This window comes from Lotus japonicus, chromosome 2 (assembly GCF_012489685.1).
Source record: "Lotus japonicus ecotype B-129 chromosome 2, LjGifu_v1.2".
NCBI lineage: Eukaryota > Viridiplantae > Streptophyta > Magnoliopsida > Fabales > Fabaceae > Lotus > Lotus japonicus.
Window position 1 is genome coordinate 86,502,004 of NC_080042.1, and position 141,621 is coordinate 86,643,624.

Here is a 141,621-nt window from a genome sequence, read left to right on the forward strand (position 1 = left end):
ACTGGCTGACAAGTGTCACAGCCACAACAATTCACACAAATTTATTAATTGCACTGATTTCCCTATAATTTGGTTTTGTTGTTCCCCATTAAATGTAATTTTCAAAATCATTTCCTATAAATCAATCTTCTTATTGTTGATTTCATCTCAAATTCAAAATGTGTTTTTGCCATCCTTATTGTGCAAGTTTTTAGTTTCAACCTTCTCATATCAAAAGGTATTTTTTCGCACTTTCTATTCATTTTACCTGTTAGATCTGAATTATTTCCGTTATTCCCACTATCCATTCAATTGAACTGTTAGATTTGAATTTTCTCTGTTAACTAATACTGAGTTTTTGGCTTTTTCAATTGCAATTGTTGAATTGACAACTAAAGGTATTTTTTGCACTTTCTATTCAATTGACATGTTAGATCTGAATTTTTTCCGGTTTTCCCACTATCCATTCAATTGAACTGTTAGATCTGAATTTTTTTCGTTAACTAATACAGAGTTTTTGGCTTTTTCAATTGCAGTTGTTGACTTGACAACAAAAGGTATTTTTTCAAACAAACTTTTCATATCAATCGAAATTTTTGTATGCAAATTTTTATCAATCAACCTTCTCATATCAAAAGGTTTTTTTTCCTACTTTCAATTCAATTGACCTGTTAGATCTGCATTTTTTCTGTAAACTAATACTGTATTTTTGTCTTTTTCTATTGTAGTTGATGATTACCAACAAAAGGTATTGAAAGTTGTCAAGAAGGAGAAATAAACTTTTGAAAGTTGTCAAGAAGGAGAAGATATGAGGAAATTATGTTCCTGTTTTTTATGTGGATTTCGTTTTGACCATACGTGGTATAGATTTAATTTTCTTTGTTGACCTATATCATTATCGTTGTTTTGAAATCTGCTGGCCATACGTGGTCTAAACTCAATATCCGTTTTTCTTGGTCTAATTGCCTATTTTGATGTCTTTGCCTGACAATTAGTTCTTTCAATAAATTATTCGGATTATGGAATTCGCAAGTACTTCTGAGTTCGATTTCAATAAAAAGACGTGGCTAGTTGGAAAAGTCTTGGGGTTAGAATTTGAGGGAAGCGATTTTGAAGCTATTCGAGGGTTGGAGAAGGTTTATGAAGATCACTTCAAAACTTGATTTTTTGTTTGTGTCTCTCGGGTGTTGTTGGTTAGTCCTAGGGTGTCCTTGCTTTTGACTTGGATGGGGGTTTTTCGGCTTTTTGGGGGTTTTTGTGTGCTTCTCGGGGTGCCTCGCTTTTTATTGGGCTTCTCCTTGCTCCATAAGGGTTTGTCCTTATGGGTGTTTTTTGTGGATAATAATATACAATCCTTTATTTTTCAAAAAAAAAAACATCAGATTTAAATTAGTGTTCAATATATAAAAATCATTTACAAAAATCATTTTTTAAAAATATTGCAAATTTAATCATCCAATTGGGTGAGTTTGATTTTGTAACACCCCGATTTTCGGTGGCGTCACTTTAGTAACCAAAAAGAAAATAAAGCGGAAAAACGTGAATTTTTTTTTCGATTTGTTTTAAGAAAAATAAACTTAAAGACTTGTCGAAATAAAGACTCTTCAGCGAATGATAAACATAACTAATGTACAATATATTTACAGCCCCCGCTGTAAGTAGTGAACCACGTCACGAGTATCCTCCAGTGACGGGAAGTAACCGAAAGTAGTGTTCGTGGGCAATATGTACAAACCAAAGTGAAAGGTCAAGTGTTCGCAATACAGTCCTCCAAAATGAAAGTAGGTCAGCCCAAAACGGCCTGAATAAGACCTCCTAGTCCAACCAACTCTCTGTGATTTCCATAAAGAAAACCACACAAAAAGCTAACGGTCGGGAACCTACCCTGCCCAAAATACGAACATGACGACCAGAGCTATAACTCTACTCTTACCCTAATCCTGTCCAGAGGAGTACACCCTAGCACTCACAACTACATGCTAGCGTGATCATCGTCCGAATCAGAATCCAGGACGACTAGGTCAATGTCTGCAACCATCCCTCCTCTCGCTACTGCAACATGCTCCTGTGCTGGTTTCACGGGTCCAGGACCCGAACCAAAGTCATCAGCAACGGCAACAGTAGGTGAGCTAGAGTCCGATGAAGTCCCTCCCATAGGCTCCTCCTCTGAGGGGTCCTCGTCGTCTGTAAGGCCCAAGTTTTTAAGCTTATGCTAAGTGAATAAATTTCTTATTCACGATTAGGGTTGATGTAATGTGAAGGGAAACCTGAACAAAAGTTCATTAAATGAAATATATTTATGAAGGAGGAAGTTCAGGAAAAGTTCAAGGATTTCATTATGATCGATAAAAGTTATAGCACGATCGTTATACGCTTAAACCTAGGTCAGAAACCCTAGTATGTAGCTAGTTTTCACTTTTAGGCACGATGGAAGTTAATTCCAAAAATCTTCAGAGAAATGTTAGAACTTCTCTTTTTCCATATATCAAAATCGTTTCGAGGCGAAACTCTAGGATCTACGAACGTCCGATTCCAATCATCGGAAGTTTGCCGAAACCGAAACCCTGGTATTTCAAAACCCTAGAATTTCTCGACAATGAAGACTTTTTCTATTCAGAGCTTCAAATGAATATTCTACACGCGTACACCCATTTCTCTTGATGATTTCAATCTTTCTTCAGAAGGAAGTTTTCCATTCCGACATTCGATGCAAAAAGCAACTTATCGGGTAAAATAGTTTTACACCGACTATGCATTAGTTGCCAAAAATACAAGGAGACATCTTTTTAGTTTTGGAATTCTTTTGCCAAAACATATCTTAGAATTCACGGAGAATGACGCCGGAAAAATCAGATTCGCGAAACTTTCATTTTCCCGCGAATTTCCATGTTCTATATATAGCAAACAAGTGAGAAAAAAACACAAAACTCCTCCATTTTCTCTCCTCAAGGCCGCGAGCTTCACCAAGGAAGAAGGAAGAAGAATTTTCTTCATTACTTGCTTGATCGTTGATCCGTTAGTTGCTGCTTCAAGGTTTCGAGGTATAGTCGCTAATCCTTACCTCTGATCGCTTTTTCCATAGCTTTTCTGTAGACTTTTTCTGAGCTGATAGTTTATGGGTTTTTGCAAAACTATCCCGAATCTTTCATTTCTGATTCTAAACCTCTTCCTTATGTGCCCAAGATCACTTCTGCCGGGTTAGATTTTCCGTTATGTCGCCGAAATTCCGCCGGAATCAATTTTAGCCTAAAATACCCATTTTTGGAGTTTTTGGAGTAAAGCTTCAACCTTTAGGCTGAAAACTATCGCCTTAGCTTAGTGCTAGTAGGATTAGTTGTCATAAACGTCGTTAGTAACGTCCCTGTCAAATTTGGTTTTTGGGATTTCAGTTTGAAATTTCTAAGTTAAAAATCATGACCAAAATACCCCTGCGACAGTTTTTGATCCGATAATTTTTCCGAGTTCAAAATACCCTTAGTTACGGCTAATGATAGCATAGGAACCAAGTTTGATCGAAGAAAAACCGAACCTTACAAGTACCAAAAGTGGCCGTGAGCTTTTAGGGGGGAGGAGGAAAATTTCCTTTTCCGAAAACTTGTTCTTTCGCGCTAGATTATCGTACCTCGGAGTATATATTACTTCATGTAACCTTAGTGCGTATTGATAGCTTAGTTTCCGATAGATTCTGATAGTATTTCTGTGGTTTTGCTCTAAAGGTGATTTTGAGGAATTCCCAGAGGAGCAAGCCTTTGATTGTGAACAAGTGTTAGGAGATCGTCCTGGAGAATCTACAGGTGAGGGCTACTCACTGAATCCCTAGTTAATGCTTAGGGTCGATACTTTCGACTTGATTTACTGTTTATGCAATTGTTTGTGTTTGATTGGAAAAACGTTTTCTGAGGCTTCGGCTGACAATGTAGATGATGCATCTACTGAATGTTTTTGATGATTGACTTACATGCTACGTGCTATGTGGGTAATTTAGGATGTGTGGTGCATGCCTTATATGCTAAGTGCTATGTGGTTATTGCTTAATATGTTGATACATGACATGTTGATTGATTGTGCTGAGTATTTATGCTTTGGTAATGAAATCTGAGATTCTGTATAGTGAGGATTGCGGGTAGGTCATGTTGATTTTATTTTGAGAGTTTTTGAGAAAGTTTGATAGGTCGAACGAGGTTCGGGCCTTGTTTTTGTTAGTGGATCGAGACATTCTCTGGAAGTGATTTGGGATTGGGAGATCCTGAAAATGTATAAGATTTGCGATAAGACAAAATGGAATCTATTTTATAAAGAAAACTCATAAGACCTTAAATAACCTCTAAATCTTTAAGTAATGATAACAACCTCGAAGGAAGGCATTGGAAGTCAAATCTTAGTTTTGGAAAACGAGAAGTGGTCGTCGGATCCCAGTGTTGAGAAAGTTGAGAGGCTTCGAGTATGTAGATGTTGTGGTGCTGTTGGAGCAGCGTTTGTTGTGGTGCTGTTGGAGCAGCTATGTGTTGTTGGGCTATCCTGGGGATAAGTCCGGGAAACCGGTAGTTTCCGAGTATGTGATACTCTTTGCTCGTTGAGCAGTTGTGACCATCGGATTGAGATGAGTCGGATGATTTGGAGATCATCGTGGATTATGTGTTGTTGTGAAGAAGTGTCTTTTGTCGCAGAATCGACTTTACCTTAGGGTCAGCTTTTAGAGACTTTAATTTACCTAGAACACGTGGCGACGTGTCGAGTGAGATTCGGAGACGTTGTTTGTCTAATCATCCTGCATTCATGCAACATTAATGAGGTATTAACACAGGACGTACTCTGGACCTCGTCGGATTCCAAAATGGTCATAAGACCCGGATTTCCGTGTAAGAGCGTCTGTAGACGTCTCTTGTAGCAGACCGAAATGGCAGACCTACGGGTTACGGCTGATCTGGCTACTTTGGTTTGGTGTAAGAGACACGCGGGAGGAATGGTCCCACCGTTGCTGGTGCTAGGATTGATCCGGTTGATGTCCATCCCAGAGGCACGCGAGCAGAATGGTCCCACCGTTGCTGGTGCTAGGATTGACTCGGTTGATGTCCATACCTATGTTTGGTGTAAGAGGCACGCGGGCAGAATGATCCCACCGTTGCTGGTGCTAGGATTGATCCGTTTGATGTCCATCCGTTTCCGGAATGCATTTGGTTAACTGGGTTAACCGCCATATCATCTCATGCAACATGCATTCTGACTTAGTTGATGAGTGTGTTTGATACTTGTTAGTTCTACTTGATGTATGTTAACTGTGATTTACTGTCGTTATATTCTTTGTGGAATAATGCAACCCTAGGATGTTATCCCTAGTTATAAGCCTAAGTGGCTAATCTTTTAATGGTATCTATTGGTGGTATTATTTATATAATTCTTTGGAGTTGACCCTCGCGTCTTCTGTGTGTGCTTTGGCGGACAAACGCCCTTTGTCAGATGTCCATGGCGGACTAGATCATGATGGTTCACCCTTCGGGGGGAACTAGAGTTGAGATGCTGGAACAGGAGCGCATCGCGGTAGCGAGAGGAGGACGGATGGTGAACATAGACTAGGTCGTTCTGGATTTCGAATTCGGACGACGATCATGCTAGCATGTAGGTTTTAGTGCTGGTGTGAGCTCCTCGAGATGGGATTAGTGTAGAAGTAGAGTCTTAGCTCTGAACACCATTTGTTTTCTTTGGGACAGGGTAGTTTCCCACCTATAGCTTTTTGTGTGGTTTCTTTACGGGAATCACAGAGAGTTGGTTGGACATAGGAGATCTTGTTTCAGGCCGATGGGCCAGCTCATTCTCAGTTTTCAGGGATGGTGTTGCGGACACTTCACCCTTTTCATTTGGTTTGTATATATTGCCTACGGGCGTTACACTTTCTTACCCGTCACTGGAGGTTTACTCGTGACGTGGCTAGCTATTTACAGCGGGGGCTGTCATATATATTGCATATTAGTTTTATTGCTTTTCGCAATTGGGTTTTATCTAATTCAGTCTTGTCTTAGTTATTATCAAAAAAAATATATATTCACGTTTTTCCGCATTAAGTTTATTTTTGTTACTAAAGTGACGCCACCGAAATCGGGGTGTTACATCGTCAGGAGACGACGGTGGTGGTGGTACTCCTACACCGGGTCTACAGTGCACGCCGGGTGGCAGGTTGAAGCTGACAGTGTAACGCCTCAGAACTCCCTCCGTCAAGTGTCCCAGACTGTCGACACGATCTTCCATTATTCTCCCCGAGTAGATCGCTCTGTGGCCAGCGGGGTCGACCACCCATGAGCCGGGGATCTCCTGATTAAGCATCTCAAACCTAGTCCCCCCCCGAAGGGTGGACCATCGTGAACCAATCCGCCATGGACATCTGACAATGGACGTAGTCCGCCAAAACACAAGCAGAAGGCGCGGGGGTCAACTCCAAAGAATTACATAAGTAATACACCCAGTAGATAAAGTTTAAGGGATAACTACTTATGCTTAGAAGTTTGTGATAGCATTATAAATTGTATATCTTACAATGAATATAAAGGACAAATAATGACAATTAACAGATATCAAGTAAGATTAACAAGTATCAATCACACTCGGCAACTAAGTCAGTATGCATGGTGCATGAATGAGATGGCGAGGAACAAGATGCAATCCGGAAGGATGGACACCAACGAGTCAGTCCTATCACCGGCCAAAGTGGGACCATTTCTGCTCGGGCATCTCTTACACCAAACAAAATGTAGTCAGATCAGCAGTATACCCGCAGGCCTGCCATTTCTGTCTGCTACTAAGAATCACCGTAGTGTTCTTATATGGAAATCCGGGTCTTAGGACCATTTTGGAATCCATCGAGGTCCGACTTCCCGCCGTGTATTAACCCCATAAATGTGTGAATGAATGCAACGTGATTAGCCAAACAACGTCTCCGACCTCACTCGTCACGTCGTCACGTGTTCTAGCTAACTTATTGTCTCTAAAAAGAATACCCTAAGGTAAAAGTCGATTCTGCGACAAAAGACAATTAAATATAAAAAGAGTTCAATCACTCATGATAACTTCTCGAGTCATCCGACTCATCTAATTCCGATGGTCAAAACTGCTCAGCGAGCAAAGAGTACCAATGTACTTGGAAACTTATAGTTGTAAGATCAAGTTTTGATCGAGTAGTACAACTCTATGTTTTAATGATTACAAGTTAACATTTTAGTATGAACAATTATGGTACTCTAACGTGTTTTTCTGAGTGTGCTATTTACAAGCTCTGACCTCAATATTATCTCACACAAATCAGAAGCACTGTGCTTAAAGAGTGACCCAAGCAACGCTTTCGCAACATCTATGTTCAGTCTGAATAGTAGAAAAGCTTCAGAAGATCTTAAGTATATCAAGCTCTGATATGGACTCAGTCACTTGAAGTTCTGAAGATCCAGACGTTCTGACAACCCAGACACTCTGAAGGTTCAGATGTTCTGATGGTGTAGAAGACTCTGAGGATCCAGAAGCTGAAAAGTGAAGACTCTGAAGTCCAGAAGCAAGATGGCTCTGAAGACCAAGTACTTCACTCTGAGTTCAGAATCAGAAGGTACAACGGTCAGAGGATCTCTGCTTCCCTCTGACTTTGATCAACAAGCTTCACAAGTTCCAACATGAAGCATTCCCCTGATCAGAAGTCTACTAGGTTAAAGGTCAAGTCACTTTCCAAAGTACAAAAGCAAATGTACTATCCTGACGACCTACCTAACATTCTCAGCCACAGCAGAAGCTGGAATTTCCAGAACTGCCCTCCAACGGTAGCATTCCCATGCAGCGTTCAAACCCTAATCCTTGGAGTATAAATAGAGGCTGAAGATTGAAAGATGCGGTTGGAAGAATCTCACACGCGCAAGCTATATTCAAACCTTCTAAGCATTCTTTCATCTGAATTCATTGTGTTTACTATTAGCTTTTCAGAAGCAAATTCTTTGTAAACATTCTTTCTTAAACAGTTGTTTAGTTACCTTTAGGAGATCAAGTTTGATCGGATCCTAGAGAAGACTAAGAGAGTGAATCTTAGTGTGAGCTAAGTCAGAGTATTGTTAGTCACTTGTAGGTTTCAAGTGCAGTTGTAACATTTACCTGATTAGTGGATTACCTTCATTCTAAGAAGGAAGAAATCACCTTAACGGGTGGACTGGATTAGCTTGAGTGATTCATCAAGTGAACCAGGATAAAATCATTGTGTGCTTTTCTATCTCTTATCTTAAGCACTTTGTTCTCGAAAGATTTTTTAAAATCTTTAAGGTGGAAGTTTTATTCTGAAAACGTTATTCAACCCCCCTTCTACCGTTTTTCATACCTTCAATAGTTTCCTGGCTTATCTTTTAGATAGCCAAATAAATAAACTGCTCATCGAGCAAAGAGTATAAAATACTCAGAAACTTATTAGTTTTTCCTAAATCTTGGATTCGGCGACACTTCTCATTTTCCAAAACTAATATCCAACCCTAAGCTTTCATCTGAGATTGTTATCATTATTTAAAGGGTTCAGAGGTTGTTTAGTGTATTATGAATTTTCCTTGTAAAATAGTTTCCATTTAGTTTTGTCTCTAATCTTATGAGTTTAAAAGATCCCATAATCTCAAGTAATTCCCCGAGAAGGTCTCGATCCACTAAAATATTACTAAGGGCCCGAACCTCGGTCCGTCCCGTCAAACTTTCCCAAAATCTCATGATAAGTTCTGGCATAACTGCCCGTTTATCCTCTCTGACGTACAACAGATATATGTGTAATTTCATAATTAGAGTAACACAATCCAACAGTCATGGCACCTATATCAACACATCCTAGATTAATCATTTAGCACATAGCATGTAAATCAATATCAACACATCCTAGATTAACCATTTAGCACATAGCATGTAAATCAATATCAAAAAACGAGTCCAGCGATAAATACTCATCATTGTCAGCCGAAACCTCAGAAAACATTTCCCAGTCAATCACAATCAAGTGCATAAACAATAAATCAAGTCGAATTCGTCGACACCTAAAACATTAGCTAGTATTCAGTGAGTAGCCCTCACCTGTAGCTCCTCCAGTGTGATCCTGAAGCGTTCCTTCACAATCTCCTCCTTCCGCTCCTTGGAATTCCTCAAACGAACCTTAGAGCGAAAACCACAGAATTCAATCACAATCAGTCAGAAACTCAGCAGACAACAATTACTAAACTTACACGAAGTATCATAAACTCCGAAGTACGATAATCTAACGCGATAAGACAAGTTTTCGAAAAAATAATTTTCCTCCCCCTTGGAGGGTGCTCTCGGCCACACACACTAATTGTGTGCGCCGCTTTTTCTTCGATCAAACTTGGTTCCTAGGTTATCATTAGTCGTAACTAAGGCGAATTAAAGCTCGGAAAAATTATCGGATCGAAAACTGTCGCAGGGGTATTTTGGTCAGTGTTTTTAGCTCGGAATTTCAAAATTGGAATTTCGAAAAACAAATTAGATGGGGACGTCACCAACGACGTTTATGATAACTAATCCTACTAGCGCTAAGCTCAGTCGAGAGTTTTAAGTCTAAAGGACGAAGCTTTGGCCAAAAATGGGTTTTTCGAGCAGAATTGAAACTCGGCGGCAATTCGGCGAGATTCGGCAAAATGTAATCCGCTAAACATGCTCTTGGGCACGCATGGAATAAGTTTAGACAGAGAAATCAAGTTATTTGGACAGTTTTACGAAAAGCTCAAAACTTTGAGCACAGAAAGACATAGAGAAAAACGACATAATTGACGATCAGAAGTAAGGAATAACATCTATACCTTGAGGTCTTCGAGCAGCAACGAACGGTGCAGCGATCAGACAAGAAACGGCGAAAATCTCTTCCTCCCCTTCTCCTCTCAAGCTCGCGGGTTCAATGGCAATGGTGTTGGAGAATTTTGATTTTTTTTTCAGGCTATTTATAGTTAATGGAAAATGCGGAAAAATGAAAATTTCACGATTCCGATTTTTCCTGTGCCTTCCTCTGTGAATTATAAGATAGGTTCTGGCGACAGAATTCCAAAACTCAGAATAGGTTTCTTGGAATTAAGACAAACGATTCAAAGTCGCTGTAAATCTATTTTACCCGAAAAACTACTTTTTGCAGTTGATGTCAGATGAGAAAACTTCTTTCTGAAGAAAGATTAGAAACCTCGAAAGAAATAGGTGCATGCGTGTGGAATCTTCGTTTGAAGCTCCGAATAGAAAAAGTCTTCATCGACCGTTTATTTTAAGTTTCTTGAGTTATCAAGGATTTAGTTTCGGCAAACCTCCGAGAACTAGAATCGGACGTTCGTACATTTCAGGGTTTCGTATCGAAATGCTTGTCATGGAAAGATTAAGAGAAGTTCTAACATTTCTCTGAAGATTTTTGGAATTAGTTTTCATCGTGTCTTTAAGTGCAAATTAGTCGTTTACTAACGCTCTTGTGCTAGGTATAAGCGAATACTACTTGCGCTATAACTTATATCGACTTTAATACTATCCTTAGCCTTTTCCTGAACTTTCTCCTTCATAAATTTATTTCATTTAATAAACACTTGTTCAGGTTTTCCTTTACGTTACATCGAAACTAATCGTGAATAGGAATTTTATTCGGTTTATTCTAAGCTTAAAAACATGGGTCTCACAGATTTGAAGGAGAAAATTAAAGTTGAGTAAATGCATTTCCTTTCTAAAAAAAAAACTCAAAAAAAAAGGTTTTAATATTGTAAAAATAAATTGATAGCTTAAAATCCACAAATTAAGGACCTAATGTGTATATTCTCCTTACATAATTAATTATTATTCTTTATTACCGAATAAATATAAAAAAGGAAATGATGATCTATATCAGGTTCAAATTGAGAATTTAGTTAATACATTATGTTTTCTTGCATTAATTTAAGAAAGGAAAATGATTGATTATTCCTGACCTAAATCAACTTTAAATCAGGGAAAAAAACTTTGGGCATTAATGTTTGATTGATTCCAAGTTCAAAATAAAAGAATTTCGTTATTCAATGTGAGATTTTTGATAAATAATCACTATTTCCTTAATGAGACACAAATTTTTAATTTTTTATATTTTATAAAAAAAATTGAATTAACACATTTTTTTATTCAAAATCAAATATCCATATTATTTATTTCACGTTAAAAACAAATCGGAAAAATTCTATATCAGAGCTTCACTAAGGAAAATCAATGTGTCAAGTTCAAAAAAAGTTTTATACATGAGTATGACGTTAAAAATATACACTTAATATTTTTTTTAACAACATATTGAGTGTTGGGTTAAAATCTACACTATTAACTTAAATAAGGAAATTAAATTAAATAAGAAAATTAAATTAAATGAGAAATTTTGAGTTTTTCTTTTTAATTTCGAGAAATAAAATGCATTTACTTAACTTTAATTTTTTCAGACTTACCAAATTTTGATAATAAAATTTGGAATGTTTTTAAAAAATGGTAGTATTCTTAACGTAATTAATCATTGCCCATTCAATAAACATAATCACCTTAATTATCATTTAATATTAATTGGTTTTTAAAAAATATTGGTTGTTGAGTTAATTAAGGAAATTAAAATAAATAAGGAAATTAAATTAAATGAGGAAATTAAATTAAATAAAGAAATTAAATTAAATGAGGAAATGAAATTAAATAAGGAAATTAAATAAAATAAAATAAGGAAATTAAATTAAATATGGAAATTTAATTTAATTTATTTACTTTTTTTAATAAGGATATTAAAATTAATAAGGAAATTAAATTAAATACGGAAAATAATTATAAATTTGCGATTTTTAATTATAAATTTTTATTTATTATTTGATATTACTTTGGATGTTTTCAATTAACCTTCCTTTACTGTGTATATACAAAAAAATCCGCCTATAATGTGTTTAGTATATGTTTTCAAAAATTGGGAAAAAACACCTAAATTAAAAATGGGTGGAACCCATAGATCAAGGAAAAAATATTTACTTTCAATATGTTCTCTTCAATAAAAAATGTGTAAACATTCAATATTAACTTAATCATTTACTATATTCAATGTATATAAATTTTAAAAATATAAACGACAATTATATGCGTTAATATCGTTGATTGATTTGTTAAAAATCATGATACAAATTACATTTGCTGCATTAATTACAATCATTTAATTGTTTAAGTTTTGCTTATTTTTGCCTTAATTAAGTGTAATAACCATAATAAGACATATATAAACCGAAATTATATAATGCATAAAAAAGTACGAATCACTTGATTTTAATGCTTGACTTTTTTTATACAATTAATTTATAAAAATTAATTCATATCATAATTTTGCCAAAATTACTTTAATGCATTAATGAAATGATTATACCTTATTGGGCGGCAACATTATTTTTAAATGTTGTAATTAGCCAAAATTAGCGTAAAAAGTCATTTTCACCTATATTTAAATATGAATGTAACTAATTCATTTAATATAGTTTGTAATTAATGCATTTAAGAAAGGCGTTTTCACATAATGTTAATTTGTATCACGTTTTTTAAAAATTCACTCAACGTAATTAATTTATTAAATTTCGTATGAAATAAAGTTACATTAAATGTTGGTGGTCAGTACCTTTAAACTATTTTGTCCAATTACAATAAATAAATCAAAATGGTGGTGGTTAATGCATTTAACCTATTTTATGTATAAAGAGAATTTTTAGCAAAAAGTCCATTTAAAAAAAAAGAAGTGGTTGTACGTACTATTTTTTTTTTTTAACTATGTACCTATATTGATTATGGAGAATTGATTTTTGTGGTAATGAATAAAATTGTTTTAATTCCCCATATTGTTGTTTTTAATGCTTCACTTTTTAGTCATTTAAATTTAAACTAAGAACCATAAAATTGAAGGAATGAAAATAAGCAAAAAGTCTTCCTCAAATTTGACTTCTAACATGGCTCTTACAAAGTATAAAACCGGAATTATTCAAATGAATTGATTTAATTTATTTTGATTAGATCTGTCTTAATTCTCCAAAATAAACAATATTTAACATTTTATTTTTGCAAGGCATTCCGTAAAAACTTGGATTTATTTTACTGTTCATGTGTTGACATTGGTGGGTTATACAACGTTTATTATTTAACATTTTTAAGTTAATTGGTCTATTCACATACATATTTGAACATATTCTCTGTTATACAACTATTCTACATATATATCTACACAATAAACTTAATCGCCGTGCAACGCACGGGGTAAAAACGCTAGTATATATTGAGATAAAGATGGAAGTTGAAGAATAACATAATAGAAGCCGTGGAAAATAATAATGAGTTTTGTGACTAGAAAAACAGTTATCGATTGTGTTTGAAATGTCCGCGAGAAGATCGAGTTACTCACTCCTAAGCCAAGTTCCTGAAGACCGGTTCTCCAAAGCCACCGTGTTGACTTCCTCGGACGATAAAAACCTAGCAAATTGCAAGCAGGTTCAATGGGAATTGGCCACCCCTTTGGAACTCAAGGCCAAAAGGTGGGGGCGGAGATTAACTATATCATCTTGGATCTAGATTGAGGATTGGGGATCGAACAGTGCGACCTTCAATATCATTAATAAAATTATATGTAATTAATTGATTTTTTATATTATGACAAAATCTCTATATAAAAAGAAATTATTTCATATTTTTCTATAATAATAAAACAGAAAACTAGGGGACATTAAACTGATTAAAGGTAGCCAGTAGCCTAATTAGCTTAGTTTGCATAAAAGGAACATTTCTACAATAAAGTGAAACACCATTATAGTTCACAATAAGTTTTTTTTTTTTTTGAAAGGCTCAATAAGTATCTTACCAATGTAGTTCTGCACATTTAAGAAAGATGTAATGTGGAAGTTTTGTAACTTCAGAAAAAATGTGAAAGTTTGATATCTAACGTGTGAAAACTTTAATGTTAAATGAAAATATTTAATTTAATGACAATATAGGGTGTTTTTTATCCAAAGATTAATATATAATATTGGTTGGGAGAGACTTCCCCACTTTAATTTTAGTTTCATTGTTGTCGGCCTATTAGGACTTTGGAAAAAAAATTATATATATAATGGTTTGATTCTCCCGTTGAAATAATATAATAATTTCTGAAAAATTAAGAACTACATTAGACATTTGGTCATGTGTTCTCCTAAAATGTAGCCACATTACACATTACTAGTATTTAGCCTGAAAAGTAATTTCCAAACAAATGTTTTTCTAAAATTAAGACCTTACAATTAATTTTACCTAAGTGACAGAATGTTATAACCCAAGTATCTCTACAACTTCCCGTAAAAAAAAAGTATCTCTAGCGCGTTTGGTAGAAGGGATCTTTAAAGATTCTCGAGTAAGTGAGGTTGGGAATGTAACATTCATATGTTTGGTACAAGTTTCAGAAAAAATATTCCCGGGTATTGTGGATTCTCAGGCATGCAATTTACATTGATTTTCTCCAAACTTCATTCACATGTTCAAGGATTGGTATCTTGCATTCCCATGGGAATGGAAGTTATTTCCCACTAACTTTTATTTTTACTTCAAATTTTATATTTTTAAATATTTTAATTAAATAAATTTTAAAAACATACCTGGGAATTGAATTTATCAACCAAACACTTTTTTCAAAGATGTCTGGGAATAACATTCACATCATAATATCCCTGAGAATCCACTTACTCGGACATGATTTTTGATAACTTGTAACAAACGTTCCCTAAAACTAATTGATGTGGATCGTAACTCATGAATCCATGATGGGAATGGACAAAGATAATATATATTCCGACCAAGTCTCTTGTAATTACATGAAATATAGTACGCTAATTGCCACATTAACAACTTTGAAAAGGGAGTATCTCATACATATGGAATTGTGGTCACTCAACTGCAGCAGAATTTTTTATCCAAGACGGCAATCTTTTTGTATCAAAATCATGTCTATAAAAAATAAGAATCTGTTTCAAAAAACAAATAAGAATCAAATGTTCTATAATTCATGTACCAAAAAAAAAGTTCTATAATTCATGTAATCTCCTCCATTCAATTTTCCACTTGCATAAATTTCCTAAACCCTATGCCTACATAATTAAGCACTATGCCTATATGCCTAAGTTTTAATTTCATGTCTCTCCCTAACACTTCCACACACAGAGCATTGGATATCAAGTCAACCACAGCCTACCCAATTCTTCTAGTTAGGCAATACTTGTTCCGTTCCAAAACTATATTGTAGTTTTAATTTTTTTATTTTGTTCCAAAACTATTGTTGTTTTACATATTCAAAACATTTTATCTCATTCTCTTCCATTTATGCCCTCATTTAATACTCCCTCCGTTCCTTAATATAAGTCACATTTTTTGAAAAAAATTTGTTCCTAAATATAAGTCACTTTTTAATATCTAGGAAACATTAAATATTTTTTTCCAAATTCACCTTTATATTTAATATGAAAGAGATTAAGAGATTTTTGAATATTAACTTAGAGAGAGAAAATCATAGGAAAATAAATAAGGGTAGTCTAGGAAAGCTAATCATTTCCTTTACAAATTTATTGTTACTAACTACTTTTCTTAATCTAAGAGAATTAGTTATTTATGACTTATAAATAGAAACAGAGGGAGTATTATATCTCCCAAGTATCACCTCTTACTTTCACCGATCACAATTCTCACCAATTAATTGGCCAATGATGTTCATTCTCTCTCTTTCATATAACACATACTCCCTCCGGTCCTATTTATAAGCATGAAAGAGAAGAAAAACCTTGGTCCTTTTTATAAGAACCAAATGAAAGTTTGAGCTATATTAATTAATTTTTTCCAATGATGCCCTTATTAATTCTAACTTGTAAAATGTGTTTCATTAATTATTCTCTCTCTTTCCCACTTTCCAACACTAATATCAAAGGGTAATTTTGGAAGTTTATTTTGATTTAAGACAAATTTAATGCATTTTATCTACTTTAACTACATTTCTTAAACTATGTGAATTTTTTTTTTGTTGCTTATAAATAGGACCGGAGGGAGTATTAAATAAGAGTGTTTCAGTCAAATTATAACATCAATTAATGTATTATTAATCTTTGTGCATAACCCTTAACCTACAATAGTTTTGGAACGGAGGGAGTAGTTTCCTAACCATTGGAATTGTGGTCACTAAAACTGGGTTGTGATATATATCAATTGTCTTCAATTGTATAAAGAAACAATTAAAATTGTGTTTACGAAGTGAACACTAAAAAACCAAACATGAACCAAAGCAATTTAAAATTAGTTTTATAATACAAAAGTGAGCAGAACATGATTTACAAACATAAGCTTTTTATCGGCCTCTAACCCCATTAAGTGACCGTTATGTACTCGCCCCCTAATGCATAGTTACAACAATCAACATTAATAAAACCATTTTAACCTATTCACACTTTCCATCAACTACCCAAAAATTTACCCAATACCTTGGGCCCAAATTACGGCCTTCTAGAACTAGTGTTATTGGGCATGGGCTTCTGATCAAGCTTTTACACCTTGGTCGTCTAATGAACTCTTCATATACACTTTGTCATACACCTGGTAGGTCGGTCCCCAGATGGGCAAATCTTCTACTAGTGTTTTTTTTTTTTTTTTGAAATATTCTACTAGTGTTATTGTAAGTATATTTTTTATTTGTTTTTAAACTTTTTTTCTTTTATTTTGTAGTACTAGCAACGATAGTGTTTCAGTTTGTGGGAAAAAGCTTAATTTTTTTTTCACAAAAAATGGTAGAACGGAGAGAAAGCACCTCCAAACTACAGGGCAGAGCGCGAGTGGTATGCTGGGGAGGCTAACAGAGGCCCACTCCTAGAAGGAGCGTCAGGGGATTTCTCCGAGGAGTATTACCCACCAACTGAGATTTTATTGACCTTATGAGGATTCGAACCCTCGACCTTTGGGAAGTGAGAACTAAACTCAAAACCTGAAGCCAATTGTGTCAGCCCATATTAATCAAAAGCTTAATTTTGAATTTATATATATATATATATATATATGTGTGTATATATGTATATATCCTTCATGATACATTTTGAACTTTATTCATCTGCGTGCAGTGACATATCTAAGGGCAAGGCAGAGCTATAGTGGGGGTTTCTCTCTGCTGTAGCCACCCTAATTTTCTTACATTTTATTAACAAAAAAAAAAATTAAAGTTCATATCTCATATTTTCTCAAGTGAATAGCACCAATAACTCACACACTTTTTCTTACTATGTGTGGAACCTTGGTGTGAAAGTGACATTTTATGGTTATTCTCTTCGATTATTTGTTATGAATTTACGGCGTGCTACTTTTCTACTTCCTAATCTTGAGATGGCACAAGTAGCTGTAATTTTTTTGTTGATTCCGATTTTTTTTCTCTTGTCAAAATGTCTATTAGTATCTCTCTTGTACTCAAACTAATTTTATATTATATTTATTATGTTTATAGAAAATTATTAGTTATTTATAATTTTTCTACATTCTTTATGTGATAAAAAATAATTTTTTTTATAGATCATATTCCCTTAGATCTTAGCACCCTCCTTATAAAAAAACCTGCCTCCGCTCCTGCCTAAGGAGGCTAGCACCGGTCACAACCTTCCAACAATTTTAACTTTTTGGTCAACATTATGTATTTTTTATATGGAAGTTTTTTTTTCCTTAATCTTTCCCTCCAAATACGTACTTGTAGATTTTTTATTTAATTATAATTTCAGCCGTAATGAAAAAATTTCATACAACAGTATTTTGGAGTGGCTTTTAACTGTCGTTAAACGCGAAGCGTAGTGTTGGAAAGCACACGTTTTTATAACGGTAATAAAAAACTTACGCTAAGCATGTTTTTTTTCTTTTTTACACTTTGCGTTTGACCGTGATTGAAAATCGCATATAAACGCGTATGGATTGAATTAATGCATCCTGGAGCTACGTACAAGCACTATTTGAGCAGTGACATGAAAACTACATACCGGACGTATAATTATTATTTTCTATGTCTAGACGATTGAGGTCCCAGCACAAGCATGCATGTGTAATTAAAGATGCATGTAACTCTGAATTTGAAGAATAAGAAAGAGATATTTGTATGCTCCTCACATATGCATGTGATGATTAAGATCTCGTGAACCCCCCAAATCAATTATGTCGGATTAGTACTTGTCAACTTAGCCTCTGATTTCTATTCAATTTTTATAGATGTAGATGGCTAGATGCACTAAAGTAAGTTTAGAGTAGTTAAACTAACAAATTAAACTAAAAAATTGGTATATAAAATAGAAAATGGATAGAAATATCACACATACATATTAAGAGAACTACTAGAAAATTTGGAATATTTTAATTAAATAATTTTGAGTGATTTTAAAAAATGAATCGAGACAAACATGGACTAGGCCGATTGAAAATAAGGAGTTAGAGGTAACATACTAACACGTACATATGCTGACATGCATATACCAGAAATCTTATTCATCATATGGCAAAATACGTGATTGTTGTAGATCAAATATAGCAGCTGATGCATGTGTATCTTAAAGGCACATAGAATAGAAGTTTGAATACGTGATAACAGCTAGCATTCCCCATCAATTAGTATATGTTTGTTTCTGTGTTAATGTAAATGCAACCATGATTTTATCTTTCTCAAGCCTCAAGTATCATAAAGAAGTAAAAATTTGTCCCTCACAAACTAAGAACATGTTTTAGGACATTGAATTCAAAAAACACATTTTTCACTTTCCCAATTATGGAATCAAAGATATGAATAGAGAAAACACATTTTTCTTTTGCTTTTAACTTTTTAATTAGCAAACACACGCATATATTTTTTTAGTTTTAATCACAAGTAATCTATATATATATATATATATATATATATATATATATATATATATATATATATAGGGGTTGTTAACTTACACCCACTAGAATTTTAGAAGGAGTAAGTTAACAAGCTACACCTTTTTCCTATGGACAAAAAAACCAAATTATTTAATTTTAAAATAAGAAAACGTGTGGGGTATATTTGTAAATTGGTTTTCACTTTTTTCCTGTTCAAGAAACTGCAACTCCCCTAACCGCTCACATCTGTTCACATCTATTCGTGCCTATTCCCATAAGCGTTTGTTGCCCTCTCGCCTATGCCTATCTGCTGGAGAATCACGTGAAAATGATAGAAATCTGTTAATTCTTCTTGCTAATTGGTGTTTTCATCATATAATTGTCACTATAATTTGGAGTTATGTTTATCCTTTTCCGTTCAAAGATTGGCCTAGGGAACTTTTTCAGAAAATTTTGAGGTTTTTTTTTTAAGAGTTGCAGAGGAAAAAAACGGAAAAGAGAGAAAAAGGAAAAAGAAGCTACTTTAATTTGAAATTAATGAGAAAGATTAATGAGGAGAAAGAAATTGTTAATTTTAAAATTTAAATAAGCTTGAATTACATGAATAGCCCTGAAGTTAGTTATCTTAAAAAACAAATTGATGGGGTTTTTTGTCCAACACAAAAGGTGTTGAATGTTAACTTACTCCTTCTAAAAAACAAGTGGGAGTAAGTTAACAAACCCTATATATATATATATATATATATATATATATATATATATATATATTGAAGCAAACTTATCCAATATGGGTATGGTGAAAGTCAAAGCTCTACAAAATGATATGTGATTTTTAATAATTAAACTCTTAATTTTAAAAGTTTAAACAATCACTTTTAACCACTGTGTAAACAGTTCCCAAATTGAGTAAATGTAAATTTGAATACATGCGGTGAAAATTTTAGCGCTAGAACAAAGTCTGGAAAAATATAAAAAAATTCTTCCTAATTATTCTAGAATTTCCTCATATATATCTGCATATTCTTTTAGATACGTCAAATTTTACTGAATAGAAATACAAGGAATATTTCAATCCAGTACAAGCAGTGACGGAGCCAGAATTCTTGTTGAGTCTGGGCAAGGCTAAAACCCAAGCGCTAATTTAAAAACCATAATCCGATATTCGGATACACATCATGTAAAAAACAGGAACAATTGGAAACCAGAAAAATTAGCAGCTAACAGAGCTATCCCCGATTCCCCGTAGCTGTTACTCTCCTCATATGCATGTGAACAAATATTTAATGCTAGCTGCTACTATTTCTTTTTGGCAATGAAAATGTACAAGCTAATACATTACTTAAAACGTGCATTACTATATAGGGACGTATCTAGCAGGCATCAATAGCCGCTGGCGAGTTGTTAACTATTTAGAACATTTTGGTTATATAATATATACTGTAGTTCCATTAGATTCTCTCTTTAATGCAATGAACATTTAGGGCAATCCAATTATAAAAGCTTTTTATAGCTACAGCCACATGATTAGATGTAATATTTTAGTTAGAGTTATACCATTTTTTTTTTTTGAAACTAGAGTTATAGTACCATATTGGTTTCACGTTATCATTACCAATAATAGAAAATAATTGGTAATTATAAAACGATTATATATACATGCTGCATTTTGAAAAAAAAGATTGTCTACTGTTAATCAAGAAAAAATCGATTCACATGTTAAAAAATGTTTCTCTCTGCACATTAATTTGTAAACAAGAGAAGTATATTACAAATAAAAAGTATTTAATGTTAGTTGTAAAAACATGATTCAAGATGAACTAATTTAATACTCTATCTGTCCCCTATTATAAGTCACTTTTACCTAATTCTCTAGGATTAAGAAAAATTGTTAAGAGCAATAAATTTGTAGTTTTTTAAAGACACTTTCTAAAATTACCTCATATTAAATTCTCTCTCCATATTAACATTCCACTACCTTTAAACTATAAGAGTCTTGGAAATAAAGCAAAATTTTGGGAACATAAAAATTATTCGAATGTGGAGTATTAAATATGAGGGTAAACATGAAAAAATATAATTAATGCTTCATAAATAATGTAAAATGACTTATATTATGAGACAAGAAAAACTCAAAAAGAGTGACTTATAATAGGGGACGGAAGGAGTATAGTCCGCCATAAAATTGCCAAAAATATAAAGAAACACAAAATATTGCAAATAGAAGGTATAGTTACTATTAGAGTCTTATTCAATAATTGTTGATTGAGGTAATTAAAGATTTATTTGAAACCTTTGTATATGTCAAAAGTTTCAACCCTTAATTAGACTCATACTAATTTTAAAAGGACGTTTGATTTTCACAATACTCAGATCAGATTTGTGAGATGTAGCCATTTATAGCATAAAAAAGCTGTTAAGAGTGTTTACATATCATGGTTGTATAGGAAATTCATGTTGACACGTTTTAATTTGTTTTGCTTGATAAAGTGGCAAAGGCTCTAACAGCTGTGGTCGGCAGGGCCCGGAAGGAGATATGAAGAAAATTAAAGGAGACAGTTTTAAGCTTTTTAATAAGAAAGCAACATAACATAACTAACTGGGGTCCTTGATTGCATGCATTAACAAGTGGATCAGATGTAATGATGTTCATGTGCTGATTAGGAAAAGGAAAGGAACACTTAGCAATTATTTTGTTGACTTTCAAGAAATTAATGACTCCAAAACTACACTCTCAAGCAAAAATTAGTAGGGTTGACGATGGGCCCTTTGGGTGCGGGTTTGGTCATTCTCACACTCGAACCCGAATTTAACACCTAAATTCAAACTCAAACCCAAACTTAATATGAGTGCAAAAGTTAAACCCAAACCCAAACCCCAAACCCGATGTGAGCACCGAACCCGCAAAAAACTCAAATACTCGATCCGAAAACAATATGAAAATAAACTGATTAAACTTTATCATCTTTCAAATACAAAGTAAAAATTAAAGTCAATGAACATAAGCTCATAAACAACATAGTTTATGGATTTATAAACATCCCAATTTTAAAATTCTAATTAAACTTCATTTTTCAATATTCTTCTAATTAAACTTCTCAGTCGAAGTATTCAACAAACAACAACAACTACAAATAATATAACAAAATAACAAAAACAACCATAAATTCGGGTTTGGGTTTGGGTTTGGGTGCGGGTTTAATCAATCATACACTCATACTCAAACATGTTATAAAATTCGGGTGAAACCCAAACCCAAAAAAATCGGGTTTCGCCCGAAATTTTGGGTTGGGTTCGGGTTGGGCCCCGCATCTTGCCATCTCTAAAAATTAGAAATGGTTCAACATTGGGCTAAGCCCTCCCAAGAACCAAAAAGTGAAATGGCTCACCATTAATTAGGAGACTTTTTTTGTTACACAACATTTATTAGGAGACTGTGACATACATATACTATATCCTTGGGATAATTACTCTATAAATTATTTAAATTATTTGCTTATCTTAAAAAAAAAACTCTATAAATTATTTATCAATGTAAAAGTAAACATTGAATACCATCTAGTTTTTTTTTTTAGATAAGCCATGTACTACATTGAATACCATCTAGTAGTATCATACAACAAGAAGATCTAACCCAATACGTTGGTCAACTAGAGCATGTTAGGATCTCGATCGTATTGCAGGTTTGAGGCCGCATTTATCTTTTTAATGTGATGTAAATGTAAGTGGTATTTTTCTTTTTATCTGAAGTGTGATATTTTATTAGTGCTTTTTGAGTTACTTTAAACTGGGCCAATATCCCCTAACCTTAATATTGCCCCCTTACTTTAAATTTTTCACCATAAAAAAAAACTACAAGAAGATCCATCCCTTCCTTTTTTTTCTTCTAGTACATCCTTTCTTGTATTTGTAAAATTCAGTATGAATTGGTTAGGCTCACGATCTATCCCGTTAAAGGCATGACCTGACCCTTTGTTAAAAAGTCAAGCTTAAGCATGTTTAAAAGTTTAATTAACTAAAAATGCTAGGCTTATGCTATCAAAAAACACATGTTTGGTCTAATATGTCGGCTTGTTTGCATAATATTATTTTTATTAATAATGAAAATGCAATGATATGTAGAATGACCTATTAGCTCTCTAGTCTATTACTAGTATGCAGTTCAATTAGTCTACTAGTATACCAGACTGTCTAAAAGGTCAGGTTAGATATTCAGATTTATGACACACCCACATGTCAGGTTTGAGCTACGAAAAGCCTAACCTCACATATTTCTGTCCATACACTTATACATTCAATAATTTATCTAAAGTAAAAGTTCATCAGTGTAGTATTTTTATTTCATTTTTTATTTAGCAAGTCGATTTTCACTTTGATTTTGTAACATTCTTTTTTATGAAAAATTAAATCATAAAATAAAATACAAAAGCTAACAACAAATCAAAGTTAAATTGAATCCATCTTTGCAATGCAGCTGGAAAGTAGATCAATAGACGCAGTAAAAAGAATACGGGCCCAATCAAGACATGGGCAAGGCGAATAATTTTTCTTTTTGTAAAAGGGCTTGGCGTGGTCCAAGTTAATTGTAATCACATTATGCAGCCCACTAAATGGACAATATGTTTGACCAAAAACAGTTTAACAAAAGACAATTTATTTGAGAGCCCAATTTAAGAAAAATCCCGTGTACCTCTCATCTTGTGGCCCTTTAAATGAGAAATTCATCTCCAACTGCTTGCTCTTGATTAGCTTCCTTCGCTGCAGCTCTGAAAGAGTTGGCATGGCTACAAAAATAGGGGAGGCAAAGCAAAAGTGAAGGATGAGATACAAGAGGGTGTGTAAGAGAGTTACTTGTTCAAACATGCTTTCGGATGATTTTTTTCTTACTTTGACTTTTTTGTGGTTGTATATTTTTTGGTACATTTTTTTGTGGTTATATGAGAAAACATGTTATATTTTGTATCTCACTATTCCAAAGCATTGTAGTATTGTTCATTTATCACCCTATTTGCTTTGACCGTTCGGCCGCCCTAGTCGCATTTATCTAATGATCATCTGACAAAAAAAAGACATGACTCAGGATGCCCAAGACTTGAGGAAATGAAAACTAGTAATAAAAGATGTTTTCTGTACTAGTGAAGTTTTTTACAAAGTGAGTTCCATTGTTTAATATCATTTCTTGATTTTGACGTTTTTTGTTTGCTTTTGTTATTATGTGATTTTTTCCCCTTCTTACAGGTGGGTCTCAAGATTTAGTATCGTGTTTTAACTTTTAATATATTTTTATTTCTCATTCAAAAATAAAATATTTAATTTCAAATATCACAATAATAATGATTTAGAAGGTAAAGATACATTTATAATTATAATATTTTATTTGAGTCTTTAAACAGAAGCTTCCTGCATAATCACTTACATCAGAAACTTAAAATTTTGTCCCCAATCATTCACAACTTTTACTTGTGTGATGTTCAACTTTTACTTTGTTTATTTTTTAATTACATTATTTATAATATCACGATTTTTTCTCTATTTTCTTCTTATCTTACTCTATAAAGATGAATGAAAAAGAAGTGTGAATGGAATATAATTTCAATTTGTTAAGCATTTAATTGAACGTTCAATACTTCAATTCTTACATGTTATGTATGCAAAATAATTTGTTTTTTGAAGAGACTTCATCACTTGATGTTAAAGTCCAAAAGCTGTTAGTCATGGTTCTAAATGAAATCCGTAGCCTCCTAAAACCGTAATTGGAGAATTGATGTTTATTGGATTCCTCATGAGGAAAATGCTACTGTGGTGGCTAGCAAAGAAAGCTTGTTGTCTCCAGGATGCTGACTTTCATTTGCTAAACTCGCCACCTCCGGAGTAAGAAGTCATCCTCTAGAAGAATGTGTTAGGCATCTTGTAGTTTTCTTGTTTGGTTTAATTATTTTTCGATGTATAAAATAAAAGGGGTTGTCAATATGAATATCTTATTGCAGACCAAAAAAATCATAATCACTTTTCTGGAAAATACTAAATTCATCTGCACAAAACACCCGTGTAATTAGAAGTTCTTTCTTGTCCTATTATTATACACTCTGAGCAAGCATCACTTTCTTGTCGTTTTTCTAGTCCTAAATAATAAAAAAATAAACACACGAGGTGAGTCATGGCATCATTGATGATCGACCTAAATCACCGGCGATTGTAGCGATGCGGAGACGACAAGCTACCGGAATCTTCACTCCCATGCAAAATGTCATTCAAGTAATGCCCTATTTCACCGGGTAAAATCCCCATACCCGATTCCAACCCGACCCGATTCCTCTCAAAGAAATCACTGTACTTCAACACCAACATCGAACCTATCGACCCTTTGATTTCTTCTCTCAGCTTCGGGTCGGATACGACCCACGACGACTGCTTCCTGCACTCTTCACGAAACGCAGCGTTGAACGCCACGAAGCAAGCCCTGGCCGCTACTTCCCCCGCCGCCGTTGGATTCTCCGGCAACGCCGCCACCACCTTGTTCCACGCCACACGCTCGTACTTCGACACATACTCTTTCACCTTCAATTTGTGATTCGCCAACCAATCCTCCCCGAGAAGAAACCCTATATTCGATCTGCGAACCTTCACGACGACGTATTGCATGTTGTTCGCGAGGAAAAGATAGGAAAGCGCCACGTCCTTGTGAAGCTCCGCTTTGCCGTCAAGCTTGCAGAGCACGACGAGTATCAGCCACGCGATCCGCTCCGAAATCTCCGACGCGTTTTCGTTTTCGTTTTCCTCGCGCGTGGGGCTCCGGTAGTAAGATTCCGGCACCGGCATCGGAGATTGCGGCCAGTCGGCGATGATGTCAGTTAACACGCCGCTGTAGTCGGCGAGGAAGGTGAGGTAGTTCATCACATACCGCGTGAGTGGGTGGACCCCACCCCCTGGTACTGGTTTTCTAGAATTCTCCTTCTGGATCGCCGATTCGAAATCCGTTAGCATCGTTCTAACCGCCTCGCCGAGCTTCACAAGCGAGGTAACCGCCTGAGATCTGACGGTGGAGGTTGATTCGAAGGAGAATGTTGATTCAATTTGCGGCCAGTGATCGGAGATCGCTTCGTATAGATCTAGCGTCTTGAACATTTTCTCCGGCGTTAGTTTCTTGCATTTCGCCACCATTTCCGGGAAGCCAAACAGCATCACCGCGCTGTCTCTGGTAATCTCAGCGAAGCACGACTCCGCGATCCGCTTCTCCGACGCGGCGGAGAACACGTAGTCGCAGAGGATTCTCTCGCCGTGAAACAGAGTCCCGACGGCGACCTTGACGGCTTTCAACCAGCTTCTGATCTTCAACTCCAGAACCTCCCAGTCCATCTTCTGGACCTGAGGCAAGTTCAGCCGCTCCACTCCGAGATGGTACAGCGCCTCATCCACAATCGATTTCCGCATGATGGTGTACACCTTGACACACTCTTTCCCGTACCCACAGGCAATCATGCTTTCTGCTATAGCCTTCAAATCCTCCATAGCAAGCATAGAAACACGCTCCGTCTCGGAAATTGAATTCCCGGCGGTGAAGGTGAACTCCTCCTCGGAGATTTCATCGTCGTAATCGGAAACACTGCTCGGGCGGTCGACGGAGGAGCGGCTGGAGACGGAGACAGTCTCAGGATCCAGATGGTCCCTGTTTGAGGAGAGTATCCGGTAGAATTCCTTCTGGAGAGTTTTCATGGCGAGCTGCATGAGGAACTGAGCACGCACGAGCGTGGTGGAGGTGGAATCACGTGCGACGAGGTACTGCATAGCGGATTGAAGCCCTGTTACCGCGTTTAGATACTGTTTGGCTTCGTTGCGAGTGCCGGTGAAAAGAGGGGTAGTGAGTCTTGAACCGTGGCTGGAGCCGGAGGCGGAGGCGGAATCGGAATAGTCCCATTTGGTTATGAGAAACTCAGCTGTGGCGATATTTTCTTCCATTAAAGAATCTGAGAAAGTTCGGCGAGGCGAAGATGGTGGTGGTGATGAAATTGGTGATGATTTGAAGAAGATAGTTCGCATTCCTTTTCTTGGCATTTTAGCAGAAGCAAAGAAATGTGGTTGGTTTTGGTTGCGTATGGTAAGAGGTTTAAGGTTTAATTTAGTTTACGTGTGTGTTTGGGTGTAACAGAAGTGAAAAGAATGGAAAGGGATTTGGGATTGTCTGTAGTTTGGGAGAAGGAGAAGCGATTATATAGAGAGAGTTTGACTAGGGAGTTGGTTGACCCTTTCATTGGATGGGAGTGAAGGCGTAAGGGGATTGGACTACCGAGTCAGAGGATACGCGGTAAGAGTAAGAGTGTGAAACGTTTTATTGTTGGTTTTGACAGTGGGAAACAGTTTGCCTTTTTGGGAATTTATCATAACTTTTTGGTTGACAACTGGAGAAAGTAAAGAGGATTGTCACTGTCGTCCAACGGTCCAATAAGTTTCATTAACCATCATAGTTCATTCTCTAGTTTTGTTGTAGAAATAAAATTTGGAATTTTACTTCTTGTTCACATTGAACCTTAAGCTTTTTTTGGTGAGTGAGAAAAATATGAACCCTAAGTTTAGTTTAGACATAACCAACATGATTCACACAGAGTGTTTAGAATATAAGTGTGTAAGTCGTTAATTTGATCCTCATTTAGTGCCCCCAATTACGTGCCATTAAACAAATGATTGGGCTGAAGAGGTTCTAGATATCTTGGTTGGCCCACATCTTGCCAAATCGGTCCTCGTGACATTTTCACAAGCTTCCAAAACACTGAGGTCAATAGGCTGAAGCATGTCTTAAGATATGATCATTTAGCCTTCAAAGTGCATGTTTGTTTTAGTGGTGGGAGCGTTGGAAATGCATGTCCTAAAGGAATCTATAACTTGGAGCGTTGGGAATCAAGCGGTGGAAACGCAAGTTTTGACAGTCCAAACGCCCACCCAAACGGACCTTAAATCGCATGATATGTCCACTTCTTCATAAGCTTTGATGACACAAAATAATGATGGGGTTTAAACATAGCTTCTGTTCTGGTGGTTGATACTAATTACATGTGGAAAACCGAAAGCTAGACCCCATTACTCAAGCCAGGCATAGGCTCGAGCTTCATTCTCGAAGAAGCGATAGGTTAAGAGAGCAGTCGACGTGCAGCCGATAAAAAAACTTGCTCGAAATGCTTAGCCGAACTTCAAGAGTCGTTTGCTATTTCACTTCAAAAGGTGTATGAGCTTCGCCTCAGCACGTCCCGTCCATGAAGTCCATTATAAGTCGATGACGCCTTGCACAAGCCGCAAACACGACACTCAAGGGAGCCTACGTGCAATCAGGCTTAGAACCACACGATGATGCAGAAAGTTATAACGATTCAACAACCGTCCATCTTCCAAGCATCGCAGGACCAATCGGTTTAAGGGATTCCCAACCTTGTGCCCCGCTACCTAGGAAGACACGAGCCTCACCCATATGTGATGCAACATTAGTCGAGGACTAAGGTAACCTAACTCCATCTCACTCACTCACTTAGTATTCACCTCCTAACTTCGGTGTCGTAGTGCTAACATGCAAGTCTCTCACTACTCACCCCGCGACACAAGAAAGTTCACCACCACCCAACCCCGTCGTCACTCATATGAAGTTTCCTACCGTATCCTACTTCACAATACTCAAATGGGTGATTTGATTGTACCTGGTCCGATCAACATATTGGATTTTTTTAATATTTTGAAATGTATGTAGACAATATTTGTTTTGATGCATCTAAAATGTTGTTAATCACTTAATTCTCTTGGATAAGTTAAGCAGCCATGCAAAGAAGTCATGAAGAGAAGATTCAGAGTATATTATTTTACTAACATACTATTAGCATTTCCCATGTCATATGTTTTTTTTGTTTTTCTTTTTTGTCATGTACTATTAAACATAAAAAAATAATGTTTGGTTCACACCTAATACTAACTTACACATGCATGTGAGAGATAATACATAAAGAGAATAGAGGGAAATGGTAGATAATGTACTAACAATGAAAGAAATTTGAGTGTAAGTGAATCTAATAGTTGAACATAAATTTGTGGTTGTTTGACAAAAGAACTAGGTTTTAAAAAAAAGAAGACAAAAGAACCAAAAATTCCAAACTTGTGAATTGTGATCACGAGTTGTTGGGTTTTGATTATGACTTGGTCCGCTCATTAATGCATAGGAGGCATTTATCAACATTGAAGACAAAAAAATGGGAGACGGCACGGCAAAGAGTTAAGATAAATACTCGTTTATATAAAATAAAAAAGGGAAAAATTGGTCCACCTAAAGTTTGTGTAATTTAACCAAAGTTTTTTAGGATTACTTAGACAATTTCAAAGTAAATACGCATTTAAATTTTATTGACAACTACATTATTGATCAAAGAACAAAAACAAAACCTAATATAACAAGGATTATGATAAGTATAACTGGAAGCATTTAGTTAGCGGGAGTACATGGCCGGGGGGGGGGGGAATGAAAAAAATAATTATTTTAAAGCTTAATTTTTAAAGTTTATGGATCATATTAATGTTATATTGTGCTTTTTGATAAACACTTTTTATTTTCGATTTGTTAATTTTTAAAAGACCTGAAGATAGGTTTAAAACAAGCTTCCTTGCCCACAAAGGCCAAAGGATCTACTCCATATGTTTGGTTTCTTGTTGTAAAATCCAAAAAACAATTTTGGTAGAGTAAAATTAATGTGAAAAATACTGACGTTTGAAAATTATTTTGGAGAATTAATTCCAAAGCTATAATTAACTCAGCTAGCTCATACAAAAACATTTTTATCCAAACATTAAGGGCCCGTTTGGTGTGACGTATAGTATAAGGCCTGATAGTATAAGGCCTGATAGTATTAGGCCTGATAGTATAAGCCCTGATAATTTTCTTATACTATACAGCGTTTGGACATACACTGTATAATTTACCATATCGTTTAAATTAATGCAATTTTATGTTTAATGAAGTATTGAATAATGATATAAAATAAAAATCAAATATGGAGGTGATTATAACGGTGGTGGCGGTGGTGATGGAAGTAGTGGTAGGTTGGTGGTGGTGGTGGCAATGGTGGTAGGTTGGTGTTGGTGGCGGTGGTGGTGACAGTGGAGATAGGTTGGTGGTGGTGGTGGCAGCAATGGTGGTTGTGGTGGTGGTGATGATAGGGTGGTGGTGGTGGTGGTAAGGCGGTGGCGGCTACAGTGGAGGGTGGAGGCAATGGTGGTGGTGGTGGCGGCGATAGGGTGGTGGTTGTGGTGTCGGTGGTGGCAATAGAGTGGTGGCGACAATTATGGTGGTGGTGGCGATAGGGTGGTGGTTGTGGTGGCGGTAGGGCGGTGGCGGTGGCGGCAACATCGGTGGTGGCGGTGGTGGCAGCGATGGTGGTTGTGGTGTTGGCGACGATAGAGTGTGGTGGTGGTAGTAAGGCGGTGGCGGCTTAGTAGGGTGGTGGTGACGGTGGAGGGTGGAGGCAATGGTGGTGGTGGTGGTGGTGGTGATAGGGTGGTGGTTGTGGTGTCGGTGGTGGCGGCGATTATGGTGGTGGTGGCGATAGGGTTGTGGTGGCGGCGATTATGGTGGTGGTGGCGGTAGGGCGGCAGTGGTGGTGGTGGTGGCAACACCAGTGGTGACGGTAGGGCGGTGGTGGCGGCGGCGGCGGTGATCGGATGGTGGTGGTGGTGGTGGTGGTGCCAATGGTGGTGTAAGTTGGCAGCAATAGAGGGTGGTGGTGATGGTGACTTATACGTCGCAACCTTATCATGTCTTATCCATCACTCACATGATGGATTAAATAATACGTCATTTTAACGTATAAGGGGACTTTGATGGATAAACTTATACAATACAATGTCATCACCAAACAATGGATAAACTCATAATGTATTGTATAAGCTTATACTATCATGCCTAATACGGCGTGCCAAACGAGCCCTAAAATAATTCATATTGTAGTAACAAACATTTATCCAACCACAAGGGGTGGCACAAGTGGTGAATGTGCATTTCCTTAAGGGATTTCACCTAGGCTTCTGGCCCGGGTTCGATCCCTTCTGAGGTCAAAAATAAAAACCTTTGTGGCCAGAGACATCACTACCGTATCCCGAGCCAGATTAGTCACGTGAGACCCCTTTCTCCGGTGGAGACTGGTGGCCAAAGGAGAAAAAAAACAAACATTTATCCGGTACGCAGTTTATGCATACTTTTAGAGTCAATTTCATGTTGGTGACTGGTGAGGGTATAGTGTAGGGATGTCAATGGGTATGAGTGGGCATGGATAGTATATGCCCACCACCCGCTCCACATGTAAAAATTTATACCCGTACCCGCTTCATACCCACATGGATATCAATTAAGTGGGTTTTAACCGAATTTTAACATATCCGTGGATATCCATGGGCACCCGACACCCATGAACATAAATAAATTCACATATATTTGTTCAAAATTAAATTTAAGATTGGACTTTACAATCAATCATTGTGTAAAAGAAAATATTTTTTTTTCTACCTTTTTTTAGACTAAAAGCTTCTTTTTACCATTATCATTGTATAACTCAATCACAAATTCACTAGATACTAGACTTAATATACATTTACGGCTACGCATACATATAAAATATATTTTAGTATTTTATATATCAGGTGGGAATCCATGGTTTTTTTTTGTAACCAAAGATTGTATTAAAAGGGAGTACAAGAGGTACTCAAACCCTTAATACAAGAGAGAAAGAGTAAAAAATAAAATGGATCGTAGAAATATGGATCGTGGGTATCCATGGGTATGGATACATCAATATCCGTACCTGCTCCATTAATAAATGGATCGTAGAAATATTCATTAAATAAATCCGTGAATACCCGTGGGTGCGGGTAATTTTACCCATAACGAGTTTTTATCCGCGGGTATCCACCGGTGTGTGTAATTTTTACATCCCTAAGTGTACAGTTGCCATCAATAAATAAACAGCGTTCAGACAAGTCCAGCTTATCGACTTTGTCTGATCCACGGTCCACCAGACTACGTTGTTTTCAGGCAACTTAAATGAATTTCCAGTGCATATCAGCATATGTATACCGTCTATTAATTTGGTTTCGAATTTGCTTAATTAAACTCCATATTTCTCATATTTGATGACCTAGCTAGTTGTCTCAAAAAAAAAATATGATGGAACTTATTAGAAATTAGGAGGCCTATACTCAACCACAAAAGCTAGCTCAAGAGTTGAGGTTTGCACAACCCTTATAAACACTGGCCTTATCTCTAGCCAATGTGGGACTTCTAACACACCCCCTCACGTCCAGGATTGAACAGACTGGAACGTGGGAACAACAACGGGTGGCCCAAATATGGGAGGTCTCCACACAACAAATGGATCTAGGATAGGCTCTGATACCATATTAGAAATTAGGAGGCCTATACTCAACCACAAAAGCTAGCTCAAGAGTACTTGAGGTTTGCACAACCCTTATAAACACTGGCCTTATCTCTAGCCAATGTGGGACTTCTAACAGAACTAACTAGTGTGTGATTAAAAATTGGGTAAATTTTCATGTCGGTGGAAAAGTGATTTTTGGGAGAGATGACTAAATAGTTTTTGTGAGAAGAAAAGTGAGTTTGAACGATTTAACTGTGGATCCAAACAAACTTAATTATAGTCTTTCATCTGATTTAGTCGTTAGGAATAATTAGGGGATACAAATACTTTTCCTTACCATAGTTATAAGGATATGAATCAAAGATGCTTGTAAAATATATAGAAAAGAAAGCGTATGGAATGTTCCACAGGTGAACATATTACATATATATCAGTTGGAGCTATCATAGCTAGCAAGCTTTCCACAATATATACTACATGCACTGAAGGGTCAATAAATTAGTATACTGCAAATTGAATACCTCTTACATATAGTCTTATATATATGATACGTATAAGTATACACCGCCTAAAATGTTGTTGAATTTTAACTTTCTTAATTATCAGTGACTTAATGAAGCAAGTTTCATTGTTGTAGACTTTTAGATGATTCTTAGCCATTACATATAATTATTTAATATTTCCGGTGTAACATGCTTGCTTTTTGTGATTTTTTTCTAATTATTTAGAATTTTGCTTTATGAATTTAATCATATCCATCCTTTTTTTAAAACATCTTTGATGATTATTGGAAATATAGTAGTTTGGACTTTGGGGTAGGGCTGCACATGAGTTGAGTTGGATGAATTTTCAGGCTAATCAGGACCCGAACCGATCATAACTGTTTGGGTTGGGTTGGATTTTGTGAATTTTCACCTACAAATCCGAACCAACCCAATCCGACAATCTTCGGGTTGGTTTGGATGGATTGATTGGATCGCTATATTAAGATAAAAATAAATCTGAAATATTAAAAAATATTAAAAAACAAGTACTTCAAGTCTCTAACATGCGATTATATCATAAGTTAATAACTACTATCTACACACATCTATACAACAACACATAACTAAACAAGTACTTCAAGTTTTTAAATATGACAAGTAATTACAAACAAATTAGTCTTCAAGTCTCCATAAATTACATACCCTATTAGTAGGTTAGGCAAAAATTAAAATTATTAAAAATATATACTAAATAATATATTATTATTATATGATTGGATTTCGGGTTGGGTTGGATGGATTATTATGGAATCCGATATCCGATCCAAAAATAATTGGATCGTAATAAAATCCATCCGGTGGACCCGTTGGCCCAATCCAACCCGTATTTTTACTATTGAATCGGATTGGATTGGATGAATTTATTAGGTTGACCTGGCCCATGTGTACCCCTACTTTGGGGTATACTGGAAACGTATTTGCAAACGTAATTAAAGTTTACGGTTATACGTAGGTAATTGACTTGTGCTTTTGTCTCAAATTGTATTCATTCTGCTTAGCTGTCGTCCATCAATAGAAGACATGAATAGGGATTCTCTAAATGATTCATGAAAAAGTTTAGGTTAAATAACTTATTATTCAATCACGTTGAAGATAAGTGAGTTGAAATTTTTATATTTTATTTATTAATTTATTTATAAAAAATCATATTGATCAATTGAGTTATGAGTTAATAACTCACATGGCTCATTTAGACGAGTCGAATTTGAGAGTGTTTAATTAATTTCCAATATTTATCTCAACTTGAGCACATGAGTTAGTTGCTGTTTCGTTTTCTTGGCTTTAATCAAGTCACAGGGACGATAAATCACGCCATCATATATTAATTTTAGACGCATTCCCCCTTTCATTATCTTTTTTAATTTCTTCCAAACATTAAGCAAACGAAAGCCATGCCAAAAGACACTAAATACAATGCCTGAATGAGACTGATGATATTCACAAAAGCTTTTATATATAGTAAAGTCAAAAGTCAAATTTGATAATGTGCAATATTGTTTAATGAAAGTAACCAGTCTCTATCCATCATGTTAATTTTTTTTATAGTAATAAGTAGCCGCTTACAGCCAATTGTTGTGAGACTAATCACTCATCCAACTATCAACGCATTAAAGGATAAGAGGTTGATTAATGATTTTTTTTTATATTTATAAAAATTGAGAATCAAACCTCCAATCACTTATTTAATGGACGGATTGTTAAACCATTACATCAACCCATTTAGTTTCATCATTTTACTAGTAAACAAGTATTCATAATACTAAAATTTTGAAACCTTTTATTTTTCATACGTTTGAGAAGTGAAAATTTAGCGTCAATAACTACTAGACATAAACTAAAAGTTCTTCAAGTTGTGGAAATATTGAAAATAAAGGCAATCAGCAAAATGATGAACAAACTCATAGAACTATTGAGGAAAACCCAAAAAATAGATCACTCTTGTCGCAAGTTTAATTTTGGAATGCATCAAATGGTCTATTCGAACCAATGATATGATTCTCTCTTATTTGATGTATGTGTTGCTTGAAAAGTTTAATCTAAGCCTCTTAGAAGCAGAAAAAAACGACAAATAACTTATGCATAATATTTCTTCAACCTGAAATTATTCTTTGTATAACCAAACATATTCTTGATCGGGTCAACAAAGGTGCATTATGAAAATTAAATAGAGTTTAATGGATATGCACTAACAGTGTAAAATAGTTTTACACAGTCATCCAATTAAAGCATGTCACATAGGAGAGATAATTACATTTGACTTTAATTTTAATTAAAATAATAAGATATTTTCTGATTTGGCGGAATTCAATTGAATGTCTATGTAAAACTATTTTACACTGTCAATGCATATCCATTAAACTCAATTAAATACTAGCCAGCTTTCTATATGAAAATTGTAAACCACCTAAAATGTGGCTGAATTATATTTTTATTGGTTATTTAAGTGGCAGTGCTGTTTTGATCATGTTGGATGGACATTTATTTCATTTTGCTTTTGGATATTAACTTTCTTAATTATTAGTGACTTAATGAAGCTAGTTTCATTGTTGTAGACTTTTAGATGATTCTTAGTCATTACATATAATTATTTAATATTTCCGGTGAAACATGCTTGCTTTTTGTGATTTTTTTCTAATTATTTAGAATTTTGCTTTATGAATTTAATCATATCCATCCTTTTTTAAAACATCTTTGATGATTATTGGAAATATAGTAGTTTGGACTTTGGGGTAGGGCTGCACATGAGTTGGGTTGGATGGATTTTCAGGCTAATCAGGACCCGAACCGATCATAACTGTTTGGGTTGGGTTGGATTTTGTGAATTTTCACCTACAAATCCGAACCAACCCAATTCGACAATCTTCGGGTTGGTTTGGATGGATTGATTGAATCACTATATTAAGATAAAAATAAATCTGAAATATTAAAAAATATTAAAAAACAAGTACTTCAAGTCTCTAACATGCGATTACATCATAAGTTAATAACTATTATCTACACACATCTATACAACAACACATAACTAAACAAGTACTTCAAGTTTTTAAATATGACAAGTAATTACAAACAAATTAGTCTCAAAGTCTCCTAAAAATCACTCAAATAATAGGATCTAAGTCTCCATAACTTACATACCCTATTAGTAGGTTAGACAAAAATTAAAATTATTAAAAATATATACTAAATAATATATTATTATTATATGATTGGATTTCGGGTTGGGTTGGATGGATTATTATGGAATCCGATATCCGATCCAATGATGATTGGATCGTAATAAAATCCATCCGGTTGACCCGTTGGCCCAATCCAACCCGCATTTTTACCATTGGATCAGATTGGGTTGGATAGATTTATTGGGTTGACCTGGCCATGTGCACCCCTACTTTGGGGTATATTGGAAACGTATTTGCAAACGTAATTAAAGTTAACAGTTATACGTAGGTATTTGACTTGTGCTTTTGTCTCAAATTGTATTCATTAAGGCATGAATATGAGGGGATTCTTCTAAATGATTTATGAGAAAGTTTAGGTTAAATAACTTATTATTCAATCACGTTAAAGATAAGTGAGTTGAAATTTTTATATTTTATTTATTAATTTATTTATAAAAAATCATATTGATCAATTGAGTTATAAATTAATAACTCACATGAGTTATTTAGACGAGTCGAATATGACAATGTTTAATTAATTTCCAATATTTATCTCAACTTGAGCACATGAGTTAGTTGCTGTTTCGTTTTCTTGGCTTTGATCAAGTCACAGCCTCACAGGGACGGTAAATCACGCCATCATATATTAATTTTAGACGCATTCCCCTTTCATTATCTTTTTTAATTTCTTCCAAACATTAAGCAAACGAAAGCCATGCCAAAAGACACTAAATACAATGACTGAATGAGACTGATGATATTCACAAAAGCTTTTATATATAGTAAAGTCAAATTTGATAATGTGCAATATTGTTTAATGAAAGTAACCAGTCATAGAATCCATCATGTTAATTTTTTTCATAGTAATAAGTATCCGCTTACCGCCAATTGTTGTGAGACTAATCACTCATCTAACTATCAACGCATTAAAGGATAAGAGGTTGATTAATGAGTTTTTTTATATTTGTAAAAATTGAGAATCAAACCTCCAATCACTTATTTAAGGGACGGATTGTTAAACCATTACATCAACCCATTTAGTTTCATCATTTTACTAGTAAACAAGTATTCATAATACTAAAATTTTGAAATCTTTTATTTTTCATACGTTTGAGAAGTGAAAATTTAGCGTCAATAACAACTAGACATAAACTAAAAGTTCTTCAAGTTGTGGAAATATTGAAAATAGAGGCAATCAGCAAAATGGTGAACAAACTCATAGAACTATTGAGGAAAACCCAAAAAATAGATCACTCTTATCGCAAGTTTAATTTTGGACTGCATCAAATGGTCTATTCGAACCAATGATATGATTCTCTCTTATTCGATGTATGTGTTGCTTGAAAAGTTTAATCTAAGCCTCTTAGAAGCAGAAAAAAAGGACAAATAACTTATGCATAATATTTCTTCAACCTGAAATTATTCTTTGAATAACCAAACATATTCTTGATCGGGTCAACAAAGGTGCATTATGAAAATTAAATACTAGCTAGCTTTCTATATGAAAATTGTAAACCACCTAAAATGTGGCTGAATTATATTTTTATTGGTTATTTAAGTGGCAGTGCTGTTTTGATCATGTTGGATGGACATTTATTTCATTTTGCTTTTGGATATATTCTGTTAGCCTGTTTACCTCATTTCATTTTCATCTTTAACTAATTCGATAACATAATATATTCCCAGTATTTTTCACTGTTGAGGCCTGAGCTGGGTGAGGCACATGACTTAGTTGCTTTGATAAAGTCATAGGAACGATATATCATGACATAACATATAAAATTTGTTTTAGAAGCATATTCTCCTTTCCATTCTGTTTTTTCTTCTTAACATTAAGCAAACGGAAACCATGTCAAAATGCGCTGAATACAATGAATGACTGACGATGATCTTTCTAGAGTGATACAGTAAAGTCAATTTCATATTCATTGTTTAATGAAATTTTGTCTACCAACAATGATATATATACACCTCATGTTTTAAACACTTCATTTCCACCTATTTTTATTTCTATCTCTCTCATCTTATCATTTATTACATCTCATATTTTCTCCCTCTTACTTTTTCTTTTCTTCTTATCTCTCTCCTCCTCCACCTCTTTCCACCTCATCTTAAAGGTGTAAACATAACATTATTCTTTTGTCTACGCAACGGAAATGATCATTTTACTAGTTTTCAGTACAAAGCAGCCTTATATTTATTCTCAAACAACTTATAATAACAGCGGATGAATGATTAATTCAAATAATATATGTTTAATTCTTATAAAATAAAAGTTTTGAATTATAAATTTGAATCATCTGCCACCGCCTCCTGCCTCTACATTTTTCTTTTTGATAGACAATGAAAAACAATCCAGTATCATTAGTTGTTAAGATTTTTAATTAATTGATTTCTCGTGTTTCTTCAGCACATAAAATAACGTAACTCAATATCATCTTTTTTTGATGAACAGCCAAAAAGAATGAATTTAATATTAGCATTGAAGGTTGCTAATAATTAATTGTTTAGATTTTTCTATTAATTAATTTTACATGTAATAATCTTAAACTTTTAAAAATAAAAAGCAATTTGCAAGATCTTATAGGAGAGAGGCTACATGCAACGTACCTTGCTGGAGAGGATCGATATTTATATTATATATATATAAGTTATCTTTTGCCACAAGTAATTTCATTATCAATCTAATACTCATGCTTTGTTTTCGGCAACTTGGTTTAATAAATTTATATCAGAAGGGAACACCTATTCATTAATAACTATTTTCTACGAATACACAGACAAAAATTGTTGAATCTATCAAATTGATATTTGACCAAATACATAGAAATGTCTTTAATTAGTTTGATACTCATCACATAGGTTTTCCCCAATTGCACCATAGTTCCCTTCCATCACAAGGAATTAATCAACCATTAAAGACGATTAGCAAGTTATTGGACAGATGCTCGCATGGATTACAACCTAGTAACTTAAATCCATAAATAACTTCTACAAATTTAATCTAATTAAAACGGTTCACTCAATGAGTATCGATAACCGTGGTTAAAAATCTCTGTTTGAATTCTTAGGTCTAGTATACAATATATAGAGAGACTTTTAACCTTTATCACACCCGAGTTGGAATTGTAAACACATGATGTCATGATAATCAAGTTCCCAAACATGCTTCAAGCCTATTTCCACAAGCAGCGCAAAAAGAACATAGTTATGTAATTATAAAAATAACATGTTAGATATTTAATGATGCAGTTAATAACCGTGAGATTAATTTTTCGTCTCATGATCACTGTACTGGGTGGTACACCTAATAGGTTTTTTCTACTCACGAGAGTTGAAAATCGAACATCTAATCATATGTGTAATGAACGAAGTGATAAACCATGACGCTGAACCACTTGCTTAAGGTAATACACATTTGATTTCCCTTAATTGTAAAAACAAAAATGAAGTTTGTACATTTACTATAAGATTCGTTTCAAAAAAAAAATACTACTAGATTAACTCATAGAAGACTAAACGAACCAATTCAATGTGATAATGTTATATTTCAACTCATGCAGATAAGTAGATTCCAATTGAACAATGCTGTTAATTAGCAGTCTTGAAAGGAAAAAGGATTTAATATATTTAATAGGAGGAATAAAATTGAAACGTGTTAAACACCAAATGAATTGAGATTTGAGAACGAACAAAAGGTTCAGAACCTTCAGAGATTCAGGGGTGCTGAATGATGAACAAAGAAATTGCCTCGTGCCAGCCTCCAATGGATGATGGCTCCAGAAAGCTGAGCATCTACAAACATTAATCTGGTTTCGCAGAGCAAATTCTGGTGTGCTGAAGGAATATATTTAAGCATAGCTCGCTTGATGTTTCTGACCTCAACTCAACTTGTCTTCAATCTTCACGACAAAAATGCGCAATGCATGTGTGTGTGGGTACATATTGGGCATAATCTACTGCACAATTTCCCACAACATTTGTATGAATGGCTTGAAAATTAATCATTGAAGTTATATAGATTGCATTCCTTGCTGTCTAATGTCCACAAAAGGAACAAAACTACTATCCCAGCACCCAAATCCATAACCTTCTTTGACCAAAAGAAAACCAACCAAATCCATCACCTGATATTCATTGCAATTATTTGATGAGCTAGTTACTATTTTTCATCCAAGATAAGCATGGGGGAAATGGTGAGTTTTAATGACGTTGATTTATCATAGTTTAATCAATATTAGTAAAACTATATGGTTTAGATTGGTTAAACAGGACTTTCTCTAACCCTTAACGGAGAGGATCATGAAACTACGAGAGTCTCACTTTTTTCACTCTAATCAATATTCGTTTGGAGTAAAAGCTTTGTTTCTGCAATTAACTTCACTTGCTGATATAGAAATGTAGCATCCGTAAAGGAGAGACCCTACTTTCAGTCCATTGGATCATAATTGTAGTTTATTTGAATCCAATCAATCACGCCAATTAATTATTAAAACCAATTAATAATTACATGAATGTACCAAAAGCTCATAAAAACTCAACTCCTAGCTTACATTCCTTTCAGTTTCACTAGTTTTTTTTAATGTTAGCAAGGATCCTTACAATTGGTAGCCATAAGATTAATCTCTTACCCACATTGTCAGGGGACTAACATATAGGAAGTAGTTTTTGATATAAGGATTTACAATAATACTGCAGAATACTCGAACAAAATTTAGTCATATATTTTCGGATACATGAGTTCCATCTTACGGTATTTGACTAACAATAGCTTGTTTCAATTTGTCCAAGTCACAAATAAATGGTGTGCCATTGAAATAAAAGAATACCTCTTTCAAAGCTTGTTTATAACTCAGTTTCATGATGATTGGTTAAATTTTAAAGGAAACAAAAATAGAATATGAGAAGTCCAAAATATTTCGGAAAACCATGTTAAATAACAAAAAGATGACATCAAAATATCATCCAAACTTCGAGGCAATATTACACCTTAACTGCATATTTTCTCAGTGGGAAGTATAGTTCCTTCTTCTTCTCACGCTCTGTCTTCAAAGATGCCTGTAAGAAATGCAAAGCAAATTTATTCAGCCATATAGGAAGCCTATATGAATCGAAATATCAACTAAATTTAGTCCGTGTACAAACATCACATAGAGCTCTATTACTCTTGTAAAGAAGGTTCCCAAAACAACTTCACCAGCAAAGTAATGCTAGTTTCTGGATTTTCTATCTTTTGGTGATAGAATTTGATTTAGATTATTTAAGCGCCCATCAGGGGCGGATCCAGACCTTATATATCAGTGTTGCTAAACATAAAAGAAATTATAGACTAAAATATATTGAAAATATATATTTTTTCGAAAAAGAGAAATATTATAGATAAAACCATGAGAAGAAGTTTCTCATGGAAATAGAAGAGATTACAGTCCAAGAAGGACTAGGCTTACAACAAAATATAACAAAAGAAACAAAGTGAAAACAACAATACAGTAAAGTAACAGGAACAATAAAACAGGGAAAATACAATATGGAAACAACAATCTATACTACATTAATAGTGGAGGTCGAAAAATAGGTGGTGCATGAGAAATCCACAACAGCACATAGCAGGTTACAACACTTATCAAAGCACATAACACACGACACTTGACAACAAAGTGTAACTTTACTAATTGGTGATCTTATTGGAAAGTTCTGCTTACACAGACTGCTACCCACAAATACCAAACTCAAGCAAAACTGTCTATACAAGAAAAATAGAAGAAAACCAACGAACACAAGGAAATTGTGAATGTACAAGAAAAGACTAAAGATTTACAGTAACTTGATGTTTAAAACTTAAACCATAATTTCATAGTTTAGATATTTGTGAATGTACATATAGAGAAATTATATCTCTAAGAAATTTAAACAAACTCCTTAAACTATTTTAGAAGAATCTCCTGATTCTATTAGGATTAGATGTTGGGTCTTCTCCTTTTGGTTATCTCTTAATTTCTCTTCTGTAAATTGTGATTTTTAATTGTGAGACGTTAAAAATAATTTGCAATTAGAGACATGAGTAAAATCAATACAATAAACTTTAGATTGAAAAATAACTTGCAATTAGATGTTGGGTTTTCTTGTCAAGCATATAAATTTGTTTTTGAAAAAAAAAAAACTGGTCCTTCAAGTAGATCCGTCCATGGCGCCCATATGACCAAGTTTTCACTTTTTAGAACATTCTTTGTTGGTGAAGTTGTTTTGAGAAAGCAAAGAGATGATAATCATGACATTGCAGATAAACTCTCCAACCAAATCAAGTTGCCTACTCAAAGAGACAGAGCAGGATACATGCAAGTGGTGACAAAATATGAATAGAAAACTAAAAGAGCAGACCAAACTATTTGGAAAGATGATGATGAGCATTGTGCATATTGTGCGTGTAAAAGTACATTATAAAAAAGAAGAGTAAATCACAAGTTATCATTTAACATTGTGTACAATTTAGTGAGGGCTTCACCAGGCCATTAAAAAGGAAAATAACCATAATCTTTGCGTTGCTGAGAATTTTGGCTAAATAAGACACTTAAATCAGCAAAATCTCTAGCTTATTAAGTGAAAGTGCATGCTAGCAAAACTTCCATGCTAATCTAGGCCAGTTAAGAGGAAAGCAAGCCTAATCTTTGTCCATTTCCAAATATAGTGAATTAATAATAAGGTTATGTATAGTTCAGAATTAACTGAAATGTTGAATAAGATATAGGTTTTGAACTCTCTTGAATATAAGTGTCTGAGTTGATTGAAAACAATAAAAGAACCAACTCTATAAATGTCTTTTAAGCATGAAACTTTTACTAGCATAAAATTTCATCAAATAAGCTACAAATGTTACGAATTTCAATATCTTATTTACCCAAATTTCATAGAAATAAAAAACCGTCAACCAAAACAATAACAATAGAGAAGAGAATTCAAAAATCAGAAACCTGAATAAGCATTTCAACTAAAGTCAGAGCCAAACATAACCTTAATTAACCCATTCACCCTATGAACTATGTGGATACAATATTTCTCTACCCCTAAATTCCCTCATCCCAGAATTCTTCCAAGTATAACCCGCATCAAGCATAACCGTAACATGCTAACATTCCCTTCCTACAGCATCAACTAACCAACAAGACCCATTAGTGTTCTTTTTTTTTTTCTACCCTTAATAAAAAGAATCATTCACTAAAGAAAATGAACCCAAAGCAGAAAGATAAAAATCTAAAATGGTACCTGGTGCTTCGTGAGACGCCTTCTGATGGCTCTAGTCTTCTTAGGACGCAAATCCAAAGGAAGATACTTCTTGTTCTTATAAGCTTCCCTCAAAGCAGCCTTTTGCTTCTGCGAAATCACCGTCAACACCTGCGCAATCGAAAGCCGAACCACTTTGCTGCATTCCACAATAAAATTGAATCAATTTCCAGTAACTAACATCACAATTGACTACATTACACAAAATTATAGAACTCACATTTTGGAGAGCTTATTTGGGGCTCCGCCGGTGACCTTAGCGACACGGAGGAGAGCGAGTTCCGCTTTCAGCTCCTGCAATTGGTTCAGAAGCTCTGCTTTCGATTTGTTCCTGAGCTCGTACACCTTGATTCTCGCTACAGATTCAATAAAATCGAAAAAAAATGAAATGAATATCAGAAACAAAGTGAAGGAGAAAAATGAACAGAATGCAGAGTGTGCAATGGTGGTTGCATTCGTGAGTTCATACCCATTGGGAAAGCTTCGGTGCTGTGTCGCCGCGAAAACACTGGATTTCTCTGTTCTGCGTTCTTCCCAAAACCCTAACCAGGTTTTGAATAAAATTTAAAGCGTAAAAGAGAAATTGGGCCTCAAAAACTGGGTTGACCTTTTGGGCTTTTTTGTTGCCCAATCAGTGAAAGAAAAAAATTAGTAAAAAATACATAATATTTTTTTGTTTTTTTTCTTAGTTAAAATAACTTCAAAGTCACTATTTGGGAAACTTTTGGCCATCAGCACACTCAATCAGAATAGCCAATCATCTAATTTTTCTTTTTATATTTTTACTCTTATATTCTTTCCTTTCATCCACCTCTACATCCAAACAAAACGTACATGTTTGAGAGGATTTCTTTCTATGATAAAATTTTGATTTTATCTTCATTCATATGAATATTAGAAAATACTAGGGTCAAAATATGTTCTTAGTCATAGTAAAATAGAGATGAATTGAGTTTATTTCCTCCAACTTATTTTTTAGTTTTTTAGTCCCTAATATTAATATGTGAAGGTAGTCATTGAGGTGTATTTTATGGTGGTTTTAACTTTTAAGATCCAACCAATTGTTGAAAACAGAGCCACTATTTGAAACAATGATTCCTCAATAATAGAAGGTCATAAACCCTCCCTAAAACTTTCTTAATCCAACAACTAGTGGCAGTAATCATACCACAGCAAAGACAAGCACACTTTCTTCTCCCCAACAATTGAAAAACCAAATGAGGAAAAGAATTAAGAATTAAACATAAAAAGCAACTTTAAAGATCTAGATTAATCACAAATCTTCCAAGCTATCATTACCAAGTACTTTCCAGTGGGACCTAATGCCTCAACAATATCTCTCTTTTCCCCTCCCTCATTAGTAAGAAAACTTTCAGTTTGTTACTACTTAGCTTCAGGTTCAGCTAGTAGCTACCTACTCCATAAAAAGCCATTCCTTGTGATTTGTATCCCATCATAACATAACACCATGAAAAGAATGGACTTGTTCTGTTCTTCCCCTGCTTCTACAGCAGTAACTTCTAGTTTTGTGTTACACCGAAGCAGAAGCACCAAAACCTACGACCATGATCGAAGGAAAACCCAGCTTCATGTTCCTTGTTCATCTCAATTGCCCATTAATCCCAAACCTTACTTCGAGAAGCACAGAAAGAGTACTTCATCAGATAATAAGCAACACAACAGTGAAACACGTAGAAAAAGCTCTGTTGAAGTCAATGACCTATATACTCAATATCCCATTACTACTGATTCTTCTTCCAGGAGGCATCTACTTGGTGATGTTCCACTCATTGATTGGGTTTCTGAGTCTAAGAAAATCACAACAATGGCTTCTTCTCCGCATGGTGCTAAAGCCAAGCCTATGGTTTTGACCAGGAACGATTCTTCTTCAGCTCATTCCAAGGACCAGGTTTCTGTTCAGTTTTGTTATTTATAATTTTTTTTTATATTGTGTGATCTGCTTGTTTGTTGGTTTTTGTTACTCAAAGGTTTTAAATTGCAGTTTTGTCTGCGTTGCGAAATTAATGCCTATCGAAACTGCCACAATTGCGGTCATGATACTGTTGCGGGGCTTCAAAACCTGTTAGGTTGCGGTCATAATTTGCAGTTGTGACCGCAATTTAGAAACTCTGCTCTAAAGAATGTAACAAGGAGACTTGCTACTTTTTTCTAATTAGAAATTGAATTGTTACACAATATAAAGCCAAATTGTTTTAAGTTACATATGGTGGTTGAAAAATGTTAAAAATCACTACTAGATACATAAGATGTGGAAGTTAGTCACAATACCCTTTTATGATTTTTGCCAAATAAGTGTTGACACAAAGCATTTCTTATTTTTTTCCTCTGTAAGATATAGCAGTGCTGATGGTGATAATGATTTGTCTTCTGGAACCTACAGGTAGTGGTTTTGAGGGTATCATTGCACTGCAAGGCCTGTGTAGGAAAAGTTAGAAAGCATATTTCAAAAATGGAAGGTGAGTTTTCTGGTATACATGATTTTGGGGTTTCAAAATTATAGTAGGCAAGTATATATGAAGCACTGATAACTCCTGAGCATTTTTTTTATCAATGCAAGAGTGGTTTGTTGGTTAAAATTTGTAGTTGCATATATTAATTAGCATGTTTGGAAATCCTGCTGGAGTTGATTTTGTAGCCAAAATTAATTCGAGTAGCTTTTCTAGGTGTTAAAATTGATTGTGAAGACTCTTTCAAACATGGTATAAGTGCATGAGAATTTATGTTGAAGCAAAATTAATTTGGGTAGTACTGCAATGTAGGAGTGACATCATTCAACATAGACATGGTGACAAAGAAAGTGACGATCATTGGAGATGTGAGCCCACTTGATGTGGTGGCGAGTGTGTCCAAGGTGAAGAAAGCACAGCTATGGCAATCACCAACATCGTCAGTGCTATCATCATCTTCTACGCCAATATCTCTGTGGTCCACATAATCACTTATTAGTTGAACATTGAGAATTTTTCTTTGACCTCTTCCTTTTTTTCCCTCTAGTTTGTTGTTGTTTGATGCACCTACTTGGATGTGCATATTTGTATGATTAGATAGTTTGATGCTTTGTCAAGCTTAATGTGTACGAGTTGTGTAAATGAATAACCCTTCTAGCTACTCTTTTAGTTGTTTACTGATCACTGCTTGTTGGAGCTACTAGAACTTGTGTTAAAAGCTTTTGAGATAGTTGAATTATTTAAGATAGTATCAGAGTTTCTATGATCAAACGGTCTACAGTTTGATCCTAAATTGAATTTCAGCATATGGTAGGTGAGTATGTGCATTATTCACACTTCAAACAGACTCTTGCATGATGAGTGTGTTAGAAAAATAATTTAAAATCACTTTCCTAACAATTTAATCTTTTGGAAAAATTAGTTATTTGACAACCTAAACATCTTATTGACTATTAATTTCACATTAAAGTCATCTGCAGTTCGCGCTTATTCGGTTTTAAATTAAGATTGCGGTTACTTATAGTTTTATATATTATAGAAAATTATGGGTATATGTGACCAATTAATTAATGTGGTCACAATTGTAATTGCTATGTGTGTGTTTGAGTTCTAGAGGAGTTTGGTTCATCTTTTTTCAATTTCAAATTGAGTCTAATGGAATGGTGACATTCGTTTGCATTGGGGCTAACGTGTATCCAACATAGCTTATGCGACTGTGTTAGAAGTCCCACCTTGGCTAGAGATAGAGCATAGATAGCCTTTATAAGGGTTGTGCAAACCTCAACTCTTGAGCTAGCTTTTGGGTTGAGTTAGGCCTACCTAATTCTAATATGGTATCAGAGCCTATCCTAGATCCATTTGTTGTGGAGACCTCCCATTATTGGGCCACCCGTTGTTAATCCCACGTTCCAGTCTGTTCAATCCTGGACGTGAGGGGGTGTGTTAGAAGTCCCACATTGGCTAGAGATAGAGCCAAGATAAGCTTTATAAGGGTAGTGCAAACCTCAACTCTTGAGCTAGCTTTTGTGGTTGAGTATAGGCCTCCCAATTTCTAATATGGTATCAGAGCCTATCCTAGATCCATTTGTTGTGGAGACCTCCCATTATTGGGCCACCCGTTGTTAATCCCACGTTCCAGTCTGTTCAATCCTGGACGTGAGGGGGTGTGTTAGAAGTCCCACATTGGCTAGAGATAGAGCCAAGATAAGCTTTATAAGGGTAGTGCAAACCTTAACTCTTGAGCTAGCTTTGGTATCAGAGCCAATGGTTGATTGACCATGGGCCTAGGCCCCTATCCATTTGTTGTGGAGACCTCCCATATTTGGGTCACCCGTTTTATTCCACGCTCCAGATGTTCTACACTGGGCGTGAGGGGGTGTGTTAGAGTCCCACATTGGCTAGAGATGTGGCCAAACAATTGCTTATATATGGTTGTGCAAACCTTAACTCTTGAGCTAGCTTTTGGGTTAAGTTAGGCCTTGGTCACAGAGATGGAAATTGTGTGCTGACTACAAATTAATTCAAACACAACATGAGGGTGAGCACTTGGGGAACAATCATAATGAGTCTGAGTCTCCACTTTCTATGTCTTCTGATCGATGTTTAAATGAGAAACTTTGCATATTGGTGTTATATATTAAATATGTGCACGGTTGTCTCACATTCGATCGGTTGAATATGATTAATAGCTGCACTTTTGAAGGACAGAAGATTAAAGATAGAGCATGCGAGACAGTGTAGCAGGCTTCACTCAAGGCCAGCTAAGCATGGTTTCGGACACATTCTCTTCAGCAACCGAATGATCAATGCTTGCCAAACTCTGGTGGGTCATTGTTCTATGGGACCAATTTTTTCTGTACTCATCACATAACAATTCAACTGGCAACCTACCCTCTTCCAAACTTAATTTTATTACTACAAATCAGAAAGCTAAAAGAAAACTAATTAAAGAACAAAACAAAATACAGAACAACAATTCAATTTTCTAGGTAATCTACCATATATACAAACCTACATTTCACCCAATCAATTATTAAAAAATAATTGATTAATGATTTAGTATTAGAGTCTCTCAATGAACTTTTGTATGCTATAAACTATTGATATGTTTATCACCAATTAATTCAACACAAGATAAGTAAGTCTATTCATGGTCCATGCTTCAATCTTAGTAAACTCTCATATATATTATTAAACCATTCATTCATGTGTTTTCACTCAGTAGTTTAAATTTTTGGAACATTTGGTTGATGATAATTGATTAATTTCATTCCATTATCTTTGTCAAATTAAAGAGGCTATGCTGTGTTGGTTAATGTCACATGCGGTCCCATGTTGAAGGTTTCGTTTCGCATTTTTCCCCCTTCTGTTAATGTTATTGTATTCTTCATTCCACACAAGTAACAAAATGATGACAGCAGAATCACTTTATGGTTGCATAGTCGTAGTCGACGTCAAATTTTAATATGGTGGGGATACTTTATGTTTGTCATGTTCCTTTTGCTTTATATTTTGGAAAATTATCAACTACTCTCTCTAACCAAGTTATGAGATCAGGAAAAGTATCATGTGGAAACCAAGAGATTAATAGATAACTATATCCACAATCCGCATGATTTGAGTAATTCACTTTCCTTCTTTGACTAAATTCATGGACGGCTTGGAAAGAAAGTACCAGAAGAACAAAATATATATATATATATATATATATATATATATATATTGGCATTGTAATCAAATTTTCGGCAAGGAAATGTATATTGGATCGGCGCACCATCATGTGTAAGTATAATTTTTATTGTAGCTAGGTCCAATGGAAATTAACTAGACCTTATTTTATATATATATGAATTATTATAAGGAACTTGTTTTGTCAGCGTATCCAAATTACTTTTAGTATATCAAAATTATTATTATATATCACTGTAGTTATTTTATACATTGCGAGAATAATTTCTTTTTGGATTGAAATTTGGGGGAACAATGACCAACAAAAGTGCAGTGATCCCAATAATGAGGATGCAAATTCCTTTCCGCCAAGCAGAAAATACAAAAAGGGCAAAGCACGATCCCAATGAAACGGTTTTATTTGTGTTTCTAACTTTTTATATTCAATCAAAAGGTTTAAAAAAAAAAATGAAAGTTGAAAACTCGACCCCTTGAAATGAGGACGTTATAATCAATTTCACGTCTACTTGTGATCTAAAGCTATTTTGTTGGCTTTTTCTCCTTTAGAAGACATGAAATCCATCGATTAGATCAGCTTTGAACTTTCTATAGAGCCTGAAATTGATGGCAATGAACACTTGTGAAAGAAGACTTACTAAGCACATGCAAATAAGATTTTAAAGAGGCATGTTTTTTTAATCTGTCTTCAAGGAGGCGGTGGGTGATGGGCTTTTTCCATTAGGAGGATCTTTGAAGTTGTTATGTAAAGTTTCTTATTTTTTTTATTTTATTTTCTTTCCTCCTATTTGTATTGAGTTGAAGTATCCCTTGTCCTTCACATTAATATAATTCTCTTGGCTTATAAAAAAAAGGCACATGCAAATCACCTTATAATAATCAGATTTTATTTTTCGGGGGTTAAATTGACCTAAACTTTTATTGAGAAATATTGAAATATAGTTACATAGGTAAGTGATGAAAAAGATATAAAGGGGAAAGATGAATTAAGCTAACTTATTTTCCCAGTAATGAATTTATGTAGGGTATTATAGTTCTTTTTTTGGTCAATACTACATTGAGAAGTTAAGTGATTTTTTTTTTGTCACAAGAAATGAAGTGATGGGGTGAGATATTGGCACCCTATAAAATTAAGATACAGCCCATTAAGATATTTAATCACATGAACCAACGGTTGTCTTTGACGAAAAAAAACAACGGTATGAGTATTCTCAGAATTAATTTTGTCAAAATATATCTATAAACTCTATAAAGTGAGAGTTTGTGCAGCATTGGGGGCAAACCAGTCATTCAAAACCTTAATGCACAACAATATAATTTTTAGCATGGACATTTTAGTAAAAGTACACATTATTTCCTAAAGATTCGATCCTAGCCGTTTATTCCTCAATCACAATTTCCCTTTTCTTACGTTTCTTTTGCTCTTTTATGTTCCCTCAGCCTTCCGTTTTGTTTTCCATTCGCTTCCGTTTTGTTTCTCAACTGTCCGTCTTTTCCATTCACTTGGAAGTTGGAATGTCTCCACTCTCCATCTTCACTCTCTTCCTCTTCTGTTTCTTTGTTTGCGATGTTGAGGCCAGAGATTCCTCTCCCCATTACATCGCAAGGCCCTCTCTTTAAGTGGTTGGGACAGAAGATCTAGAGGACACAACCTGTGCCATCGTCGATGGCGAACTGAGGAAATTGTTTCGTCCATTTGGAACTTCAGTTTTCGGTGAGTTTTTTAAAAATATCCCATTGTTTTGTATTGCTTTGGCCTTTTCTCCATTGTTTCCTTCCGTGCAACTCATTCGTGCAAACCTTTGTTCATGTGGTTATGGATATGGATTTGACATGTTCTTCATCCCAAACTCATTTCATTTTATTTATTCTACTTTTTTTGGGCAAATTAAACCAATTCCGCAGGGTACCATTCTGTCTTCCTTTGAAGCTCACCGATCACATTCTCTTCTGTTCCCAAGGTAAGAACTTTCACCATTTTTCTGTTTGCTTTCCCATAAAAAGGAGTGTTTTTTCCATCATTTTGTAGATTATGAGTCTTTCATTTGGTTACACACATGTTGGACTCCCTTAGCTAAATAATCCCTAATTTCTTACTCATCCCCCTCTGCTGCTTCATCTTTTTATAAATTTAATTATGGTTTAACATCTATCTTTCCCCTCTTATTCCTCATTATTCAATCTATTCATCATAACTTCTTTTTAAAGGATCTAAACCAGCAAAAGAAAGATCAGGAGGAGGTTCTTTTGTGCAGTTTCTTCTATCTCTGCTGCTCACATACCACTATTGATTTTTTACCAACAATTTCACTCCTTCCAATATCTGTGATATTCTAGAAAGTTTTTAACTTTCAGGTACTTTTTGTTGCACTATGAACTGGATTTGAGCCTTTGCAATCCAAGTTTTGGGTTCAAAGAAGAGTATGTTTTATTTTCCCATTATTCAGATGGGTGTGGGGCTCTCTGGCACCTCTAATAAGACAAGTGAAACTGCCCAAATACATCAAATTGCTTGGACCTTCATTCCTTAACTATCCAAAACTGTTCCCAGTTTCCACTCTTCATTCTAATCCATGTGTTAGTTTTAAAATTGATGTTTAATATCCAATTTTGTATTCTCATGCACTATCCATTAGTGTAAGTCTATATATCTGTATTACCAAAATGCTTCTCAATCATGCATGACCAAAAGAATCTAAAACCTGATGTAACAGAAAGTTTGGCACTATTGTCCTATATATTCAATTCTTTATGATAAGAGTAAATCTCCAACTAATCTTGGGTTAACTGCAACCTAATTGTTTTTCCCTTTGAGATCACTCAATTGTTCTTATTATGGGTTCAATTGATAATCACATAAGGGACTCTTTAATTTGTATAAGAAAAGCTTCCGCATCAGTGTATGCGTACTCAGTTTTTTTGAGCTGCTACTAATTCTCTTCAACTCAATATCTTTGCTTGCGTAGTTTTTATTTAATTTGACATTTCTTGAACTTCTTTTTATCAGCTACTTCAAGCAGCCTCCATATCCGGATGAAAACATAGAAAAGAGTGCAGGCTATGAGCTGGGTTAGAAGATGGTGCAGTTCTTAATTGGCTCATCATATTACCCTGTTGCATGTTGTTTCTTTGAAGACTTCTGTTAATTGTAGACCGGTGTTCTACATAGAGTTTATGATGTGGTTAATGTAAGTATCAATTTTTTCCATTGGATTATTTAATCCAAATGTTTTAGAAAATATGGCAGAGAGAATTTTCTATATTGCAAAGGTGTGAAGTTCTCAATATCTTTATTATTATATTCCCTTCTTATTCCAGTTGAAAAGGTGAGTTTGAACCGACGGTGGCTACTGTCATGAAAGTAAAGCAAATGAATGCTTCTAAGGTAAACATTAACTTGCCACTGCTTTTAATCATTTTCTCTACTGATTGTTCCACATTTCATGGCAAGGGTAAGAAAACAAATGTTTTACAGAAAGATTGGGGAAGGAGGGAACAACAGTGGATCGGAGGTGCATCGAGGTGTTGCTAACTTGAGGCAACATGCTACTCATCTATACTATGGAAGCGGCTAGATGAGGGCATAGATTCTGTTGATGAATGGCTAATGAACTGGAAAGTTTTTTTTTTCGTTTGGTTGAATTAAGCAGCAAAATGTTGATGTGGCTGCTGAAAAACTCAGTGCTCAGGATAAAGGAATTCAAGTGTTGGTAGATGTTTGCCATATTTTTATTGCTCAACAAAGGAAGAGTTTGATTAAAAAAGTTGTTTTTGTGAAAGTTTGTTGGTAGATCAACTATGAAATTTGTATAAGAACATGATTTGTTATTAGTTCTTCAGATAAACTAGGCTGAAAAATGTGATATATGTCTGCTTCTTTTATTCAATCTTTTGATACAAGGTTTCTTTTATTTAACTTAACTTCTTATTATGGATTCCACTTCTATTTTAATGTGCATTTATCTTTTGATTTTGGACTAGAGGTGGAAGATTGAAAGAGAAGGAAAGGGAATAGAGTGTTTGTTGAGAGGCGTCCATCACAGTCAGCGTCTTCAACAGCGGTATAAACTCTTCTTTTATTTTGCTTTATTTATGACTTTTCCTGATCCTTTTCTATTTGTGTGCAAACTTCAAAGTTCAAACTCTACACTTTCCTTGAAGAATTATTTCATTAGTTACTCCTGGCAAACTTGAAACTCTACACATTCTGCTATAAGTCTCTATGCCAAAATTGACGACTAATCAAAATTGTACGTACATTATAAAGCATGGCCATAAGTTCTGAAGATTGTATACCACTCAAATTTCTCTTCTCTATGTCCAAACTTGCAAAAATCTTTCCTAAAACTTAGCATCATTTGATAATTTTACTGAATATGAAAAAATCTATTTTACTGTTGTAAATTGGTGTCTCAGGGAACATCCATTATGCAGGAACCAGAGGACTTCATTAGTAATATGTTCTAATTAAATTGGGAACAACACCAGTGCATCCCTTTGAGGCTCTGAGAATATCCAAGCCTCTCAATTAAGAGACAAAGAGGAGTTTCAAAATGGGTAGATCTTGGATGCTATAAACCATAGGGATTTTAATTTGACAGGACTGAGGTCAGCCACAAAAAAATTCAGAGCTTGGTACAAGGATAGAGCAGCATCATCGTGGGATATGGATTTGACTATTACCATCAAGAAAGGATTGAAATATTGTTGTGTAGTATCATTGTGATTACCTGTTGTGTGACCTCCCTATCCTCCCCCTGAAAAAAAAAAAGAGAATTTGTTGAGCTTTTTATGTTTTGTATTGCTATTGATTGAAACTTAACCAGTGTTGTATAATAGAAAAATGTAATGATCCTTAATAAAGACTTTTGCGTTGTATAATGGATGGTACCAGGTTAATTGAAAGAGTGCATTGATCCTTATTGGTAAAATTCAAATATTGTTTTGCACTATATGAATATACAAAATTGATAATTATTTGCAAATGAAAAGAAACTTTTTATGGGGTGCTGGCTTTTAGAATTTTTTTTATTTTGGTGCATTGGAATAATAAATTATACCATCCAGAAATTGATTTCTAGATTTTTCCTTTCCATACCCATCTTACCACTTGAGTCATCCTTCGGGACAAACTTATTAGAATTTGAATAAGAAATAATATATATATTCACTTTAAAAAAAGTATATTTTGAAATAATTAATATGTAATTTATCATATTACTAATTTATAAATTACTATATGTTGTAATATATCACACAGATACATTCATTTTCATATACATTTATTTTTTAAAGTATCCTCATATACGTTAGAGTTTAGTTAATATTAGTTACATTCTCATATACGTTTATTTTTTAAAGTACCCTCATATACGTTAGTGTTTAGTTAATATTAGTTACGTATTAAATAAAAAAGTTAACACCAGTTTCATAATTCCATAGGATTTTTTTTTTACATCGGAAAGATAAATAAAGATAAATTTCACATTCCAGGAATTGATCACTGGATCTCCCTCACCCAACCCACATGTACCATAACTCTTACTACTTGAGATATATTCGGGCATATTATAATTTTTTATACATACTATATTATTAAATTTATTAATAATATTTAACCATCGAAGGTTAAGGATTTAATTAACATTAAATTTAAGTTGACATGATTAATCATTTAATATTTATTCAATATATTAGTTAAAATTAATATTAAAATTAGAAACTAAAGGGTTTTAACATTAGATTTCATATCAATGCTAACAAAAAAATTCACTAAACCTTCCCCTTACAACTATTAGTCTTTCATTTTCGAAATATCAGTTATGAAATTCCATAAGACATGATCAATTAGTTTATATTTCTATAATATATTGATTAGTATATTATTAAAGAATGTAAAGATTAATCGCCAAAATAAAAGGTTAATGTCAGTTATGGTATTCCAAAAGGTATTGTAATCTTTTACAGTTATATTAATTAATAATCTTAAAAAGTGAATTTCCAAGAAATAAATTCATTGAACGTGATAAAATAATTTCTATTTATATAATATATTAATTAATATTTATATTGATATTAATCGTCATCAATTCACAACCCTTTCACTTGCAATTTTTTATTTATTGTTTAGTTAATATTAATTACGCACTAAATAAAAAAGTTAATATTACTGATATAACTCCATAGAACATGGTTCAACTACTTGGGAGGTTTGTTCCCAACGCATTTTCTATATTTATAATATTTCTCTTGATTTTTCAAAAAAAAAAGAACTCCATAGAACATGCTAAATTATTTTTTTATTTATATAATATTTTAATTAATATTAATAATAATAGTTAAAAATTAAAGGTAGATGTTTAACGTTAATTTGATATGAATGCCAAAATAAATATTTGACTAACCATTTCACCTTCACCAAATTTTGTTAGTGAGGACTAACCCTTACACCTTCACCAAATAATGAGGTTAATATCAGTTAGTGAATTACATTGGATATAATGCAAAAATAAACTTTCTGCTAATCCTTTGACCTACAACTAAATTTATTATGATTTTTTATTTAATATTAGTAAGAAACCAAATAAAAAAATTATTTAAGGAATTCCATAGGACATGACAATTTATTTTTGATTTATATAGTGTAGTAATTAATATGAATCTTAAAAAACTTGGTATCAGTTATGGAATTCTATAGGACATGCCAAATTATTTTGGATTAACAAAATATGTAAATTAATATTAATATTAATCTTAAGCAATTAAAGTTTAGGATTCTTACATTGATATATTTGAAAGATTACATTAAATTTGATATGAATGTAACAATAAACTTCCTACTAACCTTTTCACCTATTTATTTATTTTTGGACAAAACCTATTTATTTCAAAAAAACATTTTCACCTACGCTTAGTTTTTTTAACTGTTTAGTAATAAAAATATCAATTAAGGGATAAAATTAATAGAAATTGGTCATTTTAATTGTATTCGAATTAATATATTTCATATTGCTTTCTATTATATAATCCCAATTAAATTTGAGGAAAAACGTTCGAAAACATTTTAATGAAACCATGGTTTGTGAAAACATTTTCAGATTTCATTTTCAAAATTTAGCAAACATGTATTTTTGACTTTTTGTTTTCATTTTCACTGTCGTCGTGTTCGTCGTTGCCACAATCACTACTAACACTCAAGCCTCACTGCTGCCACCACAAGTGCCACAATCACTGGCGCGTCCTTCACTGATGGAGACGAAAAATTAAAGGCAATTGTGTTCGTGATGGCAGCGAGACATGATAAATTAATCCCAAAATAAAACTTCTAAATTTATATTTTGTTATATCTAAAATTAATTTCTTTCATTAAATTTATAAAATTTTATTTTTGGTGTATTAAATTGCGCTCGCAATTTCAACTTGGATGTGGTGAAAGTTAAAGGCCTCTCCATGAGTGCGGCTCCTAAGGATCGAGCACTCAACTCGGGTTTGGTTCAAAAACTTTCTTTTACTAAACGTAAAAAAAACATTGACTTTGAAAAATTTAACGCTTAAAAGAAAAAAGAATGTTCTCGAGGGTTAGGTCAAGTAACGAGTTAGAAGACATAAGAGTTGTGGAGAATAAAGGGTGAGGGATCAAATTCAAACCCTGGTGAAATAACTAATTACTTACATTACTAACAGTAAAAATTTTCCAATAAAAACAAATACCCAGTGCAACGCACGGGTCACAAGACGAGGATAAATAAGATAAAAGAATAGTAACTCAAAAAACCAAAACAAACATTCAATAAAAAAACTTCTTTCCGATGTACAAAATAAAAAAAAAACTTACAAATTTTGGTTCGTTATATCTAAAAAAAAAATTGTTCTAATAATCCGTAAAATATCTTTAAAAAAAGTCATAAAGATACAAAAGTGGATATCCCCCGTGCATCGCACGGGTAAAAAATACTAGTATAATCATAAAAAAGTGAGTGCAAATAAGTTTATAATGTTATACATTTGGAACATTTATGGAAAAAAACTATTACTATAGAGTGCATATTATAGGTGAAATTCAGTTGTGAAATTTAATATTTGAATAATGTTTTTCGCAAAATTGATTCTAGAACTTAAGTCAATTTTCTAAATTGATTGTCAAACATTTATATGTATGTTTAGATATGTAGATATATGGTAGAAAATCTCAAAGGAGATAAAATCATACTGGATAACTACAAAAGTTAAAAAAAATTGCTTTTACCCACCGTAATTTTGATTTAGGCCAAGACTATTTATACCATCCCCTTTATTATCCACACCATCCCCTTTTTTTAATCCCAAAAATACCCCCAACATAGAAAACATACAAAGTAGTAAAAAAAAACTCTCCTAACCTCACCTTCTTCTTCCTTCTTCTTCCTTCTTCCTCTTCCACTCTCACCTTCCCCATCCTCATTTCATCTTCTAAATCAACACATCACACACCTTAGAGGTATTTGAAGCTCCAAATCAGTGTAGAAGATAAGTGAATGAGATCAAGAGAAGAATAGAAGCTCAAAATAGGTGTGATTTTGGGACTTTTACTGTTTTTTCGCGTAAATATGGGTAGAATATATGCGTTCTGGTTCGTTCCGCCATTTAAACTGCGGACGTTTTATTGCTACCGCTATCTTACCGCTATCTTAGTAGGTTTTTTTTTTATGAATTTAATCAGTAGCGGTAACTTCCACTATCTTAGTAGCGGTAGCTTCCGCTATTTTAGTAGTTTTTTTTTTGATTTGGGGTATAATTGTATTTTTGCTCAAAAGGGATGGTGTGAATAGTAAAGGAGGATGGTACAAATAGTCTTGGCCTTTGATTTATTGTGATTTTTCTAGATGTATCATACATGCATATATAGTTTATAAGGGAGACTCAGATTGAAGATTTGTAGTGGAGCAGATACCAGATTGCGCTGGGATTGGACTGTTGGAGTTGTTACTCACTGAATCAACTCTCAAAAGTGGAGTGGCTCCCCAGCTCAATAACAATTTTAGTGAGTTATATATTACTAATTTAATACATCTTTTAGTAAGAAAAAAGGGCAAAAAACTGTAAAGCTTTCTAAACTATATATAACATTTCATTTGGAGATAGGTTCTTAAATTACAATTTCATCTTCACAAGAAGGCAAAATGGCTAAAAGTCTCCTTCTAACCTCATTTTCTCTAAAAGTTATAGTACTCCACTGTCTCCACCTCTCCCTCTTTGGAATTACTACTCAAGCTAAACCATTCACCTTCTTCATGCATGACATTATAGGTGGATCAACCCCTTCAGAAAGAATTGTGAGTGGCATCATAGTGAACTCTCAAACCAATAACTTTCCTTTCTCAAAACCCAATAACAGGATCTTCCCATTTAAAGGTAGCATACCATTTGTTGATACTACTACCATTGGTAGCAGTAGCACCATGGTGGTAAAAAACATTGACAAAAACAAGGTGGTTATTGATAAGAACTCACTTCCATATGTCACATTAGAGAAGCTTTTGTTTGGAAGAATAACAGTGATTGATGATGAAATCACAAAAGGGCATGAGTTTGGTTCTGAGATTATTGGTAAAGCACAGGGGTTTCATTTGGCTAGCTCATTGGATGGAAGCAGCAAAACCATGGCATTTTCAGCTTTGTTTCTTAATGAAGATCATGAAGAGGAAGATGCTATTAGTTTCTTCGGGGTACACAGGACTGCTACAAATGAGTCCCACATTGCTGTGGTTGGAGGAACAGGAAAATATGAAAATGCAAGAGGGTATGCTAAAATTGAGACTGTAAATCTGTCTGATCAAAACCCAAATTATGGAGTGGAAACACTTCTTCAGATTACTGTCTACCTAAGCTAGCTAGATAGAACTTTTTGTCGCGCGTTAATGTTATATCAGATTAAGATGATGATGATGATGGCATTATTCTTTGTAGAAAAATAAGCATTACTAACTCTGTATCTGGATCACTGGATGAATATATAAATTTATATTTCTAGTTATGATTGTTCTGCACCTCTTAATAGTGAATGAGGTTTCATTGTTGGGATGTATGCTGAGGTTTTCTAATGCCTTTGTGACTTCTATTGGAGCAGTGATATTATATGCAAATAATGCTTTATATGGTAATGGTAAGGATACGTATATGAACAAACATTCCTGCGTTGTTTAAATATATCATTGATTTGTTTCCTCCAGCATGCTCAGAGAGACCAAGCAAATGAAAAGAAAAGTATTTGCAACAGTGAAATGGAACAATGTGTTACAAGTCTTGCCAATGGTAGCAAAAACATCATTCATTGCATTTGCACTACAACTTGCAGGTTAATTAACTCCATATTCGGAATTCTGAGATTGTTCTGTTTGCAGGGCCTCTTGATCAATTGTGAAGTTAAGGTCTTTAGGAGTCTGTAACTGTTATGAAGAGCATGTGAGCTTGTGTATATTTTGACCAATCTAGTTGGACTAGACATAATTGCTATCGAAGATGTGGCTAAACTTGCTGAGCATGTTGCTGGTTTCACGTTTAAATATAACTGTACTGAAACCCCAATGAGTGTGAATAAACAGTATTCATATATTACAATTTAATATCAGTTACAACATGTGTTGGGTTTGTTGGAAAAGTTCAAGGGAGAAGGTGAACCAATAAAACACATGTTGGGTTTGGTTGATTCTGCATTTCAGTTTCCATTTTCTGTTCTTTAATAAAAGTTCAAAATTCTCTCTTCTTATTTTTCTATCCAACCAAACAAATGGGGGAGAATTTTAAATTTTGCCTTTCATCACTTTTCATTCATATTTCCCTCAGACTAAATAATTACAGTTTTTCCTAACTTTTGTTTTTCCTCATCTAATGCTAAATAAATAGTCTATCTACAGATTTAATCAATGGCAGTATGGCAATGTATTTAACTCCACCAAGTAAGAAAATTCTTTGTAATTATGTTATGAATTACAGAACTGTTATGATGGCAAACTTAATGTTCGATTGAACACCTTAGGCTAATTCTTCAGTATAACTTTATCTAATACAAAAAGATAACTAAGATCAAGCAAAATTTGATCTTATACGCATGCATGATAGAAATAAAAAGGGTAGCTACAGACCAAGCCAGATATACAACAAAAATTTAAAATGATGGGATTGAAAGGACAAAAGTAAATGCAAAAACCAAAACAATAAACTCATTTCTGTTGTGGTTTTTGGCAGACTCGAGCTGTCTCTGCGGCGTATTCCACGGGGTTGCAATGAAGTGGCTGACTTTATGGCCAAGCATATTGCTAGATCAGATAGGTAGTTGTTTAGGCTTCTTCTTGTGCCTTGTTTTTAGTTTTGTTTGTTTTTCGATGAAGTAGAAAAACACTATATTAAAGAGCTAAAATTTAATCAAACCTACAAATATATATATTAATTAATTATTGAATCTGAAATCACTTCTAATTTGCAGATGCTATCAATTACTAGTTTTCCAAATAAATATAATTGATAGTTCTGAAACAAATCAATTTAATTATTCTCACAAGAACAATATTCCACTGTTGAATTCAAAAAAAAAAAAACAATATTCCACTGTGAAAAATGTAATAAAATGGATCGTCGCTTAGGTCGATTTTCATTCATAAAATCCATAGTATATTTATATATTCCCAATTAATAAGAAAGACCATAAAATTCCAAGCAAGTTCGTTTGAAATGGACTGGAAAAAAATCATTTAACATTGTTTTTTTTACTAACCGTCCCATGAATTAGCAGCATTACCGGCATTCAATACAAAATAAAAAATAATTTAATTCTATGAAATAAGAATGTAAATAAAATTTGAATAAGCAGCTCCAAGCACCCGATCACATTCTAAATAAGAGTTTATCAATCTTCATGTCACGATCATTTAAATAGAAGAAGATATTATTTATATAATCAAAGAAAGAAGATTAAGTGAAGAAAATACTCGAGAGAATGTACACCTGATTATTTTAGATATGAGAAAAGGAAATGTTATCAAATATAAATAACTCATTTTATTATTTAAATAGGGAAATTACTACATATATTATATAACACCCTTCAATAATCTCAAAACGGCTTAAGGCTTCCCCACGTGAACTCCTTTTCCCAGTAATTTTTGTACTGAATATAAAAATATATTCCATCTGGCCTAATACTTCGCCAACATCTCTCACTACATCTATTTAGTTCCTTTTTGGCTTTGAAAACGTCAAAACTCTGGTCCACTATATGCCCTCTAAAGTTATAATTAATATGGCACCAAAACAGAGTAGTCAGCCAAATATTGTCATTGAATGACCATTCGATGAACTGTCCATTGGCAAGCACATGTAGGCCAAGATCATCATTCTTTGAATGACAATGGATAGAGAGACTAGAACCCATACCCAAATCATTTTCAACACGCACAGTGTTATGCAAGGGAGAAAAACCTTGTATGGGTACTATGAACATGCTTGTTACACTGATCGCCAACACAAAAAGTATTGTAACTAACACCTTCAACATGTTTATGAGATATTGATAAACCCACTCTTGAACTTTCAATTCCCCTCTAAAAATCACAATCTATATATAGAGTTAATTGGATAAGGCCAGGAAAGGATAAGAAAATAATAGACTTTTATCAAATTTTATGTTTAAGGTGGACATGATAATGATAAGATAAGACATAAATATTAAAAAAAAAATATTGAATAAAAATCACATAATATTGGGTTTGGCTCATAAGGATTAGAGTTTTGTTGTACTTTTTTTTTCGTTCACTATATTTTTTTTCCTATTGAGTATTTTCTAGTAAGGTTTTAATGAGGCACAATCTATATTTGGTCTGTCAAGGGGGAAGGAATTATGGGGTGGTTTGTGTGGCTGTATCTTACCTAATGAGGGGTTGTCCTCATGCTTTTCTCATTCAATAATATCCTTTTGCTTTCGAAAAAAAATCAGATAATATTTTTTGAAATTTAATTTTCTTAATTATTTGTTTATAAAGTAACATTATATTAATATAAATTATTCTATATTCACTATTACTAAATAAATAAATATTTATAATTAGTGATTAATTTATTTTGCAACAGTGAATAATTATTTTATTTATTATTATTATTAAAATAGAAATAAAGAAAATAATGTTAACTGTAGTAGTAGGTGATCGAAATTAAAAATTTTATTTTATATATTAGTAAACTAACCATTTTCACCATCTATAAATTAGTATATTTTTTAATTAAATTTATGAGTAACTAAATAAATAGTTCTATCTTAGAAATAACAAATAGTAGTTGTTAAATAATAAATTAGTATATTACTTAATATTTTTATATTAATTAACATTACTATAAATTGTATAAAATATAACTATTAAAATAAATAATTTGGGTTTAGTATACTAAAAAAGAATGACAGACTATCATTCTACTAGGAGGAGAGGATAATGTTAAACGGGATATGATAAAAGGAAAAATTGTGTTATCCTCTCCTTCTGGCGCAACAAATAGCGGATTATAATAGGATGTGATTACATTATAGTATCATGTCTCCTTATCTTGACACCAAACATGAAAAATATGTTTTTAAATGAGAGTATAAAAATTAATTATGACCATTAGTTCATACCGTAAATGGTTAATATTAAAACATGAAGTCATGTGACCATTAATTTTTAAATCTTGATCATTCATGATCAAATTTAACGGTCGTTATTTATTCATATATTCTCATATAAAAATATGTCTTTCATAAAATACATCTCCTATATATAAATTTTAATCTATATATATATATATTAAAATTTTATAATTTAATAATAATATTAATAAGTAATTAAAGACATCATATATTATTAATTAGATTAACTATTAGCTGTTAAACTTTAAATGTGTATATAGGTATTTCCTTTATGTAACCAAAAAAATGTAACAAAAAATATGTGTATAGCTATAATAGTTAGTTATAGGGTTATTTATGCTCGGGGTTCCTGAACTATAGTTAGGAATCGGTATACGTCCCTTAACATAGTTTTCTTTGGTTTTCATCCTTAACTTAATTAACCAGTTGGGTTCCATCCCTTTACCGGTTGGGGTGCTTACATGGCATTTGTAAGTGCTGATATATCAAAAAAATTAATTATAAAAAAATAAAATTTAACAACCTAGAATGTTATTTAGCTTCATCTTATTCCTCTTCCTCTTCAGAATGACCAAACCCAGCACCACCATCACCAACATACCATCGTCGTCGCATGTTCAGCCACCACCATTGTAACAGAAGCGCCACAACAGCCAGATTTGGAAAGACGGTGGCTTCGCGATTCAGATCTGGAAGAGGAATGCAATAATAACTTCATGGTGTACACTCACGTGGCGTTGTGCGAGAGTAGAGGTTGTACCCGCCGGTGCCGGTGGACAAAAAGGAGGCGGCTCACAACGACGTTTTGCCGGATGAGACTTTTATGAAGAAATGGTGGAGGGTGGCATATCACATGAGGATTGGATTTGTCACCTCACCCATTAGAATTGCCACCCCACTTAAAGGTGGGAAAATACTTAAATGTCTCGTCCATCCGTATTTTACTCCGGAAGATTAAGTTCTGGTGCGCTTCGGTAGATAAACTTCCGAAGTCCTTTAAAAATGAGGATGCCAAATTTAAGTGCGTAGTAAATAAACCAACTGATACGATCCGGAAGTTTAACTTCTAGAGCACTCCAGAATTTAATCTTTCGGAGTAAAACACTGAGGGACATTTAAGTATTTGGGTGGGGTGGCATTCCTAATGGGTGAGGTGGTAAATCTAATTCTCATATCACATGTACGCGATGGGGAGGTCTGAGAAGATTTAGGGCTCCGATTGGGGTGAGTTTCGACTCGAGAGGTGGTTGAATCAGGTTGAGGATGAGAAGTGGGTTTTTGTGGGGTGGATCTGTTTAGCTACCTGGTGTTTCAGGCGGGGCCAAGGTGTGTTTAGGGAAGGAAATGACGTTCTTGCGGATGACTGTTATTGATGAAGAGGTTGGTTCTGCTTGGTGCTGTAATGGGTTGGCTCTGTATAGTGCTGTAATGGGGTGAGGATATTGAAGTTTTGTGGTGTCTAATTTTGGGTGATGTTAAAGCTAGATACTGTGAGATTGGTGGGGGGGTTCTGTCCCTTGCACTTCCCTGATTTACTTTTTGCGTCTTGCTGTGATTTTCTGGGTGTTGTTGCTCAAGCATATAGCCTTGTGTGATGCTGGTTATGTTTCTGCTTTGGCTTATGCGCCTCTTGTTTTGCTTTGTTCCCTTGTATTTCTATTCTTTCTCTTTTCTTTTGGACTTGGATGTTCATTTTCTTGGCCCTCCTCCTGCTCTATTTGTGTCTGGGCTTAAGAAGGAGGTTTGGTTTTCTGGGTTTTTTTTTTTTTTGGGGTTTCTGGTTTGATTTTCTAAAAAAAGAAAGTGAAATGATGAAGATAATTGGTGATGAAGATGATAGGTTAGGATGAAATTTTAATTTTTTTGGTTTTAGTCTCTCTTGTATATTCCATGTGAAATAAAAAAAAAAACCCGACATTTCGGTACTTACATGTGTCATGTAAGCACACCAACCGGTAAAGGGATGAAATTCAACCAGTTCATTAAGTCAAAGGATGGAAACCAACGAAAATATTATTTAGAAATGAACACCGATTCCTGACTATAGTTCAAGGACCCCGAACATAAGTAACCCTTAATTGTACTTTATATTATTAGTTATATTAACTATTAAATTTTTTTAGAGAACAAAACAGACATTTATTAAAAATAAGAAAAAAAGAAAGGAGATGAGGACAACCCCTCAATCCACATGATAGGTAGATACGCCTATAAAAAAATGATAGGTAGATACAAAACTTACATAACATCTCTAAAAGTCCAAATAGGGGAAGAGGATTCACATCCCTTTTCGAGAGATAATCAGCAAGACCATTCCTCTCAGTCACGGATCTAAGCAGAACACCATGAGGGCATGTGCCCTGCCTTAATTTTGAAAAAAATCATTAGAAAAAAAAATTGAGTAGTAAAAGTATGTGGTTTTTATGGTTCTTTTAGTAAAAAAATGTCATCACTTGTGTTCCACAGTGCTAAGGGCCTGTTTGGATTGGCGTTTGGCGTTGCATTGAGATGGACGTGATTTACCCTCACTTGTATTCAACATTGCTAAATGTCATCACTTGAGTAGTAAAAATATATGGTTTTTTATAACTTCTTTAGTAAAAAATGTCTTCACTTGTGTCCTTTTTTTCGTAAAAAATGCACTCACTTCTAATAGTATATATTAAAAAAAATTACGAATTTATATGTATATACGCCCTCACAACATCAAATTTCTGGATCCGTCACTGATTCCTACTCCTGAAAAATGCCTAACTTCAACACAATTTAATTCTAGAGTAACAAATTCATATGATTAAGAGTATTCAACAATTTTCAAGGCCGATTATCTTTCTTGCAAACCCACCCAATGACAATAGATGAATCACTCTCTAAAATGATATTTCTAATTAGGAATTAGTGACAAAATAATAGGCCATGATACATTGCAATTACCTCTGCTTCAATGGTAACAAAAATATCATTCATTGCACTACAACTTGCAGGTTTAACTCTATATATTTCTGAATTCTGAGATTGTTTTATTTGCAGGGCCTCTCAATTGGCCTTCTTAGTAGCTCTTTCCTAATCAATCAGCTTTTGGTGGAAAGACTTTGAAGAATACCACCAACTACGTATCTGTAGGAATTTGTAACTGTGATGAAGAGTATGTGAAGTTGTGTATATTTTGAGAGATCTAGTTGGACAGGAGATAATGGCAATGGTAGATGTGGTCATGTGGCTAAACTAGAGCATATTGTTGGTTTCACGTTTACATATATGATACTAGGATAGTAGCTCGTTTCCGTGCTATGCACGGACGAGCGATTCTACGATTTAACATAATTAATTTTATTATTTATTAAGATGAACAAATTAATTTACATACAAAAAATTTGTAATATTTTGAATTATATAAAATCAACAAAATTTATTATCAAGTTTGCTAATATATAGGTGACAAAACCGATTATTAACTTTAATAGATATAAAATAGATGTATTTTGCATTGGTTCACTTTTTTAATATAATTATAATACAAGAATGTTAGAATATTTGTTGGAAATGCCAAATGATAAATTGACAAGTTAAGAGATATTTTAATGTAGAACCAAACATAACTAAACTATTTATAATTAGTAACACAAATAACATGATAATTCTTTTATCAATCATCCTATTGATGTTACCTTCAACCATATAACTCTTCAATAATAACAAAGTATATAATAGAATTATCACATCCATTTATCAACTGGTTACAACAAACTCATTTAATTTCCATCTAAAAAGTACAGACATAGAGTAATCGTATAACTGCTCTCAACATTAAACAACATGCAGTCACAAAAAATTCAAGGCCAACCTTAGATAGTTTTACCATTCAATACATTCAAGTATACATGTAACCACACAAAGTACCAAAATTCAAGAAAGGTCTAAATAAGATAATCAAAAGAGATTGATCAAATTTACAACTCCTTCAAGATAGATTACCGGGCGAACACATGGACCCTGAATCTATTTGGCTATGACATTTTCCATAACTGCATCCTCTGAACTGCAACAGTATCACCAAGCCTCCTAAATTCAGCCAATGGAAGTCAAAACACTTGCAACATTTCTCACACTTTAAGCCAGAATTGGCATATCTTTCACCTCTTCCCTCACCAATAGATTACCATGGAATTTTCCAACTGGTCTAAGAGGTCTAAGATCCATTTGGAAAGAGAACACTTATTTCAGGAGGCAAGTGTACAAAATATTCTTGCTAGATACGATATGATTGGGGAGAATCTGCGTATTTGAATTTCGCAACATAAGTAAGGCAAATGGAGATTAATTTCTATGCACTGTCAGTGTAAATAAGTTTTGCATAGTAATTCAATCTTATGATTAATTCAATCGTATCCATCCATTTTGCTAGTCTATGATTAATGTTGAATTTAATAATATTTAAAATAGGAAATGGAAGGTTGTGATTGAATGACCGTGTAAAACTTTTAACCCTCTTAGTGCATAGAACTTAATCTCAATAAATTAATACTAACAGTGTAATAGAAAAAAGAACACAAAATAATCCAAAGGTTCATTCCCAATCAACAATGATATAAAGCAGGGACAAATTTACATTCATGTAGAGGGGGCATCTGCCCCCACAAAATTTCTAAATAAGACACCAATAATATGTTGTTGTATTACAACTATAGGGATATTTTGCCCCCACAAAGTGCTGATTGTTCCCATACTTCAGTAGATTATGGTTGTTCTAATTTATTATCCTTTTTTTTTTAAGTTTCGCTGTGCAATATCTATGTTGAATTTATGCAAAGAACTTCAATATGTAATACCACCACTTATAACTTCTGGAATTTGATAATAGACACCATTAATCATTCTTGAGCAAGAACTGCAACCAAAGAGAAGAAGAAAGAGTCAATAAGAAAATGTAAAGTTAAACTAAAATTAACAAATTGGGAGATGAGAAATGGGGGAACAACATCACTTTCATTCATACTTTGTATTCAAAAGAACTATTTCATATATAAGAGAATGAATAAATTCCTTTATCCATAAAGGCACATCATTAAAGCAATCAAGAAAATTGGCAGCCCTTGAGGAAGACTTCTCCAATCTCGACCCAAGGAGCATAGAAACAGAGCCAAAAAACAAAAATTGATAAAAAAAAAAGTGAAAGGATAAAAGTAACATTAGATATATAAAAGAATGGACATAGTTGGAGATAGCTGAATTGTGTCCACCAAACCCAAATGAATTTGAGAAAGCTGCAGAAAGTACACTAAAAATCAGAAACATTGGTTTTTACATTGTTACCACAATTTACACAAATAGATATAGTACACACCAACATTAACTTCAGGCTGCTTCTTGACGTTAGGGACTGTGTCAATTGTAACATCATCCGCCAAGTTCTAAGGAAAAATGAGTAAATTAAGTTATAAAAGGGAATCAACAAAATAAAATATATTTGATTAATAGGATGAGTTTCTGGCTGAGGAAAGTACTTCTTGATTAATAGTTCGATGCATCCACCCAGTTGTTATTGCCTAGCTTACAAACCACCAGAAGCTCAAGACACCAATCATTGACTGAAACCAGGACGTAATCACAATCAAGGTAAAAAAGAGGATGTTGTTGTGGGTTCTGAAATATTTAAAAAGTAACAAATTTCTTACCTTAGTGGCATTCATTTTCAATTATGATGTGTCCATACAAACTTGTTTGATTGCATTAACCTCAGCCAAGTCACCTGCTAAGTGGCATGAGCATCGATATAGGTCCCCTGTACAAAGCAGGATTCATCAGCTTTTACATGAACATGAGAATATGAACTTGTTTTAGACGAATGTGCCCATTTTGATCCTGGTTGCTTGCTATTACTACCTCAGTTCCTATTTATAAGTTACATGTAAGTAATTCTCACACATTTGATAGTCTTAAATAAGAAAATGATGTTAATTTTTTTAAACTACCTCCTATGAAAAAACTAACAAAATTTAGTGATAAGCGTTAAATGTAAAGGGTAAACTTAGGAAAAAGTATTTAAAATCACGGATATTTTAAAGTGACTTATACTAAGAGACTGAAAAACTTTTAGATTTTTATTTCTTACCTCTTCATAAGAACCCCAACTTTAGTCCATCAGACCTTGGATTTGTCATGTGACGAGCATCACACGTTATGGCACCTTCCAGATATTTTGCAGCTATTTTGGCTTCCCTTTTTGTTGCACTCTCCAAGCTCTCCATTACCTGTTCTCAGTGATAGAAAATCAAAAGTTGTCAGCATTGGAATTTCATTAGGTAAATCAAATATATATACACTTCGATATACTAAAGAAAATTTTGGGTTTGAGGTTCTACCATCACACCAGAGCCTTCATCCAGACCAAAACCATCGCAATCTTTGTCCCATGGTCTTGAAGCCTTCTTGGGGTCTTCATGCCTCTGAGGCAAAGCCCTGCAGGCAATAAAGCCTCCAACACTGGTAGGAATGATTGAAGCTTCAGCCCCACCAACCACCATAACATCTGCTTCCCCTCTTCTGGTATGATAAGCAGCTGCATAAAAGCAATAATTTGCTGCTACAGAAGCTGCGGAAATGGAGTAATTGGGACCCATTAGAGAGCCTATAATATGTGAAAATTTAAATTAAAAGATTATGTATTTCTCAAAATCTAATTTCTGTCAAGTACCTTTGATACTACTTCCAAATTAACCATAGAGCATAATAAACATGACCAATACTGTTTGCAGATAAATCTCTTGATTCCAGAGTATTCTCTGTTGACCATGCATCCTTTAATCTACTCGAGAAAAACTACATTAAAAGAACACCAAGCACAAACATAAATTCATATTGAAAAGAAAAATTAACATACCAAAAAGTAAGAAAAAAAAAATTAACATACAAACAATTTAAAGAACTAAAGGAATTTTAAATAATCAAATCCACCACTTTCTAAAAAAAAAACTGATAAAGCAAAGGAGAGGTATGTCAGGGAAGTTGCAAAAATTAGATCAATCAGTTAAAGACATAAATGATTAAATATCTTTAACCAAAAATATACTTGGAAAACCTTCTTGCCCCATTACCAAGTTTTTTAAAGAAAAAAATTCAAATGTCTCCAATCTAACCAATTCACCAATGGACTTAAACTAAGAAATCATAAATTTTGGATAACTGAACAATTGAACATATTCCAAATCCACCAAGCTTGGCAAACTTACCATTTCGGTAATTCCTTGAATCAAAGAAGAAAGGTATGTCAATGAGACAACCTGAAATTTTTAATTTATATACAACGCATGTTATTAAATCAAAGTAATAACCATGTGATAGGTGTAGCCTACCTAAAATAAGTAAACCGTTAACCTTTGTGCTAGGATGAAGAAGTGGATTCTAGGTGGAAACTCTAAAAATTCAAGTTAAGGAGGAACTTGAAGAAAGAGATTCCATAAAGTAAGTGTTTGATTTTTCATGTTATATGAGTCTCTCATTGCCTCATAGATATTAATATAGACTAAGATTTTTAACACGCTGACAATACCTCCCGTAAAACTCAACCGCGAGAACGACACACAAGTACAAAGAAAAGACTAAAGGTAATCCATTGAACATAGATGGTGAGAATTGTGATAAGGCAAAAGTTTATGAGACACATGTGATCCAGAAAAGCAAGTCACTCGAATGGATGGCAAAAATGAGAATCAATGGGTTGGTTTACCAGCTTGAATGTAAAAAATAAATTTGAGATAAATATGTAACCATGACTGCTTGCTCTCACATGAACAGGTACGAACCTCCTAAGTCTCCTTTAGCTAATTTCTCAATTTAGTTTATCAGACACAAAATGAAATTGAAATATTATCATACTTATATCATTCCAAAGGGTTTCATCCTTATATACATATTGCACAAAGATTCAACTCCTATTCTATTTCTTCGTGGCAATGTCTCTTAAAGATTTAACCTTCATAACATTTTGTTATCCCATACACGTTCAAGCTTCTGATTTGTCCTCCTTTGACCCTAACATAGCCGGGTAAAAATATACCAAATTATTCACTTACAAAGATAAGAAAACCATTACACCATAAAAGATACCATCACAAGGATCTGTCCTTGAAGATTTTAGTGTTCCGCTCCAACTATAGGCTTCAAGTATAGTACCCTACACATCATCAAAGGGCTTTGGTTCTTCGCTAATTTAATTAATTTCACTACTATATTTAAATTATAGCACACACTCATGTTGTGAAATAATTAAATAATAATAATAGGCTAATAAGTTTGAGGTAAATTTCAAGCTAACATCTTCCAACCCAATAAAAAACAGAATTAGAAACAGCAAGGAAGAAGAAAATTTATAAAGAAAACAAATGGGCCACAAAAAAAGCTCAACAACCAAATCAATAAACTATCAGATCAACATAACATAGATCATCATAAATGATCAAAACAGACAAAAGAAAAGGGTAAAGAAACTTAACTTGAAGAAAAGGGGATACTAATAAAGAGCTTAAAAGTCAAGGAAAGCTTGTCCACCATTTATTTGTTCTTCAAATTAGCAGGGATGCCATGTTTCTTGCACAGAGCTTCTAGTATCTTCCTCCTCATGGCATAAAAGTCCTCTTTCATCAATTTTTGAATGAAACAAACACCAACCTTGTGCATACTTTTAAAAATGATTGGAAGTAGTGTGCAATAGCAACTGTATATGAAGGATTGAGGGTTGGTTTCTCCTTCAAAGTCCATCTCTGTTTAATTTTTATAAGTTGTAATAAGAAAAAGTTAAAAGTTGTGACAATGAAATGAGGAAGTAATCAAATATATGACAAGAATAGTATTTACCTAGCCCTGTAGAATCAAAGAAGTTGCTGCCTTTATTCAAAATCTTCCTAGAAACATTAGTCATTGCAACACACACAAGCATCCCCTATTTATACAGCAGAACATAGCTACTTAAACAGACACAGACAATTCACCCATTGCTATATCTCAAAACAATGAATTCGAAAACAGGATCAACTCTAGTTTTAGGAACTTGTACGACTCACAATGCACACACCAACACAGCAAAGACCCTATTTATAAGGATATACGTGCAACAGTTTACAAACAATAAAAAATTGAAATTGAAAATAAAGATCAAATCAACGAAAAGTACACATTGCGTACCAAAAAATCAAGTGAATACAGATAAAGATGAATCAAAAGTACGAAAAAATCAAAGAAAATCAGTATCATTTAAAGTGATTTAGACTACTTACTGACTCAAGCATTGCTCATCCGCGATTTTCTCCTTGGGAATGCACTCAAATCTGGACTTGAGAAAAAAATGGACAAACAACAGTGAATGAAGGGAGCTGTCGAAATATGGCTGGTTCCACCAGTTCCAGCGAGCTAAACCTCCTTGAACACGGAAGGGAAGGTGAGCGTCGGCGATGATGCAATCGGAGGTAGCAGAGGCGATTTGACGGGAGCAGATGGGGAACGCAACCAAGAGGAAGATGACGGCAACCGACGAACGCAAGAGCAATGGATGGGAAAAGCTGAGCTGTGTTGGATGAAATACACGCGACATGACCAAGAGGAAGTAGGTATCAATGTATTAGTGTTGGGTCACTCATTTGTGCAGTATGGAGCCCATTACAAAAATGCAAAAAAAGTAAAAATAAATCAGGAAAAGTCATAAGAAGATGGACAGTTCAGATTGAGTATTGAAAACTGAAATCAAGGGCCAGGATTTGAGGTTTCTTAGGAATAGTAACATGAGGTTTTGCCTTAAGTAATAGTAGATAACTGTATTGAAACCCTAATGAGTGTGAATAAACAGTATTCATATATTATAATTTAATATCAGTTACAACATGTGTTGGGTTTGTTGGATAAGTTCAAGGGAGAAGATGAACGACTAAAAGTCTAAAACACATGTTGGGTTTGGTTGATTCCGCATTTCAGTTCCCACTTTTTTTTGAACGTTCAGTTCCCACTTTTTCTTCTTAAATAAAAGTACAAAAAATTTATCTTCTATATTTCTTTACAACCAAACAAATGGGGGGAGAATTTAACATTTTTCCTTTCACTTTTCATTCATATTTTCCTCATACTAGATAATAAAAAATTCTACAGTTTTTCCTCATTTTCACTGACCATTTTCTTCTCTACAACCAAATGCTAATATAAATAGTCTATCTATAGATTTAATAAATGGAAGTATGGCAATGTAGTTAACGTAACTCCACCAAGTAAAAAAAATTATTTGTTATGTTATGAATTACAGAACTGTAATGATGGAAAAATGTTCGATTGAACGTTCATGACCTTAGGCTAATTAATTCTTCAATATAACTTTATCTAATCCAAAAAGCTAACTAAGATCAAGCAAAATTTGATCTTATACGCATGCATGATAGAAATAAAAAGGGTAGCTACAGACCAAGCCAGATATACAACAAAGATTTAGAATGGTGGGATTCAAAGGACAAAAGTAAATGCAAAAACCAAAACAATAAACTCAATTTTTTTTGGCAGACTCAAATTCAAGCATAACATTTCCACTTCCTGTTACAATAGTACAACACATAATGAGATTCATCACACGAAATACAAGTGCAATAGTTTCGATTCATGGAATAAAAGAGCAAGACACTAAGACACCCTATTTAGCTATGCAAGATAGGCAGTGAGTTGCAAGAGAGTCTCGAGTCCATCAGTGTGATGTTGCTGATCATTGGTAACAGGAAACGTCTTAATAATAGCAAAGCCCTCAGCATTCACATACTTTCCAGTGCCACCAATGATTGCAAGTTGTGATTCTGAGACTTGTGTTCCGTGGACACCAAAGAAGCTGAGACTATCCACATAACCATTCTCCTCAAACTTTGCAGTGAAAGCCATCACCTGGCTTGTTCCGTCCACTGAGCTTGCTATGTAAAATCCCTGTGCTTTCCCCACCATTCCTGATCCCAATTCATGCCCTTCTGTCAATTCATCATCAAACACTGTCATTGTCCCAAACATCAACTTCTGCAGGGTAAGGCCTGCTGGGAGGTTATTCGGATTCGTCACTGAAAAACCATTCCCATTTCCATTGTTGTTGTTGTTGTTGAAAACATTCCCAGTGGTTCCACTCAGTCCGGTGATGAAAGGAAGGTCGTTGTTGTTGAGAATTCCAGCGTTGTTGTTGTTCTGGGGAACACCATTGTTGAGAGGAAGGTTTGCACCGTTGGGCTTGGCAAACGCAACTTGAGCGTTTACAGCAGGATTTGTAACCACCCCTGTCACTGCTCTCGCTGTTGGGTTCGATCCACCGAGAATGTCATGCATGAAAAATGAGAGTGTGTGGTGATGATACTCTCCATCAATGGCTGCAGCAGGGGTAGCAGCTGTTACCAGAGGAGGGACAGTGGAAGAGACAGGGGATCCAGCAAAGTCAGGTAATTCTTCTGGTGCTGTGGTGGTGGGTGTTTCTAGACCAGTGAGGATTCGAGTTGAAGCGGTGGAAGTGAATGCAAGGAATATCAATGCTAAGAAGGTTATGGCTTTCAGGGGCATGGTCGTAGAATGAGTTTCAATGCTTGCCATGGAAATTCTAGTGTTTGATAGTTCCAATCCAAATTGTACTTTGATTAGATGAGATGAGATGATAAAGGGTTATGTGGACAGGTATAAATACCAAAGTTCATGCAGAAGATTTGTGGAACGAAATGATGGAGTTGATGAGAGGAGTGGTTGATCATGAATGGAGCTGTTCTCATTCTTATGTAGCATATGTCATTTTTATATTCTTATATCTATATCAGCAAGTGGACCATTAATAGAAACATCACGTATATATCAATAAAACTGGAAAGAATAGTAATAATAATTAAGTAAACTACACAAGAACTTCTTACCCAACATCTCAATCAAGTTGAATCTCTAGATGACTAGATGCTTGTCTAGTCATGGCGTCAACGACCAAATTACCCTCACGATGACATGAACGATGGAGGCCCTTCAATCCTGAGATAACTTTCTTCTTACCTTTCTAATCTGATCACACAACCAATAAATTTGAATATATGTCGTGCTTAATAGAACATTCAGGACATTCGTACAGTCGACGCATAAATAATGTCACAATACCGCATGTTCCAAGCAAGAGTGAAACCAAACAATTCGGCATAAAAAGCATCACTCTCCCCAAAGCTACTAGAGAAGCCATAAATTCACTTATTGTCATAGTCCCATATTGCTCTACCCGCTCTCATTCTATTGTCATTTTGAACCAAACTACCGTCCATACGAACGTGCACCGACGCCACCCCAACACTCGTAGTCGTAACAGATCCTCGCCGCATAGAGAACCAGTTTCGCCACTCCTAAACCGTAAACATAGTTAAGGTGTCGTTGTTGCTCTCTAAAAACTATTGTTTCTCCACTTCCAAATAATGATGCTGCTGGATGTGAGTAAACAACCAAATATAAAATTTCTTTTTTAATTAAAAAATCATTTGCTAAAAAATTCAGATTTTGAATAAATCATTATTTAAGTAAAATCTGAAAATTGATTATGTGGAAAAATTACTTTTAATTAGCTAATCTAGAAAATCCATTACAATAGATGAGAGAAAAAAAATTTCCTCTTCTTCTTCTTCTTCTTCCAATTTCCATTAATCCCTATAAATTCCAGTTTGAATGATTCTCAGGTGTTTGCGTTTCTCCATTCCCGCTTGAATGATCCTTCACAGAGCCAAAGCGATCAACCCAAATCCCTTGTTCCACCATGCTAATTCTCAAGCTCTATTCCACACCCGTGAACGATCTCAAAGACCAAATTCAAAGCATCGCAAGCGCATTCCATTCATCACCCAAATCAAAGACATTGATGACCCAGATGAAGCTCTGTCCCTATTTCACCATTACAAGGAACAGGGTTGCAGACACTACTACCCTTCCTACGCTGCATTGCTCTACAAGCTTGCTCGTTCAAGAAGATTCGATGCCGTCGAAAGCATTCTCAATCACATGAGAGACAGTGATTTGCACTGTAACGAGAGCGTTTTCATTGCTTTGTTTCAACACTATGGCCCTGAGAAAGCCCTTGAGCTTTTCCGCAGAATGCCCCAGTTCAATTGTGTTCGTACATTGCAGTCTTTCAATGCGCTTCTCAATGTTCTGGTTGATAACGACCGGTTTGGCGAGGCCGGTGAGGCTTTCGGTCGAGTCTACGAGATGGGTTTTCGTCCGAATACGGTTACGTTCAATATAATGATCAAGGGGTGGTTGGGGAAAGGTGAGTGGGGTAAAGCATGTGAGGTGTTTGATGAAATGCTTGAGAAGAGAGTGCAGCCTAGTGTTGTGACTTATAATAGTCTCATTGGGTTTTTGTCTAGAAAGGGTGATTTGGATAAAGCAATGGCATTGCTTGAGGATATGAATCGCAAAGGAAAACGCGCTAATGAGGTGACTTATGCATTGTTGATGGAAGGCTTGTGCTCCGTGGAAAAGTATGAGGAGGCTAAGAAGTTAATGTTTGATATGGCGTATCGCGGGTGTAAACCTCAGCTGGTTAATTTTTCTGTTTTGATGAATGATCTTGGAAGGAGAGGGAAGATTGAAGAGGCCAAGGCTTTGATAAATGAGATGAAAAAAAGGAGGCTTAAACCGGATGTTGTGACGTACAATGTGTTGATAAATTATCTTTGCAAGGAGGGTAAGACTGAGGAAGCTTACAAGGTCTTAACTGAGATGCAGATTAGGGGTACTGAGCCAAATGCCGCTACATACAGGATGATGGTCGATGGTTTATGCAGGATTGGGGATTTTGAGGTGGGTCTGAATGTTTTGAGTGCAATGCTAGCAAGTAGACATTGTCCGCGTTCCGAAACATTTAATAGTTTGGTTGTTGGCTTGTTGAACTCTGGGAATATTGATGGTGCCTGCTTTGTTTTGGAAGAGATGGGGAAGAGAAAGGTGGAATTTGACTTGGTGAACTGGGAAACTATAGTAAAGTATGTTTGCAGTGAGAACAAGGGTGCAAGTGGGCTCATGACTGTACTTAATCCTACATGACTCCATTCGTCTAATGCATTAGACATGAACCAATTGTTCGGTAAAACATACACCTCAACGCGTCAATGGAAAAGTAAAATTTTGTCATGTTGAGTTCAACGTCATTTCTAGTTGAGCAAATTGTTTTCAATTGGTGGCAATATATGTTGTTGCTTAGCTTAGAAGATGAGCAGTATCCTCTGGCAAAGATGAATTTAGGATCCTGGGTAGTCTGTAATTGCTGATGTTTGTAATCGTGGCCCTAAATGATAGAAGGTTAAACTTGAAAGAGAGTCCAATATGTTTGACCCAAAGAAGGATTGTATTGACGAACATATCATAACCATTATTGACATCACCTTTAGCTGTTGTTCTTCATTTGTTCACAAATGCTTTTATTCAATCCCTATTCCTTTTGATTAGAAAAAACCAACAGTTTTATGATTTAGATTTTCAGGCACTTTTTTATAAAATTTATAAAAGAATAATGCTATACAGTTCCGAGAGATCTTTAAAGAACTCACATGAATTTTCTTTTGTTTTGGAATTTGATGGCCCCAAATTTCTGGTGACGAAGTATTTTAAGTTTATTTATAATGCATGCCCGTTTAGTTCTAACTGCTACAACCAGGAAAAATGAGAACACCTCCATTCATGATCACCTACTCCTCTCATCAACTCCAACATTTCGTTCCATATTTCTTCTGCAAGAGCTTTGAAGTCTTAGTATTTATAGCTGTCCAGGTAGCCCTTTATCTCCTCATCCCATCGCATCAAAGTACAATTTGGATTGGAACTATCAGACACTAGCATTTCCATGGCAAGCATTGAAACTCATTCTAAGACCATGCCCCTGAAAGCCATAACCTTTTTAGCATTGATGTTCCTGGCATTCACTTCCACAGCTTCAACTCGAGTCCTCACTGATGTAGAAACACCCACCACCACAGCAACAGAAGAATTACCCGACTCTGCTGAATCCCCTGTTTCTTCCACTGTCCCTCCTCCGTTAACAGCTGCTACCCCTGCTGCAGCCATCGATGGCAAGTATCATCACCACACACTCTCGTTTTTCATGCATGACATTCTTGGCGGGTCGAACCCCACAGCAAGAGCCGTGACGGGGGTGGTTACAAATCCTGCTGTGAATGCTCAAGTTGCGTTTGCCAAGCCCAATGGTGCAAACCTTCCTCTCAACAATGGTGTTCCCCAGAACAACAACAACGCTGGAATTCTCAACAACAACAACCTTCCTTTCATAACCGGTCTGAGTGGTAGTACTGGAAATGTTTTCAACAACAACAACAACAATGGGAATGGGAATGGTTTCTCAGTTACAAATCCGAATAACCTGCCAGCAGGACTGACCCTGCAGAAGTTGATGTTTGGGACGATGTCCGTGTTTGACGATGAATTAACAGAAGGACATGAGTTGGGATCAGGATTGGTGGGAAAAGCACAGGGGTTTTACATTGCAAGCTCAGTGGACGGAAGGAGCCAGGTGATGGCTTTCACTGCAAAGTTTGAGGAGAATGGTTATGTGGATAGTCTCAGCTTCTTTGGTGTCCACAGAACACAAGTCTCAGAATCACAACTTGCCATCATTGGTGGAACTGGAAAGTATGTGAATGCTGAGGGATTTGCTATAATTAAGACCTTTCCTGTTACCAATGAGGCAATGATCACCAACATAACACTGATGGCCTCGAAACTCTCTTGCAACTCACTGCTTATCTTGCCTAGCTAATTAGGGTGTCTTGCTGTTTTATACCATGAATTTAAACTACTGCAAAATATTTGTATTTCGTGTGAAGAATCTCATATTATGTGTTGTACTATTGAAACAAAAAGTAAAAATCTTATGATTGAATTTGTATTATCTTTCGTCCTTTGAATCCCATCATTCAATTTTTTTGCTATGTATCTGGCATGGTACGCAGTTCTCCTTTTATTTCTATCATGGGGTGCCTATAAGATCCAAGCGTGCTTGACTTTTTTCTACATCAAATAAGCACATGTAGAGAATGGGTTTTTAAACCAATAACTAATCAAAAAAATTATCATTAATATTATACTATAAAAAATCAAATACATGCCATAATATGAACAAAGCAATTGCTTCATAAAAAAGGGTTCTTACAGAGGTTTTATCTCTCAAATATAAGTATGAGTTTATGATACCGGAATATACAAAACATCTCTAATTATGATCAACTGTGGAAAACAGTCAAAAATACATAGTAGAACTTGCAGCCCTGCCAGAAGCCTGAAATAGAACATTTAATTCAGAGTGATTAATTCCACAGTATATACAAATTATGTAAAACAAACAAAATACGCTTTAATGACAAACATATAGAGAAAATAAAATTCCTGATGGAAAAATAGTGCCCGAGAATAAGGCAGAGACACCCCCTAAATGGTATCATCAATAAATCACTGGTTAAAGAAAATAAAAAACCACACAGCTTACGAGCATGACATTATCTAATGTATTCCACACCATAAACAAATTTTCTGATCAAGTACATACCATAGATGGATGTTTTATTATTGAAATATTGCAGACGTTGCTTGTACTATCATGAGACAGCAAAAGCCGTACATGAGAGACACTCTTCCAACTCTCTCCCAGTGCTGGTTTGGAGATACCGTCTTCTCCACCCACAACATGATTCGTTACCTTCAAAATTTGTTCCATCAGAAATGTTATTTCAAGGACTTATAGTTGTCCTGCTGTATCAATGCAAATCATAACAATTATGATTGAAATTCTCTGCATATAAAATGAGCCCACTCATGACTAAACCAATATCTGGCATTCTTCCAGTGTCCTCGTTAATTCTGTCTTCATTTTGCCTTAACCCACAAAACAGCACTTCCCCAGCATTTATATATGAGGAAAATAGTTTATTATAAGGCTAAATTTGACAGAAGCTCATCAGACACCCCCTCCCCTCACTTCTTTCTGAAGAGTCACCACCTTATTTTCCTTTTTTTTTCTTTTCTATCTTTCCTTACAAGCAAAAAAAGAGGGAACAATTAGACATGATTATAGAACAACCACCACAACTGGAACCTTTTCAGAGACATTATAGATCAGAGACAATATGCTTCCTACATGGTTTAGAAAGTAGCCCATTCCCATGATGGCGGATTCTCAAGTAGGGTCAAATTTTCTTTATACAAGGGCACATCTAAAACTTTTACTGAACTATATCATGCTTTATCAGACTAAAGGGTAAAAAAAACATTTATATATCATATGAAAAAGTGTTGAAAGAGATAGAGCCAAAAAAATCCTTTCAATTAGAAGGACTTTTCGCAATAACTGAAAGGATTATTGCTTGTGGGAAAGAAAGAGGAAGGTGTGGGAAAAACAAAATAAACTAAACTTACCAACGCCGCAATATTATACTCATGTGCTAACTTCTTCAGTAAAAACCCAGCAGATATCATTAAAGCGTGTCCTGAAATTGCCCATAATATGTAAAACTGTAAGTCTCTGAAGTCTGCACATTTAACTAATTATGATAAGAACCTTGGGAGAACCACACCACAAAAGCAAGCTGTTGTAGTTGGAGGGCCCAAGGCCTTATAAACCCCACATTAGAATCCCATACTTCCAATGTGGGACTCAAGTCCCATGCCTTGCAATTGGGTTCCTAACATCAAACATTTCAACCTTTTCACATGCTGAATGGTGCAAGGAGTTGCTGAGTAAGTAATAAGTTCAAGAATCTCAGCCCTCTACACAATCCCCAAATACGATCAATCAATATACCCTAGTCTCAATCAGGCTTGTTAATAGCGTGCTATAGCGGCGCAATAGCCTATAGCGTAGCATCCTGGGGGTTCACCGCTACTCCACTATTCACCGCTATTTGCCGCTATAGCCCCGCAATAGCGCTCGAAATAGCGTTTTTTGGGCTTGCCGCTACACTACGCTATCTGCCATTAACAACCCTACTCTCAATCACTCTCAATTGAAGGACCAATTGAAGGTTTACTCATGAAAATCTTCTAGGAACTATTGATTTCTAGGAAAATATTAAATGTTCACCAAACAAGAATTTAATTTTACTCAGAAATAACACTTGTGGACATTATTCTCAGGAATATCATTCCAAGGAATATGATTATGCACCTTGAAACAGAAATCCTCTAAAGATCAACAAAAGGAAATAAAACGGTAAATGATAAGCATACCAAGGAATTTTGCAAGGAAATATGTTTTATACCTTGAGGACCACTGCCTCCAAGGATGGGTGTAATCAGTGAAGAGATTGAATCAACAATAAGCAATCGAACATGGTGATCTGATTTTACAATCTGTGCCAGTATACAGTAGCCATTTGTTTAATAGAAAGAAAGAAAAACCAACTAAGTTGCATCAGCTACAAATATTCCAGTCAATGAGAACCTCGGATCTTAAATTAATCTTCAGTCGATGCAGCACATCAAACATCTGATATATGTCAAACACTGAGTAGCAAATTATCCTGCCCAAAACTTCTTGAAGAGGTCTATGATCGGCCTAAAAGATGGATCACTTAAAAACAATTTTAAGGCAGTTAATAATAACAAACAAGGAGGACAAAACAATGGACAATAAGTCTGAAGCTATAGTAACCTGATTGTGTGAGACAGAATCATATGACTGACCAACAAAATGTGCAATTCGCTGAGGTGAAAATGAGTTTCCTGTATCTAAGTATATAACTGAACTCTTATGCCTTGCAATAGTTGCAGCAGACAGTAGGCAGACCTAAAATTATTCATAAAAATAAGTTAGATTTGAATGTAATGTATATGAAGAAATGGAGATGATCAAATGAAGAAATAGCATTATATGCAACCTGCGTAATAGAAAAATTATCTACAGAACCAAAGTACACTATTTTTTGATTTAAAACTTAACTCTTAAGTCTTAATACATGCAGGATTAAGGATGAAAATATATATTATTCCCACGACCCATGTCCGCAGGTCTTTGCAGGGATACCTAAGACAGGGCAAGTGACAGGTATCCTCTAATAAATGGGGGTTGTAGCAAAGAGAATAATGCCTACCCTGGAAGCACCCATGAAATATATTTTTATTTAATTATGATTTTTTTCTGCTTCTAAAGAAAAGAAAAGAATATACATATCTTACTCTTTTGCAGTGACTTCTTTATTCACAAATGAAGAATTTAATCCATTTATATTTTCTCAAGACTTTCTAAAGCTTCACTTTAATTTATTAAATATCTGCAGATACCCATTGATAAACACCTCCCTGAAGAGACTAGAAATGGTTATCCCCAACAGGGATGGGGCAGAGGAAGTACTAACCACACCTGCCCTAGATATGATTCTTTCCGGAGAAAAAGTGTGTTCTTACTTCTTACAATCTTACCTGTGTCTTACCAGATGAGGACGGTCCAACAAGTTCAGTTAATTGTCCTTCACGTAATCCACCTCCAAGCAATGCATCAATCCTGAATTAGAACAGAGTACAACACTGAGTACTTCTACTTTAAAGCCACAGTCACATTCACACCTCCCGGCAACCAAATAGAACATTTACTTGAAACTCAATCTTCAAAAGTGTTGAACACCATAGAAAAAATAAAGCCCTGTGCTACTGGTGGAAAATAAGAAGGGTAGTGAAAATGGAGTGCTACATTAAGGTCTTCACCATTGTAGATAGTGGAAAACCACCCTCAACTCTCATCTCAATCTCATGCCATTGCCACGAGAGTGGTCAAAATTTGTTCGGTGGAGTACAAATGAGTTGCATTCCGATTTCAACCGTACAAGATTAATGTTATACCTAACCAATGCAAAGTGATTTTAATGCCAACTTATCCAGCTACTCAACCAAACAAACCCTAATGATTATTAGAAAAATTTAGCATGAAAGTGATTAACTTACTAAAATGCTACATCCTAGTGCAAAATTATATCAACTATGCATTGAGTAAATAGTACCTACCCATCACATCCAGTGGACAAAACATGCTTATTCCGTTTCGCATCTGCCAAGAGCTGCGAACCGGTTAGCAATGGCGGACGCAGAGCATCGATTATCGAGAGAAGCTGATCAATTCCCTAAATAGGAGAAATTAGCATCAGGATTTGGCCAATTACAATGTTTAAATTAACAAAAACAACAAGAATAGTTAATGCGGAAGTTTGTGGGTGAATCTAACCTGCTTCAGTCTCTGTGAAGTGGGGTGATTCGATGCAAATGCGATTAGCGTGTCAAGATCATGGAGGAGGAAATCTTCAACTGAGAAGGAAGAGGAAGAGGAAGAGTTATCGTGTTTGGTAAATTTTGAAATCGGAAAATGGAAAATGGAGGGAAAGAAGAAGGGGGAAGAGAAAAACCAGAGAAAATGGCGTGGGAGGCGCAGAAGTTTTGGAAGTTGGAGTCAACGAGTGGATACTCTATCTCCAGAGATTTCAACGGCGCCATTTTTTGCTCTCAACGGCGGCAAAACCCGAGAGGCTGAGTAGCTACGGCGCCATTTTGTTTGGAAGAATTAAAGAGGCTTAATTGCAGTTTTGATCCCTGATGTATTGTCATTGTGCGATTTGGGTCCCTTATGTTCTAAACGAGCGATTTTAATCCCTCATCTTCCATTTTGTGAAAATTGGGCCCCTCCGTCAAGTTGACATCCAAAATTAAACGGAAATTGCTGACTCATTACTATTTACACCATCTTAACCTATCTTTGCTAATTACACCACTTTAATAACACATCAGTAAATTCTTTCAAAAAAAAAAATAACACATTAGTAAATAAAAATGCACCATGATTAATCACCGTTCGATTTGAGAATCTTAAAATATTCTTTAATTGAATGGTTAGGATTTGTTGGATGCTAAAAGGGTAAAAATATAATTTGACAATCCCTACAGCCCCTTCTCCCAGCTCCAGCGCACGTTTCTTGCTCCATAGCTGGGCCCATCACAACCATCAACCTCTCCCATGTCTTCCTCTCCAGCACCCTCTACCTTCCCACCTTCACCTTCGTATCATCGTATATTACAAAACCCAGAAACAGAAACCAAAGAAGTATTGGAGTGAGTAATTCAGATGTAAAGTTAGTGGGTTTTCTAACTCGGGGTGAACTAACTCAGTGTGTGAGTGAGTTGTACTTAATACATAAGCACTTGTAGTGTTGTGAATAAAAAAATAGAGTTTCACTCCCAGTATCATACTTTCCCTTCCTTCTCTGTTCATCGACTATATTCTCAATAAGAAAAAAAAATTGATTATTTTAAGTTGAAAAACAAAGACAAAAGACGAAATTAAAAACCCACCCAGATTCCCAGAAACAACAAAAAGTGATAAGAAAAATTGAATTTTTTTGAATTGAAACCCACAAAAGATAGAGACTATGCATTACAAAGAAAGCTGAAACACAAAAACTCAAACAGAAACAGGAATAGGAGAGAAGCTAGATTGAATCTTTTTTAGTTAAAATTCAGAAAAATAGAGACATGGCAGGCATTGATCTGTGCTAACAAAGAGAAGAAGATTGAAGATGAAAAAGAAGCATAAGAGAAGCTGGAAGATGGATCTGTGTGAGCTTTTCATATTTTATTTGTGCACACTTTTGATTTTGATTTTTGAAGAGAAGAAAGTGATATATCTGTGCTAGCTTTTGATCTTTTGGGTTTCATTTTTTGAGTTTTCTCTGTCAATAGCTGACCGGGAAAAATGGGGTTTGAGGGAATCAAAGCTTCTCTAAACGACGACAAGGATGGTTTTGATAGAGGAAGGGATGGTAGAGCAGCAGAGGCTGGCAGTGGAGATGATCGAAAGCAACAAGCTAGTTCCAGAAGGACTGTGAAAGTGAGGAGAGGAAAGTGGAAGGAAGAGGGAGAAAAGGGGTAAAGTCTCAATTACCCTTAATGCAAAGACAATTATATCCCTGGTGCACCGGTGGACCAAAAATAAAAAGGTCCACCCTAGTGGGCACCCTCATGGTATATTTGGGAATAGTTGATGGTAGTTAGGGTATTTCACCGATATTTAAAGGTTTTTAAAATTCTAAGGGTTGGTTATTCTAACTAGAATTACATTGCGCCTTCTCGGTTGCTAACACCACCACCTTGGCACCAACGTTCTCCACCTTCTCCTCGCTGAGGTTGGTCGCACGTATTTATCACGTCGTTCACTTCCTACACCATAAAAACTATAAAGACACTAAGGAACCTGACACTATAAAGACTCACCTTGCCAAAAAAAAAAACCATCAACACAATAAGATCCTTCTTTGCTCATTGTTTCAGCTACCATTGAAACTCATCGCATCAACTCTGACGGGATGACGTTGAGCTCGCGGAGGAGGCCACAATTGAAGAGTCGTCTTTGGCAACAGGCTTGGATAGTTGGGTGCTTGACTTGGTGGGGGCCAACATGGAAAAAGTTACGTGGTGGCCTCCGGTTCCCATTGGAGTTATGGTGGTAAGATTCGTAGTAAAGCTACGATGGTAGTTGTGACGTTGGCTTGGAAAGTTTAGTAGGAAAGATGCTACATTAGGGAAGTTTCGGTGTTTGGAAATAGATTGTGGAAGAGCGGGACGAATTTGGGTAATTGGGATGGTGAGGGTGGGAGTTTTGGTGTTTAGGGAGCGATGAATAATGTGATGAAGAATTTTAAATATTATAACGAACAAATTAAAGGAACACTAATTAGTGCTGGTTGGTTATGAATTCGAATTTTGACCATGGGTGCCCTTATACTCAAGTTTGACGGAACAAAATCTTTCAATAGATTAAAGTTGGATTCAAATTAAATTAAAAGAGTGATTTGATATTGGAAGATCTGTAGAAGTTAACGCATTAGCAAAAGAATTCTATGTGGATGAACGCATAAATCTGAATGAAATATAAATTCTACTTTGCAAATGAATTTAATATTTTCAGGTTTCATTTTAATGATTAATCGTGCATATTGTAACTTAACAGTTAGCAAGAAAACTAACTATTTGGAAGCAACAACAGAAAGAATATAAAAAAGACCGGCAATCTAAGTAAATTTGAGATAATCAACTCCTCGTAAATCCAAAAGAAAAACAAATGCAGAAATCTTAAGAAAACTAAACTAAAAAACTAAAATTAATTCAAAATTTGCTACTAGCTAGATAAATGTAAAATTCTATGCCTAAGTACTGCAACTTTTATTCAACTTTAATTTGGAGGAGGGAAAAAGATAGCATCAGAAGTCCTCTTTGAACGAAATAGTTGCTCAACTCCTGCATCTACATTGAAAGATGCTTGCAGAACCGAGGGTGATAAAGCCTTCCACACCGAAGAACTCCCAGCCATGTGTGTAAATATAGGACTGAAAATAACAACAATTGTAAGCATTGGTTAGAATCATATCAAATATAGACTTATGGAAACTTATTAGAGCCTATATACTAGAAAATACACTAAATAAGCTCGAGTTCTTATTGTGTTGATAACTCACTAGCTAAAGCAAAATAATTTATAGCAACAGTGAATGACAAAATTCGGCCCAACAAAAATATACAAAGGTTAAGAAGAAAAACTTACTTAGGGGTAGTGATGATGGAGAACCACTCCATTCCTTCAGGGTCACCAATCTTAGAAACAACAAAAAACCTTGGCACAATGAACAAATTCCCAGCTTTCAAAGTTGTCTCCAAAACCTTACGACCATCCACACCAACAACTTGAACACGACCACTTCCTCTGACAATGTAAGTAACCTGCAAAGCAGAGTCACAAGAGAAACCTGGAGAACACATGGCTTTTCCATCAAGCCTCACAAGATCTGCACCAAGACCAACCTCGCCAACCAAAGGAAGGTTCTTAGTGTTCAAGACCACAACCCTTCCACCATTCTTAATGTCAACATCCAATGGAGCCTCTAAACAGTTCAATGCCATGTCCTTCCTATGTTCTTGTTTTGGCTGAGGGAGGTTGATGTTTTCATCAAGCTTCACAATGCCCTTTCCTGAAAGGATAAGTAAAATTTGGCAAAAAAATTAATCAACACACTAAGAAAATTCAAGAATCACTAATTGAAAAAGATAATAATACAAGCTTTAAAATGCTAATTTATTTATTAAAAGCATTCACGATTTTTATACGCCTACATTCGTTCGTGCTTACCTGTTTGTTTTCCAACAAGGGTTTTGACATCTTTTTCTTCCAAGTCCCAAGCTCTTCCCACAAATTCGGTTGAAAATCCGGTGAAGATTCCGTTAGAGCCGGTTAGGAAAAAATCGGTAAATTCACCGGCCTTGTGACCTTTTGAAGTGTCTCCTAGGAAAAGAACAACCAACTCTGGTTCCTCCTTGTTAAACCACCATGTCACAACTCCGAAGGGGAGTGCCAAAGCATCACCCTTCTTAATTGCAATAACCTTCTCTTCTGATTCAGGCAGTAAAATCCCAGCAACTCCACTTCCTGTTTTAACAAATTCATAATTCAGAATAACCAATACACAATCACTACAATAATATTAATAACTGGAAACATAAATTGCAGTTGGATTCGTTGATCCCTCAAAATAAATAAGAAATTTTATTAGAATTAAAATATTTTGACAAAGAATCAAAGGGAATCACATTAATAATATGAAAAGAAAACATTAAAGATCAATGATGGGTAAGAAAGAAAACAAAGTGTTGGTCTATTGATAGACAAACTAATTCTAATTCTCATATGAAATCCACACACAACAGTTTTCAAACGCCCTTCAAACCAACGGTTGAACATCAATTTAATGTCTATTACATCATACAAGGAGCGAAGAAAGCAATTGAGATATCAAAAAGAGCCAAGAGGAGTAAAAGGTTATATAAGTATACCTTGCAGAACATATGCAACCTTGGAAGAATCAGAGTAACGAGGAAGGGCAAAACCATTCTTCTCTAGAGCTAATTTTCCAGCACCAATGTTCCCTTCACGCAACATTGGAAGTTCAGAAGGAGACCAAGCATAATAAGATCCACCATTGCCTCCATACACCTTCTTGGCCAATTGGGGAGAAAGATCAATATCCATCACAACAAAGGAACAATCACAACAAATTAAAGGAACAAATTAAAAGGCAAAGATCACACCAAAGACCAAAGCAAATATCTCTCTCACACTCTTTTAGTTTTTCAGAGCATGTGTGTGGTGTGTATATATAGGAAACAGTTTGAATGAATCCCACTCTAAGTCTCTAACTCTAACTTCATAACACGGTGATAGAGTCCTGATCCGCTACTAATTCTCGTTACCATCCAATTCCAATTTAAAACGATAGATAGGATTAGATAAAGTAATAGTAAGATTTTTTAAGGAAAAGGAGTAGTATATTTCAAAAACTAACTACAGAATAGAGTTTCAAAAAAAAAAAACTACAGAATAGAATTCCACATTCAATATTTAATCGTTAAGGCGCGTTGATAATCTTGCATTTCAAGTAAAGATAAGGATCATGATCATTTTATCTTTACAAAGGATGAAACTTCGAAAATTTATTTATAGGATAAATAATTCTTTTTTGTGCTTTTTTTTTGAAAATTCTTTTTTGTTCTTGTGAACAAGAGTTCTCATGTTCCAAAAAAAAAAGAGTTCTCAATGAGTTTATTAGCAATATAGTATTTTTTATGAGTTTCTTATAATATTAATGAGGATATCTAATGAAAATATAATATTTAATAAATTAAGAATTTTAAAATATATGCTACAATTTCCATGATGGTATGGGATCTAATGCTGACGAGAGAAAGATAAGGACAAAGACCATATCCATGACTATGTATTTATAATATATATACTAGTGAGTGATTTTTTTTAATCTTTAATGGATGTATTCACTTGTTCGAGAAACAGTTACATATCCCTTCTAACATATTTTAAAAGGATGATAAAAAGAGACGAGAAAAAAAATGATAAAAAGATAAAGAGGTTATATGGATTGTGGAGGGCAGGGGCGTATCTAGGTAGGGGTTGGCAAGGGTCATCGCCCCCCAAGAATTTTGAAATGCTCACCGACTATAAGTATTTTTCCGAGCTAGAAAGAATGAATTTGTCGTTTTAACTGAGACATTATCATTCAGATGTTTCCTGAGATCCTAATTCAGAAAAAATTTATTTATCCGAGTTTTACCAGAAGTTAGTTGAAACTGGAAAAGAACAATATTTCCACTTGTTAATAGATTGATACGTCTTGTTTTGACACTCCCTATTTCAACAGCATGTACAGAGCGATCTTTTTCTGCAATGAAAGTTGTTAAGACTCGGCTTGACAACAAAATTGAAGATCAATGATCTTCTCAGAAATTTCTTAGTTGTATATATCGAGAGAGAAATTGCTGAAAAAATCTCTATTTTTTTTGTACATAAAAAAATTGTATTTAAATACATTTTTATTATTTAAAGTTTATATAATATTCAATGAAGATTTTTTAGTCTTATATTTCGCCCCCCCCCAACAAGAAAATCCTGGATACGCCCATGGTGAAGGGTGTTTGAAAATATCAAGCTACTAGTCATCAAAGATAATTTTGTAAGTGAGAATGAAAGCTATCATTTGTTTGACTATCAGCAATGGTGTTGAAAGAGTAGTGTTGAATGTTGAAATGGATATGTAATGGTGTTTAATGGAAGTGTTAAAAGTTGAAAGGGGGAGAGAGGAGTTGAAAAAATTCAACACTTGTGAAACCTGCGCTCGGTGACACGTGGCACGGCCTGGTTGGTGAATGCCAGGCGCGTGCCACACACGCACACACGCACCGACAAGGCGCGTTAGCTGCAGAACTGGCAGAAGGTGGGTCCCAGGCGACCCGGACGTGGACCCGGACGTGGGACGCGTGGCACGCGTCGGTTGGGCACCGACAGGCGCGTGCGTGCCACGCGTCAAAGGAGAGAGAGATGGCCTGCAGTTGGGACGCGTGTCACGTGTTTATTAGTCCGGGCGATTTTCTTTTATCCAAATCTTTTCAACTCAATTATTTCATTCAAAAAAAATTTTAAAAAATTTATCAAAATTCATGATTTTTTTTTCTCTATAAATAGAAACTTGGTTCGTTTGATTTGGACACAGAAAAAAAAACCAAGTTTTCCATCATCTTATTCATCTTATTATCTTTCTACTATCCCCTTTGCTTTGAAATGTATTATTGTGTGCTTAGTTTCTTTTCTTCCATTTGAAGTTAATAAAATAAAATAAATTATTGTGTATATTTTTTTTAAAAAATATTAAATTGTTAAGTGTTTTAATTTAATTTACGTTAAAAAAATATTACGTTAATTTAATTTAATTTAAATAAATAAAAAAACATTAAATTAAATTAAATCGATAATAGTTTATTTAATTTAATTTTTATCGAAAATTTTAATTTTATGAAATCATAAAAAGAAAAATATAAAATTAAATCAAAATATGAAATAAAAGTGGTGGGGTAGGGGGTAGGGTGTTGAATGAAAAACCATTGAAGTGGGTAAAAGTTGAATGAAGTGTTGAACTAGAGAGAGAAGGTGATGTGGAGTGTTGGGAAGAGAAAAAGTGGAGTGTTGAGGGTGTTGAATGTTGAAACTATTGGAGATAGTCTTAAGTAGGAGCTAATGATGAATTTTAGATAACCTCTTTTTGCTTCTAATTATTTAGTGTTTAAGATAGAATAATACAAGATATAATAAGAGAGTTGGATAATAATATTATAAACTCTTATCTTATTGTGTTTGAATTAGTGGATTTGATAATGATAAATATATGATATATACAATAAAATTAATATAAAAAATTATAAAATATATAAATATTGAAATAATTTGTATAAGAAATAAAAAATTGATATCATATCTACATATAAAGCACCTCACTTCCCCCTTAAGTTAAGTTTCTCACATGATGGACATGATACAATAAAGGACTAATCAATTTTGTTACCCTATCACGGGGAGAGAAAAAAAAACATATTACCATTACCATTAAGAAAGTTATTAGGTTTTGATGCTCTTTGTTAGTGATAACAATGTAATCAAATTATTTTAGAAGGTAATTTAAACGTGGAAATATACCTATTTCTCATTGGATGCATTAGTAAAAGAATTTTACACCAAAAGAAAAGTAAAATTCAAGTTTAAAATTCTTTTACGCATTTGTCCAATGAAATTTAAGTACTTTTACACTAACTAAAAGATTCAATCTACCTAAACCGGCTAAACGTAAACAAACTATATTTATGTAAAAAAAAAAACTAAACTTTTCTATTTAAAAACAACTATAATCTTGTATCATAAAATCCTTCAAAGTTAACTTTCCACTTTTAGCTTTCAAACTTTCAAAAATTATAATGCATTCTTAATATATCATAAACCCTAAATCCTTCAAAAATACCGAATTTATTTAATTTAAAAGTAAAAAATTTAGCCAACTTAAAAAAAATTAAAGGACCAAAATCCCATAGTCCAATCTAAATAGATCAACAATTAACTCTAAATCTCTAATATGAATCACAAGAAAAAAAATTAAAATAAGATACGTGCACAAGGAACAAATTTAGAGATGGACGTGTCTTTCCATAAATATTCCTATACATTAGTACTTTATTATACGTAAAATAAAATAAAAATAAACATATACCTGAAAAAAAAAACATGAAATGCATCCAAAATATTATTTATCCATTTAATAAAATTATTATTAGGAGCTATCTATATAATTTTAAAACTGTCTCTTTGCGAGCGATCCCGGTGATCTTTCTCTGTATCTGTTCATCACCAGTTACCACCTCCTCACCCTCTCTCTCTCTCTCTCTCTCTCTCTCTCCGTCGCCGTCGACGATTCAACTTCGAATTCGATGCTCTTCTGCACTTGAAAGGTACTAATCTTTCGTTTTCTTGTTCATTTTCGATGCTACTTGTTACTGTTAGTGTAAATCAGTGATTACCCTTACTTCACTAGTGCTTCAGGAATCCAAACCAGCTCCTTCGAACTTCACAGGTGCTCGAGTTTTCTGTGAAATCGTAGCTGGTTGAATGAAATGGTTTTGTAAGAGTTAAATTGAACCCCCATTGGAGTTGATTTTAATTTCTGAAACATGGCATTTTAATGAGCATTGGGAAAATTACTGTACATGAGTAAGCCCTAGGTGCTCTTTGCAACAAATGATTTTTTTTAATACAGAGCGTTGGTTGATTTTTCGGTTTTTCGGTGTAGTCGAAGCTTGAAAGGGTTAGGGTTTTTAGGGCAACTTGTTGTTGGCATGTTTCAAGTTAATGCATGTTAAGCTTATTGGTTCTTTAGGTTAGAGTATAATTTGTCAAATGTCAAATTTGTTTTCGAGGGAAATGTAGAGCCAGGAGAATGCATGTTGAACACAGTTTTGAAGTCAACAGTGCATATGGTATATTTTTATGCTGTGTGTATAGGTATTAATGTCAAGGTTGTGAGCAGCGCGCCTGACTGCTGTAGGTTGTACCATCGCAGCCTTAAGGCTCTAATCTCCCATCGCGGCCTTATGACTTAAATATTCTGGAGGTCTACTATCATAAACTGTCTGCTTAAAGTTAACGACTATCTTATGCTTACTCATGCAAATTGAACTTCTGATTAGTGACTACTTGTGTAATATATACATGTCACATATTTCTAGTTCATTTTGCTAACTTATGCTTCTTTTCATAAATTTTTTAAGGATGAAGATTGTTAAGGAGAATCCATCTGACAGTGATGTCCAGGCAAATCCATCTCGCAGTGATATCCAGGCAAGGAGTACCGACTTGAATGGAACTTGTATCCATGAGAGTCTTTTATTCCAACATCAACCTTTTCAATGACAGGAATGTGAATAAGTTCCATTTATTTGGTTGAACAGGTGATCGATTTGGTATCAGCAGTGAAGGAATTGCACGGGCTTAACTCTCAAGAGCTTTACAGGTTATTGAGGGATGCTGAAAATTTTACTGTTCACCACCTTACTGGAAAAGGATTGCTGCTGAAGGTTGTTGCTCAGCATGATGATGATACTGTAGTTTTTATCAGGCTATTCTTTCTAATCTTGTTTGTGTACAGATTGATATGGACAAGCTGGCAGGTTCTCTTCCATTGCACCTTACTGCAGCAATAATCTCATCTGATAGAAATGAAGCCTTGTTCAGATACTTATTACGTGGCATTCGCCTGTTGCATTCGCTGTGTGATTTATCTCCCCGACTTCCTAAACTTGATCAGGTTAATAATACATATAAGCTTATTAAAAATTACTTTATTTTGCTTATTGTGATATTTTTGCTTGTTTCCTTGTGTGACAAAGGCATCTTATCTAAATGTTAAATGTTATTGAAATTCCTTAAATGTTTGAACTATATTTGCTATATACTAAATAACGGCTTGCTAACCATCAACGGGCTGTGGAATTAATTTAACGGTATACCTGGTCTTTGGAGATAAATTATCTGTTGTGGTAAAGTGTATAAATTTATTCACAAATAAGATTATATTAGCACTCGATACTCGAATCTGATTTCTGTTTGTGGAATATGATTACAGATTTTTCTAGATGATGTGAAAGTTTTAGAACAACTGATGGATTTCGTTTTCTACATGCTTATTGTTCTCAGTGGCTACAGACAGGTTTTCTTCAGTTCTTATCAATGCAGTTTAATCTTCTGTACTGTTTATCTGTATTGAGATTTGCACTTGTGTTACAGGAAGACCATGCTTTTAGTCCTATGTACCTTCTGCATTCTGCTCTTGTAGCATGCAGCTTATATCTATTAACTGGATTTATCTCAGCACAGTGGCAAGATATTGTTCATGTTTTGCTTGCACATCCGAAGGTAAAGTTGATGTCTACCCTCTGTTTTAGCTGCTAGATTACAGACTAGTATTTGTAGTGTCTGTTAGACATAGCTGGTAAAAAATCATTTTCATAACAAATAAACTATTGAAATCCTTCATATGTAGGGACCTATGCATGTGTAGGACTATGGGGGCACTTGCCCCCACTAAGTTTTTCTAAAACAGTATAGCACTAATATTATTTAGTAGTAAATATATATCATTGCCCCGGCTTTAGAGTTCAGAATCTGCTCTTTAGTAGCACCGAAAAAAAGGAGTTGCGTCCTAGACTATTAATGTTCCCACTTTCACTTGTCTCTTGTTTCCTGTACGCTGCCTTTTTAACTTGAATATGAGCTTGTGACACAGGCGCTTTGAAAAAAAAAAATTAACACTTGTGGAAAAAAAAAGCTTGTTATGTGAAATTATTGTGATTCCAATTCAAGCTATGAGTCTTGGACTTATTATATAGTTAGATTAATTTCAAATATGCTTCTCCCACTCACACACCATCCAAACATCAACATCTAGTTTCACCAAATGATGTCTCCTTTCCTATCTCAAGTAATAAAATTATATCATGTCAATTAGAAAAGTGCATAACATAATATTTATAACCTTGCATAGGTGATTTTTAATTGACATGACATAATTTTATTCGTGAGATAGAAAATGAGATAGTGACTAATGATCTTGATCCCTAAACTCACCCAGTGTATAAGAATTTTACTGTTCTCTCTTTCAACATAAAGGTGTCACCTTTGTCAATAAATACTAATTTCTGAGACTCAGAAATTTAAGGCGTCATTATTTTTTTTCACATTTATTTTCTCTTTTATATATTATTAGCAATGAAGAAAAATTATATAGAAGATAAATAGTTGAATGATTATTTAGTAACTTATAGAGAGAGAGGAGAGAGATATTTTTTGTAGTCTAGAGCAATATTTTCAACTTGAGAACATTCACATCCGGGGGGGGGGGGATATCAAATATTTCTCTCTTTAGGGTAGGCCTAACTCTATCCTAAAAGCTATCTTAGGGGTGAATTGCTCTACCCTTAATAAACACTTATTTGACCATATCTCTAGTCAATGTGAGACTTCTCAACGCATCCCCTCACGCCCAAGCTAGGACATCTGGAACGAGGAATTTGCCAGAATTAACATCTAGGGGTGGCCCATATATGGGTAGTTTCCAATAAACGGATCTGGCATAACTCTCATACCATATTAGAATTCGGGTTATAGGCCTAACTCTACTCCAAAATCTAGTTTAGGCGTGAGAATTGCTCTACTCTTTATAAACACTTATTTGGCCATATGTCTAGTCAATATATGACTTCTCAACAACACAGGTAAATATCAGGGTAAACAAGTAGAATGAAATGAAGGGGAGTCAAGAAGTTGGAATTAGTTAGGGTAGTTAACTAATTAGAGGGGACATCAATTAGATAAATTGGGGAAATAAGAACTTATAGACTCATTATGTGAATTTGATAGCTTGTGTGTGAAAAGGAGAAATTCTCTTGAAGGGGAAACCTTATCATTCTTGATTGTGAAGGAGAATCTATCATTCTTGATTCTTCTATCAATTCTCCTAGTCTGTCATTCTTGACTCTTCTATCAAAATTCCATCTTTTGATCTTTTCTGAGTTCCTATTAGCAAAATATTTAAAATTCTCTTTACTTAACTTCCAAATGTGGGGAACTATAAATTGGTTATTAAAATTACTACTCTCTGTACATCTGTATGTCGGAGATTCTAGCCTAGTCTACAGTTAGCTAGATAGGGATTAGTTGGATAATCTCTTAACCAGGTAACTGCTGAAACTGATCTCTACCATATCAGAATCCCTATATAAACTGATGAGTGCTGTAATCATACCATAATGATTGCTTTACATCAAAGGATCTCTCTTGGCTTTCTCTTAAAGACAATACTTCTCTGCCCTAAAAAAGACATAATACCGATACACGGAGCATTTATTTCAATGCACTTGTTGCATAGATATTGAATTATTTTCCAGTCAGTTAAATTCTTTTATACATATAATCTTGATTTCTTATGAGATTTTATGAAATTCAACGTTATTTTCTGTTAATGCATCTTTACTATGGCTAATTATGAACCTTTCTGTGACAGGTTGACATATTCATGGATGCGGCTTTTGGATCAGTTCGCATTGCTGTTAGGTGTCTTGAGAATACACTGGTAGCTTGCTCTAAAGATTTTTCCACGGAACCAAATCTCCCAGCTGAACAAATAGTTTATTATCTATGCCAGCAGTGTGAGGCTTCTCTGCAGTTTCTTCAGTCATTGTGCCAGCAGAAATTGTTTAAAGAGCGCCTGCTTAAGAATAAGGTTATTCATACTATACTTCTTTGAAAATTTAGGGTAATACATCAGGAGGTGATTATGTCCCTAAATTTGTTTAACGTAAGTAACACAATGGTTTAAATCAAAATAAATCTTACACCATCAAATAACTTTTTATAGGATGACTTTCTCTTAAGTTTACTGTTGGATTAAAAGCTTTTATCATAGACCCATGCAAATTTGCATTAATTCAAAATTATTTTTATTGAAAAATAATAGGTAAATGCTGTTCTATTTTATTCCTCAGCCAAAGGCTGGTATTTATAGAGAGGATACAATTATTACTCCTTGAATTAAGGAGAGAATTACTACTCCTTGAATTAAGGAGAAAATTATTACATATAAAAAAGTCAATAATAGAATCTCTAGAATTGACTGGAAAACAATAAATACTGATATATTTTCCAACACCCCCCCTCAAGTTGGTGCATAGATATCTATCATGCCCAACTTGCCTATCAAATGCTCAAAGGTAGGTCTTGCCAAGCTCTTGGTCAGGATATCCGCAGTTTGCTGACTCGAAGTCACAAAAGGTAGACATATGATTCCAGCATCTAACTTCTCCTTTATGAAATGTCGATCAATCTCAATATGCTTGGTTCTGTCATGTTGAACTGGGTTATGAGCTATGCTAATAGCAGCTTTACTGTCGGAGTATAATTTCAATGGAAGCTCAATTTTCATCTTAAGTTCTTCTAGGACTCTATGAATCCATAATCCTTCACAAATACCTTGAGCCATAGCTCTAAACTCAGCTTCTGCACTACTTCTTGCCACAACTCCTTGTTTCTTGCTCCTCCATGTCACAAGATTACCCCAAACATAGGTACAATATCCAGAGGTTGATCTTCTATCTGTGACTGAGCCTGCCCAATCAGCATCGGTGAAGATAGACACATTTCTTTCACTAGTCTTCTTAAAAAATAAGCCTTTTCCGGGATTTCCCTTCAAATATCTCAGTATCCTATAGACTGCCTCAAGATGTTCCTCAAAAGGAGAATGCATGAACTGACTCACTGCACTAACTGAGAAAGCAATATCAGGTCGAGTGTGTGACAAATAAATCAGTTTCCCAACCAATCTTTGGTATCTTCCAGTATCAACGGGAACACTACCTTCTTCCCAAAGTTTAGCATTAGGATCCATAGGGGTATCTGCTGGACGACATCCACTCATTCCTGTTTCTTTCAATAAGTCTAGAATGTATTTCTGCTGTGAAACCACAATACCATTCTTTGATCGAGCAACCTCCATTCCAAGAAAATATCTCATGGGTCCTAAGTCCTTGATTTCAAAGTCTACTGCTAATTTCTCTTTTACTCTTGCCATTTCAACTGTATCATCTCCAGTAAGGACAATATCATCAACATAAACAATCAGGGCAGCAACTTTCCCATCATGGGAGAATTTTGTGAATAAGGTGTGGTCAGCCTGTCCTTGAGTGTACCCTTGTTTCTTCATGGACTGAGTGAATTTTTCAAACCAAGCTCTAGGGGACTGCTTTAATCCATACAAAGACCTATTTAGTTTGCATACATTTGATCCAAATTTGCTTTCAAAGCCAGGAGGAATCTCCATATATACTTCTTCTTCTAGATCACCATTAAGAAACGCATTCTTAACATCCAATTGATGTAGGGGCCAATCCAGGTTGGCAGCAAGAGATAAGAGAATTCGGACAGTGTTCAATTTTGCAACAGGAGCAAATGTCTCTGAGTAGTCTATACCATAGGTCTGAGTAAAGCCCTTCGCCACCAAGCGAGCCTTGTACCTTTCAATTGACCCATCTGAATTATACTTCACAGTAAACACCCATTTGCATCCAACTGTCTTCTTGCCATCTGGTAGTGTCATAACACTCCAAGTTTTGTTCTTTTCAAGAGCTGTCATCTCCTCAAGTACAGCTTCCCTCCACTTTGGAATTTCTAGAGCAACCTGGACATTTTTTGGAATTTCTACACTAGACAATTTTGAGGTGAAGGCAGACAGAGATGAAGACAAATTTGAATATGATATAAAATTGGAAATAGGGTGTTTAGTGCAAGATCTAACAGGTTTTCTAATGGCAACAGGATCATCTATATCAGGATACAAAATACGACTCTCAGAAACAGAGATAGACTTACCTTTCATTTTCTTAGGAGGTTGATCATTCCCCGGTTCAGATTCCTGACAGTGTTGAGATGTGGACTCATTCCTTTCTTTGTGGTGCTTTTTCACATAAACCTTCCCTTTCCAAGTCCTGTTTCCTACTTCAAATCTGTTCTCTTTAAGTGACTCATTATTTTGTGGCATTTTAATTAGATCATCATCATCCCTATTGTCAAGATTCTCATTGGTTTCTTCATGAGAAAATGTAGGCTCTGATTCCTCAAGTTCCTTACTCATAACAGGAGTAGGATCAGATAGAGTATCTTGGCCATTTTCTGTTGGTGCAGAACTATAAGTCTTAGAGCTTTGTGGTACAGGCAAAGATAATTTATTTAAAAAACTCATGTCCTCAATTTGAAACGAGTCTTCCTTTATATCCCCCCCTTGAAGATGAGTGTCATTAAAAAAAGGTTTATTTTCAAAAAACGTAACGTCCATAGTGACAAACATTTTCTTGTTTTTTGGATCAAAACATTTATACCCCTTTTGGGTTGGGGAGTATCCAACAAAAACACATTTTATAGCACGTGGTTCAAGTTTTCCAACATTTTTATGTTCATGAACAAAGGCTATGCAACCAAAGATTTTTAATGTCAAATCAGTTGAAACACGAGTACTAGGAAAACATTCTTTGAAAGTATTAATTGGAGTTTGGAAATTGAGAACTTTGGAGGGCATTCTATTAATTAAATATGCCGCTGTTAAAACAGCTTCGCCCCACAAATAGTTTGGTACTTTACTTGAGAAAAGTAATGCTCTAGCAACCTCCAATAAATGTCTATTTTTTCTTTCAGCAACTCCATTTTGTTGAGGAGTATTAGGACATGAACTTTGATGTACAATCCCATTTTTTAGGAAAAAATCATCCAAAATAGTGTTAAAATATTCTTTGCCATTATCACTTCTAAAGACTTGAATATTTGTTTGATATTGGTTCTGCACCATTGTACAAAAATCCTTTACAGCCCGACAAACATCTGATTTCCCCTTTAACAAGTACACCCAACATACTCTTGAATGGTCATCTATAAATGTGATGAACCATTTTTTAAGAGAAAGTGTACTTGTACGGTTAGGGCCCCAAACATCACTGTGAACAATAGAAAAAGGTTTTGATGGTTTATATGGCTGTATTGGAAATTGGGAACGATGATGCTTTGCAAACTCACATGCTTCACATTTAAGCAAAGAAAGGTTCTTATTATAAAATAACTTAGGAAACAAGTGTTTTAAGTAATGAAAACTAGGATGACCTAATCGTAAATGCCATAACATAACGTTGTCATCATTATTATTCAAAACAAAAAAGGATTCAAAGCAGGAACTTATTGTTTTTGGAGGTAGTTGTGATGCAGATCCAATGTCAAGGTAGTAGAGTCCTCCACTCTCCTTAGCACTGCCAATCATCTTCCCCGAGTTCAAATCCTGAAAGACACAGTGAGAACGGAAAAAATTGGTTTGACAATTTATATCTCGGGTTAATTTACTAACAGACATTAAATTACAGGATAAGTTTGGAACATGAAGGACATCGTTAAGAGTTAACACTGGAGACAACACAACTGACCCTTTACCTGCAATGGCTGAAAAAGAGCCATCTGCAATTTTTATTTTTTGATTACCTGCACATGGACTATATGAAGAAAACAAGGTGGATTCACTTGTCATGTGATCCGAGGCACCTGAATCTAATATCCAAGTATGACTGGGACTGACACTAAGACATGCAGAATTACCTTTTGTTGCTATAGAGCAAGAAGGGGTTGAAGACTCGAGGAGTTTGAGCAGTTTGTCTAGTTGTTCCGTAGTGAGCGGAAGCTGAGTCGAAGAGGATTGCTGCCCTTGATCAGAATTACTTGCTTGAAATGCACGACGACCTTTCTTCTTCCAGCTAGGAGGTTTTCCTATGAGCTTCCAACAATTTTCACGTGTGTGCCATTCGCGCTTGCAGTGATCGCACCAAGGAACTTTTTCTGACCTTTTTCCCTCGCCGAGGTTCCTAGTAGCCAGAGCAGAGCCTTCAGATTCAGAACTTCGTGGTGTCTTGCCCATCATAATTCCTTGTCGTGCCTCCTCCCTTCTGATTTCTGCAAAAGTTTCACGAAGAGTTGGCAATGGTATTTTTCCTAAAACTCGACCCCTTACCTCATCAAGGTCTGTATTTAGCCCAGCAAGAAACATGAAGACACGATCATTTTCTTGCCTCTTGAGAAACAGAACACTATCTTCTGTACACCTCCAATTGTCATCATAACAGAGATCTAATTCTTGCCACAGGGTCAACAACTCATTGTAATAAGCAGTTACACTCCTGTCACCTTGTTTAGCCTGCCATAACTTTGATTTTAAACCAAAAATTTGGGAGGAGTTTTGAATATCAGAGTATGTTTCCTTAACAGCTTCCCACACATCCTTTGCAGAAGGCAAAAACATGTAAGGCTTACCTATTCCAGTTTCCATAGAGCTTACCAACCAAGCAATAATCAAGGAGTTTTCAGATTTCCATTGTTTGTAACGAGGGTCTCCGCTTGTTGGTTCAGCTACTGCTCCTGTTAAAAAACCAAGCTTCCCTTTGCTATCCAATACCAAGCGAACGGTTTGGGCCCATTCATTATAGTTCTTCCCATTCATCTTAGGAATATTGACCTTGAGGGAGTATGAGGAACCCTCTTGGTCATTGCAACCTATATTGACATTACTGTCACCATAAACACTGTTGTTTCTGTTTTCATTGTTGCCGTCATTACCGCCACTGTTTGTGACGAACTTTGGTGTGCCATCTCCACGACCACCACCATTACCGCGGCCACCGCCGTCTCCTTTGCCACCGCCATCACCGCTGTTGACGCCCGAGTCAAGTGATTGTTCGCCGTGGTTGGCTGTGGATCCGGTGTAGGCCTCTGCTATGGAGGGCCACCTATTGCGACCTGCCATAGGAGGCTAAATGGGTATGTGAAACGGGTCGGGGAAGGAAATAGGTTGATCAGACTAGCTGTGGAAAGCTCTACAGTAGAAGTCCCAACCTAGGGCTCTTGATACCATATTGAAAAATAATAGGTAAATGCTGTTCTATTTTATTCCTCAGCCAAAGGCTGGTATTTATAGAGAGGATACAATTATTACTCCTTGAATTAAGGAGAGAATTACTACTCCTTGAATTAAGGAGAAAATTATTACATATAAAAAAGTCAATAATAGAATCTCTAGAATTGACTGGAAAACAATAAATACTGATATATTTTCCAACAATTTTACATTCCATTAGATGTATCTGGGGACTGCTGTAAAATATACTTCCAAAATGTAAGAAAATTTGAACTATCTAATTTCTTTTTTTTCTTTTGATAAAAAGTATGACATGTAGGATCCACATGATAGATAAAAGTTACCTTCTATAAAAAGTTATTGAAAGTTGTCAAGTCCTACGCTAGTGTCTTTTGATCCCTAGTAGTGTATAGCGCCTTTATACTGTAATAGTGAATTCGTGCATGTATAATACCCCTGTCCTAGGTATAGAACCGGTACTGTACATGTTCTGAAAATCTATGTATAGGAACTCTTGTTGGATCTTTTGTTTTCCTCTCTCTCAATAATATATCAAAATTAAACTTCCCCAAAATAAATCATGTCAAGTTCTTCCTGTCGTAAAAGTGATGTACATCTGTCTCAAGAAAGGAAGTTATCATATGCTTATATGTGAGCATTCCTTCAAGATATCGCTTTTTCTTTCACCCTTAATGGTAAAACCACCAGGAATGGAGCAGCATCTTTGGATTCTTTCATTCTTAAAAATGTACATGTGCTTGGCACATGCTTACTGTTGAGTGTTTTCTTTTGGGGTTGATTTATACAGGAGAGCTCTTTTCTAATCTTTTGTAACTTCTGTATTTTCTGTTGGTTGTTGGTTTTCCTATTAGGCGTTTGAGGATTCCTTGTCCTCTGTCCTTTTGTGTATTCTTTGTTCTCTAATGATACATTTTTTTTTCATGAAATAAACTATTGTCAGATTGCAGCAGTAACCTTCTCTACCATCTCGACCAAATTATTTACAGTGGATTTTAATGCTCTATTGTTTAATTTTTCTTTTCCTTAACGATCACCCCCCATCCTCTTTTGATAATATTATAATTGGTTTCTAAAGGGGAACTGTGACCTATAGCATAGTTATCAATAGTGCGATAGCGGTGCTATCTGCTGTTGCGTTGCGACTTGCCACGTGCCTGCTACAGGAGCCTCCATCGCGTCACAGTTCATTGTCGAGGCCGTAGCGGCTGCTATTGCGGCGGAATCACAGCCTTTCATGCCCTACAGCGCCGTAACTGCAAATAGGACCAGAAAAAAAAATTCAAAATTTGAGAGTGAAAAAAAGGGGATCGTATGTCTGAAAAGCCCTTGATGAACATAGTCTTGTCTCTACGCACTCACAGTCTCATAGTCAGTATTGGAAGCCTTTGACGAAAACTATGGTTACCTTGTGACCCTTCATTCATAGTTCTGGCCATGCCCTGTTTTTCATGCTCTACAAACATCGTGTTTATACTTCGATATGTGGGAGATCTACAAGCCTATCTTTCATTTTTGTACTCCTAGCACAAAAGCAAGCCTACTTTCTTAATCTTATGCTTGTACGTTCCATAAAATCTTGGCTCTCCATGATTCCAACTCTTCCCATATTGTTTTTTTCCCTGTTTAAAAGCTGACCAATCTACTAACTGAAGTTAATTGTGGTGCACCGGTAAGTGTTGATAGTTAAGGGGAGAGTGGAGGTTCATGGTGCCAAGTATTTCATTTAACAAACTGGCTTCTTGCAATTTAGTCACTATGAAAGATGCTTAATGTCATTCCACTTATTTGGTTGGTTGGTTGAATATTTGAATGAACTACACTTTTATGCATGCGTATATGAACTGCATACATGTTTTAAATTTAATTGCAGGAACTGTGCGGAAATGGCAGCATTCTTTTTCTGGCTCTATCTATATTGAAGTTAAACATTCAGTCATCTTTTCCAACAAGGATTGTGGCTGCAATTTCAAGGCTAAAAGCTAAAATGCTGTCCATTGTAAGTCCAATGGAAAATCTGTTGTAAATGCCTGCTTTAGAATCTAGTCTACTACATGGTTCATGCAAATTAAAGGGTAACTGATAATTGATAAACTGGCTGAACACCAATTGATAAACTGATAATTACTGTTATTGATTCTCACAATTCACAAATAGTGCAACCAATAATTGCTGCCCAGAGTCACCAAGACTTTTCCAATAATTGCTACTATAAACCGACCACTACTGCTACAATAGCAACTATGAATGTTAAGGTTGATCTTATAAAGGGTTGAGCAATCCTCACACCTGAGCTGACTTTTGAGGTTGAGTTATACCTAGCCTGAATTCAAGATGGTAGTTGAAATTTTACTGCAGGCTTGATCTAGTTCTTTAGGACAGAGGAAGAGAGTTAATTTGCTGGAGAGATGGCACCTTGTACAGAAAGCCTTAAAGCAATTATAGTAGTGCAAATCTTATTTATATTCTCTTATTTTTTGTTTTCGAACCCACCAATGCGGGGTAAGGTTGATTTTTGGACAGTGATGGGTGGCCTAATATCATATCTAGGATAGACTTCGATACCTTCTTGAATTTGGGCTAGGTCTGACTCAGCCCCAAAAACTAGTTCATGATGTGAGGAGTGCTTTACTTTGGCCAATTTCTCTAGCCTTAGAAGTCTCCTTTTGGATCTGGTAGGTCGGACCAAAGATGATAGAATAGAACACTAATTGATAAACTGATTATAACTGCCACCATGGCAATTCGCAAACAGTACTACCAATAGTTGCTGTCCCATGGTCAGCAAGACTCCTACAGAGAGCGCTCCCTGTCCAAATTTACAAATGACAACATACTTATCCTTTCTACACCACACTACAACATATATTCCTAATAGGCTGGTTCAGAACTTCTAATAACTGGTATCATAACCTGACCACTACTGCTACCATAGTAGTTATTAACAGAACAAATATTTTCAGACACCATTATCTTTAATACATAACTACCTATAAATACGTAACTACTTAGAACTGCCTCCACTTATCAAAAAAAAAAAAATTAGAACTGCCACCATGACAATTTTTTCCTGTCCTGCACGTTTTCTCCTAGAGTACATATTCCCAATGGATGGATTATTAGAGTTGTAGGCTAATGGATCATTCTTTAGTCCATTTATGTATTGTTTCCCACGAGAAACAGTCTCTCTGTAATTGGGGGTAAGGTTGTGTGTGTTTGACCCTACCCAGATATCATGATTGTGGGAGCTTTGCGTAATAGGAAGCCTGTTTCTTTTTATTTTTTAAATTTATGCTTGTTATTTCTAATACCGCCACTTCTTTCTTTATACAGCTGCTGATTTTGTGTGAAGCCGAAAGCCTTTCTTTTCTTGATGAAGTTGCCAGCTCACAACAAAGTTTAGATTTGGCTAAATCTGTTGCATTGGAGGTTAGTTTTCAGCTTTTATCTTAGGATACAATCAAGGTTTGACATTGATTTATTGAATTTTTTGGACCTGTCCCATCATTTCATCAACTGAGGTTGTATCTATAAAACAACTAAAATACTATGGATTGTTGCGTAGAAGTACAAATACTTTGGGAAATCTTTAAATCATGTTAGAGTATTGTAGCGTACCTATCTCAAATACACTTTCTCTGTTCCAGTGTTTGTAATAAATTGATATTTGTACTATGGCTGTATGTACTATGTAGTGTGCATTTTCCCCTCTAATGAGTTGAAATTACATAGTCTCTGCGGGTCTACTTGCTGGCCTTGCGCATAGCTTTTTTTATGCACTAAACATGTCATTGTTCTTACTATCATTTTTTGTCTTTTAATATTGTTTTCATGATAGGTTTTTGACTTGTTAAAGACTACTTTTGGAAGAAATCCTGGGCATTTCACTACTGCTGACAGAAGTTATCCAATGGGGCATTTACAGCTTAATGCCATGCGTCTAGCTGACATCTTCTCTGATGACTCAAACTTCCGATCTTACATGACAGTTTGTTTCGTAAGTTATCATGAGAGAATATTAGGAGATAACTTGTTTAAGTATTATTGACTTTACCCCAATGCTGACACTGAAATAAGTTTTAATGGTGGTAACATTTTTCTTTTGTTTGTAAAATTGCCCTAAATATGATTCATGAAAAACACGATCAATTATTAAAAGAAATCTACCTCTTGTTTTTCTAATTAATTTATAATTGATGCATTATCTACATTTCCTTTGATTTTTCACGTGTGCATATTGTCTTTGAGAATTTGATTGTGTCCTTTTCATGTGATTCCAGACTAAAGTTCTGACGGCAATAATATCTCTCTCCCATGGAGATTTTTTATCCTGTTGGTGTTCATCTAACCTCCCAGAAATAGAGGAGGATGCAAGTCTTGAATATGATACATTTGCTGCCGTCGGATGGGTTTTGGATAATACTTCATCACAGGATCTACCGAATGCAACAATTTTGGAATTCAATCTAGTACCTAACAGAGTGTCTTCTGTCTCTTATGCACATCATAGGACATCATTTTTTGTCAAGATCATTGCAAATCTTCATTGTTTTGTTCCCAACATATGTGAAGGTTGGTTCTTTGTCAATGCTCTGCAAACGTTTAGGATAACTTTGATTGTTTTACTGCTGTATATGTTTCCTCATATCATTTATCTTTTTTCCTTTTTAAATTTAATTCTCAGAACAAGAGAGGAACCTTTTTGTTCTCAAGGTCCTGGAGTACTTGCAAATGGATCTATCTAATTTGCTGCCTGGGTTTTCTTTTGCTTCTGATGTTCCTAAAGCTGCCACTGTCAGCAAGAACCTACGTAATGATTGTTCTCATACACTTACTTTATCAGCTATATATTGCTACTTTCTTACCAGTAGCTTTCTTTTGTAGGCTCTTTACTAAGTCATGCAGAATCTTTGATTCCGAAATTTTTAAATGAGGAGGATGTACATCTTCTAAGGTCACAAGTTTCTCTCTTAACTCTAGTATTGAGTGTAGCATGACTGATTTTAAACAATTATTTTGTGTTTAATAATGTATCATCGATAAATATATGATGATTCATGCATGGCTGACATGACATTAAGGCATCAGCTTAAGCCACTAGAATCAAATTTAAATATTGTAAAGCTGATTGAGGGAAATGGGCACAGGTTTGATTATAAGTGACATCATCAGATGTTTCGACTAAATTTTCAAGCATGGTCTGCAACATAATTGTTATTTATGAAGTAGGTAGTTCATTCATAAATGCGAAGATGTTCTGAGGACGGATTAGCAAAATTCAAAATTATTTTTGTATTCACAAAATGGAGGGAAATCAATAGAATAGACAATCTCTTCTGGTGGTTCATTCATAAATGCTGTTTGGTCGGAAAAAGGAGAGCTTGTTGCCAGCACCTGCTGGGCCCAGGGAAACTTCTTGTCATTAGTTCATTACATGCAAAGATGTCGCAAAATTCAAAATTATTTTTGTATTCACAAAATGGAGGGAAATCAATAGAATAGACATTCTCTTCTAGTGGTCGTCTATGTACCATCATTTATGCTTTTTTGTAGCTTCATGACACCCACATTATTGCGTGTCAATCTGCTTTTTACTTATTTTCTTTACGTAAAATAACTAATTTGATTAGAAATAAAATATAAAATGATTTATATGTCTTCACTCAATTTGAGATAGTTGGTCTAGAAGTCAATTCTGGCTACCCCCATTCTTCTAATAAAATATTGAATACGAGCACAAATTAGGTGGGTCATGGGCCTATGCGTTGTCTCCGCTTCAAGCCAAAAAGGCTTTTGCGCGAGAGACATATTAGAAATATGATGTAAAACTATTCATGTATCTTCACTCAACAACTTAGCTTTTGAGATGGTTGGTTCATACTAAAGTTGTGAAATTTTAAAGAACTACTTAACTACACTAACAGTAACTTCCTATTTCTTAGAAAAAGAGTTTACATAGATTGGGGGGTAGATAGAGGCCAATACTAACTCAAATTTTGACATTATAATTTAAATATCTGCTTGCCAATTTTACTAAGATGCCTACTGGAATTTATGAAAATTCAACTTTTTGCAAGCCTTAATGAAAATGTGTTCTTGTAAAGTCATTTTTATTATTATATGTTGTTTTTATTTCACTTTCTATTCATATTTGTACTGTCATGTTTGACAAACTTATATTTTAAATTGTTTGCAGGGTGTTTCTTGGTGAATTACAATCACTATTTACTTCTACTGGCATTGGGGGAAATCATGTTCAGGTAAATCTTTGTCTTTTTACCTTTGCTGTTAATATTGTTCGTTTCTGATCTATTTTCTTACTACTTTTTCGCTCTGTTATGCTGGAGAAACTCAGGATAACAAATTTGAAGAGTTATCTTGGGATAAGTTTTCTAAACTCGTCAACAAACATTATCAGGTATGTGCATGGTTTTCTTACACTCAATGTTCTTTCATTGTATGCCTACTTGTTTTTTATGATAGGTATGATTTAAGAGTTATTGTGCCAATGGAATTGTAATTAAAATTATCTTCAGAAATAGGCAATGTCATTAAATGTTAAATAACAGTGTAATCCACTTCTCAAATTGGGTTATTTAGTTACCATTTATCTTTTCAGCTAATTACGGCTTGAACAGTAAAGTTTATTTCCTGTAGGAGGCTCATAGTACAGCGCGATGCTCATCGCTTATACAACAAGAACCTTCTGAACTTAGTAAGAAAGGAGGTAACTTGAAGGAGGGAATGTCTGAGAATTCTTCATTTCCAGGCACAGGCCAGTGTACTACCAGAGCTGAAATCACAAATCTCGGTAATGACCTAAGTAGGCAAGATCAGGTAGAAGATAAAGACATAGCTGGTAAAACTGTGTCAAGAGGAGCAAGAGATTTTGACAAGGATTGTCAAAATGCTGAAACAAGCAGTTCAGATACTAGTTCTGCAAAAGGAAAGAGTGTTATTGATCATATGGATAGCGGGGAGCTCTCAAAATCGGTTGCGCATCCTAAAAAAGTTACAGTTGGAGAAACTCCAGAGGATGAAAAGGTTGAAACTGTACCGAGGAGAAAACGAAAACGAACTATAATGAATGATGAACAGGTGATGTTGATTGAGAGGGCACTCTTGGATGAGCCTGATATGCAGCGAAATGCAGCTTCACTTCAATCATGGGCTGATAAATTAAGTCTCCATGTAAGTGACATGCAGCTGGACTCAAATTAATATTTTATTTACATATTTTCTTCTCTAAGACTTTCATGCTTTATGTTTTTCAGGGTTCTGATGTTACACCTTCTCAGATTAAAAATTGGTGAGGATGCCTCTTTTATTTTTTAATTTTTTTTCCATTTATTTTGTTTTTTCATATGTACATAATAGGATGCTCCCTACTAGCTCATTAAATAACCATGGTCGTCTCATTGTTATCTGATGGATGGAAGAATTCTAGGTCGTATGCATTCTTTTTTTTTTATCCGATGGATTCTTTCTTTGCCAAGTTATATATATCCATATCTTGTTTTTTGTCTGAAGTAATGCTGTTACTAAGTATGCATCTTATTTCTCACGTTTCTTCAAGTTTTTTTAACCTTCAAGAAAAGATAAATGAAGCCTGGCTATGTCAATTTATTTGGAATTATTGCATGTTGATACATTATTACACCATAGCTATGTCAATTTATATTTTATCCTGTTTAATTTGTATCAGGTTGAACAATCGAAAAGCTAGGCTAGCTCGCACAGCTAAGGATGTTCCAGCCGCAGATGTGGCTAAATCAGTGCCAGATAAGCCAAGAGGTCCTAGTCTAGGGCCCTATGCCTCACCTGACAATTATGGCGATGCATCAAATGCAAGACAAGATCTTCTTAGTCTCGCAAAAATAGCTTCTGGCGATAACCCTGAACCTTCACTGGCTGAACTGAAGGCTGAACTAGTTGATGCGCCTCCAGAAATTGTTCGCTGCAATGTGGGTCAGCATGTTGTGCTCACAGATACGCGAGGAAAGGAAATTGGCAGAGGGAAGGTAGTGCAGGTGCAAGGCAAGTGGTATGCTAAGAGCTTGGAGGAATCGGAGACCTATGTTGTGGATGTTATTGAGCTAAAGACTGATAAAGAGACGCGGGTACCCTATCCATCAGAAGCTACTGGCACTTCATTTGCAGAGGCTGCTAGTAAGTTAGGGGTCATGAGAGTGTTATGGAGTCCTCGCAGAATAATCGCACTGCAGTCTTAATGAGATCAATGATGATGCTTCAGTTCAGTGGCTGCTCTGTATCTTGTTAACAAATTTCCTTGCGGTTCTATGTATCTTTGTACATTGTTAATAAGCTGCACACAAGACCTCTTATGTGTGCAAGTGGAAGTAGGACAGTGCTTCCTAATTATTCAACCAATAGAGAGTATATGATAGTTCAATATTTAGGGATAGAAGATCCGAAAAAAATTATGTCAAACTATTAGGAGATATTTAAATATAAATTATGTGTATGTGAACTTTACTTTAGTATAAGAAAGATTATTATGAACTTAATGGGCTAACCCACACCAACTCGTCAAAAAACGGTTGTTCCCATATTTCAGTTTTAGGCGGGTTCGTTCATGGTTGAGTCAAAAGCGTAACATGTTTTCTCACCCGTAACATCTTTTCAAATGTAAGTCCAAATTGAAATAAATTGTATAATCCTTATAATTTTCAGACCTTATACTTATAATAAAGAGTTAAATAATTATGTAATGTCACTGTAAATTTTTGTTTTCATAGACTTCCAACAAGAATTTGTTGTTTTACCAACAAGAAACCATTAAGAAAGGCTGAAAAATATGATTGGTTGTTGTGCATTTTTTTTACATTATTAGTGTGAATAAATTTAATCCGATGATAAAAAGTAAGACTACCTCATATTTAGGTTTATTTTTTCCTACTATTTTTCATCTTTTTTTTTTGAACAACTACTTTTCATCTTGAATGCGTAAGTATAAGAGTAAGTATTTAAAAATTGTGAACAGATAAGTGCTGGATTAAAATATTCACCTGTAAAGATTATCGGCAACGTGGAAGTTACTTATCACAAATATCCATGTCATACACAATTATGTAAATTTTCAATTTAATTTTTCAGTTTAAATTTTCATAAAAAGGATGTTTTTGAAAAAAAATAAAATTTGTACCTCATTTCCACACCCACACCTAAATAGATATATAGAAAAAGAAGGGAGAGAGAGAGGAAGAAAGTGAGTGAAAATGAGATAGAACATAAAAGAGAAAGTGAATGTATAAAGAGTCAAAACTGTATATCTTCACTAGCTTTATGCCAACCGGAATGGTATCTCTGGTTAAACTTATATTCACATCCCTTTAGCATTCAATGGAATTAATTTTTCTACGAACTCTTATGGCATTGAGGAATGAAGGACCAGAAAATTAGCACAACCCTTTGGTCTTTCACTCAACAAATTCTGGAAAACTAAACCAAGAAGCAACCTTGCTTTTTTAGCTTTGATCAGTCTAAACTGATACCTATGGAAAAAATGAGGTGTTATCAACCTATGATGTTCGACACTGTTATGATTGCCACACGAAGTTGAAGTTGTATGGATTTATGTCGAACCACCTGCATATAATGCTATTATCCACGACCTGAAATATTGAATGTGCAGCGCTGAACTTAAAACTGAAGCAGCCCCACCAACACAGTTAGTATCAAGTGTCCAAAGGAATTGATCTCTGTCATGGATTCTCCTTCGAATTACTCGAAATTCCATTTTGAACTTGTTCTACAGAGGAGGTTGTTTTTTCAGGTGCTTTCCTCATGAAGCTTTTTACATAAATGGAGCCAAAGACAATTACCTGATAATTTACTGGTGTTAAAAGGCTTCATATAAAATTCACATTTAAGTAAATATTCAGCCACATGTGTGAGCTACCATAATAGTTTCAAAGTAACTAGGGACCAGTTGTGACAGAGTGTGATGTAAGACTGCAAGTGTAGCATGATTTAGTGTGTGTTTGGATATCAGTTTAGTGTAAAACAGACTTTTTTCTCAATCTATAAGAAGAGTTTCATTCAAGTTTTGTCTTGAAGTGTGTGCTTAGTCCGTTTGCACTGGCGACCATGGATATCCAAACATAGCCAGTCTGTTTAAAAAGGGTAAAAGTAAGTCTTACCGCTCCAATCCATTGTTCCCAGCTAAGAGGATGTGAAAACCACACACATGATAGTAGAATGCTCACCAACTGCAGCAATTAGAACAAAATATGAAAAACACTGATAAAAAGAATAATGGAAAGGATAGTATAAATTTTGCCATTTTTATGCAATGGTTACCTGTCTTGTTGTCATTATAATAGCAAATGTTAGAGCACCAAAAGTACGAATTGTGTAGGAAATAAAAAATTGACTAGCTGTTGCAACCTGTGGAAATTGATATTATACAAAATCTGTTCAGTGAAATGGAAGATGAAAAAGTGGGAGTGTTTTTTATTTTTCCAAAAAGGAAGGAGAATGTTAGGAATCGATTTCCTAACAATGGTCTCAAACACAGAATAGAGGTAAATGAACTGAAACTGAAATGATTGCTTATTGAATTATACTTGGTAAATTACAGAGAAGGGGAATGGTTCCCTAAATCTGACAAGAGCTCAGCTCCTAATAGGAAGCTTATTGCTTCCTATCCATTTCCTTACACAGCTATCAAAATAAGATACCCCTCGACCCTCCTCTAACTACCTTCTTATAGTAAAGTCCTATTACAATCGTTGGCTCTCTCTCTTCCTGAAAGTTAGGGAATTAGTTATCCACCTGGAGATTCCCTTTTCCCCTTCTAGAATAAACCTTCCACTCTTTGGGCCCTACGCCATCTTGCACCAAAGGCCCTGCACGACTAGCTGCTCTAACAGAGAAAAAGCATTATAGGTTTCAAAACTTCATCAAAACAATCAGAAAAGAAGAGCAGGTTATCAATAATGTATTATAAAAATTGAAGCAGAAGGGCAAATTCCCTTACAGTTGAAAGCAATGCTATGTCAAAGAAGCAATCACTGTGGCTAGAAACAAACTCAACTGCTGGTAATAAATGTCCCTGTAAGATAAGACCTGAATAAAAAACATCAAAAGATTTCCAACCACAAAGCTGGAAAAGAAACAAGTTGTTAGGGTTTGTGTTAGGAGAAGAGTGAATTGAAGAGTTTGTTAGTGCAGTTAAAAGTTTATTACAGGTTGTTAATGATTTTCTAAAAAATATCACTCTTTTCTCTCATTCTGAACCAATATTTTAATAAACATGTACGTGTAAAAGTCCAAGAGAATTCTCACTGAAGAAAAGAATTTACACTGCCTAAACTAAATATGACAAAAATATAACATTCAACCTAAAATTTCACTGCCTGAAACTAACCTGTCAGGCTAAGAATACAAGAACACAAAGTAGTATAGAATATCTGATTATGTATCTCCATGTCATAGCCTCTGAACAGCTTATCTTGGAATGTGCTTGTAAAGCCATCACACCTATTGGGGAAAAAAACTTGGTATGTGATTCAAAGAAAGACTAGCACTTGATTTTTTTTATATTAATTTAAATTCTTAAAGTAAATTGGCAAAAAGGATAAAACTAGTAATGTTAGCATCAACTTGTGCATTTAAGAATGTGCAAGAATGTACAAACTGCAAAGTGTTGCAAAATAAGATTTTAATCATATAACATGGTTTTGAATAACAAATGCTCCTCAAATCAACATAAAAACTAATTTAAAATAATTACATAGGTCTTCACAAAACATCTGCAGGAAGGCAAGGTATTCTGAACCTCAAACGAAAATAGTTTGAAATATTAAAAACCTTACATGTCATAATGAGTGAAGTAGCACTGAATTTAGAGGGTTTTTTTTGTTTGTTTGTTTAAGATAATACGTAAAATCACTTATCATAGAAAGATGGATTGAGTTTTGTAGTGATACCCAAGATAACCAAGCATCAAGAGAATACCCCAAACAGTATTTTCCCTTCCCCTTCCATATGGACTCATGTCAGTTCCTGCCTACAACGACAACACACAAGAATTACATTAGTTTAGTACAGAATGCTGCCAGATAATCAAGGACATTGTGCATCATCTTCAATGGCATTGATTAATCAATCTTAAGAATGTAATAATCTGATAACATACTATTAAATGGAAGATGAGATAACAGCATGTCACAAACGGGAACTTATCAATTGCTATAAGAATATATTCTGAATGGCAAGTCTGCAGTTAATTACTCAATTTTTTCAAAAGTCTGTGTGTGGTGGATCCTAAGTTAGATATCAATTTATCAAAGAAATGGGGTGGATTTGTAATTGTCAAATTCAAATCAATAAGTTTGAACCATGCTTTATTTACTTTGGTACATTTAAATAGAGAAAGAATTTGAAAACTTTTTCAGGGTCAATTTAGAACTTCCTGCTTAGGAACATAATAGTGCAAATAGCCTTCTTAAAACCAACACTGAATAAGCCTAATATGGTAGCATATCGACATTCATTGTTGATTCTAAATAGAAAAGAATTACAAACAAAAAGATTGATGAAAAAGAAAAAAAGAACTAGGGTTAAAGACAAAATAATCACCGGATATAAAATGAATACTGAGCATCCAAGGGTTACTAAAAAGGCTAATAAATAGTCAGGTCCCTTGTATCTCTTCTGCATTATGAGAGTGCCCCAAACCTATATAATATTCGAAGACAGAAATTAAGATTCAATGTACGAGAAGGAATCACATCAATCCATCTTAACCTGCAATATCATAAGTATGGAAGGAATAAACCATGTAAGTTGATTTTTTTACTCTTCATAGACATTGTTTTCAGGAAGGAAGGGGCCAATAATATACCGATTACACATGATTGTGAAGAGAGAGAGAAAGCATTACGCATTCAGTGTAAAAGAACAATACAATGTAGTTACTTCAATTCCTTGAAGCAACCAACGGTGACTGAGAGAAGATGAAAAATAAGCTACAAATTAATATATGAATATCAACAATGTGTAATGAATATAGCAAACAGAAAATGATCATAATTATCTGAACAAAAGAAGGTTTTTTCAAGTCTAACTTATGCAACACTGCATAAGCTAAGACAAGAAAAATCAAAACTTTTATGGGAAAAAAGTATATTTGTAATTCTGATGTATAAATGATTTCTTCTTCAATAAAAGCATTTCACTTTTATATTCTTATTCTATGTAATATTGCATAGGTTAGGAATACCGATATAATAAGGCAAGTACTAAAGTTTGACCTACCATAACAGGTATCATTTTAGCGCATTTTGCAAGAGTCTGAACAGGGAAACTGACATATTTGAGAGCCTGGAGAAAGACATATGATCATAAAGAAAACACAGGTATCAACTTCCTGCCAATAATAATATCAACACCAATGAACATATTATCACAGGCATGTATGCAGCAGCTTACCTCATACTGACAAGTTGTGGTAAGTATGTTTGATACTGACACAAGGCAATACGTATAAATAGGAGCTACTGGATCCAATGCTTTATTACTTGCCTGTTCGAAAGTTTAAAAATAATAAATTTGAGGAAAATTCTGGCTTAGCAAATGCAATGCAGACATAAGAAACAAAGGTTGTCATTTCAAACACCAAGTCAAGTCACTAATGATAATGGATTCAGGTAATGTCGAAATTTTATTACCACGGGAAAAAATCAAACAGTAAGTGCATGTTTGGAAATTCTTCAACAACTAATTCTAAAACCAAAATTAGTTCGGTGAAAGAAGCTTCTGCGAGTAGCTTCTTAGTGTTAGAATTGATTTTGAGAAATTACAAGCTAATCCGAACATGCTATAAAATGTGTGAAAATTAACCATGGCAATTTGTACTACTTAGTTACCAGTAAAGCACCAGCAGAAACAGCTGAGGTTGTGATACGGTTGCAGAAAACAAGAAAGAGAGAATATTTGAAGTAATCCTTGTTCACTCCATATGGCACTCTCATGATCTTTTCCTGAAACAAACAAATACCAAATAATCATAAATAACTGTACTCTATTTGCAAAAAGGAACAGAACCATTGCAATTGCAAATTAAGCAGTGTAAGGGGATTCTAAGAAATGGAAAAATGGAAGAGAAAAATTGATGGATGAACCTGCAAGACGCCATAGGTAACGAGGGTGAGCATGATTCCGGTGACGGCGAATGTGCCTTTCCATAGCTTGCTCTGTCTCCATTTCCAATCCGGTGAAGATGAAGATGAAGAAGAAGATGGTGAAGTTGTTTCCGCCATAACTCTAAGCACGCGCGAAAACGATGTCGGATTGTAGTGAGACAGAGAAACAGCTACTGTTACTTTCACGCGAGAAAGGAAGAAAAAAAAAAAACAAATGAATTGGTTTGCCACGTCAGCATTCACCAACGGTTCCCAGATTTTCACGCTTCTTTATGTTTGGCCAACATGGGCTCTATTGTTTCAAGAAAAAACATGGGCTCTTGAGATTGAGGCCAGTTCAGCTTGGCGCAGACCCCTTTTGGGTTGGGTTAAAATTAATTTTGATGCTTTTGTTAGTTTTAAAGGGTGATCGTCTTAAGGATGTGTACTTGCGATTCATAGTGAAGTTTTGGCTACAGCCATAGCTTGCCCTCTACAAATTAAGTCGCCTAGTTTGTCGGAGGCTCTGAGGTTCTCGATGGACTATGCATCTTGTTGTGGAGCTTGACTTCAAGAGCGTTTGTTTTGAGACTGACTGCTTGCACCTTTTCCACCGCCTAAGACGAGCTTTTAGCGGAATCACTTCTTTAGATATGATTATTAAGGATTGTAGTTCTTTATCTTTAGTTTTTGATCGTGTTGATCTTATTTTATTCATCGAAATGACAACTGCGTGGTAGATTTTTAAAATATTTTTTATAGACAAATGTTAGTTGTTAGTAAATTAGTCTTCATCAGGGTTTGAACCCTGGACCCTTCATCCTTTATCATACCCAACCCTTATGTCCCTTACTCTTACTGATTCGATGTGGGTAGAAAATGCTCCATCTACTTTATTTCTACTCGAGTTCTTTTGATGTACTCACTTCTATGTCGGTTTTTTAATTATTTTTTTTGTCTAAGATGCTTTGACTAAAATTCTGCCAACGAGCAATACGCAATACATAAACATAAGTAAATTAAGAATAAGTATGCACACTCAAACAATGAGTTGAAACAGCCAACTGAAACCGTGACGTAAAACTCAGTGACCATACAAATGCCTCTAAAACCCCACCAATTGTCTTTAGGGTGCAAAAGCTTTTATCCTCAAATTTATGAATGATTCTTTATTTTTCAAAAAAAAAACATGGGCTATTTATTTTTTTGTCGAAATAGTTAAAATGGGCTTGTCATTCTTTATGGGCCGGTACTACATATAGATCATATATAAACCCTACCCGCACCGAATCGGAAAACCCTAGCAAGCTTTGTTCCTCTTCCTCAGGTATGCGACTGCGTCTCTGTTACTCTCTGCTAATTGCTTGATTTCATGCATTCATCGACTTCATAATTTTTTTTTTTTGTTTCAGGAATTGACAGGTAGGGTTTCTTTTCCTCCAGATAGCTATGGCACCAAAAGGTATGTTCATGTTCTACAATTTTCCATTTTACATTTTCTGCCATCATTTTTTCTTCACTCGCCATAGTAGATTGAACCACAAACCCAGTAATTGAAGCTTATGTGTTTGTATTTCAGTAATTAATATTAAGAACTGGAATTTTTGTTGTTAAGGGACAAATCCACTGTGCAATAGTGCATTCTAGGGTTTTGTTGTGTTTGTAGCTATACCATTTCTGTGGAAGGTTGATGTTTGTGGATAGTGTTGGAATGAAATCAATACTGTAATTTGCATTGTGTAGAGAGCAATTGGTGCTTGAGTTTTCTTTAGCTTGACTTGGTGTGGGGTTTTTGTTTTTTATGCAGCTGATAGTTCTAAGAAGAATGATCCCAAGGCACAGGCCTTGAAGGCTGCGAAAGCAGTCAAGTCTGGCACTACCATTAAGAAGAAGACCAAGAAGATCAGGACAACTGTCACATTCCACAGGCCCAAGACATTGACAAAGACCAGGAACCCCAAATACCCTCGCATCAGTGCCACGCCCAGGAATAAGCTTGACCACTATCAGATTCTGAAGTTCCCTCTCACCACCGAGTCGGCCATGAAGAAAATCGAAGACAACAACACTTTGGTTTTCATTGTTGACCTTCGTGCTGACAAGAAGAAGATCAAGGCTGCCGTGAAGAAAATGTATGACATCCAGGCTAAGAAGGTTAACACATTGATCAGGTGAGCCTCTTGCAGTGATTTTTTAACTGGTTGCTACTGACAATTGTAGACTGCTAGTGAATTTCATGTTGCACTATCCCTTAAGGTTCTTTTTTGTCATACATAACTTCATAGGGATAATTTGTAGTCCTTGTTCCTTTAGCATGCTTCTCAGTCTTCACACACTATATTATTGGGTGTCCAGTGTGTGTGTGTGTGGGGGGTAGTTTCAATCGTGGAATTTAGAGCACGAGTTTTGACTTTCTTCATGAGTTAATTTGAGGTGCAAAGCACTGTCTCGACAGCTTCAGTTATGGAAATCTGGAAGTAATGCTCAGTGTTAGATTATTGTCATGTTTTGTTTGTTTCACTGGGTAAATAGGATTGTTTCTAAATGTTTCCATTAGAGAATACAGAGTTATGCTGTTTGGATAGCCATCTACCATGTAGCGTTCATTTTGTCATGTTTTGTTTGTTTCACTGGGTAAATATGATTGTTTTTAAATGTTTCCATTAGAGAATACAGTGTTATGCTGTTTGGATAGACATTTACGATGTAGCGTTAATTTATGGCCATTTCTGTTGCAATTTCTAAATTTGAGTTGTGTTGCAGGCCTGATGGCACCAAGAAGGCATATGTTAGGTTGACTCCTGATTATGATGCATTGGATGTTGCAAACAAGATTGGGATTATCTAAGCTAGTACCTGACTCTATCTAGATGTTAGGCAGTTCTATGGTGATCATTGGCAGAAACTTTTGGGAAAAGATGACATGTTCTATATTTTGTGCTTATTTGTTTGTATCTTTTGTTTCAAATGACATTAAGCAGACCTCCTGTTTCAATTTTGACTTGAGAACTATTGAAATTTATTGTTGAAATGAGCCACATTAAACTTTTCTCAGCTACTTGGATTTTACTGAAATCACTATTTATAGTGTAATCGAAATTGACTAGTATTGTTGTCTGGTATGTGTGCGATTCCCTTTGAATAACAGTAACCAAACCAGAGCCACAAAACAGGGATAGGTCAAGAGTTGAGTAATTCTGATTTTTGCTATTGTGGAGCCCTTAAAATGTTATATAAACTTCAGTTGGCAGGGCAGGGGGAGTCTTGAAGTTTATTGTATATAGTGGTTATAGACCAATTCTTTAGTGTTTTATTGATCTTGACTCTGAAATGTTTTCACTGTTTTTTTTGTTTAGTTTTATCAGTGATTGAAAATTAATTGATTGCATTTTATATTTTGTAATTATCGGTTAAAAGTATTAAAATATTTCTTCATCTGACGTTTCAAATGCTGGTTGGGTTATAAAAATAATGATTTCTCAATTGAAAATCAAATCAAATCAGATAAGTAAAATGAAGATGTTTACTTTTCTATTCACTGTTTGTCTATAGTTACTAAACTATAAAAATGGAGATGTTTGAAAATCCAATTAAGTGTAATTTTGCTATAAAAATTATTAATCCAACATAAAATTGAACTTCTTTGGTATATAACAAATGACAGGAGATAGTATTATGTTAGAGTTTAATGTGAAGTTTTGTTCACACTACACACATTCATAAGATTATCAATGTGAAGAGCCTAAACTGTTAGAGTTTTACACTTCAAGCATGATATATATCCTTGTACAAATCCTCTATTCCATTATACGCACTTCATATTAACTTGCATAATTCTATCAAAATTTCTCATAAATTCTTCCCTTTTGTTCTCAAATAGAATATTTTGCAAGCATGGAAGACCTGCATTCAGTAGCTGCTTCTTATACGTTCATCTATTTCCTATGATTTTGCTGCATCCTTTACTGTAATTCTGGATCACATCTATTTGATTGACAAAACATTAGCATTCATTGAATTGTTTCATCATTAACTAATATTAATATCAATATTCTGTGTGCGGATTAAGTTGGACGGTTTAAGACTGATTCATTTTCGCAGATAGTACAACAGTGTTTTTAATCTCAGTAGCAATGTTGTAAATGTTTTATTAATCACAGTAGAAATTTTTACCACATTGTTTTTCTGGATGTTTATATCATGTGGCATTAGTGTGATTAATTAGTTAGGCCTTCGTAATGAACTTTAGACAATTATCCTGACTGCTGATGTAATGGCTTTTAAGTCTTCCGTTTAATGAAATTTTAGCCCAAAAAATATTGGGGAAATTATTGACCTTTTCCTTTTCTATGTAGGAGGTTTTGACCCCATTTTCCATCAAATAGTTTTTATGTTATTTACAACCTGCGTATATTCTCGCTGTTTCTATTAAGTTTAGATACCAGATGGGTTTCCTATTAAACTAGATATTTTTTTTGGCCAAGCATCTTGGCTCTTCTGAGGAAGTGGTTGTTGATAATTAGATTCCCAACAATGTTCAGCAGAATGCTACTAAGATTAAAAAAACATCTAATACTGAGAACCATTTCTTGTATCCTTTATTCCTTATATTAATCCTTCTAATATTTTATAAACATTTAATCCATTCCTCAATTAAGCTAAGTTTTGTTCACATTTAAGCTCAACCCAGCCAAAAAGGAAGTACATTACTATTTTGGGTGAAGCTTCTATGAGTACATTTTAGGTGTTAGGAATTGAATTCGAGAACAAAAAAGTGATCCATTCTATGAGATATTAATGCATATGATCTAGGTTGACAGGGAATCATGACATACATAAGATCTGCAAAGGGGACAATTTGAATGAGACTGAAACCATGTGTCAATGCAGGAAACATGAAAAAAATGGGCGCAGTTTGGAAGATGTTTCAGCCACTCCTCTTCTTCAAACTCTCCCAGACAAATGGCACAGTCTATGTTAACTTGCTTGTTGTGTTCACCCTTTTTCTTAAACTGGGACAATTGAAGCCTATGTACAACAAAGAATTCCAATCCCCGGCTTTGAAGCTGCACAGAAGGATCACTGATATTGGAACTAAACTCTTCGAGCAGTCGCCGTTGAGCCTGGTTTCTGGTGATGATTGCGCGGCACATTTTCACAAAGAGACGCTTAAGAATGCCATAGTAGATGAATATAAAGAAGATAATCCACACTACAATGATTGAAAACACTTCTCCTACATTTAATTTTGAAGGGCTTTCAGAATTAGAAGACATTTTAGCAAACAAATGAAGTTACACAGAGTTTGCTATAAGTAAATCAGTGAATTATGTAGCAATCACTATGCGGACAAATGAACACAGAACGTACAAACCTATGGTCATAGTCTTGTAGATGATATTAAGGATTCTTCATAGTTTTCACTGACAAACCTTGTCTTACATACTTCAAAAGTAGAAGGTTAAGAATTCTCTGACATGCAAAAGGGTGTACATAAAATTCTCATTCAAAATATTGGTCGCCCAAGAGAATCTCAACATTTGAATATTCCAAAATTTCAAAGTTTAGAGATGAACCTCAACATTTTCAACTACTACTAAAATAGACTTATATGTTTGGATATCCTTCTACAATTGATTTTATAGCAAAAGTCAATTTTGGAGAGAAGCTTATGTGAGTAGCTTCTGGCGACAGAATTGATTCTGAACAAAAATAAGCTGAATCAAACGTGCAATAACTAGGACACTTCAATCAAAAGGAGGGTACGCCATTTTCACCAATTGCTGTGACTCCATTTACAGAGGGAAGAAAGGAAACTTCATCAAAATCAATGATGCCTTTGCCGCTTCCTTGATGGGGCTTGGAACTTCCATGGATTGTTCCATGAACCAAGGGAATGAGAATGGCCAGAAAAGTTGAGCATGGAAGCAGAACAAGTGGAGAGAGCATTTGAAGACTGTAAAGATGGAAGCTTTGGTTTCAAAAGCAAATTACTATTTTCTACAAAGGAATTTGGCTCAATGGTGATAGTGGTATGCTCTTTGATGTTCAAAGATGGAACCTTGATGTCTCCCAATGGAGGAGGATTTTGCCAAGAAGGAAGTGGCCCTGCAAGGAGGAGAGTCTGAAGTAATGGACCAGCATCTATCACAGCTTGAAGGAGATTCCCCTTCTGAGGCAAGACTTTTTCTTTAGCAAGACATTCTATAACAGCACTTGCTGGATCAGAAGCAGGATTCTCTGATGAGACCAAATTGAAGTCTTGAACCATATGTTGTTGTTTGAGATAACTCATGTTGCTGTTGTTGTCAACTGCATTGATGTTTGAGAACTCTTGAGGAGAAGAAACATTGTCAAAGAATGAATCCACTGGTGGGGAACCATGTGAGAGGCTATTGGATTCAGTGATGCTTGGATTTGCTTTAGCAGAAGGAAACATTGTGAGAAGGTTCTCTTGATGCAGGACTCCACCAGGCACATTTTGCAAAGGGATTGGGGTAGAAGAGGGCATGATGAGCTTGTTCATTAGCTTTTGAACCTGAAACCTTGCTTCATCCCTCTCTTGGTAAGCCATCATCAGCAGATTGAAGAGTTCCACCTTAACATTCTTCATAGTTTCAAGCTCAAGTGTGGTGTCCACAAGCTTCTGCCTCAACTCCTGTTCACTCTGCAAAATCAAACAACAAAATCTTGGAGGGGTTTTCAAAAAAATTGTAAATTTGAATAACAGAATGTAAAAATTTGGGTGCTCAAAGGTATGATTTAACACTAGCTTTGATTCTGGTTTATCAATGATTCTCATAGGTATTATCAAAGATTTATGAGTTAGGTATTACATAAACAATATCTCAAACAGCCACTAGGCAAAAAGTTAGACTTAACTAGTTTAATTGAAATTCTTCTAGTCTAGTACCTATATGAAAAAGTATTCATTTTTAGAAAGAGCTAGAATATGGGTATATTGTAAATGACAAAAAAACTAATTGCGGGAAAGGGGGGTCAATGATCAAAACTTGATTTCTTAGAAAAGGAAAGTTTCAATAATTTTCCCAAAATTAGAGTCCTTAATCATCCAAAATTTATTACAAAGGAGATTTTTTGCACAAGGCCAAACCAATCACACAAGCACAACAGGATAGAAACATATCCAGAACAATATTCAACATGGTAACTCATAATCTCATACTGTTCTATTGTAAAAAAATTTGCATAATTTTCACAACATTGGCACTGAGATTAAAAAACCCCTGTTGTACTATCAGTAAGAAAAACCTGTTGTACTATCTGTAAGACATATTGGCACTGTTCTTCACCCATTTCAAAAGAATCAAGAAGTGAAATGGGAATGAAACAGTTTTAAACACCCCCCCCCCAAACTTAATCCAAATACAGAATATTAACCAAGAAACTGTAACAATTTAAGAATGCAAATGTGAACCAATGGATTTCAAGATAAATTCATAGTAAAAAGTGCAGAAAAATCATAGTGAATGGATTGAATAAGTGTAAGAAGCAAATATGCAACTGCCCACCTCCTCATAAATGAATATGGAACCCAGGTCTTCCATGCCTTGAAACTCTTATTCTATTTGAGAGCAAAAGAGAAAAGAAGATTGGGAAGTAAAGTATTGAGTTTTGGGTAGCCTCTTATTTATAGAGAAATATATGCACATAAAGACTAGGAATAATGAGGGAAGAGTCGTGGAAAGTCAAGGTTGTATCACAAAACCGCTAGAACATAGACATAGTCTTTGTCAATGAATGACAAAATCTTCGTTGGAGAAGAAATTGGAGTTGCCATTTTCTGAATCTCTGATATATGATTTGAAAATCCTGAAAATCTGTCAATCAATGATTTTATCTAGATAAACTTTCCTTGTATACTCACTCAGGTAAGCGAAACTTAAATGCTAATGTTTTCATCTCTTTTATAAATAAAAAAAAATAATGTGTTTAATTTGTCTAAAGTTTGTCTTGTAAAAATTATTTATATTTGTATCGAGGCTAATTCGTGAGTTGATTGGCTAGTGGTTATGGATTTGTGAATGTTGTGTCTCCTTAAGATGTTCTTTGTTCCCACTTTCCCTTGAAGGTCTTATTCTACTTCTTGCGTCATATAAGAGGTGTTATTCGACCTCCGAGTACGCCTTTTAATTTCGCAAAAAATAAGGAAATCCTAAAGAATACTTATTTATGATGATAGATAGACACAATATTTCACTCAATTTTATAACCTGACATGATCAAATTCTTAGTTGAATTTTTTTATAATAATGATACATGTACCACAAAATGCATACATCTTGGAATATTTTTTTTCATCTTTATCTCCTTTCCCATTACATTATGTATCATATTTATTTTTTACCTCTTTTCTTTTTCTATATCTTTCTAGTGATCTACAACGAAAAATGGACACAAATCTAATGAAAATTTTAGAAGGACAAAAAAAAATTATTTAACACTTTTTTATCCGGTCATATTTGGCACAACTTAAAATCAACGAATCTTTGTTCATTGTTTATGGCAAGAATTCGCAAGAAAAATGTAATTTACAATTTACATCAATGAATATCAGTTAAATTAAAAAATATATATAATTTATTTTATATGACTTTTTTTACCATTAAATATAACATTAATAACATGAACCAATCATTTTCAATTCAATATTTGTTTTTTCCGAAGGCTGGAAATTAAAGCTTCATTGTAATGAAATAAAGCCCAAGAGAACAAACATCTCAAGAAGCAGAGATTAATTGACATTCAATTCCATATTTATAATTAATTAATTACTCTTAAGTAGCTCTATCATGCTATAAATGATAAATTCATAATCATTGAAATTAGGAATAATTTTTCTTTATATATTTTCCCTTCAATTACGGAATATATTTTGCTAGGAATAAAGAATCAGATATTTATTTTCCTCATTTGAGTTTCTATTTAATTTATTGGTTTTCTGGTCCCTTGTTTAAATTGCCATGGATTATCAAATATTGAGCCAGGTGAATATGCCTACCTCTTACAATTCAAAAAAAGAATATGCCTACCTCTTACAATTCAATAGTTAATATTATAATAAATGCTATATAAATTTACAACCTCGTACAATTGATAATTTTTTTATAAGAATTAATATATTTAATTTATTATTTAATAACACTCTTATGAGGCTATAGATTGAATTTAATTATTTTATAAAATAAAAAAAATTGAATTTAATTATTATATATGTGTAATCAATTACTATAAATCTAAGTAACAATTTAAAGAAGCCTTGAATGCAAATGGAAATGTTAATCAATGTTTGAACCAAATAAGTAACAACCCACCTCATGGTAAATGAATATGAAATCCAGGTCTTCCATGCTTTGCAATTTACTATTTGAGAGCAAAAGGGAAGAAAAGAATGGAAAGAAAGGTATCTGTCAGAGAGGAGAAATTAAACAAATTAATGTGTACCCCCTTCTTATTTATAGAGAATTATGCATATATATGATTTGCACATAAAAAAAAGGTGAAAGTGATGGGAGTGGGACTATGCAATAAAGAAAAGAGAAATAGTAGGAGTAGTAAACTGTAAAAGTCAAGGCTTTATCACAAAACCTGTGAGAACAAAGTTTCTGTTAATTTGAGTTTAATTTTGATGCACCGACGGTGTAAAGTTTTTTTACACCGTCAACCAATCAGATTTTAAGGATGTGACATGTCAATTAAAGAAATTAAATGAAAAAAGAGATTTTCTCACATCCTTGAAATCTGATTGGTTGACGGTGTAAAAAAACTTTACACCGTCGGTGCATCAAACTTTTCCTCTTTTTTTATTTACCTTTTTTTAATCTGTGATGTATTATTTGGAAATCCCTGAAACCCTCCCACATTTTCAGGAATCCTGTCAATGATTTTATTGAGGTAAATTTTGCTTGTATACTCCCTCAAAGCTATTGAAATTTGGATTTTTCTTTTAAATTAGAAAGATAAATTGCACCTAGTAATAATCTTCAACATATATGTCATCTTGGTGGCTCTAGATATCCTGTAGCTGCAGAGTGCCCATGGCTCCCTCCTTTCTCAACACACTCTGAGAGCCTCTAATTCTCTCGCGGATTACTTGGCGAGAGTATGTAAGATCTCCAGTGTGATATTTAGTATTTTGACTCTCCCTTTGGAGATTCTGCATAGGGATATTTAATTATTTATCCTGGCCCTGCGGCCCCTTTGTAGGCCTTGGTTAATTTTTTTTCTTGGGACTTTGTCTTCCTCTCACTATAACAAAAAAAACATATATATCATCCAACTCTTATTATTTTAGCTATAATTCATGAACGAATTCGGATATGTTTATTTAATCATTTCCTATTTCTCTTAGAAAAATAAAATAAAACAGAAAGTTCATCATTTTTTAAATTATGATATTTTTTTTCTTCATAAAACGAGTTGACACCACTATAACCTCTACTGCCTTTGTTAGCATGACCGGTTGACCACCATCATTGTTAGAGCCACCACCACCTCTATTTCCATTGTGACCAATGAGATGAAAAGCGATGGTGATAGAGATTGAAAGTGGTGGTGGGTGATGATGGCAACGACAACAGTGGTATAACAATAGTGGTGGAGGTGGTAATAGCTGCAATGGTGGTGGCAGTAACAGTGGAGGTGGTGGTGGCAGTGACTGTGGTGGCGGCGGTGAGAATAGTGGTGGTGGCGACGACGACGGTGAAAATAAAAATAAAAAGTCAAAATAAACATATTAAAAAAAAGAGTTTAATTTTGATGCACCGACGGTGTAAAGTTTTTTTACACCGTCAACCAATCAGATTTCAAGGATGTGACATGTCAATTAAAGAAATTAAATGAAAAGAGAGATTTTCTCACATCCTTAAAATCTGATTGGTTGACGGTGTAAAAAAACTTTACACCGTCGGTGCATCAAACTTTTTCTCTAAAAAAACTATTTTCAGAAGAAAAAAAATTCTCGAACCAGATAAAAATTAGTCAGTTTTTCGTAGAGTTTTTTGATCGGCGAAAATAATAGTTAAAAACTGAAAGAGCATCATAGTTAGTGTCGCATGTCCTAGCATAAACTGCCAAATTAAAATACGGCCATTATTTTTTGGGAAACTATGCTCTGGTCATCATTATAAAATAGTATACTAGCTAATATAAGTCTCATGATAGAGCCAATTTCTTATATTATCTTGTAATGGATGTTCTAGATTGCGTTGTGAACTGCCCCAAAAAACAGAACTGAACCCTATATTTTGATTTTATTTTACGTTAATTCTGTATTAATTAATCATTGTTTGTATTGTAAGTAAACAACTGCTCAGTTCATACTTTGATCTATGTAAAAGATTATATTAAAAAATGGGAATTGGGAAGGAGGAAAATCGCTACATTTCTTCCAAAGGTCAAATATAGTTTTTGTTCAGAACTAGGGTATTAATTTTTTGTGAACCCTCAAGCTCCGCGCAACAGGTTAAACTTCAAATTTTAATTTTGTTTTTATAAGAGGAATCACGCATAATTTTCAGACAAAAATTTTGTAACAATTATGTGAAGATTTTTTTTCAATATTTTACAAATTGTGACCGTTAAAAAGTAAAAACCATCACAATGACAATTTACAATATACATATATCAATCATATGTCGACGGTCCCATATATACAACAATCATTAATTCATTATTATTAGTAATTTTTAATCAAAGGGTGGGAACTTGAGACGTAACATTTATTTTTTAAAGTGAATATACTCACAAGCTAGCTAGATCCATTGCATTGTGTTTCAAATTATTTAAAATAAAAAGAAACAACTAATTTCATTCATCTTAAATAGAAGTATCGAATGTCATGTAATCTAACATGTATGTGGGTCATTCATTTGTCCAAATCTAAGCTTAATATAAAAAAAAAATGTCAGTGATCGATCCTGTGTCCTCGCGGCACTCTAATAAATAATCCATCATATTCTAATGAGTGAATTGAGTTATGAGTCTGTTTCCGGTGGGAAACGTACAAAAGTAAAACCACAAAAATTAAGGTTTGCGTAAGACAAAAGTGATTAAATTAATCAAAATTAAAGTCATAAGTAGATCTTAATTCGATGCATCTAGTGTATGAACACATGCATTTACGTGTGATTAATATTCGTGTAAGCAATACTAATTTTTGCTTTTGTCAGTTGTGCACCACTGAGGTTGACCTTATGTGGTTCTACAGTTCTGCCACATATAAAATTCTTGACACTGTTAAGGGCATATGGTCGACCAATCCACTGTCCCCAGGTAGAATCACATTGTTAATTAGAAGTATAGGGTTAAAGCCCTATTTGATTAAATAAGTTTTTGACTTTTTATAAAGAGTAGGGTATTAATTGTTCTAGTGCCCGGTAAAACTTTAACCCGCAAACTTCTGCTTTTTTAACTCGGGAACCATCGACCTACTAGGAGTAGACATGTGTATCCTCGGTACTGCTGCAAGGACCCAGAGCTATGCGACTACTGTTCTGATATCGGGTGCCAACGAATCGTTACTCAACCAAGAACCTGTTCATATATTCCTCCCGACACCCAACATCAGCACTATCCTGTCACTCCCTTGTTTCTATGATAGTTCAAGCAAGGTCAACGAGTAAGGAGTTAGAAAAGGAAGAGATTCGTCGTCTTCATCCGTAGGGGAATGTCCATCTTGTCTCCTATGTGAGTCATTGTGGGAGCTTGAATGGTGTTGTAACTAGTCGCAGGGGCCTCCTAGTGACTCCCTTCATTAGGGGGGGGGGTAGTCATTTGTGTTATCTCTTGGACATTGGAAGTGTTGTCTGGCTAAATAGGCAGAGGAGGCGCCCGAGAAATTAGAAAAGGTTGTGCTTGTAGAGCAGTGTGAGTGCTTTGATGCAGCGCAGGTTGTACAAGCATATTATTGATTCTTGGCTGAATGGGGGATCGTAATCGTCCGATAACTTTCTCTCCCGTGCTACATTAATAACACTTCCAATGTCTCGATTTATGGTGTTTTCTATGTTTTTGTCCTCGGAGAGTGGTTGAATTTGCGGCCAGTCCACCACGTGATCATCATTTTCATGTAGACTTGTTCTTCGTCAATCATGTGGCAGGTACTCCTTCTTAAGAAGGAGTGCAATATAATTTCGCTATTGTCTTCCTGCGTTCGCCATAGTAGAGGTAGATGAGAATATGATTTACCGAGATTACCACGAATGACACCAATTGTCTTGAAAGGATTACCAAACTCGAGTGAAGACTAATAAGTGTATGGAAGGAGAACTTTGTTGGATCGCTCCGTCCGTGAAGGACTCTGACTTCTTGTATCTGGCGATTAGATGACACCAGAGCTAGGTACCTGCAAGACACTCAAACGCACACAAATTATTACAAGAATGAGAGAAATAAGAACTAGGTTAAAAATTAGAGTGTACTTGATAAGTGTCCCATATTGTACATTTATACACTTAGGTGCAACAAACCTCAAAATCATGTGTAGATATCATACATATATATTAAGATATATTAGAAACTGCCCATGAATAGTAGATATTAACTCGATTTAGAAATTCAAAATTCAAAAAGCCAAAAATATCTCAAACTTCAAAACTCCCCCACCATCCCAATTACTTTCTCTCATACGTTATAACCTTCTCACACATTCATCATCTTCTCCAATAAACACATCAATACACCCAAGACATCTGATGAGTTTCTACTTCACTATTGTTGTTGGTTGAAGCTTTGTCTGCACCACACTTTTACAGTGTGGTATTTCTTTTAAGTAATTACAACACATTCCACACTCTAACACGACAATGTAAAATTTTGTGTACAACAAATTAAAATGTGGAATGTAAAATCATGTGTGCAATAACTTAATTTACAAAATAAATCGCATTTGAATTGAATTGTTGAATGATAATGTTTTGTACCACTTACCCATCATAAATTGTAAAATGCGATATGTACATTCAGAATTCTAAAATGCGGAAGATTAATTGAAATTTGATTACCGAATTTTTAGATTCCGGTGGTACATAATTTTAAAATATGTATTTTTGCAGTTTAATTTGTTGTATGGAAATTATAAATGCAAGGATAATTTTAGAACTATGCTTGTGGGTAAATAGTTTTGCTCATTAAGTAAAAATGAACTCATGGATATGGTTTTTTTGAAAGTGGCCTGCCATAAAAATTAAATCATAGTGGGTATAACTTATAAGCACTTGTGGGTGGGTTTCGCCCATTAAATTAAAATAAACTCGTGGGTATATGATTATCAAGAAATGGCATCTAGTAAGTAGCTAGGCATGCAGTTAAAGGGAAATTAGGTATAGACAGTTAAAGAGAAAAAGAAAATTTGGTAGAATGAGGAATTTGAGCTAGATGTTTGTGGGCAAGCATACAAGGGCAAAAGGCCATAAAATGGGGGTGCAGCTACATAGGGGCATCCTCGATCGAAATCCTAGTTATCTCACCTGGAATTAAGTATGGTCAAAGATGCATGCGTGAAGACCACTTGTGCTTTTCCCACTTTTGCTTCTAACGGGTAACGGCTTTACCTGTCAATCCAATGATAATGTAAAAGCGTAAATTAATATTGTTATATATAATGTCTTTTTAAGTTAGTATAATGTTTGAATAAGATGATTAATTTATAGGGTTAATCTCTAATTGGTCCATGTGGTTGTGTGGCCGTCTGAAATTAGTCCCTCCCATAAAATCTAAGTCCTCGTGTTTGAAAAAGTGTGTGTAGCAGGTCCTCGTCGGAGGGACTAATTTCCACACACTTTCCAAACACGAGGACTTAGATTTTACGGGAGGGACTAATTTCAGACGGCCACACAATCACAGGGACCAATTACAGGATTAACCCTAATTTATATATAAGGTTTGGTATGCGATGTTGTCGTTTTCATTTTGGCCAAAATACAATGTTGTCTTTTATTATAAGGTAAAGTGGGGTCCTGTGGCTGTGGGCCTGTGGCTGTGGCAAATGAACCTATGAGATTGTCTGTTTGTGGAAGTGCATGCACATGGTGATTAGGTAAATGTCATGTGGTGAGGCTGAGGTTGAGACACGTTTAGCCCAAAACTATGTCAGCAAATTAAAGTCTTGCATTGTAGTACTCTCTCACCGTCACTGCCTTGCTAATTAACACTATGTTTGGTTGTGAAGAGAGAGATAGAGAAGAGAGTGTAGAGAAGAGAGAAGTTGAGTAGAGAGAAATAGGTGAAAGATAAAGTGAATTTGTTGGGTTGTTTGGTATGGTAGAGATAAAGAAGAGAGAGATGATAAATAATGATGTGGAAGAAAGAGAAAAAGTTGACTTCGAATTAAAATAACAATTTTAAATTAAAAAAGTGTGTCAGATGCAAATAGTGGTTGTTTAAAACCGCCACTAAATGCCAGTAACAAAAACAATAAAATAAAAAAAAAGAGTCCCTCCCATACCGTTCCTTTTCTCTCCAAATTGGAGATACCTAATTTTTTTGTGGGTCCCACCTCAAAAGCCCCCTCTCTCCTCCCTCCTCTTCCCACCAAACAAGGTTAGTTCTCCCACCCTCCCTCTATCTCTCTTCCTCTCATCTCTCTTTACTCTAACTCTCCACAACCAAACAAAGTGTAAGCTCGCGACGCGCACGCATTGACACCAGTGTCGTCTGTTTTTTTAAGAAAAAACTTACACTGCTGGGGGCCGGGAGTTTTTATATATAGCTAGAAGAAAAGAAAAAAAAGAAAGAAAGAGAAGAATAGAAACCCACTTTGGTCAATTTGAATCTTGAACAATTCACTCTTCATTCCACCCAATCCTTAATGTTCATAACTCGTATCACTTGGGACATTTGTATTGTTTGATATGAACTATAATGAAATCACTCAACCTTATTAAATTTTGAATAATTTCCATAATATATGATGACTTAACTTTGACAACCCTCAAATCATTAATCCTGTCAGCTTTGTTTTCCCGACTGTCTGTTGAGCGAGATGGAAATTTGCTTTGATATCTTGGCTGACTGATATTGCGTTAACTTAATTGTGAATCTTCTAGGACGACAAATTTGGACTTATGGCCTTTTGGATCGGCCGAAATACTACATTGTGCCCCCTCTGTCTCACATTTCAATTCTTCCAAACTAGAGAAAACTTTAGGGGATATGTATTTTCTCTGCACTTGTTTTCTTTCTTCACAAAATCTATCATTTCAAGTGAAACATACTTTTTGATGGTCTGTTTTGTTTAGAACAAAAAGTGGGAAGAGGGAAAGTGGAAGAGAGATAATTAGTAAAGAGAAAGAGGTAATAAAAACAGTAACTTTTATATATTGTTGATTAGGTTGTTTGATATGAAAGAGAGAAGAGAAAAAACACTCACTCCTCTCGTTTCGTTGAATAATAAATATGAAGAGAGGTTGCTACTTAAAATGACATATTCATCCTTGAAATAAAAATATTAAAAAATTAAGTAATTTAGGTTGCAAAATGGTATTAATAGAACGGGAAAAAGTTATAGCCATTCTTTGTCTCTTTCTTCTAAAAAATGCAAAGATTGAAAAAGGTAGTTGAAAACCACATAGGCACATCCGCACATACTTCTCTCTGCTCACTTTGTCCTGCCCACCGCATGGCGCATGCACAAAGATAAGTTACCTCTCTCCCAAGTTCTCTCTACGACAATTCTTTCTCACCTATGTCTAGGCTAACAAATGAAGTGTTAGTAAAAGAACTCATTTATCAAAAAAAATTATATTTATTAATTGTATTAATATCTTAGTTTCTCCCAATTTTTCACTTTTAACACGCATATGATGTTGTAGTTAGTCAATAGCAAAAATTCTTTAAAAAAGATAATAGTAAAAATAACATGGACAAAATTGATTTTTGAGTTTTTTTATGAGGGATGACATGTGCACTAGGTAGCAGAGCCTTTATGTTAGTCGTGTGACAATATATATTCAGGTATATATTCAGGTCTAAAAGTTAACTAAAATAATTTCTTAAAGTATTGTGAACTTATTTACGATTTATTTTTATTAAATATTTAAGATATTAAAATATTTATTGTTTCCACATAAATACAAGGACAATTGCTAGCAGCATTCTCCTTTTCATACTCCTTTTTTGAAGGAAACATAAATTCCATTAATCAAGATGAAACCAAATAAGAGGAAAGCACCGTCTCTAAACCGACAGGGTACTCCTCAATCCCAACAAAACAGTAACTAGACAAAGCAAATTTGGCTAAAAAGTCTGCAGCCATATTACTAGCTCGCAACACATGAGCTATAGAAAAGCGATAAAAAGACTGGGAAATAAAAACTGAATCAGAAATCACTAAAGCTAAATAAGAAGCTTGCTGTTGATGGTTCCTCCAGGAATCTATCACAAGCTTGCTGTCAAGTTCCACCTCCACATTAAAGAAACCAAGCTCCAAAGAAAGTTGTAAAGCCCACCTCAATGCCATAGCTTCTGCAAGTGCCACGGATGTCGCCATGGGCCACTTGGAAGCTGCAGTTGCTAAAACTTGTCCCAAAGAATTCCTGGCAATATAACCGTAGCCCATCACCGAACCAGCAGGGACCGCAGCATCAACATTAATCTTGATCGTTCCCGGCTGTGGAGCACGCCAGCGATCCCTCCGTCCATCCCGCAGCTGATCTGTACGTGTAGCTTCATTATCCATAGCCAACAGACTCACGGTAGCCATAGAAGCAGCTCGACGAAGCACAAAGTCATAAGGATACCACTGCTGATCAAAGCACCATCGATTCCTCCTCTCCCAAATTGCCCATAGCAGTGTAAGCACCGAATCAATAAACCATTCATCCCCCTCCTTCAAAACTTGGGACAACCACTGTTTTAAGGAGAAGCTTGGTGGAACGTTCCTGAAATCCAATGACAGCGGCGAACTGAACCAAATCGGAGCCACCTCCGTGCAAGCAAAGAATGCATGGTTCACGGTTTCACACTCCTCCCCACACAGCGGACAAATTGCATCTTCCACGATCCCACGATGAGCTAGAGCTGCACGGACAGGGAGAACATCGTTGCAAGCGCGCCATAAGAGCTCCTTACAACGAGGGAGGGACTTGGACTTCCAGAGAGGTGTCCAAAGTTCTGAATAATTTATGTGGGGTCCACTAAGTTATATGAGTTTCACTCTCTATTTAGTGAGACCTACATGAATTTTAAGTTATAAAAAAAGAGTGTGCAAGAGAATGTTGCTAGCACGTCTCAATATTAAGATTTATCCAGCTATATAAAGAAGTTAACCATGCTTTTAGTCTCTCTAGCTATATTGGCCACCGAATTTTGTCCTTTACCAAATAAGTTCCACTTAAGCCCCTTAACCTTTCAAAATTTCTGGTTTTATCCCTCATGTGTCTAGAGAGCGCTTACATGACGCATCACTAGTCATGTCACGTGGAAGATGACGTGAAGAGTGACGTGTCATTCAATAGCTGAAACCAAACTTTTCAAAATTTAAAGGGCCAAAAACTTATTTAACCTAATTTTCTCCTCCACTCAAAGTCTCGAACCCTCTGCCCCTCACTTTTTACCAGATTCCACCACAACTACCCACATTCAACAAGTAATTAATACTCATAATTTTTATTGATATTTTTTGGTAGAGTAATTTCCACTGATTCAATAAAAATAAATGTTAATAAATAATATAGAAGCCCATGTCTCCGACTTGATGAGTAAAAGACTAGATGATTAGGCTAAATGAAATTTATGTTTAAGATCTTGTAAATCATATTTAAGACCCTTTGAACAATATTAATGTCTTTGTGACGTCGTAGCATTCATCTCCCCAATGTCTGCTAATATAACGTTCTAGACTTGTCGATGCAAAACTTGTTCCAGAACTGGCGTTTACTCGATGATGGCCATCGCGCGATCTCGTTCAAAATAAAAAACCAAAACATGCATGATGACCTGAGACTGAGACTGATCAGGATGCAGTGTGTCGCAGGCAATATTAAGGCAAGGCAAATATTAATTGAATGAATCCAACTTAATTGCGCATATGAATTTGCGGTCTGTAGAGTACTAGAGTTGCATCACTTGACTTGAGTCTATTCTATATAAGAAATTCTAGACTTTGACCCAATAAGGAAACAAAAACAAGAAGAAATCAAGACGTCGACGCGGAGAACGACCGGCATATAGCAGCAGCTTCACCTTTGATCATTTGTATCTCTTCAGTTCATCTTTCCGTACGTACTAATGCGTTTCTCAACAGTGTGGTAATCTGCCATTAATTAAGATGCTGAAAGACTGAAAGTAACCTTTTTCCATCATTAATTTCATATAAAACTAATATTTTCTGCATGCCGCTAATTGGTGAAAGAAGATCTGGAAACTATAAGAAAACTCACAATTACAAATTGCAAAAATCTGTCACTAACACTTAATAGCCATCGCTAATGAGACATTTTTGTATAACATTGGTTGGTAACCGTAACAAAAAAAAAGAGCTAATTAGTGTCGGTTGAAAGTTAACACTAAGCAGTCCAAAATCGACAATAACAGTACTGGCTTTGCATCGACATCGTCGACTCATGTTAAATTGGTTGAAGCTAGCTGTTTAGCGTCGACTACGATGACCGACGCTAATGTTTTGGTCAAACCGACGCAATCCACCACGTGTCATTTTAACTAATGCATTTTCATAAAAATTAGCGTTTGTAGTATAGGGAGCAATTCTTCCAAATAATTAGTTAAGGCTGTCAAATCCCTTAAAACATAAAGAACAAATGAAAGACGATCTTAAATTGAAGGATCTCACTCAGTTTTATAGGGAGAGACATTTCTTAGCAAAAACATTAAAAGAAGTATGACCTCTTCTATGTTATTTATAGGTACAAATGAGCCGTCCATTATGAAATGAAGATAAGGGTTGCTGCTTCTCCTCCTTAGGTCAATTCTAAATACCATCGGCTTGATCGATACTATGTATGGTGTAGAAAATCAAAATATTTTGTCATATATGACCAAAACTAATATTGCTTGTTAGTGCATAGTTAATGAACTATGTAATTTGTTCGATCATTGTTTATAGACCCATGAATCAGTCGCCCTCGTTAGGGCAAATAATACATTTTAGTTTGACTTATTATGCTAGTGGTGTTGGAAATTGAGGAGTCTTGCAGAGATTAAAATCGGGAAATAAGTCTACAACTTCAAAATGTGAAACTCACGAATATATGTGGATGAACTTATATATGACTTGTAAAAAAAAGTTATATAAGATGATATTAAATGTGAACTTATATTTCACATTCATGTGGTAAAATTATTTGATTTTCACATCATATCAAATTATCAATAATGAAATATCCATACTTTTTATTGTCAATCAACTATAGTTCATAAAGGCCCAATTTCTTGTTGACACCGTCAGGGCCTTGATTTGGAGCCCAGTTAGATTTGGATTGGCCCATACAGATGGAACCTGGAAACAGGTAAAACAATGCTATTAGATCACCGATTTGCGAGCAGCATCAGAGAGATCAATCAGCATCAGCAGTGAGCGAAGTGAAAGAAGAAGAATGAGAAAGTTCGATCCATGGCCCGTTTTCTTCAAGCGTGAATGGAAGCGCACCTGGCCGTTCCTCGTCGGGTTCGCCGTCACCGGAACCCTAATCACCAAAATGTCCCTCGGCCTCACCGGTCGGTAACAAAACCACCACGCTCAATTGTAGATTTGTGTTTTTCTATTCTGTTGTATGCTTAATTTCTCCATTTGCTTGTTGTTTTTTTCGCAGAGGAAGAGGCTAAGAAATCGAAATTCGTTCAGGCGCACAAGAGGTAACCCTAACTTTTTCCGAATCTCTCTATTCTTTTCTTGTGTTGGATGCGAATGTGATTCTATTGTTTGCGATTGTTGAAATGCTTTGTATTGGAGCTTGTAGATTTGTTTTGTGTAATCCGCGAGTTTTTCATGAATCTGGAAATGATAGGAGTAGATTTTTGTGGTATTGATTCTGGCAATTGTGCTTTATTTGTCTGTGCAATTGGTAGAGCAAAACTGGATTTTCTATACTGAAGTGAAAAGATCCTTCGGATAAACTGTGCATCATGATTCATTGATATACTTCTTATTCACCATAGTAGCAGTTTAAAGCAGTGAATGCCTCTATTTGCAGGAGCTGTTTTTTGAGTGGGTTAATTTGTTATATAAAACTTGTGCTTGATTTTCACTCCAACCTGATATTCTGGAGAGGAGAATAATTTTCTGATTGTTGGAAGCAAATTATATAATACTTTGAAACCTTGGGCTTATCGCAAATAAAATTCACACAACTGTGGTGAATGATAGTGATTTAGCTTGGGGGATGTATAACTTAGAAGTACTTTTTCTCTGAAGTGATAAGATTATACTCTAGGATATTACTTTGCATGGTCTTAACTCTCGAGTATTGGGAAGACATTGAGTTGCTTTCTTATGCTGTTATATATGCTGATTACAAATTACCAATGGAACGGATCAGTTTGGTCGTGTAGATAGATCACCAACACCACTGGTTATCATGCACCTTACTATCACTTCAATTGAGGGACTAGGAGACATAACTCGTTATTCTCTTTATTTCTTATTCTATACTATACATGGTTGTTTGTATAATTTATCTGATTATCACATACTTGTCGGAATGCATCTTAATTTAGGGATTCTGATTATTGGTCATGGTGCTATTTATGTATATTCCAGGTGATTTCTGAATGATGACATTGGACTGGCTTTGCACTTCATGTTAGGGGTGTCAAGATTACTTTGAATGCCTTAAATTTGATGGATTGTAATAACCGAAGAGAAACGTTCTATGTACTCTCTCTATCACCGTGTTCCTAATTTCAGTTTTGGTTGTTCACCTGAATCTTCTTGAAAAAATCCATACTTAGCAATAATTGATTTATGTGATTATGAATTTATGATACATATCTTCAGATTTCTCTTTTGGTACATGTTGACCATAATATTTGGAGATTAGATGTAATAGTGTGTACCTTTGCCTTTTGAGGTCTATCGTTAATTAGCTTTTACTTTGTAGCCATGTAAATAGTTTTTTAGAGGGGGGTTGGGGGATTGGGTTTAACCAGTTCACAAACATCAGGGCTAGCTATTGCTTTATTTCACATCAGAGCTAGCTATTCAATCCTAATGGTCGGCTTTCTCTAAAAAATCGAAAAAAATTAGCTTATCCTATGGGAACTGCATTGGTACTTCTTTTATTTTTGATACAGCAGAAAAGATATTTTACCAACTAAGTCTTGTCAAAATTAACCAACAGTTGAGTTCCTTATATACATTGATGAGGGTTTTGTTTCTGGCTATGTGTATAAAAAACCTTTGTTGGAACAGAGTTACATGTACTGTATTATGAGATTCTAATCATTCTATTAGAGTCTTCAGTTTTACCTATTAGATCGTATGAGGTTATCCTATTGATACTACCACATTATGAGTTTTACCCACTCGGTCATGGAAATTCTCTGTAAACCAAACCAATTATGTGTGTGTGTGTGTGTGTATCATTAGGAGGTTAGTAGGTTAGGAATATATGCCCACTGGGCTTTGTGGTCTTGTTTATAGTCTAGACTCCAGTGGCGGATCCAGGACCCTAGGGTCAGGGGGGTCAAATTTTTCAAATGAACACATCAATAAAAATATAATTAAAAACAATTGTAATATGTTTATACGAAATTATACATATCATAGTTGTCCTTTACGTTTTTTTTTTTTGATAAGCCATATTGATAAATTAAAAAGGCACAAGGGGTGCCACCCAAGGTACACAGAAAGAAAAGAGAAAGGAGAAACTACAAACAAAAGTCAAAAATAGAAGAGTATTACAAAAACAGAGGAAACAGGGGAAAACTAAATGGGATCAGCTTTAAAACTAAAGCCCCCAAAAGCATCCCTTCAAATTAGATACTTGCTATCAAGTTGTCCTGCCTTTGCTCTAGAATTTCCAGCACCGAATGTCCCCAATCATAATCAGGCCCTTGCACATAAAGCCAATTCAATCCCAATATCACAACAGTATAAGTATGTGTATGTATCAAACCGATTGGAGGCATAGGATAGGTTGTGATTGCCATTCATACATTGAAAAGTGGAAGTCCTTTCCCTTTGCAGATAACCATTGCCAAACCTTAAGCTGTGCTTTATCAAAGATTGAGTCCTCTTGCAGTGAAAACAATCCAATTTCTATGTTCCCACAAAGCCCAAGCCATTGCTATAATCAACATATAAAGCTTTCCTATGCTCAAAGCAAACAGACAAAATAACATAATTTTCCTACACTTGAAGACCAAATTAATATTTACCATAACAGATCAATCATCAATTATTTACCCAATTCCTCACTCTTTGTCTCTGGTTTCTTTTTTAGTAATTTTGTGCAGTAATTGTTTTTTCTTTCTTTCAAGTTCCACACATTGAAAGTGTATGCTTTGTAAATTTTAAATACATCTAAATCTAATGTATGTGGGACTTAGTAATAGTAGCCCAACCTCCTGCAGTCCCACAAACCGCCCCAAAAGCCTCCTCAACTTGCTTGATCTGCACTATTTCTTTGTTTGATAAAGTAACCCCACCACACAACCAGAAGTTATGGTCAAAAAACGCACTAACAGCACCATACGCACACACACGGTACCACAGTAAAAAAAATACATAAAACTAGAGAGAAAAAACAGATTGTGCAGACTGCAGTGCATAGGAGAAGATTAGAAGCTTTAGAAATTAGGGAAAACAGATTTGCCATTTAGGGTTAGGGAAAAACCAGCCATACCTTTAGAAATTAGAACCCCAGAGCCAGACCAGAGGGCAGAGGCACAGTGAGGCACGGCTGGACAGTGGTGCCGTGGTGGTGGTGCGCCGTGCGTGTTGATGACCCAGACGGCCAGACCTAGGTGAGACCGTGAGAGTGCTTGAGAAATCAAAGCGTAACTCGTGAGAGGTGAGAGAGATCTGACTATGTGAGTGTGTGTGAGAGAGAAGTTGGGGTCTAGGGGTGCAAATGTAAAATCTCAGGGGGTTCAAAAAAGATATATTATAGGGGGGTAAGTAGAATTTTTTTGTTTTTCAGGGGGTTCAACTGAACCCCCTGTGCTCTATGTGGGTCCGCCCCTGCTAGACTCTACAGTTAGTTGCTGTCTATATATCTCGAATTTGGTTTTAGAACTAGATTCTTCTTCTGCTGTAAAACTTGTATATATTCACCCAAGTTGGAGCTCTTTAGCTTCAATAGATTAATATCACTTCCGAGAAGCAAAACATTGCGGAGATCACTTGTTGAATTTGGGTCATCATTGGGATTTTACATGCCCTTGTTTTTGTTAGTTTTTCTTAGTCAATCTCATCCTGTATGTCTAAGGATACGAGAGGAGTTTCATTTTCCTGTCTTTCCTTTTCTTGTAGGTTTGAGCTTTAACCCATAATTATCTAAACAAAAGTAAAATATAATTTATATAAAAACATGTTGATGATAAATCTTGATTCGGGTGCTTTCCTCTTGTAACTAAAAAAATCTTGATTCGGGTACGTAGGTACTCATTGGATATGGATATAGGTACTAAGATTTTTTTATTTTTTTTTGAAATGATATAGGTACTAAGATTGTTATCACAGGAGTTTGAATTTCAAATAAAGGTCTTTCTTAAGAGAGGTGTTCAAGTATAAAAATATGTGTGGTTTGGAAGAACAAATTTGAGATTCGTCATGTTTGACATGTCTAGCTGATAAGCTACCTAAAAACTGAAGATTGATAGCTAAAAAACTATCTCATTGAAAAAGGTTTGGTAAAACTAGCTGTTGAGCCGTCTGAAATTGTCAAATGACATAAAAAGGCACACTTGTATAATTTTTTTTACATTTAACTTTACTTTATTTACAAATCGATACATATATATATATACAACTGTGCATGTCTACTATTTTGATAATATATATATACATATATATGATATTAAAATAATTATCACTTTAAATATTTTAATTTAGTTCAAATTATTTATCTTCTAAAAAATATAATATTATTTTTTAATTATTTTCGTTTTTTTATTTTTATTAATTTAATAGAATAAAAAAACTGTATTTACACTCTTTTGCCGTTTTAGTCCCAAATAGGGATTATTTTGGCAAAAAATAAAGCAATGTGAAGGACCAAAAGTATTAATTTTTTTATTGGGGACCAAAACTATAAAATTGTGATAAGTGAGGGACCAAAAGAGCTATTAAGCCTTTTTAATTTAGTAAAGTAAGTTTATATTTGTCTAAATTAACAAAATATTTTTTAAAATTTTATGAATAGAAATTATTTAAAAATAAATATAATTAGAGTTTAGTGTTTTTATAAATATAAAAAGGGCAATGATAGAATTTTATTAAAATGTTAAAGATAAAAAAGAGAGTAAATTTAATAAGCTTTAAACTATAAGCTACTTGAGGTAGCTTATTAAAAAAGCTTTAAGCTATTGAAATAAGCCTCTTTACCAAACAATTTTAAAGAGCTTTTAAGCTAGTTAAATAAGTTATAAGCTAGTTGAAATGACATGCCAAACAAATACATTATCATAAGTGTTTACGAAAGTGTTTGTGAGAATTTATTTAAATAGATTATGACTTGTTTTTTCAAGTTATTTTTAATTAAGTTATTTTTAAATTATCTTATCATTGTTGGTCATTATTAAAACCTTGATTCTTTGCCAAGAGTACAACTACTTTTTTTTTTACATCGGAAATATAAGATAAATTGTACTCTCTAGGGATTGATCCCCGGACCTCCCACACCCACTCATTTCTCTCTTAACTCTTACTACTTAAGATATCATTCCGGTAACACTTTTTATAATTGATTTATATTTTAAAAAGTCAAAATACTCATAATTCATCAATTTTTATTTTAAAAAAATAATCAGCCTCAGTATTTTGAAGAATGTGTGTAAAACAGTACAATGTCAATATTTCTATTCCCCCAAATCCCTTTAGCTTGGTTATAGCCTCTATCACCTGATGCTTAAGTCTCATTATTACAAGATCAGGACAAGAAAAAAGCCAAAATGGTTTTAAACTTTAAAGAATACCTCCCTTTAAGCCGTCCATAATATAAAATAACTAGAGCAGATAAGCTTAAAAATTATTAAGACAATTTTTATGGGGGGCAGAAGGGGGTGTGGTGAGGCAATGTGTCAATGTGACATGACTATTTGGAAATACTTGTGGCTCTTGATCCTCTCTATATTCGTAGTTGGAAATACTTTTAGCTTTTCTCATGACACAACAATGCTTAGGCTCAGTACAATCCACAATTAAAGCACTGAAACGTATCAAAACTTTGAACTATCTAACAAGTTTGGATTCAATTTTAGGCCTTTCAAAATCAATTTTTTCCCTACAGAAATTACTTCCACTATAAACATGAAAACCATCTGAATTTCAAAACACACATTATGTA

At 34.9% G+C, this 141,621-nt stretch overlaps 15 protein-coding genes, 2 long non-coding RNA genes and 1 pseudogene across 33 annotated transcripts; 8 read left to right on the forward strand and 10 right to left on the reverse strand.

The window, feature by feature from the left end:
* Positions 1 to 24,859: 24,859 nt before the first annotated feature.
* LOC130740487 (exocyst complex component EXO70H1-like) lies at positions 24,860 to 27,110 on the reverse strand. Its single transcript, XM_057593122.1, has one exon. The coding sequence runs from the start codon at positions 26,914 to 26,916 to the stop codon at positions 25,048 to 25,050; it is 1,869 nt and encodes a 622-aa protein (XP_057449105.1). The 5' UTR covers positions 26,917 to 27,110; the 3' UTR covers positions 24,860 to 25,047.
* A 13,639-nt stretch (positions 27,111 to 40,749) lies between these two features.
* On the reverse strand, positions 40,750 to 43,834 carry LOC130740488 (60S ribosomal protein L35-like). Its single transcript, XM_057593123.1, has 4 exons — positions 43,706 to 43,834; positions 43,457 to 43,592; positions 43,219 to 43,375; positions 40,750 to 41,016 (listed from the first exon to the last, which is right to left on the reverse strand). The coding sequence occupies exons 1-4, from the start codon at positions 43,707 to 43,709 to the stop codon at positions 40,942 to 40,944; spliced, it is 372 nt and encodes a 123-aa protein (XP_057449106.1). The 5' UTR covers positions 43,710 to 43,834; the 3' UTR covers positions 40,750 to 40,941.
* A 718-nt stretch (positions 43,835 to 44,552) lies between these two features.
* LOC130735802 (protein SODIUM POTASSIUM ROOT DEFECTIVE 2-like) lies at positions 44,553 to 46,404 on the forward strand. The gene is made up of 3 exons (XM_057587695.1): positions 44,553 to 45,145; positions 45,638 to 45,713; positions 46,017 to 46,404. Exons 1-3 carry the CDS (start codon positions 44,705 to 44,707, stop codon positions 46,190 to 46,192), a joined length of 693 nt encoding a protein of 230 aa, XP_057443678.1. The 5' UTR covers positions 44,553 to 44,704; the 3' UTR covers positions 46,193 to 46,404.
* A 3,930-nt stretch (positions 46,405 to 50,334) lies between these two features.
* Positions 50,335 to 53,795, forward strand: LOC130740489 (uncharacterized). Of its 3 annotated transcripts, XR_009020137.1 has the most exons (6): positions 50,335 to 50,604; positions 50,796 to 50,851; positions 51,898 to 52,078; positions 52,209 to 52,275; positions 52,366 to 52,951; positions 53,307 to 53,795. It is a non-coding gene; the product is annotated as an uncharacterized LOC130740489 (long non-coding RNA). The 3 variants fall into 3 exon arrangements; XR_009020136.1 differs by having other exon boundaries at positions 52,209 to 52,951; positions 53,325 to 53,795; XR_009020135.1 differs by having other exon boundaries at positions 50,336 to 50,604; positions 52,209 to 52,951.
* A 4,241-nt stretch (positions 53,796 to 58,036) lies between these two features.
* Positions 58,037 to 59,001, forward strand: LOC130735803 (dirigent protein 24-like). Its single transcript, XM_057587696.1, has one exon. The coding sequence runs from the start codon at positions 58,049 to 58,051 to the stop codon at positions 58,757 to 58,759; it is 711 nt and encodes a 236-aa protein (XP_057443679.1). The 5' UTR covers positions 58,037 to 58,048; the 3' UTR covers positions 58,760 to 59,001.
* Positions 59,002 to 67,096: 8,095 nt separating this feature from the next.
* LOC130740491 (uncharacterized) lies at positions 67,097 to 68,329 on the reverse strand. The gene is made up of 4 exons (XR_009020148.1): positions 68,217 to 68,329; positions 68,046 to 68,129; positions 67,886 to 67,952; positions 67,097 to 67,429 (listed from the first exon to the last, which is right to left on the reverse strand). It is a non-coding gene; the product is annotated as an uncharacterized LOC130740491 (long non-coding RNA).
* A 665-nt stretch (positions 68,330 to 68,994) lies between these two features.
* Positions 68,995 to 72,171, reverse strand: LOC130740490 (uncharacterized). Of its 11 annotated transcripts, none has more exons than XR_009020138.1 (4): positions 71,814 to 72,168; positions 71,395 to 71,479; positions 69,236 to 71,300; positions 68,995 to 69,133 (listed from the first exon to the last, which is right to left on the reverse strand). XR_009020138.1 is itself a non-coding variant. In XM_057593124.1 (2 exons), the coding sequence occupies exons 1-2, from the start codon at positions 72,125 to 72,127 to the stop codon at positions 69,342 to 69,344; spliced, it is 333 nt and encodes a 110-aa protein (XP_057449107.1). In that variant the 5' UTR covers positions 72,128 to 72,169; the 3' UTR covers positions 69,274 to 69,341. The 11 variants fall into 11 exon arrangements, 1 of the variants encoding a protein (XP_057449107.1); XR_009020147.1 differs by lacking the exon at positions 71,395 to 71,479 and having other exon boundaries at positions 69,236 to 69,360; positions 69,771 to 69,821; positions 71,814 to 72,161; XR_009020144.1 differs by lacking the exon at positions 71,814 to 72,168 and having other exon boundaries at positions 69,236 to 69,360; positions 69,771 to 69,821; positions 71,034 to 71,807.
* An 867-nt stretch (positions 72,172 to 73,038) lies between these two features.
* On the reverse strand, positions 73,039 to 74,179 carry LOC130740492 (dirigent protein 25-like). Its single transcript, XM_057593125.1, has one exon. It carries the CDS (start codon positions 74,128 to 74,130, stop codon positions 73,213 to 73,215), a length of 918 nt encoding a protein of 305 aa, XP_057449108.1. The 5' UTR covers positions 74,131 to 74,179; the 3' UTR covers positions 73,039 to 73,212.
* Positions 74,180 to 75,138: 959 nt separating this feature from the next.
* On the forward strand, positions 75,139 to 76,959 carry LOC130740493 (pentatricopeptide repeat-containing protein At1g07740, mitochondrial). The gene has a single exon (XM_057593126.1). It carries the CDS (start codon positions 75,265 to 75,267, stop codon positions 76,600 to 76,602), a length of 1,338 nt encoding a protein of 445 aa, XP_057449109.1. The 5' UTR covers positions 75,139 to 75,264; the 3' UTR covers positions 76,603 to 76,959.
* Positions 76,960 to 77,328: 369 nt separating this feature from the next.
* On the forward strand, positions 77,329 to 78,460 carry LOC130740495 (dirigent protein 25-like; annotated as a pseudogene).
* A 224-nt stretch (positions 78,461 to 78,684) lies between these two features.
* LOC130740494 (DNA repair protein RAD51 homolog 4) lies at positions 78,685 to 84,465 on the reverse strand. The gene is made up of 10 exons (XM_057593127.1): positions 82,956 to 84,465; positions 82,778 to 82,857; positions 82,561 to 82,676; positions 81,982 to 82,063; positions 81,215 to 81,349; positions 81,005 to 81,118; positions 80,823 to 80,913; positions 79,981 to 80,051; positions 79,115 to 79,264; positions 78,685 to 78,847 (listed from the first exon to the last, which is right to left on the reverse strand). The coding sequence occupies exons 1-10, from the start codon at positions 83,041 to 83,043 to the stop codon at positions 78,809 to 78,811; spliced, it is 966 nt and encodes a 321-aa protein (XP_057449110.1). The 5' UTR covers positions 83,044 to 84,465; the 3' UTR covers positions 78,685 to 78,808.
* Positions 84,466 to 85,611: 1,146 nt separating this feature from the next.
* On the reverse strand, positions 85,612 to 87,760 carry LOC130735805 (glutelin type-D 1-like). The gene is made up of 4 exons (XM_057587697.1): positions 87,424 to 87,760; positions 86,723 to 87,019; positions 86,141 to 86,564; positions 85,612 to 85,925 (listed from the first exon to the last, which is right to left on the reverse strand). The coding sequence occupies exons 1-4, from the start codon at positions 87,617 to 87,619 to the stop codon at positions 85,772 to 85,774; spliced, it is 1,071 nt and encodes a 356-aa protein (XP_057443680.1). The 5' UTR covers positions 87,620 to 87,760; the 3' UTR covers positions 85,612 to 85,771.
* A 3,514-nt stretch (positions 87,761 to 91,274) lies between these two features.
* LOC130740496 (nodulin homeobox-like) lies at positions 91,275 to 109,508 on the forward strand. Its single transcript, XM_057593128.1, has 18 exons — positions 91,275 to 91,431; positions 92,248 to 92,317; positions 92,428 to 92,553; positions 92,625 to 92,783; positions 93,102 to 93,185; positions 93,263 to 93,391; positions 95,538 to 95,756; positions 102,859 to 102,984; positions 104,319 to 104,414; positions 104,824 to 104,982; positions 105,266 to 105,557; positions 105,670 to 105,795; positions 105,870 to 105,939; positions 107,182 to 107,245; positions 107,341 to 107,403; positions 107,643 to 108,176; positions 108,260 to 108,294; positions 108,691 to 109,508. The coding sequence occupies exons 2-18, from the start codon at positions 92,249 to 92,251 to the stop codon at positions 109,214 to 109,216; spliced, it is 2,877 nt and encodes a 958-aa protein (XP_057449111.1). The 5' UTR covers positions 91,275 to 91,431; position 92,248; the 3' UTR covers positions 109,217 to 109,508.
* Positions 109,509 to 110,255: 747 nt separating this feature from the next.
* LOC130740497 (UDP-galactose/UDP-glucose transporter 5B-like) lies at positions 110,256 to 115,351 on the reverse strand. 5 transcript variants are annotated; one of them, XM_057593129.1, is made up of 11 exons: positions 115,136 to 115,351; positions 114,881 to 114,994; positions 114,444 to 114,536; positions 114,270 to 114,335; positions 113,592 to 113,690; positions 112,940 to 113,019; positions 112,378 to 112,490; positions 111,988 to 112,076; positions 111,309 to 111,395; positions 111,149 to 111,217; positions 110,256 to 110,830 (listed from the first exon to the last, which is right to left on the reverse strand). In XM_057593129.1, the coding sequence occupies exons 1-11, from the start codon at positions 115,271 to 115,273 to the stop codon at positions 110,711 to 110,713; spliced, it is 1,068 nt and encodes a 355-aa protein (XP_057449112.1). In that variant the 5' UTR covers positions 115,274 to 115,351; the 3' UTR covers positions 110,256 to 110,710. The 5 variants fall into 5 exon arrangements, 3 of the variants coding, with proteins under 3 accessions (XP_057449112.1, XP_057449114.1, XP_057449113.1); XR_009020149.1 differs by lacking the exon at positions 110,256 to 110,830 and adding an exon at positions 111,711 to 111,868 and having other exon boundaries at positions 111,166 to 111,217; positions 115,136 to 115,350; XR_009020150.1 differs by lacking the exon at positions 110,256 to 110,830 and adding an exon at positions 111,783 to 111,868 and having other exon boundaries at positions 111,168 to 111,217; positions 115,136 to 115,350.
* A 1,023-nt stretch (positions 115,352 to 116,374) lies between these two features.
* On the forward strand, positions 116,375 to 118,193 carry LOC130740500 (60S ribosomal protein L23A). The gene is made up of 4 exons (XM_057593133.1): positions 116,375 to 116,462; positions 116,548 to 116,597; positions 116,943 to 117,306; positions 117,899 to 118,193. Exons 2-4 carry the CDS (start codon positions 116,585 to 116,587, stop codon positions 117,981 to 117,983), a joined length of 462 nt encoding a protein of 153 aa, XP_057449116.1. The 5' UTR covers positions 116,375 to 116,462; positions 116,548 to 116,584; the 3' UTR covers positions 117,984 to 118,193.
* A 2,337-nt stretch (positions 118,194 to 120,530) lies between these two features.
* On the reverse strand, positions 120,531 to 122,987 carry LOC130740499 (uncharacterized). Its single transcript, XM_057593132.1, has 2 exons — positions 122,668 to 122,987; positions 120,531 to 121,802 (listed from the first exon to the last, which is right to left on the reverse strand). Exons 1-2 carry the CDS (start codon positions 122,701 to 122,703, stop codon positions 120,963 to 120,965), a joined length of 876 nt encoding a protein of 291 aa, XP_057449115.1. The 5' UTR covers positions 122,704 to 122,987; the 3' UTR covers positions 120,531 to 120,962.
* Positions 122,988 to 132,296: 9,309 nt separating this feature from the next.
* LOC130737176 (uncharacterized) lies at positions 132,297 to 134,415 on the reverse strand. Its single transcript, XM_057588939.1, has 2 exons — positions 134,382 to 134,415; positions 132,297 to 133,267 (listed from the first exon to the last, which is right to left on the reverse strand). Exons 1-2 carry the CDS (start codon positions 134,413 to 134,415, stop codon positions 132,297 to 132,299), a joined length of 1,005 nt encoding a protein of 334 aa, XP_057444922.1.
* A 1,228-nt stretch (positions 134,416 to 135,643) lies between these two features.
* On the forward strand, positions 135,644 to 135,971 carry LOC130740501 (ATP synthase small subunit 6-A, mitochondrial-like). The gene is made up of 2 exons (XM_057593134.1): positions 135,644 to 135,829; positions 135,925 to 135,971. Exons 1-2 carry the CDS (start codon positions 135,709 to 135,711, stop codon positions 135,969 to 135,971), a joined length of 168 nt encoding a protein of 55 aa, XP_057449117.1. The 5' UTR covers positions 135,644 to 135,708.
* Positions 135,972 to 141,621: the final 5,650 nt, after the last annotated feature.

What these genes read in the sequence shown, in the direction of transcription:
- LOC130737176 (XM_057588939.1), bottom strand. Translation starts at nt 134,415, where the DNA reads ATGGCAGATTACCACACTGTTGAGAAACGCATTA. An exon ending in CACTGTTGAGAAACGCATTA is followed by an intron (nt 133,268 to 134,381) that starts GTACGTACGGAA and finishes TAAATTATTCAG; the next exon opens with AACTTTGGACACCTCTCTGG.
- LOC130740500 (XM_057593133.1), top strand. An exon ending in AAGGTTAACACATTGATCAG is followed by an intron (nt 117,307 to 117,898) that starts GTGAGCCTCTTG and finishes GTTGTGTTGCAG; the next exon opens with GCCTGATGGCACCAAGAAGG.
- LOC130740487 (XM_057593122.1), bottom strand. Translation starts at nt 26,916, where the DNA reads ATGCCAAGAAAAGGAATGCGAACTATCTTCTTCAAATCATCACCAATT.
- LOC130740488 (XM_057593123.1), bottom strand. An exon ending in CCAAATAAGCTCTCCAAAAT is followed by an intron (nt 43,376 to 43,456) that starts GTGAGTTCTATA and finishes TGTGGAATGCAG; the next exon opens with CAAAGTGGTTCGGCTTTCGA. An exon ending in GGCGTCTCACGAAGCACCAG is followed by an intron (nt 41,017 to 43,218) that starts GTACCATTTTAG and finishes CATTTCTTACAG; the next exon opens with GCATCTTTGAAGACAGAGCG.
- LOC130740499 (XM_057593132.1), bottom strand. Translation starts at nt 122,703, where the DNA reads ATGGAAGACCTGGGTTCCATATTCATTTATGAGGAG. An exon ending in CCATATTCATTTATGAGGAG is followed by an intron (nt 121,803 to 122,667) that starts GTGGGCAGTTGC and finishes TTGATTTTGCAG; the next exon opens with AGTGAACAGGAGTTGAGGCA.
- LOC130735803 (XM_057587696.1), top strand. Translation starts at nt 58,049, where the DNA reads ATGGCTAAAAGTCTCCTTCTAACCTCATTTTCTCTAAAAGTTATAGTA.
- LOC130740493 (XM_057593126.1), top strand. Translation starts at nt 75,265, where the DNA reads ATGATCCTTCACAGAGCCAAAGCGATCAACCCAAATCCCTTGTTCCAC.
- LOC130740496 (XM_057593128.1), top strand. Translation starts at nt 92,249, where the DNA reads ATGAAGATTGTTAAGGAGAATCCATCTGACAGTGATGTCCAGGCAAAT. An exon ending in GACTTCCTAAACTTGATCAG is followed by an intron (nt 92,784 to 93,101) that starts GTTAATAATACA and finishes ATATGATTACAG; the next exon opens with ATTTTTCTAGATGATGTGAA. An exon ending in CTTACATGACAGTTTGTTTC is followed by an intron (nt 104,983 to 105,265) that starts GTAAGTTATCAT and finishes ATGTGATTCCAG; the next exon opens with ACTAAAGTTCTGACGGCAAT.
- LOC130735802 (XM_057587695.1), top strand. Translation starts at nt 44,705, where the DNA reads ATGAAAAGAATGGACTTGTTCTGTTCTTCCCCTGCTTCTACAGCAGTA. An exon ending in CAGCTCATTCCAAGGACCAG is followed by an intron (nt 45,146 to 45,637) that starts GTTTCTGTTCAG and finishes TGGAACCTACAG; the next exon opens with GTAGTGGTTTTGAGGGTATC. An exon ending in GCATATTTCAAAAATGGAAG is followed by an intron (nt 45,714 to 46,016) that starts GTGAGTTTTCTG and finishes ACTGCAATGTAG; the next exon opens with GAGTGACATCATTCAACATA.
- LOC130740497 (XM_057593129.1), bottom strand. Translation starts at nt 115,273, where the DNA reads ATGGCGGAAACAACTTCACCATCTTCTTCTTCATCTTCATCTTCACCG. An exon ending in TTGATGCTTGGTTATCTTGG is followed by an intron (nt 112,491 to 112,939) that starts GTATCACTACAA and finishes TTTCCCCAATAG; the next exon opens with GTGTGATGGCTTTACAAGCA. An exon ending in TTATAATGACAACAAGACAG is followed by an intron (nt 111,218 to 111,308) that starts GTAACCATTGCA and finishes TAATTGCTGCAG; the next exon opens with TTGGTGAGCATTCTACTATC.
- LOC130740501 (XM_057593134.1), top strand. Translation starts at nt 135,709, where the DNA reads ATGAGAAAGTTCGATCCATGGCCCGTTTTCTTCAAGCGTGAATGGAAG. An exon ending in AATGTCCCTCGGCCTCACCG is followed by an intron (nt 135,830 to 135,924) that starts GTCGGTAACAAA and finishes TTTTTTTCGCAG; the next exon opens with AGGAAGAGGCTAAGAAATCG.
- LOC130740492 (XM_057593125.1), bottom strand. Translation starts at nt 74,130, where the DNA reads ATGGCAAGCATTGAAACTCATTCTACGACCATGCCCCTGAAAGCCATA.
- LOC130735805 (XM_057587697.1), bottom strand. Translation starts at nt 87,619, where the DNA reads ATGGATATTGATCTTTCTCCCCAATTGGCCAAGAAGGTGTATGGAGGC. An exon ending in GGTTGCATATGTTCTGCAAG is followed by an intron (nt 87,020 to 87,423) that starts GTATACTTATAT and finishes TTGTTAAAACAG; the next exon opens with GAAGTGGAGTTGCTGGGATT. An exon ending in TCCATCATCACTACCCCTAA is followed by an intron (nt 85,926 to 86,140) that starts GTAAGTTTTTCT and finishes TGTTATTTTCAG; the next exon opens with TCCTATATTTACACACATGG.
- LOC130740490 (XM_057593124.1), bottom strand. Translation starts at nt 72,127, where the DNA reads ATGTCGCGTGTATTTCATCCAACACAGCTCAGCTTTTCCCATCCATTG.
- LOC130740494 (XM_057593127.1), bottom strand. Translation starts at nt 83,043, where the DNA reads ATGGCGCCGTTGAAATCTCTGGAGATAGAGTATCCACTCGTTGACTCC. An exon ending in CTTCACAGAGACTGAAGCAG is followed by an intron (nt 82,677 to 82,777) that starts GTTAGATTCACC and finishes TCTCCTATTTAG; the next exon opens with GGAATTGATCAGCTTCTCTC. An exon ending in TAATAAAACATCCATCTATG is followed by an intron (nt 78,848 to 79,114) that starts GTATGTACTTGA and finishes GTTCTATTTCAG; the next exon opens with GCTTCTGGCAGGGCTGCAAG.